Source organism: Triturus cristatus, chromosome 1_2, assembly GCF_964204655.1.
Source record: "Triturus cristatus chromosome 1_2, aTriCri1.1, whole genome shotgun sequence".
NCBI lineage: Eukaryota > Metazoa > Chordata > Amphibia > Caudata > Salamandridae > Triturus > Triturus cristatus.
Window position 1 is genome coordinate 287,068,270 of NC_140580.1, and position 144,179 is coordinate 287,212,448.

At 45.2% G+C, this 144,179-nt stretch overlaps 1 protein-coding gene across 1 annotated transcript; it reads right to left on the bottom strand.

Annotated features, from left to right (window-relative positions):
- Nucleotides 1–23,811: 23,811 nt before the first annotated feature.
- LOC146867181 (beta-microseminoprotein-like) lies at nucleotides 23,812–112,272 on the bottom strand. The gene is made up of 4 exons (XM_085603769.1): nucleotides 112,040–112,272; nucleotides 106,275–106,368; nucleotides 70,711–70,813; nucleotides 23,812–24,065 (listed from the first exon to the last, which is right to left on the bottom strand). Exons 1-4 carry the CDS (start codon nucleotides 112,040–112,042, stop codon nucleotides 23,933–23,935), a joined length of 333 nt encoding a protein of 110 aa, XP_085459895.1. The 5' UTR covers nucleotides 112,043–112,272; the 3' UTR covers nucleotides 23,812–23,932.
- Between the last annotated feature and the right edge of the window lie 31,907 nt (nucleotides 112,273–144,179).

Here is a 144,179-nt window from a genome sequence, read left to right on the forward strand (position 1 = left end):
TTTTTCCGAGTGAGACGGTTAAAGTTTCCCATATTTCCAATGGGTGGACTAAGTTGTCTTGTGCTTCCTTCAGCGCGTCTTTAGCCTGCTCTGTTACGTATTCTATATTTGTTGAATTGCACCTAATGCGGTGAAGGTTTGTTGTTCCCACTGAGACGATTGATGTTTCAGCCTCCTGATGTAGTATGGCTGTAGAATGAAGTACCATCTCTTGTGGCATGTAGTCGCTGAGAGTGCTATTACCTATACGAAATGATACAATTTTGTTGAACATAGCTAATGTAGTGAAGGTAAAATCAATTGTCGTTGATGCTTTAGATGAATGGTACGTTGGTGCTGGAGGGTTATCTTCTTTGAAAAGGCCGTTAACTGCCCTTAAGTTTAGATGTTCTAGTTCTGACAGGAAGAGTATTGAGCTCTTTGTAGATTTGTTTGCCGATGCTTGGCCTTGGTTAGGGACTCCCCAGATACCAGTCAAATCAAGACAGAGGTCGTCTTCCTGTGCTGTACCTAAGAGGTGCATGTTAAAATCTCCTGCCAGGATGACTTTATCAGTATTTTCCTCTTCCATTATTCTAGATATTTCTTTAACCACTTCCTTTGATGATTGTGCTTTGTTTTTCGGATGGAGGTAAACGTTTATCAGTATTACCTTTTGGATTATCTGGTCAAGGGACATTTTGATTACTGAGGCTTGTATACAACTTGGGGAAGTGATTTGCATTGTTAGTGGGTGCATCTCGCCAAATTTCAGTATAGCAGAGAGGAGGAGTAGGCCACCCGGGCGGCGTCCAAATCTGGTGTTTTTTATTGCAGGTTTGAAACATGAGATATATCCGGGGAGGTCAAAGGGTGTATCCTCCCAGGTCTCCTGGAGTAATATGATATCGAACTTTTTGAGATAGTTCAGAAATTCCGGGTCGCGTTGCTTGGAGTTTAGACCATTGATGTTCCAGGTGTTTATTTTAATTTCATGAAGGCCCTTATAAGGGAACAATGTAGACGATGTCTTTTGTCAGTTTGAATTTGTTAACAAAATAGTCCGTTGTAAAACTTGCCTTCCGTTCAATGCCGAAGAATCCTTTGAGGTGAGCTGGTTGACTGTTGGAGTACAACTTCTTGCGCCCCTTAAGATTGACGTTGTTGTGCGTTGTGAGCTGTCTGAAGTCAAAAATGGGGTTGGGTATTGTGGTTTGGGCACTGTTGTTAGTGCTATCCCCCAGTTTTGAAATATTGTTATTTCTTTACTGATTCTAGATGCTATCTCCGGTGTTTTCCAAGTTGTTTTGGAAGCTTCCGAGTGTGTTAAGTTGTAATTTGGTAGAAATTCAACAAACAATAGGTCGGAGTTGTGGATCGTTGTTAAGGATGGAATAGCTTGTAAGAGGCGTAGTATATTCCCCTTGTTTAGAGTATCTATCCGACCTCGCGACTTATATCTGGGGACAAAAATGATCGTATCGGAGGCCTCTACTTCGATGTGATCGTCGGTTTGGTGTCTGCTTGGGGAGGTCGCACTTCTGGCTTGGGGTGCACTAGAGCTGTCTTGTTCGAGGTTACCCAGACTACTTTTTTCATTTTCTTTTAAAGGTATGATTTTTGGGTCCCGACCTTTATCTTCTAGGCCTCTGGGAGAAGACAAATATTGAATTTTTGATGAATCATGGCTTTGTGTTCTTACCGTCGACTCTTGAGCTTGTGAGCTCTCATTTACCTTGTTTGGTATTTGGGCCTTTTTTTCCATGGTTAAAGGTTCCTTATATTCATGTGACTCCTGGGTTGTAGGGATTAAGGAGGTATCCGGTATGGAGCATACATTGATCTTATCGCTATCTGTTGTACTTGCCCATGGGTAGTTAATTTTAAAGCAAGTTTGCGAGTCAATTTGTGTAGTTTTCCAATTGAAGTGGAGTTTCTTGTGGTACTTTCCAGATGCAACGTGGGTGAGTTTCGGTTGTTTGTTATTTTTAATTTCGTTGGTGCATGATCTTTTGACAGCCAGGTAAGCAAAGATTGAGCATGGGCCGTGTTTTTCTTTTTTCTCCCCTTCCTTTTATTTCTGTGACCAGTGTTTTTTCCTGAGTTTTCCTTGCATGGTGACAATTGGTTTATTGGAGCTTTCCCTGAGGGGGAGACTTCAGGGGGTTGCAACGCCCTATTCCATTTGTTTCTATCGGAGGGGAGCTCTCGGTTAGAGGTAGGTTCTCCGGGTGTTGTGCTGCTGTTTTTGTTGTCTCCTTTAAAGGTGAAGCTAGACTTTGTCTTGTTTGGGATGTGACAACAGCTATAGACAATATGTCCCTAAGGAGTGACGGTAACATGGAGAGTTTGTCTATTATTGGAGCACACGTACAATCTTGCCGGAGGAGTTTGTCATTGAGAACAGCTTCCTGTCCTCTTCTAATTAACCGGTTTAGGTCGGCCAACTTTGTGTCAATAGCAGATGTAAATTCTGCCAGGGTTTGGAGTACTGACAATTGTAAATCCATTTTATGCGACTGGTATTCTAATGCTTCGGTTGAATATTGCATGGTGCTAAGAATTGTTTCCCAGAGAACTTCTTTGGTCTGTTTACATTTATCACTGGCTTTAGCCTTTGTGCTGGTTTTGTTATATTGAGACTTGTTGTTATATGAAGCTACTAAGTCCTCCCATTCTTGGGAGGCTAGAAAGGACATATCACAGTCCGAGCTATAGACAGTCGCTAGATTAGACCTCGGTGGGGATTTTACGTCTCTTTCGCGTTCCTCTTTCTCTGAGATTGTTGAATCCTTTCGAAGCCAGTCATTATTAATTTGCGCTTGTCTTTGCCGTAAAGTTAAGTCATTTCCATTTGATTGTCCATCGCATACATGAGCTGTCAAATGTTGAGATAGACTATTGGGCAATTGCGATCGGTTAGTCCCTAGAAGGTGGGAGTCGGCTGTTATTTGAGTTTTGCATTCTTTGGTTAATTGGCAGTCTGAGGAGGTGACGCTAGCACGTGGCAGAAAAAATTGTTCCGATGTTTGGTCAAGACGATACTCTGAATTATGTACGCTTGACTGATTGATACTTATAACTGTATTTTGCAGTTGTGATGGCAAGTTACGTTTGGATATTGTCTCCGAGAATTGAGGATCCTTTGATTTTTCAAGGCTCTCATAGGGGCTAGTTTTTAAGGGTTCTTGCTTTGGTGATGGTGGCAAGACTTGTTTTCCTTCTTTGGATTGCAACGTTGAACTATAAGATTGTGTTTGTATATGGGTTTTGTTGGTTTTGGTGACAGGGGACCCCGCGTCCTCATTTTTGAGTGGGGCGCGGGCTTCTATTACATTAACTAGTCCCAGATTTGAGGTTTTTGTCCTTTCTGAAATGTCAACATTTTTTGTGTCGCATTCTTTAGTAGACTGTGCATTGTGAAGGTGCCTATTATCTGATTCATTTTGTTCAGGATCTGGTTGTAGTATTAAATTGTTTTTTTGTGAGTCCGTTAAATGAATTTTTGCCACTGTTTGCTTTAGATTTGATTTTATTTCAACTTCAGGAGTAGAATTAAAATTGAAGTTACTTGGGTCTAAAGGTGTTTGCAGGCCCTTAATGTCACTTGTCTTGGAAAATATTATGGATGCTGGGTCTTTCAGAAACGCGAACTTGGTAAAGATCTTGGGTTGAAAGGAATACGAGTTCTTTTGTTTGAAAGAACCCTCTATATTTGTTAGACTCTTGTTTCCTGGGTCTAGGCATGAATCTGCCGTATGGATGATTGTTTGATTAGTTGTTGAGTTCGGTTTCAGCTTTTCGTTTAGTGGTGTCACAATCCGCTTTGAATAGGTCTTAGAAAGGGATTGACATGGGATCCACTTAGCTAACTGATCATCCAGCGAGGTTGTTATTCCGCTTGGATTTGGATGTGATGTAGGGTGTCTGTTGGTCTCAAGTTTAGCGTTTTTTGCTTTCTGGGCATCCAATTCGTCATTGACAAAAACCTCGAAACTACGTTCGTTATTTCCGTTGTCTTGCATTTTTTTCCTTTTTGTTGATTCCTTTGCTTTTTGTGCCGATTTAGTGCTGGGTAGGTCTTTTCTTGTCCTACCGGACCTCATGTTTTCCCGGTTGTGTACTTCGGGATAATAACCAAATACGCACTATCTTTTGCTGTAAAGTGATCGTTGCTACCCTAAACCAGTTGTTGTTATTATTATTGTTATTGTTGCTGCAGTCTAGAAGTCTGTACGAAATGACAGTGCTCACAAGGTTAGTTGATGGGTTGTTGTGTTCTGGTCAATGGGTTTAACCCTGCTTCTCTTGTATGCATATATAGTTTCGATTGTCCAGTTGTCCAATGAGGCGTACGACGGAGCCTCCACTCAGCCACGACCCGGTTTCCCCCTCCGTTGCCTACTTGTGAAAAAGGTAGGGGGCAGGACGGGCTGGGGGAGTGCTATAGGACAGGTCAAAGCCTAAAGGGCTTTCGTACAGTTTTCCTGTTACACCTATTGCTTTCGCCACATGCAGTTTAAACAACAACAACAGGAGCTGGAGGATCTCACCGGTATTGGAAATGGAGATTTGCCTGTTGTCTGCTGTCCGCCTAGTGAGCCTCCGTGAACCACCGTGAACCACCGTGTCTTCCCTTCCGCTGGCGGCTATCCTCTGCACTGCTCTGCTCTGGTTTGCAGCTCTGCTGGCGGTGCTGTAGCGCGGTGCCGCGCTGTGCCGTGGATGGTGGCCGTGATTGGTGGCCCGGCACGACTCCTCGGTCGGGCGTGCAAGGGGGGGGGGATTTTGCTGAATGGGCGATTTTAACCCCAGACCCTAGACCCCCCCTGGCTTCAACCGCGGTCCGGTCGATAGGTCCGGCGGAGTCGGCGGGGCCGGTGGGATCAGCTTTAACACTTTAGCACTTAATCCTTCAGCCTGACGCCGGCCGGCCGTGCTCGTTGTCGTTCCGCTGCTCTTCCGCTGCTCTCGCTGTTGCTCTCGCTCTCGCGTAGTAGACCAAGTCTCCTCAAAGATATTAATATCGTGTTGGTCTATGAAACTACACCACTCTGGAGACTCAACCTTATTGCCCAAGCCCGCAATGTTCCACGAGAGCAGGGTTAGGTCTTCCATTCTTTGTGAAGGGGCACTCAAATTAGAGGGGCTCTCCATTCCTCCCTTTATGTCACACTCCTCCATTAAAATTTGATTAGGTATATTAAGCTTGGGAGATTGGGGTTTTAACATGGTGCTAATCATTGTACTACATCCCTCATTCATACTATATTTATGGTTTGTCCCTAGGGGGGGGCTTAGCATCATGAATTATCCCCAAATTAACTGACTGGCATACTGGGTGGCGGGGAGATATGATAAGATCTTGACAAATGGCATTGTTACCCTGGGCCCAGTGGGTAGCAACACCATTGCTCAGGAGATTATTACCTTTGAATTTTGTTTGATCTTCGTGAAGTCAATCACAGTCTTCCATATCAGTAAGAGCCCCAAACCTGTTCCTTGTACTTATTCCATCCTACGAAGGTACAATTCTCCTCCCATTTGGAGTATATGTATGCAGATGTTTCACCCGAGAACTTTTTGCACGTCCAGATTCTCCATAAAAGAAGTCCAATGTCAAAGGTTTTATCATCGACTCCCTATGTTGTGGGGGAAATAAATTGCCCAACACGTTTGTCAACACATGGGGGCTAGAAAAATTTATAGCTATACAATCGCCCTTAAAACATTTCTTTTGATTACCAAGCCATGTCACCCTTCTAGCCATTATAATTTCACTTGCTAATTGTTGCCTACCCCCTATGGATATCCTCATGTTATTAGCTAACCAATGCGTTGCTTTATTAATAAGAGTAGATGTTGTTTCCACCTGACCTGGGCCCAAAGATGGAGCATTGGCCAAAACAAGCACCAAGGGGAAAGCCTCTGAGATAAACTGAAATGGTTCTCTCTCTATTAGTGATTTATGATTAACTGCCGAGACATTCCCATCTGTCACAGAATTAGCAAGTGAAACCACTTTCTCTGCTATTATCCTGTCAGTAGTAGTTGGTTCAAGCTCTATTATAATGGTGGTTGGAACCTCATTGTTAAGAGGAATACCTGGAATAGAATGACTTGGAGGTATTTTCTTTTTCTTCCGCCTGTCTCTTTTTAGTAATTGGTTGCCTATCAGACTCCTGTGAGCCTGGCATAGATCGTATAAGGGAGGGGATAGTTTGGGATACTATCCCAATATTCCGCTCTAGAGCGGACACCTTATCTTCTATGGAGGTCAATTTAGTCATGAAAGGGACCAAGGCAGTATCTAGTTTCTCTTTAAAAATTACCCAAAGTGAACTAGATAGATCCGCTAAAGAAGGATGAATATTTAAGGGTGGTTGGTTAGATGGTTTGGGTATAGTTTTTGAAGCCCGACCTCTCTTCTGTTGTATAACTTTACTGGAGGGACCCAGCCCACCAGCCCTAGTACGTCGTCTCAAGATAGGCAAAGGAGATAAACTAGACAATACATCTCTATTACAATCAGGAGAATGTTCAACCTGGGATTGATCACAATTTTCCTGGGGCAGACTAGATGAATCAACCTGACTAATAAGGTCCCGGGGAATACCTGGCGATATAGTTGATAACAGGGGGGTAGTACCTTCTGCCCTATCTCCACCCATGGGATCAACAGTGCAACATGGGTCCAACGAAAGCCTTCGTTCAGTTCTTTCAATTTCGTCGTTTATCAATGTTGAGACCTTCACCAGGTACGAATCCAATGTCGCCACTCCCCCACCATTAGGTTTTACAAAGTCGAGACGCTTTTTCCCCATAGCTTACTGGTTTTACTGTAATTTGCTTGGAAGAGTACCTCTCTTTGTAGCAGATGTTAGACAGTTGGCCCAGCCCAGCCTCGTCCTGCCCCGGACGTCCACAGATGGCCCGCCCTTTGCCCGGGCTTCGCCCGGCGCTGCCCGCGCGCTTCCCGCGACGCGGGACTCTCGTCTATTTTTATACACCTCCGGGCGTGGCAGGTGTGTGCGGCTTCCTCAGGATGCTGGGATATGTAGTCCCCCCCAACAGCGGCCGCGCCAAGTTTTAAAGAGGCTGCGGCGGCGAGGGGAGACCAGTGGCAGGAGCACAGTGAGCGGCACCAACAGGAGCAGAGAAACCAACCGGACCCCCTGCTGGAATGCAGGGAGCTGCTTCTACGTCCAAGTAAGTCAGAGCCCCGCTCCACCGGGACTCTCGTCTATTTTTATGCACCTCCGGGCGTGGCAGGTGTGTGCGGCTTCCTCAGGATGCTGGGATATGTAGTCTCCCCCCAACAGCGGCCGCGCCAAGTTTTAAAGAGGCGGCGAGGGGAGACCAGTGGCAGGAGCCCAGTGAGCGGCAGCAACAGGAGCAGAGAAACCAACCGGACCCCCTGCTGGAATGCAGGGAGCTGCTTCTACGTCCAAGTAAGTCAGAGCCCCGCTCCACCGGGACTCTTGTCTATTTTTATGCACCTCCGGGCGTGGCAGGTGTGTGTAGCATCCTCAGGATGCTGGGATATGTAGTCCCCCCCAACAGCGGCTGCGCCAAGTTTTAAAGTGGCTGCGGTGGCGAGGGGAGACCAGTGGCAGGAGCACAGTGAGCGGCAGCAACAGGAGCAGAGAAACCAACCGGACCCCCTGCTGGAATGCAGGGAACTGCTTCTACGTCCAAGTAAGTCAGAGCCCCGCTCCACCGGGACTCTCGTCTATTTGTATGCACCTCCGGGCGTGGCAGGTATGTGCGGCTTCCTCAGGATGCTGGGATATGTAGTCCCCCCCCCAACAGCGGCCGCGCCAAGTTTTAAAGAGGCTGCGGCGGCGAGGGGAGACCAGTGGCAGGGGCACAGTGAGCGGCAGCAACAGGAGCAGAGAAACCAACTGGACCCCTTGCTGGAATGCAGGGAGCTGCTTCTACGTCCAAGCAAGTCAGAGCCCCCTGACTAAAACGAATTTCCTAGCACGGCCTGCATCGCAAAATGCGATGCAGCGCGCGCTACGAAATTCGTTTTATTTATTTAATTGTTTACTTACCTGCAATTATCCATATTCCGTTTTTTAGAACCCCCCACCCTGCCCCTCCCCCGCCCCGCCTTACCGCCCCACGGAACTCCCTCCACGGTCCACGGCTGGTTACTACAGCTAGGTTTTGCAGGATGTCGACCAGCTTTTATGTACCTGCAAACGCTTCCGAATTTGTATATATGTGCTGTATTGTCTCAGTTTTTGCTGGCTGTTAATTATTATAGGAACCAGTTGTAGAAATGCTATAGATTATGCAGGGGATGACTGTTTTTATTCAGGGCCATTTTTAGACCTCTGCTTTCATCTTTTTATCCTTTTAAATTGATTTGTTAATTTTGACATGGATGTATTTTACAGCTTTTATGATTCACTATGTGATTTCGAAATAAAGCTTATTTTGACTTGACTTGTAGAAAGAGACCCAACTGAAAAAATCCTGCAAATGGTTTTTAGCATAAATGTTTTGAAGTTTTGTACAAATTAACTAAAATAAATGTTGTAGCATATTCAACATCAAACAACATCAAATTTAAAGGTAATGCATTTTATTTAAAGAAGTACGTCAATCAAAGGTATTAAAATCCAATATAAGTTGCAATAAATTAAGCAATGCAGTAGCAATAACACCAATAATTTGTTACTACTATTAGGAATAAGTAATAGATTTCTCGCCAACGACAATTGTTTTGCAATGCTGTTGATGACCAGGATCTATAGGCGTTCCTCGTACATTACTTCTACGTCCCTCGTCTTCAACCCAATACCTTACCTATGAGGTTAAGTTGCCCAATCCCAGGACAGGGAACAAAACAGGAAATGTGATTTGATCCTACCCACCCTCAGCTGGGTACTACAGGAAAGTAGACCTCCCCTAACACTTCCTGTCTTGTTTCCTTTCCTTCAGACATAGACAGGGAATGCTGGAATCCTTACCGGGTATTGATTTCCTTCTTTGTGGGGTTTATTAAGTCTCTCTGCTGGGTTTAGAGATGTTCTCCCTACCTACGTGGGAGCTATGCCAGAGGGGAATATCGGAAAGGATCCCCAGGCACTATTGGATTGATATACGGAATGAAGCACAGAGTTTTCTACAAACGAAACCATTTGTAAGGTTTGAATAGATCTTGTCAAAATGAATGTTACTCGTTCAAAGTTATTGTGCTAGTATTTGGTTCAGCGCTCCTTGAATACATTCTTACCAGGGCTCAGACTGTTCTATTGCTGTGCAGTCGGAAATTAGAATTACGCACTTCATCACCCCATTACCCAGATCTCATGAAAGCAGATGGAATTAAAGGAAGGCATTCTTTCATTGGGTCAAAACAGGGACATTGCTCCCATCCCAAAGGGAGAGGAGGGAAAAGGGACATATTCAATTGTGTTTCTGGTGCCCAAGGTTCAAGGGGGCTTTCTGATTGTCATAGATCTGACATCCCTGAATAAGTTGGTGGAAAAGATACCATTAAAGATGGAGACACGGCAGAGGATCATTCCCCTGATAGAACTGAATACCTGTCTAGACTTAATGGGCTCATATCTGTATGTTTCAATGTGCAAGTCATATCAGAAGGTCCTACGGTTTTGTGTTAGGGGCAAACATTGGCAATAAAGAGTACTCCCTTTTGGGCTCTGTTCTTCTCCGAGAGTCTACATGAAGATGGTGGCACCGCTGGTAGCCCATCTTCATCTCAGAGAGATGTCGATATTTCCATACCTCAACTACTGACTGGTTCAAGCCCCATCAAGGTAAATTCTAAAGCAACATATCTCCTTGCCCATTGCTACTCTAAACCTTTATGGGTTACTGTTGAGCCTGCCAAAGTGCCATCTTCTTCCTTACAGGAATCTTCAGTTCTTTGGAGCACGATTCACAATTTGATTGGGTTAGGTGTTTCTCCCCTTGGAGAGGATTGTACATCTCCAGAGTCTGCTGAAGGATCTTTTTACAAGCAAAGACACCTCCTTATTCAAATGGATGGAAGAGAAGGGCAATATGGTAGCAGCAGTTTTCACAGTTTCATGGGTGAGATTACATATGAGGCCACTGCTGTGTCGTCTGCAATACCATGGTGCCCTATCAGTAAGGAATATGAACTATGTAGATCTTGTGCCCCTAGACATTAAGCATGCTTTTCAGTGGTGGATGAATATGGACAACCTCTGCAAGGGAGTAGTGATGCATCTAGACCCTTCCATAACATTGACAACAGATGCAAGTTCATTGGGCTGGCTAGCTTCACAAGGGACCGTGACTGCCCAAGAAAATGTGGTCTGGAACAGAGGGATGGAGGTCAACAAATTGGAGAGAATTGATTGCAGTCTTCTATGCCCTACAGCACTTCAGCACACATTTGTCCCTCTGCAATGTGTTGATAAAATCAGACAATACAATGACAGGGAAGTACATAAATCATCAGGGAAATACCCGGTGTCAAACCTTGAATGAGTTGTCTTGCAGTTTGAGTTGGAGGGCAGAAACCTACGTCCTATATGTGTCAGCTGTGTACATCAACAGTTTGGACAATGTGGTAGCAGATGGCTTGAGTCAGATATTTCCCACATCTCAGGATTTGAGACAGGCAAAGTCAATATTCAAGACCATTTACAGGAGGTTCAGCTCACCCTTACTGGACCTCCTTGCCTCTAAAAACAGTGCTCTTCTTCCAAGGTTTTGATCCAAGTTTCCAGAACGGGGAGGTTGGGGTGTAGCTGCCTTGACCCTGGAGTTGCCTCGGAGACTCCTTTTCGCCTTTCCTCCTATCCCTATGATTCAGAGACTATTATGCAAGATTCAGCAGGGGAATGCTGAAGTAATTGTGGTGGTCCCTAACTGGCCCACACAGAGTTGTTGTCCACGCCTGAAGCACATGCCATGTTGTCCCCTGTGGACCCTCTCTCGTTCTCTTGCACCATTGAGGTTTTGCACTCAGTTGCAACTTCTTCATCTTTCTCAATCTGGAGGATGGAAGGAAGAGTTTGGAAGAACAAGGTTTACCTCCCCATATTATTGATGTAGTACAAAAAATAGGAGATCATCTACTCTTGCTGCCCATGCTAAGCACTGGCAAGTCTTTGATTCGTAGTGTTATGAAGAGGGATTTTATGGCAAGACCGGATGCTAATATTATGCAATCCTCTTTATTGCGCCACCCCACAGCAGCATCATCAAAGAACATAGAACAACAGAGATCTTACAACGTTATCAAAGAGCCGGAACCTCCATGACTCTTCTTTTTTGCTGCTGCCTTAGAGATAAGTACAAATTTGTTTTGCTCTTCAAATTTAATTATGTCCTAAGAGAGAATGGCATGTTTTGGGAATTAAGAGAACATGTGTACTACATTATGAGCGATTGATTGAATGAGGGAGAAGAATTAAGTGCAGAGTGGTGTGTTAAATTAAAGAAATAAGATATAAGGAGAAAGATATTGTATGTATTACTGCGAAAATAGGAGAAAAGGAGTGGAAAATTGTAAAGTATAGATGCTCCAGGGAAGGAAGTTTACGATTGAAGAGAAAGATGATTTGTTGTGCTGTTACGAAACATTGGATGCAAGAAATAAATCGCGATTTGATTTGAAATTTGGGCGAGGTTAATAAAAGGCAAGGAAAAATAGTTAATTTGAGGTAGTTAAAGTATTCGGGGCGAAAAATGGAAAGCGAGCGTTAAAGGATATTGATTGAATTTTCCGAGTTCGTTGGCTTACCGTTGTGCGCGGAATGCGCAAGCTGCGGGCAGCCATTTATAGTCAGGCAAGATGTTGGGACAACAACAGGCAGAAGGCGTCGGAACGCGCATGCGCGGACGTCAATATTGACGTATGCGTGAGTCGCGTGTGAAACCATGAGAGGAAACTGACTAGCGATCGTGTAAGGAGCTGTCAGGCGATCACGTTTTTTGCATATACACGAGCGTGTATGTGCTTTTTGCAGAGGGAAGGAGAAAAACGAGGTCAGGTTACAAATGGAAGTTTAGAGGAGTTAGTAGCGATAGTAAGGAGGGTTGGAAAGTTAAGAAGAGGTTTATAGTTGAGGTGTTGGGCTGTTGATTACAGCGCAGTAAGAGTATTGGCTTTGGGCTATTTGTTTTGAAGAGGGGTTTAAGCAGAAAAAATAATTAATTGAAGGAATATAGTTTTGGTCATAAAAAAAAATGTCTGAAGGGAATGCAGTGACACAGGCAAACTTGAATTTGGAAGAGAGGATAACTCTCATGTTAAATAAGTTTGTGAATGAGCTAGATACGATGATGGATAGGAATTTTGAGGAATTTATAAGAAGTGGGAATGTATGTCAGGAAGAGCACTTTTGGTCCGCTGGTGAGGGACCGGTGTTGGGAAAAAAAGGTGGAAATGCGAGCAGGAAAAGAAAAAATGTTGAAAATGAAGGAATGAGATGTAAAAAAGCAAAGATTGCCTACCCAAGCTCAGGATTACTTCGCGAATGTGCGAAACAGGCGAGTGTCGAGGACACACAAGGTGACCTAGGGAGAGGTCAAGGTTGTAGAAGACATACTACCGTATTATGTGAAGAGTCTTCGAGTAGTGCAGAAATAGAGTTGAGTTGTTCATCGGAGTTTAACTCAGAGGATGAATTGGTGGTAAAAGAGCCCAAAAATTTAGAAAAAAATAAGGATAGATCTGAGGAAGATGGAGGGGTAAAAGACCCGTTGGGGGAGTCAATGTTTGACCCTATGTTGCTAAAGCACCCATTATCTCCGGAATGGAGCCCGGCTCCTCATGTGGCTGAGTATGTCCACATGTGGCTAAGAAAGCAGATCCCAAAAGATGTGAGGTTGAGGCTCCGTTCTGAGTGTCCTCGACCAAATTTATCGAATAAGATTGCTTTGACGCCTGAGTTGGACGCAAAAATTATTGCGTTTATTGGGAAAGGGGGAAGAGACCCGGAAAAAGGACTAGATAAAGGATTAAGAATGTGTCAGGACAGACTGTTGGATTTGACTGGGCCACTTACAAAAATATTTGATATGGCTGAAGAATCATATCTTGAAAAGAAAAGTTTGGACATAGAGGAACTCAGAGAATGGGTACAAAGAGCGGTATGCTTGCTGGGAAATGTAATACAGCAATTTCTGTATAAAGGAGAAAAAGCATATTGCTTAAGATAGATCCAAAACTTGCAGAACTCGCAAATAATGAAGGAGGATCAGAGTCAAATGGTATGCTTTTTGGAGAAGCATTCATAAAATGAATGAGCAAATATGTGGGTGCATTTAGTTCATTACAAAAATCTCAGAGGGAGATCAATAAAGTTTTTGACAGGCGTGTTTTTGGAGGGGCCGGGAGAGGTAGAGGTCGATTTCCCGGCCGAGGTCAAGGAGTTACTTTTGCGAGAGGGTTTAGACCCTACAATTACAATTACCAACAGCAGTATGGTTACCAACCAGGGAATTTCTATCCTCAGAAGGAAAGAGGAAATTCAAGAGGAAGTAGACGTTCAAGAAGGTCAGGTACGAGAAGGCCGTTTTGTTACCCATGTAAAGTTGGGCGGCAGACTTGCCCAGTTTTACAAGAGATGGTGTATGTTAACGGGAGATCCATGGGTTCGCCAGACAGTCTTGGGATATCGTATAGATTTCAAGGAGGAACCGATTCAGGTCCGGTGGCCTCAAATGATAAGGTTCAATGCAGAGTTGACAGAATTGGTAGAAAAAGAAGTTAAAGAGTTGATATTGAAAGGGGCAGTTGTGGAAGAGTTGGATTTGTGTGCCGGGTTTGTAAGCAACATATACTTAGTAGAAAAGAAAGGGAAAGGAATGAGACCTGTGATAAACCTGAAAGGTTTGAACGATTGGGTAGTCTACCAACATTTCAAAATGGAAGGAATGCATATGTTGAGGGATGTGCTTCAGACGGGAGATTGGTTAACTCGTCTGGATCTGAAGGATGCATATCTGACTATTCCAATATGGTTGGAACACCAGAGGTTTCTCAGGTTCAGGTGGGGTGGAAAGATGTGGAAGGTTGTTTATCTCCCCTTCGGTCTATCCTCGGCCCGTGGTGTTTTACGAAAATGCTTTGTCCGGTTGTTTCCTTTTTGAGAGAAAGGGGAATTCATGTAATAATTTATCTAGACGATATTTTGATAATGGATCAAGAGAAAGGGAGAGTGGAGGATCATACAAGGCTAGCAGTGGATCTATTGTAGAATCTGGGTTTTGTCGTCAACTAGGAAAAGTCTTGTTTAATACCATGTCAGGAAGTTAAGTTTTTAGGTTTTGTGATAAACACAATTCAGGGTCAGTTGAGATTGCCCATGGAAAAAATAAAGAAAATACGGAAAGAAATAAGAAGGGTTTAGTCTTTGGACGTGATATCTTTAAGAATGTTGGCAAGGATTATTGGTCTGTTGTCTTCAACAATTCAGGCTATTTTCCCAGGACCTTTGAATTATCGTGCTCTTCAGAGATTGAAGGGAAGTCACTTAAGAAGTGGTATGAAGTATTCTCAGGAGATTTCTCTTTCTGGAGAGGCAAGATCAGAACTAATATGGTGGTTGAAGAATATGGAGGCTTGGAATGGGAGAGCAATTTTCGGAGCGAATCCGGAATTGACAATAGAGTCAGATGCAAGTTTAACTGGTTGGGGAGCACGTTGTGGTGCAGTTTCGACAGGAGGTTTGTGGACTGTAGAAGAGAGTCAAATGCATATAAATTGTTTGGAACTGTTGGCAGGTTCATTTGCTATAAAGAGTTTCACGAAAGACAAAGCCAGATGCTCAGTATTGTTGAGGATGGACAATGTCTCAGCAGTGAGATATGTGAACAAACTAGGGGGACCGAGATGAAGGGATCTAGCGGATCTTGCGAAAGTTTTTTGGGACTATTGTTTGAATCAGAATATTTTGGTTCAAGCGGAGGATATTCCTGGTCAGAAGAATGTTCTAGCAGATTGGCAGTTGAGGAATCAGATGGATTCGAGCGATTGGATGATCGACAGGTGTGTATTTTGGAGGATAATGGAGTTGTGGGGCCCATGTTATGTGGATCTGTTTGCGAACAGATGGAACACTCAGTTGGAGAAGTTTTTCAGTTGGCGAGACGGTGGTTTTTTATAACTCCTTTATGGAAGTCTCAAGTTTGGTATCCCATCCTTCTGGAGATGTCGGTAGATTATCCAATATTACTTCCAATTTTTCCAGGGATTCTGAGAGATGCGTCAGGGAAGTTTCACGAGTTGGTAATGGAGGGTCAGCTGAGACTGATGGCATGGAAAATTTCAGGAACGTCTGGGAAGTGCCTGGACTTTCGGATGAGGCTTCAGACCTTATTAGAGAATCATGGGCTCCGGGAACACAGAAAATGTATAGACTGGCATGGCAGAAATGGTTTCGCTGTTGTTTGGAGAGGGATTACGATCCCGTTTCGGTGGATGTAGTTTTGGTGGTGAATTACTTGGCATCTTTGTTTGCTTCAGGCTTGGCGTATATGACTATCAATTTACATAGATCAGCTATTGCTGCTAGACATAATATGGTTAATGGAGTTTCGGTTGGTCAGAGTGTTTTGGTTAAAAGATTGATGAGGAGTGTGAGGGTTGCAAAACCGCCTGTGGAGAGATATTCATCTGTGTGGGATGTTTCAAAAGTTCTTGAGTATTTAGAATGTTTAGGAAGTAACAGTAGTTTGGATTTAAGGGTTTTAAGTGGAAAATTGACTAGCTTTTATGTTTACTATCGTACAGAAGAGTTTCAGATGTTAAAGCATTAGATGTAGGTGCAAGGATTTGTAATCCAGAGGGTGTTTATTTTTATTTGTGCAGAAGAACTAAGACAGATTCAGATAGCATTTTTTATCCATATTGTGATGATCATGAACATCTGTGTGTTTTTCGATGTTTGAAGGAATATGAGATGAGAACTTCAGGCATTGGTATGGCAAGGGAGAAGCAGTTGTTGATTTCTTATAGGAAACCTCACAAAGCAGTTTCAAGCCCTACTTTATCAAGATGGGTGAAAGAAGTGATGAGGAATGCAGGTGTGGATGCGAGTAGATTTGGGGCACATTCTGTGAGGGGTGCTTCTGCATCTAAAGCTTTTATGCTAGGGGGTGCGTTAAATGATATTCTGAGATGTGCTGATTGGTCAAATGACTCTGTCTTCAGGAAGTTTTATTTTAAACCGGTGTTAAATGCAAGTTCTTTGTTGTTAGAGAGGCTTTGAACTTGCATAATATTAGCCTCCGGTCTTGCCATAAAATGTAGATTTTCATAAGCCTTGATGGACAGAAAATCTGGATTTTATTAAAGACACGGAGGCTAATATTATTCCTCCTCTCCCAACCCAAGATGGTAATATTTATTTGTTATTTTTTTCAGGTCATGGGCAACAATGATTCTGGAAGAAGGATCTAATTTGTTTTGAGATTATATGCTTCATGGACTTTTAAGGGACTATATTGGTTTTGAATCTATTTATGCAGCGCAAAAGAAGGAAGAGTCATGGAGGTTCCGGCTCTTTGATAATGTTCTAAGGTCTTTGTTGTTCTATGTTCTTTGATGATGCTGCTGTGGGGTGGCGCAATAAAAAGGATTGCATAATATTAGCCTCCGTGTCTTTAATAAAATCTACATTTTCTGTCCATCAAGGCTTATGAAAATGTACATTTTCTTCAGTGGAATGTTCTGAATCTTCTATTCTACAATTTCTCTTGAATGGTTTTCACAAAAATCTTTCACTTTCTACTTTGAGTTCATATTGGTATGCAATTAAGCTATTCCATGTGAAAGGTGCCTCAGTCAATGTTGAGATTTCCTTGCTGTCTACATTGTTTAAAAGCTTTGTTATTACTAAACCTTTGCTCAAGTCTACGCTCCCATATTGGGACCTTCCCTTGGTGTTAAAGGCATTGCAGTGTCCCCTTTGAGCCTTTGACTGCGGTGGATCTCAAATTTCTTTCCTTTAAGGTCTTTTTCTTTGTGGCCGTCACTTCTGCACATTGGTTGGGGAAAGGTTATGCTCTCCCGTGTCATCCTCTTTTTATCACTTTTCTGGATGACTCAGCAGTGCTTAGAACAGACCCTTCTTTTCTTCCTAAAGTTCTGTCAAAGTTCCATTTTTCTCAAGAGTTTATTCTTTCTACTTTCTTTCCTGATCCTTCTTCTGAAGAGGAATGTAGTTATATCGTTGGACGTTAAACATGCTCTCTCAATTTATGTTGACAGATCCGAGGAATAGAGAACATCCAATTCTCTGTTTGTCACTTTTCGCATCACAGGGAAAGAGAAGAAAGCACCCAAGATCACGCTGAGCCTCTGGATCAAAGAGACTATTTCCTTGGCTTATGCCTGCTCTAATCTTCCAAGACCTTCTAGTCTGCAAGGTAACTCCACAAGAGGTATGGCTACCTCTTAGGTGGAATTTAAAGGTGTGACATTAGAGGAAATTTGTAGAGTCGGAACTTGGGCCTTTACACACCTTCATTGGTTGTACAAATGTTCGGGAGATTTTGGCATTAAATCTCTTAGTATTGCTTTATTTCTCTGTCTCCTGGTAATTATCTTATCAGTCAGTCAGTCAGTCAGTCAGAAAAGCTTTATTATTGGATAAAAACCATAAAAGCACATATATGTATACAACAACTAAGATATGGACATGACAATATACAACAAAGTTCCACTTCTGGGGACTCCGGATACAAATAATATTCCTCAAGTAGATTTCAAATACAATATTAAAAGCAGTAAAAATCCTATAAAAAAGAGAAGAAAAAAACCCCCAAAAACCTATAATTATGAATCAATCCCTAGGCTGTATACTAGTGGGTGTGCCTTCTAAAATTAAATGATTAAGATAGCACAATTTTAGGCAATTTTATTATTATTTTTGATTTTAGCACCTTTTGCGCACCACAGAGAAAAAAGATATCTGGAGGTAACAAACACAATCAAAAAGGTGGTATCATATTTTAATATTCTAAATACCTCCATAATGGGACGATCCATTTAGCTCTAGCCCTAGAGTAGAACGGGCAAGAAAGCAAAACGTGCTGGTCCGTCTCTTCAACGCTTTCACAACCAGGTCATAAGCTTGAAACATTGGGAACATTAAACCACTTGTTTGTCACAGCCCGCACTGGAAGAGTTCCATGTCTAAATTGGACATATAACTTCTTTGCCAGTGAGGGCTGTATATCGTCCAAGAATTTCTCAAAATAATAATTATCCTTGGCCTCCAAAAATCGATTGGTCAACCTACCCAATGATAGATTTGATATAGTAAGATCCCACCGATATTGCTTGAGTACGACGACCAACGCCCTTTTAGTAATCAGGGGACAAGTTTCCTCAGGGAATAGCCACATATCTCCCCCACCCAGTGCATAGCAAAGCTGTTTGACATGTTTTAACCAGGGTATTTTACCCGAGCCCCTTATAGTCAGAAAGTCCCTCAAGTCCTCACTATAGCTTTGGAGCTCTGGAGTAGACCAGAGTCTACTCCAGTATAACAATGGACGATTAAGGATAACCTCCTGTATCGGGGCCAGACCAATATCTAATCTTAAAGGGATCAGGGGTGTACTCTGGGGAAGTCTCAATAAGCGTCTAATAAAACTATTCTCGGTAGTAGACAAAGAGGTTGCATTAGCATGACCCCATAACTCTACTCCGTAAAGCGTCCCACCTCTAGTCTGGGCCTTGTAAATTTCCACTGGCGGACCCAGAGATTTAGATGCACACTCATTAAAAACCTTTAGTATACCGCCAGAGGATTGGGCCAACTTCATGTTAGCCCTAGCCATATGAGACCCCCAATCCATCTTATCATTTAGTGTTATCCCTAGATAGTCGAAAGTGGAGACTCTTTCCAACACAGAGCCCTCCAAAGGAGGGTGGGGATAATTTGATGGTCTTGCATTAAAAACCATATATTTGGTTTTAGAAATATTAATCTCCAGATTTCTAGATCTACAGAAAGAACAAAACGCCTCTAATGTTCACTGAATACCCATAGGAGATTTTGATAACAAAAGGGTGTCATCAGCAAACATCAGGGCTGGTATCTTACGGGCTGCTAGACTAGTAGAATCTAAATCCCTCACTCCCATTAAGTGTTCAATCAAACCATTGATGAACAAGGAAAATAGGGTAGGGGCCAAAACACACCCCTGCCTAACACCCCTTTCCACCGCAAAGGGAGCGGAAAGCTCCCCGTTCCTCCCATACCTCACCCTTGCAAAAGTGCCTTGATGCAAACGTTCAAATAAGTGGCAGAGGTATACCGTAACACCCATCTCTAGCAGTATTGCCCAGAGCTTGCCCCTCTGAACCAGATCAAACGCGGATCGGAGATCCACAAAGATCAGGTATAGGCTACCAGCCCCCATGGTCACCGTTTTCCAGTAAACTAACTGAAGTCTAAACAGTTGGTCAATTGTAGAAACCTTGGCACGAAAGCCCGCTTGGAGGGGAGTTAGGACGTGGTGTTCATCCATCCATCTCTGCAACCTAGTTAAAAGAAGGCGAGCAAACAATTTCCGCAGGACATCAATGAGGCTAATGGGTCGGTAATTAGCCGGATCGAGTGGGGAAGCCTTCTCATGAATGGGAATAATCTCGGCACCCCGCCAGGTTAGGGGGATCTCCATGCCATGAAAAATAGCATTAAAGTATAGCAAAATATAGGGAGCCCAAACCTTCTGTTCACTCATGAATAGATCGTCCGGGATCCTGTCCAGACCGGGAGCCTTCCCAGAGGAAAGGCTTCTAAGAGCCGCCTGGATTTCAGGGATAGTACAAAGTTGATAATCAGAGACCCTTACAACTAGTAGTGCTGAAGCAGATCTACCCTTCAATGGGGAGGCCAGGTCTGCTGGAGATACAGAATCCAAATGGGTGAATAGAGGCTTGAAATGGGCTATCCAAACCTCTTCACTCAAGTTAGGTATTATAGCGGGGGGCCCCTCTAGCATGCCTGATCTAACTAGGTTCCAGAAGGCCCTGTAATCGGGACCTTCCAGGGCATCTTTTATACTAGCTCACCTCGAGGCCTCCCATTCAGACTTGGACTCCATAGTAATACGTTTATATGTGTGTCTAACCTCCCAAATACTCAACAGGGAACCAGTTTTAACCTCCCTCACAAGAGCCCGTTTGGCCGCCCTACAGTTATTGTCAAACCAGTGGGCCTGATTTTTATCCCGTAGCTTAGTGTTGACTGAAGTGTAAAAAAACAAATAATCGGCCAAAGTAGAAAGAAGCTTAGAGTGAATATTCTCCAGCTCCTGGAAATAGGTGAGATCGTATTTATCAACCGGGAGTTCAAAAGCCTCTGCTAGAGAGGTGGCCACATGTTGATATAGATGAGCTATTTTATCAGGAGCTAACACAAACTTAGCCCACCTGATGCGCCTACCCCCCGCCACTAGGGTTAAGTTCGAGTCAGGGAATATCTCCAATGCCCCCAGTTCGTATTGATGTCCCATTGTATGTGTTACTTCAAGTGATAAGAGATTATGATCACTATCTACCCTATTAATTACAGTAAAAACACTCAGTTGGGGCCAGAATTCCATATTGACCATAATATAGTCAATAGTTGTACTTTTTCCCACTCTTTTATATGTACACTTCCCTGGGGCATTGGGAGGGAGTCTCCCATTACAAGCTCTGAGAGAGTGTGTTATTAGGAGCTTATTAATCTGTAGGGCCAACGGTGTTAGACGCTTTACCGAATACATAGAGCACTCCGGGATGTGCCAAATAGACTCTTCATCTAAGGTCACAGAGGGGATCCCTGCTAAAGGTTCGAAATGACAGTTAAAATCACCCCGATAACTCTATGTGACGGTGAAGGAAAGATAGAAAGAAGTTCATCAAGAGCCTCTAGGGTAGATAACCCCAACCGGATGGGAATAGGGCGCAAGTAAACATTAATGACCGCCACCGACAAACCATCCATGTATTTAAGTATAATACAGAGGATGTCCTGGGATTGAGAATCTATTACTTTAACTGAACACCCCAAATGTGTGGCTACCCAAATACATAATCCCCCTGAAGGACGTCCCCTGGGTCCCTGCACAGCCGGGATATCATATATTGCAAAGCCTACCCTTATCGGGGGAGTCAACAACCAAGTCTCTTGGAACAAACACAAGTCATATTTGTCCACCAACTCACCCCACTCTGGATTGGATAACTTAGATCCAAGCCCTGCTACGTTCCAGGACCCAATTAAAGATCTACGGGAATCTGCCCTTACGGGACTAGATATGGAAGACTCTAGCACATTAAACGGGCGTGATCCTAGAGAGGTCTCCAGAACCAGACCATCTCCCAAATGGCTACTATTAAGACATGGGCTGTGTGTGGACGTTGTTGTTCCGGCTTGCTTCTCCCCTAAAGCATGCTGGGGAGAACTCTCCTCAACACGCCCACCCTCCACCACACGACAATCGGCCACATTGGGGGACATTACGGTAGGCCACGATCGATGACATAGTCAGTCCACACTATTCAAGACACTAAAAGTGTTAGCTACGGGTACATTATACTCCACTACCTGTGGCCCGTGATAGAAATAAGTTGATACGGGCCCACCCGGTAGTAAAACCCGTGAATAGAAATACCCCAAGGGGAGAGGATTGATTGAACCCAGATTACACGGGCCTCCCCACTCAAGGTTGTGATTGACCACTCCGGGATCCCTAAAATTAACAATCACAGAATTCCCACCGATATCCTTGGGTTTGTTCCCCAACCAGCTAACTCTTCTAGCAAATAGAATTTCCCCCTGGCCCGAACTCAACAATGGTCTGTGTCTATTCAACCAAAAGATAACTTTGTTCTTCAACTCGGGGAAAGTTTCTCCACGCTCACCAGACAACGAAGGAACCCCTGATAAAACCACCACGTACGGAGAAGCCTCAGGTGGTAACTGGGGACAAAGTGGAAGTTGTTGGGATACATTACCAAAATTTTTCGAAGCAGAGCCTTGGAGCGCCGAACCCCGACCCGCCCGCTGCTTACTAGTGTCTTTAAGGGTGGGAGATGGATTACGGGTAATCGGGCTATCTGTAACTGGAAGCACCCTAGGTGGAATACCAGGGCCAGAGACATTAGTCTCTGGGGTTCGTTTGCTCGTATTAATTGAGACCGATCCCTGAACCAGATTGTCTAAACAAGAAACTTCCTTTGAGCTATGGCCTTGCGAGGCCTGCTTGGTGTTACCTGGAGCTACTTTCACGATAGTATTCCCAGTTGAAATAGGAGGCAGATCTCGTCCTCCATTTTTAATGTTTATCAATGAAACTACTTTTTCAATTCTACTCATCTAAATTTTAAAAATGGGAATTGATGAGTTGTTCCAGTTGGGCTTGAAAATCAATTAGTAAATGAGTAGCCCATACCGGTGGAGATAAAGTTGAAAAAGGTGGAGCAGAGTCTGCCTCTAGGTCATCTATAATAGGTATATTACTCTTAGCTAACTTATTAGTAGGTTTCGAACTTTTAGTTCTGGAGCGAGGCTTTAGTGTCTTTCTAGATACTCAGCTTTGGTATACCTCATAGGTATATGCTGGGTCGGGGAAGTGGGAGGTAGAGGTACTGCCCCGATTACTTACCAGTAATCTTCCTTACTCTTAGTCTTACTCACTCTTGACCCAGCCATTTGTTACCGCCCACCCGCCGCCCCTGGTATATTGGCCTTCGATACAAGGCTTGGTATTACAGGAAGTGCTGGGGGAGGTCTACTCTCCTTTAGTACCTTGCTGACGGTGGGTGGAATTAGATAGTATTTCCTGTTTTGTATCCTGTTCTGGGATTCGGCAACTGAACCTGCCTGATAGGTAAGGACTGGGTCAGGGATGAGTAGGACTAAGAGTAACGAAAATTACCGGTAAGTAATCGTGCACTACTTACCTACCTGGCATGCCAGTACGTTCCAGCCAGAAGCCTATTTTTTAATGCCCCACCTGATAAAACTACGCCATTTGCTAGACAACTGGTAGAAGATCCTTGGGGGTCCAGAGTCTGAAATTATCTAACATCATTTATCCCCCATCTCCGAATGACCCTGGTCACCTCCTTTTCACGCACTCCTTATAACCAAACTTTTCATCAGGCTTTCAAATAAGACCAATGGCTACATGGCAGGGAATGGAAAATGCAAGAATGCCAGATCTAAGTTCTTCGTAGACACTGGATGTGCTCTAACTCTTATGTACTTTGTTCCTTAACCTGTCTGGGTTTTTTACTCTTTCGGTGCAGTGCTCTGAAGTGGCCTTAGTGACGTATAGTGCAAACACAACCCCCACTAAATAAATAAATGTACTACTGTACTTGTGCAACACAATACGTGCCATAATTTTTAAAAACACGAACTGTAAACATGCAGCATAATGTGATTACAGATCTCTGTGAACAAGTCAAACATTTTACTATTGTATATATTACCTTATTTGTATTGTTGATTTGACTTTACTTGAATATGGTTTATTTCTCAAGAATGGGTAAACCTAAGTTGTTATAAAATACCTGTGAGTACTTACACACAAACCTTACAGTAGCTTTGCGCCCAATCAACCCACCAACTTTGTGCCATAACAAATACTCACCCACAGGAGGGAAACTATTTTATCAACATTAACATGTTGTGCGAAAATCCCTATTTGGTACCCAGATTAAACTCCATCCATTTGAGAGAAAATAACTCTTGATCCCTCACCCATGGCTATCTTCATGATCGGGCACCTCAGTGGTACAATTTCATAATCAGTTCCTGCAAAAAAGGGTTTGATGGAGTACTAATGAAAGAGAACAACAAAGAGGTGCAGCTATATTTTATTGTACAAATGTGTAGACATTATTGGAAAAGGATAGAATAACAACTGTTCATTTTAAAAAGTCAACATTATTATGTTTGATTATTTTTGAAGCCTGTATATTTTATCTGCCGACTGCAGCAAAGATAGGGCACTCAACAGTAGGGTCATCTTTTCTGACAACTCTGTTTTCACATGCCTTGTAGTCCATAAAAGTCCTACAGTTCTCCTTATCGTACTTCACAGGTGTGACATATCTACAATAAAAAAAGAAATATGAGTGTACCATCATATGTTGAAAAATACATCTTCATCACGTCACAAGTGCCATCAGTTACCAAGCCATTCTGGTTTGCATGTACAAACCCGCACAGGGCTAAACGTTACAAAGGAAGTGCACTATGACTTCGAAAGGTAAAAAGAAAAATGCTTGTAGTGCTATTGTTTTTTGCTTTTAGCCATGCTGTGCAGAAGTCACACTATTCTGCAACACAGCTAAACGACATTGGTGAGGCCAATTGCTATATATTCTGGCTTTGCCAATGTTACTTAGATCTCAGATCTTGGTACGGTCGGATATGCTTTTAACCCTTTGTAGTTAACGCCAAGTAAAGAGGGGTGGGGTGAAATGCTACCTGCCAGCTTGGTTGGCGGATCCCCCTTCAGTCAAGGCCAGTGCAGGTCTCATTTGCTTATGTTTAGTCAATGGAACAGAAAGCAAAATTAGAAGGGGTTGGAATGGACCTCAAGTAATTTTCAGTGCATAAGGCACACCGAGAGGTGGTTTGTATAGCTGATTTTGCATAGAGACCAAAAAATATCCTAAAATATTTGGCTGTTAGTGCAAATAACAACAGTTGCTTGGCGACGACAGAATATTTATATAGCACTTGCCCACTGGACTTTTTTTCCCTACACACCCCTAAGTGTCAGTGGAAAACTTAATATCCTGAGTATAGTGTCAGGCTAATGATTAGGAGCAAGACCAGGCACTTTTTTTTTAATGATACACATTCTCTAGTGCAATTAATTCTAGCACTTCTCCGTCACATTTTTGCTATTTTTAGTGATTTTGGAATATGATTATATTGTACTTTATGCATTCCATTGGAAATACCCAAGTCTTTTATCCCTCCATTCATTCTTACATCTTCTGGCAAGCATAAACACAAAATAAGCATTCATGTCTGTCGTTTTCCTATTGTGTAGTGATATGGCTTTTACCAAGCTGCACCAACAAAACAAACAGGCATGGCTTGGGCAGCTGTGGTAGTAAAAACGTACCCAGAGGGAAGCACTGGACTAGGGTAGGAGCAAGAAGGGACATTGGTAGGTTCCCTCACACACATATTACTGGTGCAAAACATGGATTGGAGGAAGATGCTTCCTCACACCCATAAAACATGAAAACTATATGCAGCAACAGTGTAGGGTTTATTAAGTATAGGTGTGTGGGGAGGCGGGGAGAAATATATGGTTTTTTTTTTAGCATCTCACTGTGTGGGGTTGTATGGGTAAATTTGATCATGTTTTGATGTGGTGGTGAATATGATGGGGACAGATTTTTATTGTTGTGGTGTGATGATGCAGTGGAAAGAAAGTAGTTACTTGCCTGTAACAATTGTGTTGTGGATTAGATGTCTTCTTGAGTCACATGCTCTACATTTATACCACCCAGTAACTGGATTTGGACATAGCTTTGAAATGAATATACCTTTAATTTTTTAGCATCAATCTCACCTGTAGCCAGTATGAGTCTCTTGGATATGAACAGTAAGCCCACAATGCCTAAGAAGTAGCCACCACATGAAGATTCATTTTTGCTCAGGACTTTATTTGCATGCATGTACTGAGTATATTTTACTGAAAAGTGAACAATGTGCTTGCAGTAACAGACGTAACTCTCAAACAGTTTCAAGCTACAGAACTACTATTTCTGGTAGGTAACTAGTTTTCTTTGCAGTATGAGACTACTCTAGATTCACACACTGTGCATTGAGTATACACCTTATATTCTCCTTTGAATGAGGGTGTGAAGTGTGAGGCCCATATAGGTTTTTGATGGGTAGTTGTTAGCACAGATTCCTCACCAAGAATATTCCCAGGTGCCACACTGGATTCAGTGATTTTTACAAGCACTGCCACCCAAATTTGCTGGAGATCCAATGATTTCAAATTCTGCTCAGGCAAAGTGCCAGGGACGGTGTCTCTACTGAGAACAACAGGAGTCAATCCGTGACTTCTCTGCACTGCTTGGGCGCTCTTCACAACTCGAAGTTGTGCAATATGCACCAGAAGGCAATCAGGCAGTCGGAGGTGAAGTTTAATGTCACCGAGCATAAGAAGAGGTTGTATTTAAAACAGAAGTCCTGCTGCTGCTTCAACTCACATGGCCATGCTCGCTTGACATTTCAGGGTCGGTTCTGCATGTAGCCCTCTTCCTGCATTAAAGTCTTCCACTAAGTCAAAGTCAAAAACATTTTATATGTGCAAGAAAATGAAGCCAAACTCGTCCCTATATCTCCACTTGCAGTTTGGCGAGAAGTCGCTAGGGTGTCACTCGAAGGATCATGTGTCTTCTGACTCCAAATCGGTCAACATTTGGCCCGGGCATGACTCAAATTTCCCAGGCTGCATTGGAACCTGCTGCAAGTAGCAATCATCAAGGATGGCATGCTACAAATTTCCACATGCTACCTGCTCCCTCTGACATACCTTTGGGCCCCAAGGAGCCACAAGAGTCCGATGTTGAACTTTTCCCAGCCAGTTCTCCCTGGCCGGCTTTCACAGTCCCCTTGCCCATGGCACAACAAGGCCGTTCTAGACATTGACTCCAGCCCTACAGTCTAAGCCAGCTCCTTCTATGCATTGCTATGCCGACTCTGCCGGCTCTGGTCTCTGATTCAAAAACTGATGTCAGCACTCGTCAGGCCTCTGTCACGCTATGAAATAACAGCCAGACTCTTGGCCTCAACCTCTCACTTGAAGCCAATACTAAGGCTTGCTCAATGCCTCTCACAACATTGATAATGATGCCAAGGTGGACTACATGCTCCGCCTCAATAAACTGATCAAGGACTCTATTAAGACTCGCAAAATGCCAGTGGTCTAGACACCTCACAAGAGACAAATCTGCACTCGTCACGTGGTCCACCAATGGAAAAAAATGCCTTTTTTTGCTGTAGAAGTGTGAAAAGCAACAGAAGTGCTAGACTACAATTACTTAATCTGAAAACCGAAGCCACTTTATTGACTAGTGGCACCTGAGGCTATTCACTCCACGAGAGACGGTAAACATCGTTGACAAAGATTTTTACACATTTGCATGCCATTACAACGCAAGCTGTACAACGACTTGCTGTAGGAGGCAGAAGGTGTTGGATTTTAAATCCAGCACCTTCCCTACTGTTGCGCAGACTGGAGTTGGAATAGTAAATAATATTATTCCAACATCCAGCGCCCCCACTACAGCAAGTCTTAGTAATGACTTGCGTTGAAATGGTCTGCAATGTAACAACGCAGTCATTGTATTGATCGCGTTGTAATGGCATGCGTTCTAAACGTATGTGGTATAACGTGGCCTATTCATGAGAGACAGCAATTCTCTGACTTTTCCTCCCCTGTTGCAGCAGTTCCTAATTAGGGCTCTTGCTCTCTTAGGATATGGCCCTCATCTGGAAATCCGTCACATCAGAACGATGGGCTTACAGATTGTTCAAAGAGACTACGACCTGCTTTTTATTTCTACCTTTTATTCCACCTTCAACATAGCGATTTGTGGCAGATCATGTCCCTATTTTGATGCAAAATGTCAATCTCCTGCTGGCAAAAGGCACCTTTAAGTGGGTTTCAGATTCCAAGAGGGGCAAGGGGTGATACTCACTCTACTTCATCATCCAGAATAAGGACGGAGGTCTCAGGCGAATACTCAACCGCCATTGAATACCTTTCCGAAGAACAAATTCAGAATTCTTGCTCTGGCTCAGGTACTCTCTGCTCTGGATCCAACAGCCCGGAAGGTGTCCCTGGAATTGCAAGACGTGTATTTTCGTACCTGCCCTACAGTCCCACAAGACCTAAATGTGGTTCATGGTGCAGTCAAAATTATGACAAAGTTGCTGTGCTGTCCTTTGGCCTTACCTTGCCCATCCGGGTGTTTAAAAAAGTGATGCCGGTGGTCAGGCCGTAACTTCTGAGGTCAGGGATACATGTATTCCCATACCTGAAAGTCTAACTGCTCCAGGCGGGTTCACTATAGTCGGTCATAGACCACCTATGACAACGACTGGGCTCTTGATCTTCTTCAGGTTGTCCATCAGTGAGCTGAAATCTCACATGAGACTTATGCAAAGGATTCCCTTCATAAGAGTTATACTGGATACAGTGGTGTGCCACGCCTTTCCACTGCTGCAATGAGGCCAGGGCATTCAGGATATGATCTAAACATTTCCAGCTTTTTTCCTGGGTCTCGGTGAAGAAAGTTCTAGGGCTTCTTGAGCTACTGTCATCATGCATCCTTGCTTCTCTTAAGCCAGATGGAAGATGTGGTCTCTGCAATGGAACCTACAGTTTCAATGGCTTTAGCATGGCTGTCTCCCTGGCAGCGTCAAGATCTCACAAGGGATGGCTCAGGACCTCATGTGGTGGTACTCAAGCATCAACCAAACAATTGGCAGGCCACTTTCCCTTTTCTCTTGGATGTCAAAGTTGTAATAGATGCTTTGTTAATAGGTTACAGAGTTCATATGGAGGGATAGAGAACAGAGGCCTCTGGTCTCCAGTAGAAAGCCAGCTTCACATCAACCTTTTGAAGCTTCTGGTGAACTGACTGGCCCTGAAACCCTTCCTATTGACTATCAAGGAAAGGCTGGTGCAGGTCCTAATGGAAAACACGACTCCCACATCATACAAGCAAGGTGCTTTAGGGGCCTTGGACCATTGCCAGTAGGCTCTGTGCGGCTTGAGGTGACCTAACCAGCAGAAAATATTTTTGGTGGCCAACCACATAGCGGGGTCAGTGAACGCTAGAGCAGATGAGCTTACTAGAGATCTGCTTGTGGACCATGAGTGGCATTTCCACCCTCAGGTGGTGCAGAGCATCTTCGATCAAACGGGCACGCTCTGGGTAACTTTGTTCACCACCATCCAGAATGTGCAGTGCAGCATCTGCACACTGGAGTTTCCTCCAAAAGGTAATTGATAGAAGAATTCTGTCTGTGATGGCCATCACTATAAACGGTCTCCTGTACGTGTTCCCACCACTGCTTCTCCTGCCTTGATTTCTGAGAAAGACAGGACAGACCTTGCCCAAGTCATCTTAATAGCAGTGGAATACGCCAGTAGGATGTGGTACTCAGAGCTTAGCATTTACATGTCGATCGATCTACCCCTTAAGGAGAAAATACGGTCTCAGCAACAGGGGAGGACTCTGCACCCAAATTTCCAAAACCTGCACCTCAATGCATGGCTATTGAGTGGAGACTATTGATTTTTTTCAATTTGCCTACTGTAGTGGTATATGTCATTCTTGTAGCCAAATGTCAATTCATGAAGTTCATTCGTGCAAGGAGAAGGGAGAAGGGAAACATTTGTGGCCTGGAGTAGAGCACGTCAGCTAGATTCTTTGCAGGCTAAACTCTCATGATTTTTTTTTTTAATGGCCCAGAATGGCCTTGCAGTGAATACAATTAGGGGTTATTTGTTGGCCTTTTTGGCCTTTTATATTTTCTTGATCTACACTCTCTCTTGAAATCACCGACTCTGATGCGTTTTCTAAAGGGCCTGATGCATATGCTCTAACCAAAAGTTTTTTTTCATGCCTTAGAGAGGTGTAATCTAATTCTGACTTTTGTTTTGTGCAAACCATGTGAGCCTATGCACAGTGGGTCACTATGGCTTTTAATGATCAATAGAGTGTTGCTAATCTCCATCATTTCTTAGTACCGAGTGAACGACAGGCACTCAACATGTTAAGCTCCTGCAACACTTTCTTTCCAAGCAAATTGGTGTTGAGGCCTTTAGACTGCCTTCCTGCCAAAGGTAGTACTACCCATCCATGACAGTCAATTAATCCACCTGCTATCATTTTCTGCTCCACTGCACCGTTCGAAAGAAAAGGAGAGGCTCCACCATCTTGTACCTCTGAGAGCTTAGCGTTTCTACATTGACTGTACGAGAGACCCTTGTCTGAATTATCTGATCTTTGTGGGGTTCACTGGAAGACAAGACAGGCAAGGCAATACAAAAGAGGACTTGGTCCAGGTGGCTAGTCATCTGCATTAAAATCTGCACGCTTCAGAAGGCCTGTGGACTTATTTCACTGGGGTCAAGGCATCTACAACTAGATTTGTGGGGGGGTGTCAGTTCTAGGGTTCTAGATATCTGCCAGTCTACATGGTGGGCATGAGTGCAGACTTTCACAAAACATTATTGCTTTGGCAGTCACGGCCAAAGGGAGGGCCATTTTGCCAGCTTGGTCCTGTAAGACTTCCTTATCTGAGTCCACTTCTCAGACCTCCACCTTTGGGAGGTACTTCTGTAGCTTCTATTCTTAAAGGTGAAGAATCTGCTAGAAGTATCCATCAAAAGAATAAGTTGCTTACCTTCAGTAATGCTCTTTCTGGTGGATAGTCTATCTAAGCGCAGATTCCTCACTGCCCTTCCTCCTGCAATGTTAGATTTTGGCAGCTAGTGTGGGAACTGATTATTCCAAGTTCTTCCTCTTATGTTCTTCCATGTTCACCATTGTAGCACTCATTGCACCTTTATTGTGACAACCACTAGATCTTTTCTCTCCCTCAAGGCTAAGGGTGGGTTGAATGTTTTAATTGGTGGAATTTTGGTCACTGTGCGCTGCTCTTTCACCTGCTGTTCAGGGCAAAGACCGCCAATTGCTAAGTGGTGTTTTTTTTCTCAGAAAATGAGAATAGGTGAGTGCAGGTGAGATTTGGCGTCCCCTAGCAATATTTTCTAATGCAGGCAGTCAAAAGCAAGCGTTCAGGGTCACAGGGCTGCCACTAGAGAAGATTTGCTGCCAGTTAAGTAGATTTTCTTCTGGAGCAGCAGCAAAATCAGCTTGAATGGCCGCAGGCTCTTGCACAACGTATGGTGCCACTTGCATGATTTTCCCACGTTGCTCACACTACTGGTGCTATATTGCAGAGCTGGCCAGCACATCTGCATGTTTTCTGACCATTGGTGGAACACTGAGGAATCTTGCAGATTTTTTATGTAACTCCACTGAATCCCACGGAGTGAAACACTGCAAGTTCCATCCACCACTACTCAAGGCCTGAGATTATTGTTTCATTAGCGAATCTTGTACAAGATGCAAGTGCATTCACGCATGAGGTATCAAAAGAATGCATGATGCCATTATTCACAACATTTTTTTTTATTGTTCTCACTGTCAGAGACAGTGATTTTTGCTAACGGTGAACCTTTCCTGGAATGTCCGGTCTCTCTTTGAAAATGATACTGCCATAACTGTGACCATATTGATCTCTGTTCCACAGAACAATTTCTGTTTTGATAGTATGAGAGAAAATGTGTCCATGATCGTTGTGAGTCCCAATTGAGGAGTAACACCACTAGGTTTATGATGCTATAGCATCATTGGAACAAGCTCACCTTCACTAGCTAGTCATGTAGATACTGATCAACATGCTTTTTCTCCCACCTTAGATGTGAAGCCATTTCAGCTAGACATTTTGCCATTATTCTTGATGTCAATTTACGGAATAAATCTCATGAAATTAGTGAATTCAGAATTAAGCAATATTGGTGACTTTTGCTGAAAGTTCTTGGATGAAAGATTCTGTGGTACTTTTGCTTGCAGGAGAATGGTTCAAGTAGAAAATGTTGTGTGAGAGAAGTAAAACCAAAACTGAGAAACATTTTCTTCTCAGTCCTCTGCTGGTATCTTGCATGAATGGTATGTCCTCACATTAGATTTTTATTCCAGGAAAGGCCACATAATTTACATATTGTTTTCAAACTTCACAGAATTTAGTGTAATTGCACAGTCTTACCTCCCATACTTGTAATGTTGTCTTTTGGGTCTGATTCTGGAAGGTTTTGTGTTAACACCATGTAGTGGTTGTATTTCGTAATTGTAGGAAATTACCATCTTTTGTGTGATTTACTCCTAATTTTTGTCTTATTTGTTTTGAATTTTATCCCGGTGCAATTTACCCCAGCTAACCAAGAGTAAGGTACCTGTGCTCCCCTTTTAATTATGGTTAAATTAGTTTATCTCAAATAACAAATTTTACATACCTAGAAGTTCCTAGTATAGGGTGTAAAAAATGCATCCCGGACCTGGAAGTTAAATGCTACCTGTGGACTGCAGCACCTATTGTGCCATCCACATGGTTTATCCCAAATAACAAATTTAACATACCTAGAAGTTCCTAGTATAGGGTGTAAAAAATGCATCCCGGACCTGGAAGTTAAATGCTACCTGTGGACTGCAGCACCTATTGTGTCATCCACATAGTGTGTCTGTAAAACAATGTTTCAGCCCTACCACGTTTAGCCTTAAAGCAGCAGTCTAAAAGCTACTGTCAAACCTTCATCTCTGGCTTTGATGATAGATACAAAAGTGATAGAGTGGACTGTTCGCGATTATCATGTCCTAGATCTACTTATCAAAGGCAAGCATATGGGGCTCACTGGTAGTGCACGCTCAGATATAGTACTCCCATTGCAAATGACAAATAATCATAGAAGTATTAAATAGCCAAAAATAGTGAGGAATTGTAAAACATTACATGAAATATTTTCATGCAATTGCTGCTCTAGAGCCATATGAGAACATAAACACAGGAGGAATCCCAAAACCTTTAGGTCATGATGATTTTTTGGAGCTTTTACAAAGCGATTTACTACAGACTATATTAAAGAGAATATAAAAGAGAAGCCACCATTATGCTATACACAACCATGCAGAAAGACAAAGATGCAATTGGTGTAGTCTATAACATTGCAAACTTTTAAATGTACATAAACACAAATTAAAAAAGCCTGCAAAAATTTAAATTGGCTGGATATAAAAGACACCATTAGAAGAAATGATACACAGGTTTTTGGACATTTAACTTCTCACGGGAGCTTAAAATCAAACACTATTGCGGAACAGTATGACAGGCAACAAGCATGGAAGAGTCACTTTGCTGAGTTGTATGCTGAATATAATGGAGGGACCAACATAGCAAACATTGGGGCAGGACATCCTACAGATTATCTGACACTGCATCCTGAATTTAAGTCTCTGTTGTTTCCTCTACAGAAAACAAGTGAAGCTTTAATAACTACTAAGAAAGAGAAAGCCCAGGGCCCAGCCAAAATGCCTATCGACCTCAACTTATCTGAACCCTGGATCTGGGTTACATTCTTCAACATACTGACAAACGCTATTGACAATAGAGCAACAATTCCCTACATATAGAAAAGAGGATAACATGTTCCCATATATGTGAAAGGGAGAAGAGAAGATACAGCCAACTATAGGCCAATAAACCTAACTGACAACTTGCAAAAACATTTGTGTAATCAGGTCTCCAATCTAAATTGCAGCAATGTATTTTTTTTTTTGCATATTTATATAGCGCGAACTAGACCAGAAGGTATTGGAGCGCTTTACATAGCACCGTATTTACATTACACATTCAGGCACGGGGAGATTAAGTGATTTGCCCAGAATCACAGGATGTGGACGCGACCCCAAGGCTCGAACCCTGGTTTCCTGCACCAGAGGCGGCAGCGCAGCCAACGGACCACATCCTCTCCCCTATGTATGGACAAACAGCATGTCCTGACTGATTTACAAACCGGCCTAAGAAGGAAAATTAGTACTTCTGAACGGGTCTTCAGGTTCCAAATCCTGTGCTGGAAATATCTCTTGTTGAAAAAACGATCATTTCTTTATAGCTTTTGTCGGCATGAGAGCAAATGACTATGGTATACAGCAACCACTCTTAATTCTTTAATGCAGCCACACTCAAATACTTATGCACAAGTAAGATGGAGTGCTCACATTGAGCTAACAATTAGGATCCCTGTTAGGAGAGGAGTGTGGCAAGGTTGCATCATTGTGCCTACTCTCTTCAGTCTGTATTTTAATGAAGTATTGGGGTATCAAGTAAAGTGGCAGAATGACACACCAAAGATAGCAGGAGAGAACATTTCTGGATTGATGTTTGCAGCTGATATCCTATTAATGCCAAAAACATCCATGGGCCTGCAAAATCTATTGGCCATGTTTACAACTTTTTGCTTGAGATAAAGGCTCACAACACAAAATACATGGCCATAAATCCTCACAGTGTGGTGGGGGATTTCTTTACAGTAGAAGGAACATGAATAGAAAGAGTCTGAAATGTTGATTGTCTAAGGGTAAAGCTCACTGAAACACTATTGTGGTATCCACAAATCACTGAAAGTCAATTGACACCAAAGAACAATGCCCCTATAGTGTCAAAAATGTTAAGAGCCAGAACAGTAAGGGTGGTTTCACCTGCATTGAAGGTTTACCTGGCAAATTGGGCTGAGCTTGCCATTATATGGTGATGCGGTTTGGGGACTAGGGAATGTACAACTATTAACTAAATCTGAAATTCATTTCCTGCAGTCTTTTTGGTCTACCAAATGAATCCTCACTTCTTTTATATCTCGATCTATCTTTAAATTAAGTGGCTTTTGTCACCAAATGAACACCTCTACTATATTGGATAAGGGTATGGGCGGTTGAAGTGTTGGAATGTTTACAGACCTAATTGGTTGATCTGTTGGAAACCGATAAAGCTTGCACTACCCCTTGGCTTAGGTATGTAAAATCTCTGCTCTATCTATTAGTCCTAGAACAGCTTTGGATGAACCTGATGCCTCTAAACAATGATATAAGGAGCATATTAAAAGATAAATATTGACAATATGTCTGATCCAAGATGTTAAGGAAGCTAAAGGTCAAAATTAAAAGTTTGGATGACAAGTGTGTTCCTAAATCTGAACAGTACATGGATGATATTTTGTCATGTAAAATCTCTCCACTCCTGTTGCTATCCCGCATTGTTCATATTTAACGCTCATTTTCGCATGGCGCATTTCTAAATAAGCGCTCTTTAACGCTGGCGGATCATTAGTAGTTTCCACTTAAACTTACTCCCAACTGCACATTATCACGCATCATTTCCATTTGAAGCTCGCTTTTAAAACACTCAATCTGCAGCCTCGGCTCACATTCAGATAAAAATGTCTGACGCTGGATGTTTCATTGCACTTTCCTCATTAACCAATCTCCAAATCTAGACTGTTTTTAAGTTTAGTCAATTCTGTTACCAGCCCACGCGCAAATACTGAGCATGTTATGAAACTAAGTTCTCTGGCATGCATAGTGCAGAACTCCTTTAAAAACACATTATGACTTTTATTGATAGAACCATTGGTATGTATAGCGCTTTAAAGTCACATTCATGACATAACTAGATCATGCTCCAATGTATGTTATCATGACCCAATGTGGGTGTTCCCATTTCCATTCCTCCTCTTTCTCGTATTTTTTAAAAACAATGTTTAACCTTCTTAATACTCATTTCACACTGAGTGATCTATGTATCAGAAAGAACTCTTCACTTTATACTCTTCTTCTCACCTCCACTCTTCTTTCTAGATATAATCGTCTTCTCGCATTGAGCCCATCATCATGAGGTAAGAACAACTAGCAACTTGTTGCAATATGACAACCAAATTGAGTCACCCAAATATAAAAGATATAGACAGGTTAGTTCTATCAAACAGTATATCTCATCACTCAATTAGGAGAGCGGGTTACGGTCTCTTCTAAACAACATCCAAGGGGCCTTAACTCTTCACATGTATATATATGTATGTTCTTGTGATATAGTTAGAAATATTATTATTATGTCCACCAAATGCCCTTGAGCTTTTAGAGAGCACTCGACGAAGTCCTGACCATCCGGTCTGCCAGCCTCGCTGCTGCCCGCCTGACTGCTTTGCAAAGTTAATCTGCCATGCCCGACGCGTTTCGAGGCCAATACGCCTCTTAATCATGGGCTGTTTCACAGAAGCATTAGATGACTCACCGGTGATTTCAACATATCTTTATTACTTTTTTCGTTGAAGTACGCCGCCCTCAGTGGGCGTGGCTTATTCTGCTCCGAGGAGCATGATGGTGCTAGTAGTCCAATAGGGTGAGTGTAAGTATATCCTATAGTAGGTTCCAAGTCTCTGTGTGTTATTAAACCATTTACAATAATCCTTGAGTAGGACGAAAGCAACATCAAGCGAGCTTACATTGCAGAAGGACCCCGTGCTGTCCGGCAAGATGATTTCTTCCACAGCCTTTCCATACCACGGAAATGGTGCATCTCCCCACGGCCAAGGCTGCCGTGTATTCCATTTTGTCCACCAAATGCCCTTGAGCTTTTAGAGAGCACTCGACGAAGTCCTGACCATCCGGTCTGCCAGCCTCGCTGCTGCCCGCCTGACTGCTTTGCAAAGTTAATCTGCCATGCCCGACGCGTTTCGAGGCCAATACGCCTCTTAATCATGGGCTGTTTCACAGAAGCATTAGATGACTCACCGGTGATTTCAACATATCTTTATTACTTTTTTCGTTGAAGTACGCCGCCCTCAGTGGGCGTGGCTTATTCTGCTCCGAGGAGCATGATGGTGCTAGTAGTCCAATAGGGTGAGTGTAAGTATATCCTATAGTAGGTTCCAAGTCTCTGTGTGTTATTAAACCATTTACAATAATCCTTGAGTAGGACGAAAGCAACATCAAGCGAGCTTACATTGCAGAAGGACCCCGTGCTGTCCGGCAAGATGATTTCTTCCACAGCCTTTCCATACCACGGAAATGGTGCATCTCCCCACGGCCAAGGCTGCCGTGTATTCCATTTTGTCCACCAAATGCCCTTGAGCTTTTAGAGAGCACTCGACGAAGTCCTGACCATCCGGTCTGCCAGCCTCGCTGCTGCCCGCCTGACTGCTTTGCAAAGTTAATCTGCCATGCCCGACGCGTTTCGAGGCCAATACGCCTCTTAATCATGGGCTGTTTCACAGAAGCATTAGATGACTCACCGGTGATTTCAACATATCTTTATTACTTTTTTCGTTGAAGTACGCCGCCCTCAGTGGGCGTGGCTTATTCTGCTCCGAGGAGCATGATGGTGCTAGTAGTCCAATAGGGTGAGTGTAAGTATATCCTATAGTAGGTTCCAAGTCTCTGTGTGTTATTAAACCATTTACAATAATCCTTGAGTAGGACGAAAGCAACATCAAGCGAGCTTACATTGCAGAAGGACCCCGTGCTGTCCGGCAAGATGATTTCTTCCACAGCCTTTCCATACCACGGAAATGGTGCATCTCCCCACGGCCAAGGCTGCCGTGTATTCCATTTTGTCCACCAAATGCCCTTGAGCTTTTAGAGAGCACTCGACGAAGTCCTGACCATCCGGTCTGCCAGCCTCGCTGCTGCCCGCCTGACTGCTTTGCAAAGTTAATCTGCCATGCCCGACGCGTTTCGAGGCCAATACGCCTCTTAATCATGGGCTGTTTCACAGAAGCATTAGATGACTCACCGGTGGTTTCAACATATCTTTATTACTTTTTTCGTTGAAGTACGCCGCCCTCAGTGGGCGTGGCTTATTCTGCTCCGAGGAGCATGATGGTGCTAGTAGTCCAATAGGGTGAGTGTAAGTATATCCTATAGTAGGTTCCAAGTCTCTGTGTGTTATTAAACCATTTACAATAATCCTTGAGTAGGACGAAAGCAACATCAAGCGAGCTTACATTGCAGAAGGACCCCGTGCTGTCCGGCAAGATGATTATTACTCTAATAACATTCCTTCCCTCCCCAGCTCTAAGCCATGGATGTTTTAATCAAAGAATATATTGTCACCAATACATAGCACTGACTTCCTCGAGGTACAAGTCAAGACCTAATCAGTATCATCATACTAGGTATTTTATTATTCATCCATCACATACAACTTCTATAGTTGTATAGAATACATTGTAACATAATGTATGTTTGTACCCCTTAGTACTCCCAGGTATACCTAACACGAAATACGGTGCTGTAAAAATAGTAGACTCAGCACAGATACATTGGACATAAACCGGGTAACAATATTATTGTTATGCCTTTCACTGGCAAATGCCATACAGATCACTATGGTGTGACCATAAGACTTTTGTGAAGGGTTGTATCACTATTGTCTATTCTTCACAAGTAACATAGATTCACTTCAATCACTTTTTCTTTTCTTTTATCTCTCCAAAACATTTTCACTTTCTAGTTTTTCTCTTTTTTTCACCTGATCCATCTGCATCTGTCTTACTAAACAACCTGTATATCATAAATAGTTTTTTTCCCTCTGTTCTCTATTCATTGCTCTAGAGACCAGCATTATAAATTTCAGCCATTAGACACCTATCTTTTCCATTTTATATCACGCCCACCCCCTGAATTGTGACGTGCAAAATGTAAAAATGTAACTATCTATCACATGCCTTAAGCTAGTTTCTTGGAAGTCAACAGAAAAGAACCATTCAAATGCAATATTTTCTTCACAGATATCATTGTCGAAGCTTTGTGGCCCTCGTTTCCTGACAAAGGTACTTCACTGTGCCGAAACGCGCGTAGAAGAACACTGCCATATATAAATTGTGCCACACTTTTTTGTCTACGAAAATCACAATTGAACAACAATGATCATGGACAATGTTTTTTAAAGGTACTTAGAGTGCATGAGACTGTATGAATGTAGACATGAATGGATCAGAGTGATTGAGTTATGCCATTTTATTTTTTGTTAAAAAGATTTCTAATAAAATAACTTTTGTAATTTTCTAAGAAACACAGTCATGTTGGTTCTTTCTTCTGTTTATTTGTCATTTGCATTATATCGATTGTAATATGATTGTTTTGTATATGTTGCCTTAAGTATTTACATTGAATTATTCTAGCCCTGCATTAAGGAACATTACCTCTTAGCAGGGGTCCTCTTTCTTGACATTATATTTTGCCATGGACTGCAGAAAATCTGTACATACGATTTAGAATTGTCAATTTACCTGTGAATTCATTTAGTTCAAGATAGAGAAAAGTGGTGTGAGGAGTGATCAATGTCCAGTGTGCAAATTTACCAGACAGACAGAAAAACATTTACTAATTTTTTGCCTGTCATATAATATTCCAAGAAGCAAATGGATTAATCCCAATATGTCGAACTATTGGCTTTGAAATAACAATGTAGGTGAGGAGTGCACACTATTGTGAAACCTGAATCAGTGTATTGCGGTACGCGTGCTGTGTTGCAAATATGCCTGCGAAGCATATGTTATGGAAACCAACTAAGTGGCCAAGACCCTGATAGGCGACTAGGACTGCAACGTCATCATAAAGGTTTTAGAAAAGTTGATAGCCAGACCTAGAGACCCCATAAATGAAACAAATTCCTCAAATAGTTTCTTTAACCTCTTCAGTGCCCATGAAGAGATAGTCTCGTCATGGAGCATGGTTGCGCTGTGCCCATGACGAGACTATCTCGTCATGAACCCCACCCACTAGTGCAACGCCCGGCACAGGAGGGGGAAAGGGCGTGGCATTGAAGGGGTTAAAGCATTGGGTCACCACGTATGACAATACTGGGACCTTTTTCCCAGCAATGGAGGGGTGTCAGTAACTCTTGAGGACAGGACCTAGGCCATTAATGTATAACAGGATTAGTAGAGGGCCTAAAACACACCCCTGATGTACCCCAAGTCCAATCTTAGATCTCTCTGTCCTCTAGCCTGAGGAACCATATCAAAATGAGGCTGAGAGGTCGTAATGGAGGGCTCTCAGAAACAAGACCAGGTCCCCACCAACCCCCAACCCAGTCAATAACTCCCAGAGATTTGACCTCACTATGCTGTTGAAGGTACAGGACAGATCCATAAAGGTCAGACACATGGCGCCCTGCCTTGCAATGGTATACTTGCTTATCAGCAAGTGTAGATTTAAACATTGCTCCACTGTGTCCAGCCCCTCGAGAAATCTGTACTGCACCTCCAAGAGGATACCAGTTGCCCCGCCCAATACAAAAGACTGCCCAGAACTATCTCTGCCCATTATCTTAAGAGCCAAGTCCAATAATGACATTAGCGTGATCATTCGGGCGACTGGGGATTGTCCTTTTCAAAAGACAGGAAGGATGACAGCTAAACGCCAGGATTGGGATGAGCTAGCCTTACATAATGGGTTAAAACAGTTGCAAAGTAAAGGGGCCCATATGTCTGAGGCGGTTTTATATAGATTGTCACCCCATCTGGACTTGGTGCCTTCATAAATGAACTTCTGTTAATAGCCACCCTTACTTCTTCAATTGACCCAGGCCTCCTGGCTTTTAGTGGTAATAACAGTGTTCAGTTTCATCTCTACTGACTTGATGTTTCCGATAGCAGCCCAGAAGGCTCTAGAATCTTTTAACCTACAGGCTCTCACCAACTCTCGTCAGGACTCATCTTGTAGTTCCTTCTGACTGGACCTTACCTTGTCCCTGTAAACCTGTCTACATTGGCACACCTTCAACACGACTCTGGGGTCCACCTTTAACACCTTGTGCAGCAACTTTGAGGCCTTTCTAGAAACCATACAAACCCATCTTGCCTCTGTCTGCTAAGTTTCAATAGCATGCCATACTCCACTGTTCTCAATTCTGCAGGGGACATTCTGGAAACTTAAGACAGGGGAGTACCAATGTGAGGAAATTGAAGCATATTTTGCATAGGAGGGCATATGCACATGTTTCCAGACCAAGCCTCGACCTTGTGTTTTAGTTTCTAAAGATTGTGATGGCAAATTCATTGGTCCTTTCCCCCACCTCAGAAGACCTAATTCTAGGGACAGGGGGTTATTGTCATTGAACGGACTCACATCAATGTTAGCCCTCGTAACCTAGGTACGAAGTTACTGGTCTGCAAAAATGTAGTCTATCACTGATGACCTCTCCACCCTTTCAAAAGTTACTTTTGTTTAATACAGAGGATCAGAAACCTCAGTGGCAGTCAAAAGACTAAATTAATTAATGAACTGGAACACGGCCTGGCCCCCTTTATCTCTGGATCTACTATCATTAGCAGTCGAAAAATTATCAAACATGATGCGAGGAGGCCAAAAGGTCCTCCAGGCCTTATATATATTATCTGTCAATTCTTTATGGTTTGTGACATGATCAGTGTCAATAAACCATTGTAAAGATTTATTAAAACAATGCACATACCATTTGGCCATGTAGTTAAGAATGCTTGAATTAAGAGATTCTGGGGTGGTCTCACAGTTTTACGATGCAATTTAGGGACATCAGCTAATATGGCCACATACGGTTAGGCTGCTGGGGGTAGATCACATCACTTCTAGAGGAGCCCCCCTGGGCTAACCCTGCTAACCCTGCAACCTCCGCTAGATATGGGGAATTTCCTGTAGGGCAAAGCCTGGGAAGGGCATATCCTGTCCTGGAGCAATCAATAGTACAACTTCTCTAGGGACCGCTGTGAAAGAAACTGTAGAATCAGGCTGGAGAGCCGTACTAGACCCATTGACCTGGAACGGAGTCCTCTGCTCCGGTGCAGATCACACCACCTGTGTGTCTTGGACACCTCTAAGGCGAATAGAGCTAGAGGGTTTCAAGGCATCAACTTCAACATTATCATTAGAATAAACACAGGCACCCTGTTCTTCCGCCTTTCTTCCAGACTGCCCAAAGTCCATTAAAGACAATTTAGCCTCAATTTGCCCCAGATGATCAAGCACCCCAGACATTTTGGAGTTGATAGCTTCCACAAGTTCTTTGTCAAAATTGTCTGAGTAGATCCCTAATAGCCTCTTTATGAAGATAAGGGCTAGGTTGTAAATGATCCAGAGCAGTAGGCATGGCATTTTTAAGGTTCTTAGGTGTCTTTATGGCCTTTTTCGAGACAACGCTTTTATTCTTCTTTTCCTGAGAAGATAATGATTGGGCTGCAAAGTATGCAGAAGAAGCGTCCAAATCAGATTGTGACAAAACTGATGATAATCCTTTCTCCACAAGCAATATTTCTTTGCCAAGGGTGCCCATCACCTTTTCTATTTATCCATCAAGGGTGCTGATTTTTTGGGCGGTTGCCTCCTCCTGGTTCGGGCTCAACTTGCGCTTTAACATCATTAAGCCCCTAGAGAACCAAGCAGCGGTCCCAAGCACTTGAGGAACTCAGTCCCTATGAGGCCCAACAAAAGGGGTCATTGCTAGATGATACGGGGAGCTGCAGGCAGAGTCATCACAGGACACCGTAAGTGAGCTGCTTACGAGAAACAAATCTCCACAAACCAGAAAAAAAACCTGATATATTTAGCATGAGTTAGAGAGTCTTACTAGGGGGCAAACATCAGATGTCCAACAGTTAAACCCAAAAACCTAAAGGGGGTGGCCCCACCCTGGCTCGTATTAATATACTCTCAAACCTGTCAAATTAGCACACACACCTTATTGCCCGCAAGGTAGGAGCAACATTTTTAAATGTTGAACATGTACGATATTAAAGTTGATGTGTTCCTCCAGTGACTAAAAAGCAATTTTCACTGCTAGGGCTGTATCAGGATGCTGGAAAATGTCAAAATTAAAATGTTTAACTTTAATCTGTAAATTTTGACAGGAAACAAAATGTCTATTAAAAATCCAATCCATCGATGAAGTCAGATGTTCATCAAATATGTGGAAAAGTAACTTGTAAAAAGTTTATACTTTTCCTGCCTGAGCCCCAGTTAGGCTAATTAGCATTGACCTGGGACAGATTGCCTACCAGTGTCTCCCTGACAATGAGTTGTGAAAACTGCTTCCACAGCAGAGACTATAGCCTGTGTGTGGGGTGATGCTTTTCTTTTCCTTGCAGGAAGAGCAGTTGGGATTGGCCCAGTGACTCCTTTAGCTTGTAAGGAACTGAAGTGAGGCTTGCTCTTTCACAAGCAGATGTAAAGTTACACCAGGAGAAAGGCAAGTCTTTGTTGCCAAGGTCCACACTAGCCAGATTGGCTCTAAACCCAGTGTGGGTGAAGGTGCTCCCATAAAAACATTTTGGAGAGGACACAGTGGAGGGGACTTTTAATTTTCCTGGCCACACTTCTGGGTCAACATAAAATCTCTGAACAAAGGAGGAAGTGTTCTTGAATTTTAGAGGTGAGTTGTACTGTAAGATTGTTTGCAGTAGGGCAAATAAGAACTATACTTTGCCAGAGGAAGACTTCACAGTCAACCCAGAGGCAGAAACCTGTTAGTTACTAATAACAGGAAAATCAATAAACATTAAAAGTGATAATAATTCTAATCAATTTATCCAAATACCTTATTGAAATACTGGTTTCCTTGAAAGAAGCCGACCCGCAACATGAATCAATCATTAACATTCACACTGAATGCTTCACAGACCTAAATAACAACTTTTTTTTATCAATAATGTAGGTCATATAAGGACTACTAAACTAAGAGGGTGTCCATGGTTTAATGCTGACTGTAGATCAGACAAATCTACCCTGATAGTATCCATCGAATCAGGGAAGCAACCTGATCTACGCCTTGCTAAGGAAACCTATAAGGAGGCCCTTAAAAGAGCAGAACTGGCATGGGAAACATCCCAGTGCATCACAAACTAGAAACCAGGCTGTTTTCTAGCGCATCATATGCACCGGAGGCCGCACGAAAACGATGTAATCGGAGACTAATATCTTGCCTCAAAATTGGGCCATTAATTTCTGATCACTCTATAGTGTCTATGACGAAGATGAAGAATAAATTATTCCATCACTTCGTAGTGATGAAAATAATACATCTCAGGTATCCATAAGAACAGAACAAGCTCTCAGAGATAAAGAACACTTTCCAACAGTGACTTTCTACCTGTGAGACAAACTTAGAGGTATTATAGCACAGAAACCGGGAAAAGCCTGTGGATTTGAAAAGATACATGGCGATTTGTTATGATCAGAACCTATTATTTGAGCCCCTTATATTAATGTTATTAGCAATGCTATTGCAACTGGAGATCTTGTTCCCCCCATCATGGGAAGGGGCAGAGATAATTCAAAAATACAAGAAGGGTGCAGGTTCGATCCAGCTAACTATCACACTATAACCTTAACCAACAATCTTCAAAGAATATTCTGTAAACAGGTATTGGAAAAATTGATTTCCTGGGTAGAGAATAAAAACATTTGAACTCAATTTCAAGCTAGTTTCAGACTGGAAACTGGCACTATTGATCAGGTTTTCTGTTTTTTTGATGACTGGATGAAAAATTCCAAACATTAGAAATGGTAGACTTTATGTATTTTTTCAGACCTAAAGGCTGCCTTTGAGAGGATTCCCAGCGATAAACTTTGTGAGATTTCGAAGGAAATGGGGCTTCCACTCCCATTATCTATGTCATTGTGCGTCTTCATAATAGGAACTTTGCACAAATATTCCAGGGCCCAAACGGAGAATTTACTGAGCTCATACCTGTAGAAAAGGAGGTGAGACAAGGTTGCATCTTTGCCCCGACTCTTTTCTTCATTAACAGCTGTATTGAATTTTAATTGCAATGTGAAAATGATTCTCCTGTTTTGGGTGGCTTTAAAACCCCTGTGCTTCTGTTTGCTGGCGACACACTCTTAGTATTAAAACCTCAAAGGGAAACAAATTTTATTAGAAAGGTTTAATTTATTCTGTTTAATTCAGAGTCTAAGGGTGGACTTAAGCAATATAACATTTAAGCCAATTAACCTCCAAAAACATTTTAGTAGTTCCCTTTCTTTGGACAGTGCAAGCCTAGAGAGGGTAAGCAAATTTTACTGTCTAGGGGTTTGCTTGTCAAGTTCGAATACCTGGGTATCCCAATTATCCAAGAGTACATTGTTGTTGAAACACTGATTGGCTGTCATTTCTCTATTTAATAATACAACATATTTTTGCCAGATTTCCCCGGTAATTGAGATCTACAGGTAACAGGCAGTAGCAGTTGTTACGTATAGCTGCAAATTGTGGTGCAACAGTAATGTTGACTCATTGGAGGTGGCTGGAAACAATTTCATGAGGTCCATTTTCAGACTCCCACAGAGTAATCCACTTGTCCCAATGAGAATAAATCTCTATCTGAAACCCATAGGAACCCAGATCACAATAAAGCCCATTCTTTACTGGCTCCGACTATAGTCCTCAGAAGAGCTGGAAACCTATAGGATTTTTCTCAGGGATATATTAAATTGTTTAGGCGCTACTAGATTATCATGGTTAAACTATATTAAAACATGTCTGATCGATCTGGGGTTTAGCAGCCTGTGGGATAACATTAGAGCCATTACCCCTTCTTCATACAAGTCAAGCACCGCTTTTGGAATTTGAATATGGTAAAATGCATCAACCTGGAAGGCAGAGCATATTGGCATCTCAATTCTTGGAAACCAAACTAGAGCCCACGTTTAAAGTCTCTTTGTAATAGATTAATGTGAGAAAGTGCCCTCTTTCTGTAAGGTTGCCCCCACTTTTTGCTGAATTGCTGTTGTGCTTTGACTGAGTGTGCCCTGGGCTCTTGCTAATCCGGTACCCAGGGTCTATGTTCTTTCCCTAAAACTGCATTGAAGCCTAAACCCAATTGGCATCTCTGGCCACAGGTCAGCCCCTGGTCAATGGTACCACAGGTACCCAGGGCACTGTGACCAGAGAAGGCCTCTAAGGGTTGCAGCACTTATTGGGCCACCCTTAGAGGTCCTGTACCCTTACTACCTTTGCAGGCTGCTTGTTTTGGTGCAGAACAAAGTGAAGAGTCGACATGGCACACATCTCTGTGTGCCATGTCTATAACCCACTGCCGTGGCATAGCTCATTCACCCATCTAGCTGGGTGCACTATACCAGTGGTGAAGACCCTTGGTGCAGATTTTAGTCCAAAGGCTAGGGCCGTGAACTGGTAGTGCGCTTTGTTGATGGCAAATCTCAGTAGATGTACCCCTACAGTGTCTAAGGCCATTCTTAGACATTGTAAGTGAAGTGCTGCCATTAAGAGTAAATGGTGCTGGGAGTTTGTCATTACGTACACACATACAGCACAGCACTAGACTGAAAACTGAAAACTGAGAAGTTTGGTATCAAACTTCTCAGCACATTAAACTCACACTGATGCCAGTGTGGGATTTAATGAAAAATGCACACATAGGGTGTCTTAGAGATGCCCCCTGAAAACTAACCTACCACTAGTGTCCAGACTGAGTGGCTGCTTTCAGCTGCCACCACCAGACGTGTTTCGGGACCCCTGGGTCGAGAGCCTGCTTCTCTCTGGGGCCTGACATATTGCACATCCTGGGACGAGGTGCCAAACCTTCTCCTCCAGGATGGGCAGGGTTCACGAAGGGGAAGCTTCAAAGGCTTGCCCCCTTTGTGAGCTTCCCCAGGCCACTTTCTGCTTTCAGCAACTGGTCCCCACTGGTTCTGACCCCCCACTTTGGGTGGGAGAACCGGATGGAAAAACAAGTGAGGAAGAGAGGTGTGCCCACCTCTGCCAACTCCATCCCTCAGGTGGAGGAGGCGAGGTGAAGCACATCTCTCAGTCCCCACCATCTTGCAGATGGGGGGTCTCTGCCAACCAGGGACAGGCTCATGCCCCCCTACCACTGGAGGGTGGCATAATAGGGGCTGTGCCCACCCCAGGGAAGGGAGCCATTGGTCCCTACCTTTTACCTACCTGTAACGCCCCCCTGAACCTTGCTTTCTCAGACAAGAAGAAACTACAAGAGAAGAAGAAGAAGGACTGAACAGCTCTGCAGAAGCTAACAAGAGGGAGACGCCAACTGACTGGCTGTGGTGTGTCCTGCAGCCAGCAACCTCAAAAACCCCAGGGGACCTGCCTGCCGTCAACCTTAAATACTATGTCTCCCGTGAACACCGTATTTGTTCATCTGCAACCTATGGCTCCGGTCGGACTCTTTGGATCCGCCACACTCCACCTGACATCCAGGGCCCGAGCTCGAGTGGGCAAACACCATGAAGAGGTCCCGCTGGCTATCCTAACCTGAGATCCGGCGACCCCTGACAAGCCTCCAGCCGATGCCTGCAGCCTAAATCCGGAAGGTCCCCCCAACGGCGACGAGGAGTTGGTAAGAAGATCCAGCCCCATAAGGCACCCCTGCACCCGATGTCCCACGACCTTGGGTGGCCCCTACCACTGGAGGGTGGCATAATAGGGGCTGTGCCCACCCCAGGGAAGGGAGCCATTGGTCCCTACCTTTTACCTACCTGTAACGCCCCCCTGAACCTTGCTTTCTCAGACAAGAAGAAACTACAAGAGAAGAAGAAGAAGGACTGAACAGCTCTGCAGAAGCTAACAAGAGGGAGACGCCAACTGACTGGCTGTGGTGTGTCCTGCAGCCAGCAACCTCAAAAACCCCAGGGGACCTGCCTGCCGTCAACCTTAAATACTATGTCTCCCGTGAACACCGTATTTGTTCATCTGCAACCTATGGCTCCGGTCGGACTCTTTGGATCCGCCACACTCCACCTGACATCCAGGGCCCGAGCTCGAGTGGGCAAACACCATGAAGAGGTCCCGCTGGCTATCCTAACCTGAGATCCAGCGACCCCTGACAAGCCTCCAGCCGATGCCTGCAGCCTAAATCCGGAAGGTCCCCCCAACGGCGACGAGGAGTTGGTAAGAAGATCCAGCCCCATAAGGCACCCCTGCACCCGATGTCCCACGACCTTGGGTGGCCAAACCAATGGTGCCTAACAAACCCCTAACTACCCAACTTGCCTCTTGAAGTGGTGGTCGCACCCAGAAGACCTTCGTCCTCAAGCCTGTAGTGCCTTTGCAAACCGGAGGCTCCCCATAGCAAGCAACAGGGCATCCGATGTCGAAACTGCACCCTACACACGGCCGCTCTAGTGCCGCTGAGGGTGCACCTTTGGTGCTACTTTGTTTCCCCATTTTCCCTGAGCTAAAGTCCAGGAGCTTTGCTCCCACAACCAAGTGGCCTGCTTGTCAGCAGCCACCAACCGGAGGCCCCCTTTCCCTCATTGGATAACATTGGGCCGCAGCACTCTGCACCCGGCTGCTCTAGTGCCGCTGAGGGTGTAACTAGAGTGCATCCTTGACCCTGGGGGACCCCTGAGTCTACCCCCAGAACCCCAACTCCCACTACCAAATACTTACCTCAAAACCAATAACACTATTTTCCTCCTTAGGATAACATTGACTGTTTTTCTGTGAAAAGTTTTTGTGTGGAGTGTGAAAACCTAAAGAAATTCTTTAAACTTGTACTGTTTAACAAAAACGATTTTACTTACCTGTTTACAGGAAATGTCCCAGAGTAGTATCCAGGTATACTACTCTGAGTAAGAAATGTAATCCAAAAGTAACGTACCTGTAATCTTACTGTAAATCCCATTCATTGTATATGTACTGTATTCTGAAAAGCATTGCATTATCGGTAACACCACTGTAATCAAATCAAAGTAGATTTACAATTGCAATCCAAATTGTGTTACAATATGTATGTTTACTGCAAAGTACTTATCACTTACCTGTGCCAGGCATGCTTGGTTCTAGGAAATAAAATAACTAAAAGAATATTTTTATATAAAAACAATTGGTCTGAAGTTCAGTCTTTGAGTGTGTGAATTCATTTGCTGATCGAGTTTGTACAACAAAGGCTTAACACTGTCCTCTGTCTGATACTGCCTTACTGTTTGACCACACTACCACAAATAGAAAATGAGTGATATCTAACTTTACCTCTGCCTACATTTGGGGTTCCACTGGACTCTGTGCACACTATACCTCATTTTGGTATAGTATATACAGAGCCAGCTTCCTACAATTAATCCCCCATTTTCTCGGTCCGTTTTCTTAACGTTTAGATTAGGGACACTGTCCATAGCTAGTTTTACTGGCACCTGCAAAGTGCCCCTATATTTAATTACAAACAATGTCTTGCATACAATGATGCTATTGAAACAGAGGAACACCTTCTATCCTTTTGCCTAGCATAGATGAAGCAAAGGAAATGCTGGATACTCCCCCTCTGCAGAGTTTTGGGAGTCCGCCATTACAGAATTGCCCTAATGATATGCAAATACGAAACTGGAATGTCTATAGTCTTTTCTGTTGCAAAGTAACTTGAATCAATCTGGTACATGAGCAAAGAATAGTCAGCCAGGCCCAACAGACAAACGTAATCAACTAAGAGATGCCACAGGAGGGGGGCGCTAGAGGGCGCACAGCGAGATGGCTGCATGTTAGTGCTGCTTTGCCGGCCAGAACAAATATCTGACCGAAAATGTTGCATTTGGCGAACAAGGACCTAATGTAGGCATGACTCACAAAATCGGAAAATCGCCGCTAGTAGCTGAGCCTATTGCCAAGCAAAATGGAGCAGAAATGCTTTAGAAACTCACGCTGTAAATCTAGCGATCCGAATATCTGGCTAAGTCAAAATGGAGGCGCGCTACGCTGCATGAATGATGCCGGAACAGATCTAATATGTGTCTGTTGATGTCCGCAACGTGGATGGACGAGTACCCCGTAACTGTCACCAATGATAGGCTGACCTGCTGGCTGCCCACCTGCGGAAGGTAAATCTGGCACACACACTCCCATGTCGCCCATATCATAAAATAAAACACGCCGCACAAACAGTTGCAGAAAATGGTGATGTGGAGTGACGGAAGATCTCCGGTGTCGGGGCGGCTCACAGCATGAAACTACCCTGACCAACATGCTGCAACCACACTGAAGTATATCATCGATGACATACAGGCAAGTGGTGCGCATATAATTGCGAAGAGAGCATGCGATAAAAATAAAAGGTACTACTTAAAACAGACATCGACACCAGTGTTGTGGAATATGTCTGTGGCATGAGCGCATAATACAGAAGCAGAAATAATCATATATGTGCCTTGATAAGCTGGCACCACTACAGTTATAGGGACTCAACGCTACAACCGGCAATGTAATGGTGACTGTACTGGGCAAAACGAAACCAGAAACCTGTGCTAAGAAAGCGCGAACGCACGGAGCCAGCCAGATCACGACTAAAAGTGAAAACAGAACAACAGATTCCTATACTCACAGGCCAGAGATAATGCCAGTATAACACGGAGTGCGTGGTGAATTCAGACGCTGCATGAATCTACTACGCAACTGTGTATGAAGCAAACATAGATACCTAGTACGGCCACTGAACAAAAAGAACTGGACGTGCACTGTTGAAAAACTCACGCAATCTGTGCTGCACAAAGATATGGTACTAACCCCTCAGTGCATATTGAAAAATATACTTACGACAATGGGCAAAACGGACAAACAGCAACCGAAAATATAGTTTGAGGCCCGCCGAGCACCCAAGACAACAACCTCACACTCTGACACTGAACTACATACGGAGCACCCCCAAGAGACGAGCATGGAACATGCTCTACAGGCCGTTGAGCAAACTTTACAAGCCATAGGCGGGAAAATGAATGCCCTTACTATCCGAGTGGATAACATGGCTGCCAAACTTGATAAACACGGTGTACGATTAGATGCCGCCAAAGAATGAAACTCTGAGGTAGAAGATATATCCGGCGCAACCGCCAAAAAATGCACAGACATGGCGAAACTACTGGGTGTTAATTTAAGATTTGGAAGCGAGATCGCGCAGGAATAACTTTTGAATTATGGGGGTTCCTGAAAGCGCAAATACTGGCCGACTTGAAACCTTTGTGGAGAGAATGCTGCGGGACGTCTTTGGGGCCAATACATTTTCACCTGTACTAATCGTGGAGCGGGTACATAGATCACCGGCACCAAAACCTCCGCCTGGAGCCCTATTACGTCCCATTACAGGCTGCATCTTGAAGTACAGAGATCGCGACGCAGCCCTACGACTTGCGCGCGAAAAACAGCAAGTCCAGTATCAAGGTAACAACATATCGTTTTACATTGTCAGTACAAACGGCACGTAAGGGCTTTGCACCGGTTAAGAAAAAACTACACGATATGGGAAAAGAATATGCCATGCTCTATCCTGCAAGACTGCGAGTTGCGCATGAAGGACAAACTAAAATTCTAGCAATTTCAAAGGCGGTACAGGAGTTCATAAAGAAAATATCCACGAGGCGTAAAACACCAGAACCGGCACATTCATCGTTAGGCACATTTTGAAGAAATAGGAGAATGGTAAAAACATGCGACAACTGTGGCAAGACTACGCTGCCGCTAACTCAGGGCAAAAACTGGACTAATAGGAGGATACGACAAGCTGTTAAAGGTAGGATCTGAGCCATGCGTTAAGATATGGACCGCCAAACAATTGTAAACAGACACTGGGACATTGCATGTTACGTGCGGTACACCTAACCCTAGCCCCATGTATCTGAACTACTGTATGGACATGTATCACACTGCATGGAATCTCAATACACGAGACTCAGTATACTAATGAATCAGTCACAACGGTCATAACATCGGGGCAGAGGGATGTGTAACATGTGTGAAACTATGTATAGCTCATGGACATGGTAGGCACCAGGACCTAGATGGCAAGTTTGTATGCTTGTACTTAGGTGCCCTACAAATTTATATGACATTTAAGCCAACTGAATAATAAGTTTCCTGGTCACATCCGCAATGCGGATGAGTACGTGGGTGCCTAGCGGCCCCCCAGAGGGTATTACCCGACACAGTTCCAATGTTACAGGTTTTGTTTAAAAGGGTATGGTTTTGGCATGATTGGGATTGGGTGGGGGGATGAAGGGACTGTTTGGATTTACAGGCAAATGCAATCAGAGTACATTACTAAATGTAATGAAGAGAAAGGATGTTATACAATATGGCAGGGATGAGAATGCACAGCCAATTCCAAACTCTCATGGAAGTAGGATACACGCACCATGGATGTACCACACAATCTGGTATGGATTGTAAAAGAGGGTTGTCACAGATCCGACTATTAACCTGGAATATAAGGGGGACTCAATAACCCAAAGAAAATAAGACAGATGTTTACATACTTAGATAGACACAGTGTCGAAATAGCCCTGTTGCAAGAATCACACTTGGCACAAAATGATAAATGCACAATAGGTAGTAGATGAGCAGATACAGTGCTCGCAGCGTCTTACACTAGAGGTGTCTTAATACTAATTAAAAAAGGGGTGCAATTTATAATAGATCATACCCACGCAGACAAACATGTACGTTATATTATTGTCATGGGACATCTACCGGGCAATCATGTAGCCCTGGTTAACGTATATGGACCAAATACAGATGATCCCGAATTCTTTATAAACATATGGAGAAAATTACGAGACTTACCAGACATGGAAATAATATGGGGTGGTGATCTTAATATCTCACTGAATGACAAACAGGATAGATCGGGCACCTCAAAAGAGTCTCACAAACAAGCAGTTAAGGTGGTAAGAGACGGCATGTCCGCATTTAAGATGGTAGATGTCTGGTGCCTGCGAAACCCGCACCTATTGGAGAGCACACATACCTCCACCATACATAACTGCTGGTCACGAATAGATTACTGGCTGATGAGGGAAATAGCTAGCACCTGGGCACAAAATATTAAACACCTGCCAAAGACACTATCAGACCACAACCCAGTACTACTCTCACTAGGACTTCCTACATACTGCCTCCATATATATGGCAATTTATTGCGAAAGCACTCCTAGATCCAGTTTACAATGCCATGATAGGGGAAGCCATAGAAGATTATTTCTGCCTGAATAAAAACTCTGTAAACAATGCTTGCCTATTGTGGGAGGCATTTAAGGCGACTATAAGAGGTGTTTTCATAAACACGACCACAGGGATACTGAGAGACATACGACAACAGTTAACTAGATGTGAAACCACGCTCAGGAAACTAGAACAGGAATATGTGCATACAAAAGATACTGCAATATATGGCACCATTAGAGAAGTTTTGTCAGAGTATCAAGAATACGCAGAGAGTGAGCTCAAATACATAACAAAAAGACAAACAGCTAGAGCATATGGTGAGGGAGGTAGATCAGGACGGGTACTGGCACAAAAAATATGTAAAGACCAACAGCCGCACACAGTACTTAAAATCAAAGATGCTCAGAGCAATCTGCACTATGACACTAAAGGTATACTAGCAGCCTTTATGGCTAGGTACGAAGAAATGTATGCATCCCGAGACACAGCCAAGACACCAGAAGTTCTAGAATATTTGGAAGACATAGCAATAGCATGGCTTTCCGATAATCAAAAGGAGTACTTAGCTCAACCAATCACGACAGAAGATGTTAGGGACGCCATAAAGACATTACCAAATGGGAAGGCCCCAGGACCAGACGGATTCACTGCGGAATTTTGTAAGGAATATGAAGAAATACTGTGCCCTTATTTAGTAGAAATGTATGGAGACACCCACGAAAAACAAATACTTCCCCCCACGCTCCGTGAAGCCATGATAATAGCCCTCTTGAAACCTGATAAAGATCCGGTTATCTGCTAATCATATAGACCATTATCCTTAATACACACAGACACTAAAATATTAGCAAAAATTATAGCCAAACGATTACAGCACCTTATGTCTAATATTATTTTACCGACCAAGCAGGTTTCATAACCAACGGATCCACGGCACACAATATTCGCACCCTATATGTTATGTTATTTTTTTTTTAATTTATTCAGCGCACAGCTACTCGGAAGTGTCCCGGCGCTATAAACCGCTGGGGAACCCGTCCTGGCTATCCCTGTGAGATGGTCCCTTTCTGGGTATCTCCAAGGTGAAACCAGGCATCCCCGGCGTCTGTGGGGGGCCGTTGTAGAGATGAGGCAAGCTTAATGCCCAGAGTTGCCAAGTGTGTTTCTGGTTAGAGTAGGTACCGAGGCGAGAATTATCGAGTCCGTTTTGATCCTGGTCCACAACCCTGCGGCGTCAGGAATTGAACCCTGGTCCCTGGCCGATTCTCTGCTTACGGATCTGCCGCCTCTAACCAGTGAGCCACACCTCTCCAATGCCTCTATATGCCTTGTCACCAGCTGAATCCAGAGTTGGAGGCGGCGGCAGTCCTTTTAGACGCTGCCAAAGCGTTTGATTCTGTTAGTGGGTATACCTATTTACTGTGTTACAAAAAATGGGAATGCCGCCCAAGCCTACTACAGTGGATCAAGATTCTATATACCAAACTGATAGCATGAATAAATGTAAATAAGCAGATATCAGACACGATACACATAAAGTGGGGAACAAGACAGGGATGCCCACTGTCACCCCTATTATTTGCAATTGCGTTGGAGCCCCTAGTGTGTAAGATTAGACAACAGCACAAAACCAAAGCGTTGCAGTTTCTTCAACGTCCTATAAACATCTCCCTCTGTGTAGATGACATGGTATTATACGTCCGCAAGCCAAAGGAGAATTTACTTCCACTACTGAGGGAATATATCAAATTTGGACACCATTCGGGCTTCCGAATAAACTTGTGTTAATCCACTATAATCCTGTTAACAGAAATTATCAAACCACATTTAATAGAATTCCCGCTAGAATGGCAAGAAGGTGTTGTAAAATACCTGGGAGTGTGGTATCATAGAGACCCGGAGACAGTAATAAGAGTAAATTATGGAACAGCCATAACGAAATTAGAAGAACAAGTCGATAGATGGATCCATCTACCAATATCCCTGGCAGACAGAATAGCCATTGTTAAGATGGTGGTCCTTCCTAAATTTCTTTCTTTATTTAATAATATCCCCATACCCCCCTCCCCTCCCCCCCCAGCGCTAGTTTTCCAGAAACTGACCACAAGTATAACATGGCCCATATGAGCAGGCACGTATAAATTAAAGAACACTAACACTCCCCTCTCCAAAAGGAGGATTTGCGGGGCCTGATTTTTTACTCTACTATCTTTGCGGACAGGCACAATACGCACACTATTGGTTTCATCCAGTGCGCTATATGACACATGTAGCGGTGGAAGATGGAGATGCCCACCCCATCCCCCTAAGTAGCATATTGACATACAAACGCACGCATATAGCCAAGAACGAAATAAATACCATACGTACCACGAATCTAGCATGGCAGCGCATGGGAACACTAGCAAATAAACAACCATTACAATGCCATTGCGGCAACACCCTGCTATTTCTATATCACAAGACGGGGACGGAATGTCTATGCTACAACAAGTTGGGATAGATACGATGGGTGATCTATATAAGAATGGCAGATTCATTGACACTAATGACCTAAATTACGTCAGTAATCAAACCATATTTTTTAAGTTTGCATATCATAGATTAAAAGGAGCGGTGAAAAATCTGTATCCCGGATTTCCCAATGAACCGCCCACACTAATGGCATTGCAAATGATTATCACCAACTCAAATAATGCACACCTGGTATCAAAACTATATAAATTATTGCAAGAAGATATAGCGGGGAACACTAGAATGGCATGGGAAAGATGGAATGTCCATCTGGAGGCACCGTTAAACAAAACAGACTGGCAAACTTGTTGTGCACTGACTGAAATGCTCACCCCTAACGGAAACCTGCGTATGATACATTACAAATATTTACATCAAACATATCAAAACTGCAGAAATGTGGGCTTAGAACTGACGCCCACTGCCGAAGATGTGGGGAGGACAACACCGACTTTATCCACCTAGCATGGACCTGCTCCAAAGTTAGGGAATACTGGGAGGAGGTAACTGTAATGCTAGGCAAAGTGTTAAAGTCTACTATTGATTGTACAATACAAAGATGCCTATTGGGCCTTGTGAAACATTTGTGCTCTGCCAAGAGGAAGTTATGTACTATAGCGTTATTATTGGCGAAGAGAAGAATATCTATGTGCTGCGATAGTAAGAAATGCCCCAGCAGTAAAGATTGGATACAAGATATGGTGTATTGTAACATTGAGAACATATGAAGAAGCACTCCCAACAAACTCCAAACCTCAAGATTACTGGGCACCCCTGACAGACTATTTGCAGACCCAGCCAGATGCGTCGAGAATTTCTGCTGTATGACTATCTATGCACTGATTGAAAGAAAAACGCATAAATACTGTACTGTAATATGTAAAACAGATATATAGGTCTCTTGCAATGTTGAGACGAGAGACACTACGGCCTTAAGTGTACATTTGTTTTTTGTTGTATGCAGTGTATGGAATGTAATCAAAATAACAAAACATTTTTTTTTAAAAGAGATGCAACAGGATTGTGATCAGACAATATTGTTTAAGTAATGGCATGACTGTATTTTACCATCATTGTAAAAGCTTAACTTATGGATAATTGTCCTGTAATGATGCACTTTACCAATGATTTAGGTGCCGATTACGATCCTGGAAAAAAATTCCCCGTCCGACTCGTATCAGGTCTTTTTACCGTACGAATCGTACAAGTGCCGTACAAACTGCCAAGTACGATTCGCATGGGAAAAAGACCATACGAATGGCATTGGGAATTATTCCCCACACGTCCTCGGGTCGGAAAATGTGTCCGACACATCCTCGGACGATTTACCGTACAAATGTGAAAAGTGAAGTCCGACCGCGCTAGTACGATCCATCCCGTGCGTCCGATGTTACAACCGGATGGAAAAAACACCGTCCGCACCGAACTCCCATAGCAACCATGGAGACATGTGCCTGCATACGCGCCGTACCCCCCCAGCCCCCGTGAGTACGCGCCGTACCCCCCCCAGCCCCCGTGAGTACGCGCCGTACCCCCCCAGCCCCCGTGAGTACGCGCCGACCCCCCCGTGTATGTATGGAGCGTACCCCCGTGTACGTACGAGTCGTACCCCCGTGTATGTACGGTGCGTACCCCCTGTGTATGTATGGAGCGTACCCCCCCGTGTACGTACGAGTCGTACCCCCGTGTATGTACGGTGCGTACCCCCCCGTGTATGTATGGAGCGTACCCCCCGTGTACGTATGAGTCGTACCCCCGTGTATGTACGGTGCGTACCCCCAGCGCTACACGCTGGGGGTACGCACCGTACATACACGGGGGTACGACTCGTACGTACACGGGGGGGTATGCTCCATACATACACGGGGGGGGTACGCTCCATACATACACGGGGGGTACGCTCCATACATACACGGGGGTATGACTCGTACGTACATGGGGGGGTACGCTCCATACATACACGGGGGTACGCTCCATACATACATGGGGGGTACGCTCCATACATACACGGGGGTACGCTCCATACATACACGGGGTACGCTCCATGCATACACGGGGGGGGTACGACTCGTACGTACACGGGGGGTACGCTCCATGCATACACGGGGGGGTCGGCGCGTACATACGGGAGCTGGGGGGGGTACGGCGCGTACTCACAGGGGCTGGGGGGGTGTTCGGCGCGTACCGGGCCCCCAATTCCACTCGCATCGCGGCATACTTCGCTTTTCCGGCACTTTTTGGGTGCCGTAAGAATATTGCCGTCCGGACCGCTGTCGGTTCGAATCGTACTTCCTGGTTCGTGAAACGCTGCCTGAGGGCGTCCCGACGTCACGTTGGCGCTTTCCCCGGATCACATTTGTATGTATCTTTTCGTCGGTCGGTGTTTTGTACGACTCGTACGGAAATGGTGTTTCCGTGCGAATCGTACTTGCATGTTTGTAATGTTTTACAACCGGTTTTTACAGGATCGTAATTGGCACCTAAGTCTCTACTAAAAATCAAATAGGATTTACATTTTTAGCAGTTCTAGAATATTACCCCATTCAATGTTTGTACTCAACGGAAGCCTGATCCTTTTGTTTTATTGAAAAATTGTTGCATAATGTATTGTTGTCTATCTACGAGTATTAAATATGTAAATGTTTAAATGTCTAGGGGTTGTATCTGAAATGACAATACATTTTGACTTTTGACAGAACGTCTAGTTCATGTTGCATATGTACCTCTATAATTGATCTGTAAAAAGAAATATACCTTTTATTGCTATTGAGGTACCAAAGTCACTAACATCTTCAATGGCAGATTCAGGTGTGCAGTTTACGGAGTCACACGGCTTCAGTCATGTACAACAAAGCAGTATTTAACATGCGACTCGTATGGTCCTTGGGTGCAGAAGAATAAGCACAAATGCAGGATGCAAACACAACAGGCCTCACACAATCATTGGTGGTAGGAGAAGTGTTGCAATGCAGCACAATGGACCACAGTGTCATTGTGTACAGCAGACGAAGTGTAGCAATGTAGGTTACAGGCACACTGTGCCTTACACTACCATCTGTTGGAGGAGAGGTTCTCAATGAGTGGCTGCAGGACCAAACATGTTGGCTTTGGCCACAACTTACAGGGGCAGCGCACGTCTGGTTGGGCAAAGGTTTAATTCTCCCTGTCTTGGCAGGCACAGCATTTCTGACTTTCTGATCCATACCTCATGCTCCCATACTCTGAAGATGCTGAAGAAGATTTTAAAATGGCTCCCAATGAGCACCTGGGAAACCGTGATGTACACTCTGGTCACAAGCAGGCTGGACTATAGGAACACCTTTTACATTGGAATTGCATCTGCTTTCAAAAACCATCCAGACACTTCCGCTAGTCCTGACTCCTTTTTGCACAAATCCCACGCACACGGAAACCCACATCTGGCGGTCAGGCCTTCTACTACATCGCTCCTAAAGCATGGAATGACCTGCCTGTGCACATAAGAGCCTCCTCCTCAAGAAACTGAAGACCTGGCCTTTTCCAATTAGTCCCACTAGGCTTTAGGTGTGCCTAGACTTACACCTGCACAGTGCCAGAATACCCTCCCGGGTTAGAGTGCGCTTTAGAAATCTGCATAAAATAACATAACAATACCAGCAAGATTATGAGCTTTAAATGTCGGCTCTACCTCCACAGGTTTACAAGTTGGCTTAAATCCAAAAGTCCGCTCATCTTTAAATCTAGCCCCAAGCTTTTTTGAGTGAACTAATAAATTTACAACACATTTTCTTTCAGCATGCATTTGCTCCGTGGCAACCAGTTTCATGGAAAATGGCATTCTGACATTGAGTCCTGTCTTTCAGATGACTTTTCTCCATTAGGGCAAAAAACAGGATATGTGGTAGGGCAGGCAGCCCCTTTCAATGTAAGAGGTGTTCGGTCAATTTTGGCCTTGTCTTGTGGCAATTTCTTTCTGTAGGTGATGCACTAGCAAAGTAACAGACAGGTTTGGCTCAGACCCAGTCAACAAAACGCTTTTTGTTTGCCTTCCTTCAAACAAAACGAATGGGCTTTACAAAGAATTCTAGAGGAAGGCCACATCTAACGAGCGGCTTGCAGTGTAGGGTGAATTGCAAGTAGAGGGGAGACAGTAAACGCTAACTTCCACTAATCCTATAAACCACTTTACAGCCGCAGGGGCAACAAACCTGCAGGTGGGACCCGCATGTATCATATTATTCTCATATAAGCTTCACATACAATCAGGAGAAATGAGGAGGCTCAGTAGGCAGTCTGCCTACACTGTTTCAGATAAAAAGAATTGTGCTTCAAGACTGTAATCAGCTGCCACCTACCATTAGAAGTGTCATTGCCTCGTCATGAGAGGAGTATCCACCCATGTTAAAAGGAGTACCTCTTTGGATAGATCTCAATCGTCCTAAAAAAATGTAGCACTCTGTTAATGAGCACCACGCTGTAATCATATAAACCACTTGTCACGAGACTCGTAACTCAGGTCTCCCACCCAAGAAAATAAAACAGGTGTGTCAGGATGATAAAAAGAGGCTGTCACATGGATCCATTTAGTTGGGACAGTTAGGGTCATATTTGCAAAAAATGTCGGAGCGCCATGCTACGCCAAATTTGTCAACGCCTCACTGACATTTCTTAAACCCAGGGATGCTCAGTAGTCACAAGAATATAGTGCACCCCTGTGTTTCCCTTAGCGCTGGAGCAAAAAAAGCTGCCTAGCGCAGCGCAAGCGCAGGCACCGTGCCGCCATGTGGCAAGGGTGCCTGTGCTGCAGGGGCAATTGTTTATGTGCAGGAAGAACAGAATGCAGCACACATAGAAAGAGCAAAAAAACGAGGAGAAATTAATCATTTTTCCTTGTATTGCCATTCAAAGACAAAGTATTACCTGGTGTTTGTTTTTGGCGCTACCTCAGCTTTGCAAATCTGGGGCAGCGTCAAAAAGCAAAGGGTGTTGAGGTGGAATGCCCACTGCAGCACCCAGTGCACGCCCTTTGCCGCAGAGGACTGCGGCAGAAAGGGGCATATTTACAAGGTTTTGTTCAGCCGCATTAAGTGTCTTAGCACTACCTTGTAAATACGAGAATTGGCGCTACGCCAAGGGAGCATCAACAAAGTGACGCTCGGTGGTGATAGGGACTTGTACATATGCCCCTTAGGGCCATATGTATGAAAATGCCCATTTGCGATTCTCAAATACCGATTTTTTGCGAATTGCTACTTGAGAATCGCAAAACCCTATCTATGTAGGATTTGCAATAAATTTTGTGAATCCTACATATTCCTTGATTGTGAATCGCAAATTGCGATTCGCAATTAACGAATACCTTCCCATTCATTCCTATGGGCCTAGAGGCCTATAGGGAGGAATGGGAAGACATTCTCAATATGCGATTCCCAATTAGAGAATCGCAAATTGTGAATGCAATTTCAAGGGTGCCAAGGTATTAATAGGACACCCTGTTGCACCCCTGAAATGAGCATGGGTGCAGATGTGGCGCACATACATGCCCTAAGGGCATGAATGTGAGTCACATGGCACTTTGAAAAGTGCATAAAAGTGCATTTTTCGAAGAAATCGCAAATTACCACCAACTTGAAGTTGGTGGTAATTTGCGATTCCTTAAGTCCAAATTGCACTTTTTCTGTGCTTTTTACATTGCATTTAAGGAATCGCAATTTGCGATTCCTTAAAAGCAATCGCACAATAGGGAATCGCGAAATTTCTGATTCCTTATTTTGCGAGGGATGGTTTGTGTCATACATATGACACTGCTGTTTTGCGATCGCAAACGCCGAAATTCTGCGAATTTCGGCGTTTGCAATCGCAAAATTGCATTTCATACATATGACCCTAAGTCCCCTAAAGTGAACAAAATACACAGAATGCATCCTTACTCTTTTATATTCCTTCTGAACCCCCATGGGAAGGGAGGCACAATTGAGGAAACAGATACATGTGGTTTGGATTCCTTTCTAAGTGATTCTTACTTGTAGTTTATTTCAGACCCTTGTTACTCTTATAGCGCTGAGCCATGAGAATTTCGAAACCCCATAAATAGTTTTAACTCGTATCAATAAACAGAATATTAAATACCCAGAGTAAATTTGTTGACTCTATTTCGAACAGGCTATTGAACAAGAACAGCCCAGAGGAGTATTGCAAAGATGCTTTGAAGAAGTTGGATAAAACAATATTATACTTGGACTCCTGGCTGCCCTTTTGATTGAGGGCCAGGCATACTGATGGACAACCAGGCTTCTTGGGCAAATATTACGTGCTCCATAATTTCCTAGTTTTGCTTCTTTTTAATGGGCCCTCACAACAGGCTCCTTGGGTTCTCTCTTCCAGTGGTCCCCTTTCTCCCAACAGTTTCAGCATTTCTCTAGCTATCCTATTGGGCTTCCCAACTAAATTTCCCATTTAGAGTGAATTCTATGCTGAGGATATGCACCTTTTCATCAAATTATTCCCGATCCTTGGGTCCTTTGCATTAACTCACTTGCTTTAAGCAGGGATATGTTTGGATGTAAAATAGATAACTGCAGCAAAAGACTCAACATACCTTCTTTGGACTAACAGAGAGCTTGACTTTCCAGCCTCTTCAGCCTCCTCTGCTCTTTCCTGTCTCTCTCGAAGATATTCCTAGGGTAATAAATCTGAGAGTTCTATTTGACCATAATATGCCTATCAAGTATCTACGCCGAAGGAGGGGCTGTAGTTCAAAGGCGGTGCACCCACTGGACACACAAAGTCCATAACAGCCTTTCTTGACCTGAAAAGTCAAGCCTTGGTGATAGGGGCATAAATCTTTTTTTGAATCAATTACTGCAGCTCATCCTGTTTCTGCCTCCAAGTTACACTTATCTAGCACCTACAATGGGTGCAGCAGTTCGTAGTTTGATGGTCACTTAGTTCAGAACAATACTCCATGCATCAAATTCCTGAAGGGGGTCTTCACTGGCTTCCTCCTGGACGTCACAAGGATTACCTTTAAACTAACCCTACTGGCTGCGCAATGTTTTCAGAATTATATCCCCTCTCTGTTTCTGAGATATATTCCTTCCTAAGCCCTGTGCTGCTCTACTGTTTACCTTGTGTCGTTTCCTAGGTTTCGCAGATACCCGGCTGGTGGGCATTCCTTTCCTGTGATCACAGCCAGGCATGGAATGCCCTTCCTCCCTCCATCCTCCCTGAGCCACAATGTCTTAAATTCCGCAGCTTTTTAAGAACAGCTCTGTTTCACTAGTCTTTGTTCTGATACCTTCTCGTCTTACATTATTAGCGCCAGGACACCTTCAGGTGATCAGGCGCTTTACAAATCAGATAACACAACATAACACAACACAACATGCATTAACCTTGCATCATCTGCCAGCTCTGGGCTAGAGATTCTCTGATTCGCAGGTACTAAGGAACAGACATCTGACTCTTCAGGTCCTCCCATCCTTTAACCATCCATGCAAGAAGACTGATGAACTTATTCCTCATTTAATCATATGAACTCACTCCTACAGTTTCAGAAAGATATATTTGTGGGGGGGAATCTATTGTGGGAACTCTCTTTTCTGATTCCTTCCTTCCCATCGCTACCACGCACTTAAAAGCAGCGCTCTTCACATTTTCTAAAGAAATTTTATTAGGAACGCCCAGATTGAACAATTTATTTTCACACAATTCTTTCAAATCTGCCAGTAAGCAACATAATTAGCCATTCAAACGTTACAATTATGTTTACGTATCCCTTTTAAAATTGCACTCAGTTACGATTGCGAACATGCTATTAGCGGCCTGGTCTCCCTGAAGTGTAAAAGTATCCACAGTGTGATCTGAAAGGGGGGAGAGACCTTCCCCCCACACCTACACACACCTGGCATGAGTGACACAAGATGCTGCTGACGGCTCGTCATAGGGTGGCTCTCTGCCATTCTGCTTTTTACCTTACAGCACATCACTGCTTTTAGAATGATGCTCCTCTCGAAGCGTGCTTGGTGCCCCTCTGAGGTCAGTTCATGCCCCTGAGGAGGGGGGGGCAACGCCCCGCCCTCCTACGGTATAAAGTCTTCTGCTTTAGAGGAACACAAGGAGACTCATCGGCTTATCTAGTGCAGCGCGCTAGAAAAATTCAATCTGGCACTAGAAGCAGCGACAGCATTCCTTCTGGACATCATGAAATGAAGGGCGCCACCCCCCTAAGGGGCATGGCGCCGTTAGAGGCAGCAAAAGCGCCGACAGACGAGAACATCCCTTCCGGGTCACATAACCCGGAAGGGGGTCGGGGCTAAGGAGCCGAAAGCGGAAGGGCTCAAAGGGGAGTAAGGCAGGCGACCCGGAAGCGGTCTTGTGGCGCGAGGCTTGAAAAGCCTACGAACTCGGAGACGCCCCCTCTTTTGTCTTCTCGCTTGCCAGGGTCGGAGGTCGCAGTCAAGTTGCAGCGGTGATTACGGGGCCCACGAGCGACGCTTCTTCGTCGAGGCTCCAACCGGCTGCGTGGACAGGTGAGAAGGCCTCACAGTGTACAAAATGCGATTTTAAAATGGTTTTAGAATACGATTTAAATGACGTTTTTAGTATTTAGAAGTGCCCCGGGTATGCGGCGGCAGAGCCGAGCGCGTTAGTTGGGCGGAGCGTTTTTAATTAGAAGCGGAGCGTCTTAGCCGTTGCCTCTCTTGCGCGCCCGCGTTTCTCACCAGTGGAGGTAGTTGAGTGGTAGAGCGCATGCCTTGCATGTATGAGGCCCCGGGTTTAATCCCTGACATCTCCAATACTTTTGGTTACTGAATCACGGTTGTTTTTTTTTATTTATTATCGTTTCCGAATTTGTGCCCCTGTTATGCCTTTGTTCGTGCCTCGGTGTACACAGCTAGTGACCTCAGTACTTGTTCCGCATGCTCTTTTCACTTTCTCGTGCCGGGGGAGAGGATGTGGTCCGTCGGCTGCGCTGCCGCCCCTGGTCCGGGGAACGAGGGTTCGGGCCTCGGGGTCGCGTCCACGTCATGTGATTATAGATTAGGTGATTGAATCTCCCAGTGCCTGCTTGCGTGTGGAAAGATGCGGTGCTGTGTGGGGCGCTCCAATGCCATCGGGTCGAGTTCGCGCTATATAAATATGCATTTAAAAAAAAAAAAAACTTGCACAGCAAAGCAGATTGTATAGGGGCAGTTCTCAGGGCTCATGAGTGCTTTAAGAGTTAGGTTCTTGATTCGTCTGAGTGCTACCACAATTTCAATGGAACTGTATATAATATGTACTTTAAGTAATGCAATGTGTTATAGAAGGTGCTATTTACACAACATAATTTATTGCTTGACGCTAGTGGCCAGTGTAATCGGTAGGACTTAAAAGAGGACGTCTAATCTGGAACGTTAGATGCAGCACTGCGGGGGTCAGTTGTCTGAGAGTATCACATGAGTGAGAGCCTTGGTGGTCTTAGGGTACGCCATATGCGAGGCCCCAGGAAGCGCGCACGCGGCAGTTCTTAACACAAGAGTGTTTCAACATTATACCGGACGGTTGCAGGACACACTGGGCATCATTATGGGGTGTAACTAACTTTTCTATTTCTCATTAAGTGCAGAATGCCGCCAAAACGGTCAACGAAGGGCAAAGGGGCCCAGGCCAAAAAGGACGAGTTTATGGCGCTGACGGAGCTGCTGGAGGTCACAAAAGAAAAAGGAGTCGAGTGGGCGCTGATGAAATTAAAGGAAGGGGCAGGGACGGCCGCCCAGGAGGATTCAGGACGGGGCAAGCGAGCCCGGCGCACACCAGAAAGATTTAAAGAAACATCAGGAGGAAAGCGTCCCAGAGTTGGGGTTTCTCAGGCTACATCGTCAGGTGAGAAGGGAGCTATAGAGTCAATAGACTTGGTTACGAACTTTGCGCAAGATGCTATAGTCGCTCCCACAGATACAAGCGGAGGCCCCAACTCGCTGAATAATGCGTCGCCAGCGGGCGTGACACCCGGCTTAAATGCGGAAGCACCCGGGGCTCAGACAGTTCCGCCACCAGTGGTCGCTCATCCTGGCAGCGGCATTGCACAAGTGTGGGTTCAGTCGGGGGTTTAGCGCAATCCCCAGGTGTAATGGCAACAACATCGACCGGCCAGGCCTTTAACAATTGCCCTGCGAGCACGATGGCCCTCCCACCGGCTTACCAAGGTTTTCCGGGGGCGGTGGTTACCGGGCAATTCCCAGGCAGGGTGACGCCAGCGCCGCAAGGGCCACCGGTCAGCAGTGGCCCTACAGTCGCAGGGGCAACAGGTAACACAGTGCAAGGGGCGGTGGGGCCGGGTGTGATGGGGCAGCCTGCACTCGCTTACAGTCCCTTGATCTACGGTTCAGCCTCCATGGCTCTATCGCCCTCTGCGGGCATCACATGGCACGTGCCCCTGGACACCAAAGAGAAGATACTAAAGGGAGAGTACGTAGACGTATTCGACCTCATTAATGCCGGGGTTGTCCCAGGTAAAACCAGGGTAGGAAAGGAGGGGGATTACAAGCAAAAGAGGGCATGGGTGGAATGGTCGATAAAGAATTGGATCACAGGTTTTGCCATTTATGCGGCCATCATGGCAGAAAGGTACCCCGCGGTGGCACCCCAGTTGTTTAGTTATATTTCCCTGATTCATGGGGCGGCTTCCGAATTCCCGGGGACGGGGTGGTTACATTATGACACTAAGTTCCGCCAAATGAAGGCAGTGCGCCCTGAGATAGCTTGGGACCAACGTGAAATTAATGTGTGGCATGCGGTGTTTTATTCTACGGTCCCCACGAACAAGATTAGTTACCCGAGCCAGAATCAGTCCTTTCGGAGTGACAGACGTGCAGGGGATAAGAAACAGGCCTGCTGGCAGTACAACAAGAACGAGTGTACCAGGGGCGCTACATGCAGATACAAGCACTGTTGCTCCTTTTGCGGGGGTCCTTCCCACCCAGAAACCAGATGCTTCAAGAAATCAGGAAAACCAAGAGACCAACCGCCCCACAATGCGACCAAAGGTCGGCCCTCTCAACCATCCGAGAAACCTGCCAACTCCCATTAGGACTCATGTACTGACACACCTCCTTAGCAAATATGGTAAAACGAAAGAGGCGCAGTTTTTGCATGATGGTTTTATGTCTTGTTTCCGCATCCCTTCATCGGCCACCCCCTCCAGTGTTCCGCCGCGCAACCAAAATTCAGTGCTGCAGAACATGGAGGCGGCGGATCAAAAAATCAGGAAAGAAATAGCCTTGGGGAGGGTGGCGGGACCTTTCAAACAGTGCCCGAAGCCCGATCTTATATGCTCACCCCTAGGTCTAGTGCCCAAAAAAGAGGCAGGTAAATTTCGTTTGATTCACAATTTGTCCAGCCCCTCAGGTCTTTCTGTTAATGACAAGCTCGACCCAGATCTATGTACGGTGCGCTATACAACATTTGATACCGCTATACAAAAACTGCAGGCACTGGGTGGTGGAGCCTTAATGGCTAAGTCAGATATCGAGTCAGCTTTTCGACTATTACCAGTTCATCCTGAAGATACAAAGTTCTTGGGTTTCACGTTCAAGGGCGAATTTTTCATTGATCTCTGCATGCCCATGGGGTGCTCTATCGCTTGTGCTGTATTCGAGACTTTCGCCAGGTTCTTAGAATGGGCAGTTCAGCATTTCCTGACATCAGTTACTTCTTATGGGGTGGTACATTACTTAGACGACTTCTTGTTTATGGGCCCTCAGGGGTGTCAGTCTTGCAGACAGGCCTTGCTGGCTTTCCAGCACTTGACCAAAGCATTGGGCGTGCCGCTTTGCGCAGAGAAGACAGAAGGGCCTACTACGTGTTTGACATTCCTGGGCATTGAAATCGATACTAGAGAAGGGGTGTGTAGGCTTCCACAGTCTAAGGTGACTGCATTCAAGGCAGCCATCGACGCCTGCCTGGGGGCCCGGAAAGTGACACTACACCAATTGCAAGTCTTAGTGGGGCAGCTGAACTTCGCCTTGAGGGTCATACCGATGGGCCGGGCCTTCTCTAGGAGTATCGCAAGGGCGATGTCAGGGCTTCGCGCCAAACACCATCACACTAGGTTGTCAGCAGAGGTAAAGAGCGACTTGGCCATTTGGAAAGATTTCCTGCAAAACTTTAATGGGTCAGTGATATGGCAATTGCCCAGCAGTTCCAATGTTGAGCTAGAATTGTTCACAGATGCGGCAGGCAGTGTGGGTTTCGGCGCAGTGTTAGGTCCTAAATGGTGCATGCAGCACTGGCCAGAGGAGTGGGTAAGGCACGGTCTGACACGGAATATCACCTTCCTAGAACTGTTTCCAATCATTGTAGCCTTGCATGTGTGGGGAGATATCCTGGCTAATAGGCGCATCGTGTTCTGGTCTGACAGCATGTCGGTGGTGATGGCGATCAATAATCAGAGAGCGAAATGCACCTGGGTGCTGCGACTTCTAAAAGAACTAGTGGTGCAATGTTTACGGCACAATGTTTTATTCACTGCTAGGCATGTACCGGGTGTTGACAACATAGCCGCTGACGCCTTGTCCCGTTTTAAGTTGGCAGAGTTCCGCACCCAACGGCCGCAAGCAGACAGAGAGATGACGAACCTCCCAGCGGGGCTATGGAAGCTTGGTGCCCCACTGCCACTGAATTGATAACTGCGTCCCTGGCCCCCAAGACCAAATGTATGTATGAGAGGTCTTGGCAGTTATATCAAGGGTACTTAAATGGGGAGGGGTTAGCGGAAGTGTTCTCGCCTTCGAGTGTGTTGGGGTTCATAGTACACCAAAGAGCCAACGGGAAGTCAGTAGCAATGATGAGGAGACAATTAGCGGCAATAGCTTTGTTTGCCGGGCTAGGGGGGGCCACAGACCCAACAAAAGATCCCAGGGTGCGGAGAGCTATGAAGGGCTGGGAACGTCTAAACCCGGGGGTCAAGGACAGTAGGAGACCCATAGTCGTAAGCAGGTTGGTTAATATCCTGGAGATTCTGCCCAAGATTTGCTTTTCGCCATACGAAGTGCAATTATTTAAAGTAGCATATGCGCTAGCCTTTTTTGGGGCATTCAGGAATTCCGAATTGGTTCCCTCCTCTAAAGCTGACAGGGTGGGGGGTATATGGTGCGAAGACCTAATCCTGTCTGGGGAAACCTTGAGAGTCAGGGTCCGGAAATCAAAGACAGACCCCTTAGGTAAGGGCATTTGGTCCCAGCTGACGGCTGTGAACGGTGCTATATACTGTCCAGTAAGCCTGACGAGGGAGTTCCTACAAATCAGGCCTCAGGGAGGTGATGGGAGGTTCCTTTTGCACGCTGACGGGAACCCTCTCACTAGATTCCAGTTCGGCAGGGTATGCAAGCTTGCCCTGATTAGTTCGGGTGTAGACGCAACGGACTTCACGTCTCATTCTTTCCGCATTGGTGCAGCCACCACGGCGGCGGGGCTGGGGTTACCGGAAGAGACAATCAAGAGGGTAGGCCGTTGGAAATCTAGGTGCTGCGAGCGTTATGTTCGCCCGCAATTAGTTTGAGTTGTCAGCGTTGCCTCCTTTGCCTTGCATTGTCCCGCTTTGACCATGTGCCATCTTCACTACTCTAGGTACTACGACTCGGAGGGCCCAAATACGTTGGTGCGGCCACTCTTTTATTCGCAGGGTGGGACGTGCCTTCAAGAACTCACGTGAGGAGAAAAGACAGGAGTTAATCGGATTCAGCCACCATTGGGTTGGGGTAGGCGGTCAACATTTAGCGGAAGTGCCGAGCGATTTGCGGAGGGCCTTGAATAGAGGTATGCCCACCCCCGATCTACTAGTGATTCATTCTGGAGGCAACGACATGATCCCCGAGGGCAGGAGAGGGGTAAAAGAGTCCTTGTTCTCAGTCCTCGCAGCGGTCAGGAACATGTTCCCCAATACCTTATTGTTATGGTCTGAAATTATACCTAGGCAAGTTTGGGCGCGAGGGGCTCCTCCGAGGGCATTGAATAAGTCAGTAAGGAGATTGAACCAGTCAGTGGCGGAGATCTTACGGAAATCAAGCATCCGGACCATAAGACATAAACTGATACAAACCTCAAGGCCAGAACTCTATGCGTCAGATGGGGTACACCTGTCCGAGGCCGGTAATGACTTATTTTTACAGACAGTGCTAGGAGCCATCACGGAGGCTTTCGAGCGAGGGGGGGGAGGTCGAGTTGGCCAGTAAGCAACTCGCCCTGTGGCGGGGTCCTGAACAGGAGAAATGACAGGGACTCCGTTAGTAGGTGCCATTTTGACCCCAGAACAGGTCTAAAAATCATTTCATGGGCTCCGGGCTGGCGAGAGATCTGGGGCTGACCTGCTGGTGGCTCTGGATTCTCTAGCTCTACCCTGGAAGCCGTCGTTGGTCACAAGTGGTGGCAGATTATTTACCTGCGGCTCTGTTGTCCGGAGGGCGGTCAACCTAAGGAGAGCAGGCTATCTTGGTTGTGGCCTGCTGGCACAGCCCGAAGGTCAAGCAAAGGCCCCTTGGAGAGCGGGTTGTAAATATAATTTTAATGCGTGAATTTGAAGAATTTTTGGAATGCTGTGGTGTTTTAAGAAAGTGTTTTTAAAGATTATACAATAAATAAGACTGACCAATGGTAGGATTGGCCATGAAGTTTATTCAATAAAACTTACACACTGTGAAGACCAAAGCTGACTCAGGTGTCTCCTTGAGAGGGTGAGGTGAAGATGGGGCAAGTAAGGCGGGGGGCAAGTGCGCTTTGAATGCCTTCTATGAAGGGCGCCACCCCCCTAAGGGGCATGGCGCCGTTAGAGGCAGCAAAAGCGCCGACAGACGAGAACATCCCTTCCGGGTCACATAACCCGGAAGGGGGTCGGGGCTAAGGAGCCGAAAGCGGAAGGGCTCAAAGGGGAGTAAGGCAGGCGACCCGGAAGCGGTCTTGTGGCGCGAAGCTTGAAAAGCCTACGAACTCGGAGACGCCCCCTCTTTTGTCTTCTCGCTTGCCAGGGTCGGAGGTCGCAGTCAAGTTGCCCACCCACCCATCCCTGAAGCTAAGGTTTGGGGTATGCGGGGTCCTGAACAGGAGAAATGACAGGGACTCCGTTAGTAGGTGCCATTTTGACCCCAGAACAGGTCTAAAAATCATTTCATGGGCTCCGGGCTGGCGAGAGATCTGGGGCTGACCTGCTGGTGGCTCTGGATTCTCTAGCTCTACCCTGGAAGCCGTCGTTGGTCACAAGTGGTGGCAGATTATTTACCTGCGGCTCTGTTGTCCGGAGGGCGGTCAACCTAAGGAGAGCAGGCTATCTTGGTTGTGGCCTGCTGGCACAGCCCGAAGGTCAAGCAAAGGCCCCTTGGAGAGCGGGTTGTAAATATAATTTTAATGCGTGAATTTGAAGAATTTTTGGAATGCTGTGGTGTTTTAAGAAAGTGTTTTTAAAGATTATACAATAAATAAGACTGACCAAAGGTAGGATTGGCCATGAAGTTTATTCAATAAAACTTACACACTGTGAAGACCAAAGCTGACTCAGGTGTCTCCTTGAGAGGGTGAGGTGAAGATGGGGCAAGTAAGGCGGGGGGCAAGTGCGCTTTGTATGCCTTCTATAAGTGTATACATTTTACTCTGAATTTTTGTATTTCTTGTTTTTCATAACACTTACAGGGAACAGCATCGTGTGCCTGATGAGGAACAGGAGCATCTCATGCATTCCTTTGTTCTAGTTGTTGAACCGAATGGACGCAGCTTGCCGTCTATGAAGCAGCCTAGAAAACAAAGCAGGAATCAATATTCAGTCAATTCTGCCATCCAGTTCGTATCTAGCCGGTTCTCTGATTTTCTCTGCTATGGTGCACCAGCTTTCATACACATTTGGATTGTTGTATTCTTGTAATTCTGTTCTTTTCTGGCATTCATGTGCTTTCGCGACATTTATGAAATAATTATTTATATGAAACAACATTCATAAACCAGATCTGCTCCCACTGTACATTTCAAGCAGCTGTTGCTGATGTGAACCTCAGTGCGGCGAGGAAAATGTATAGAACATTTGGTTGAATGCAAATACATCTCAGCAACAGCAGATAGTGGGCACTCCGTGCAAAATGTACATTACGCTGTAGTAATCTTGTGTATATCAGTAAATTTGGCATTACTCTTTGCACACAAAACAATCCTGAAATAATGCTATTACGGCACTTCATGTAATTACGAGCTGTTGCTAGAAAAAAACTAGAGCAAGTGAAGACCACTTTCAGAAAGTTCATTAATGTATGAATACTACTCACTGGACTTGTTGGAATGCATTCTGCTTCGGGGACTTTTCCACAGGGGACTATTATGTCAACCTACTTACACTTTCATTAGTGAGTGCTGGTCCTCCAACTCATGTTTTCATTTTTGGGGCAGTGAAGAAATTCCACTTTGCCACTATTTACATTATAATATGTTGATTTATATCATTGGAAAATTCATTTAATTTAATTTTATATAATGTTTATATCAAACCATGTATGTTATCATATGTGATTTTATATGTTTTCCGTATTAAATTTGTGAATTTTATTATTTGTTTACTTTACTCATTTCTGTACTTTATCAGTTTGAACTGATAGTCTTAAATATTGCCTGGGAATTATACTTTCCATTGTGTTCATTTTTGGGGCAAACATATTCAGAACAAGCACAAGGTTTACGGCCATCTTCCAGAAATGCAGGATTCAAAATTGAAGGAGCAGATACACTCTTCGACGCTGTAGACGAACTGAATGGTTTTGGCATTAACCACTTGAGTGCCCATGACGAGATGGTCTCGTCATGGGCCGCGGTTGCGCTGTGCCCATGACGAGACTATCTCGTCATGAACCCCGCCCGCTAATGAAAGGGCCGGCACAGGGCGGGGAAAGGGCGGGGCACTCAAGGGGTTAAATCTTGGCCACCAGAGGGCTATAAACACTGCTTCCCTCGGCCAGTACTTAACTCGCCAGTTCGCTGCCATATGATCACCAAGACGCAGGCCAAGGAGTTGAACATCAACGTGGCTGCCATTGCCTCTCCAGTCTCGGCCCATGACGTTGTTTAGAGTTTGGTGGAGCCGGAGCACTGTTGGGAAATGTCAGTGAACCTGCCCCGCGAAACGCGCAGCTCACCTGCCCTAGTTGGGGGTAACAGTGGCTTTCTGATGCCAGAACCACATCTCGCCCGCTGTTGGAAAGTTCTGACCTGTGAGCTTGTCTACCACAGAATCGTGGCCTTGCGCTTTTTAGAGCAGGGTGACCATCACTAAATTTCCTTCCTCTAGACGTCTAGGTGAGACATGACAGTCTAGGGCAGGGAAACCACTCAGTGACTCCCATCCAAAGGCAGAAAACTCCCTGCACATCTGTCTCAAAGATTTATTTTCTCAATATTGAATTACTACTTTTGGCAGTTTGTTCTTCAAAAAGCAGAACAAAATCGGAGGTGGGCCGCCAACATGGCTAACTAAACAAGCATTGGCATAGCCAATAGGTCTCGCCTTTGGAACCTTATAAGTAATTAAGTTATGCAGTACTTATAAGGTCCCAAAGGGGAGACCTACTGGTTATGCCAATGCTTGTTTTTTGTAGCCAGCCGGTGATAGCGTTTGCAGCACCAAGCATACAATTCACTGTGTTCCTTTATTCGTAAAGCACTCACAACCAACTAAATTATCATTTTGCAACATAGTAGTGAGAATTATCATGTGTACCTGTAATGTTATCTGGGTATGTGTGCCAATCTGCATAAATCAGTTTGTGTGCCCTTGCATCTGTGTAAGATCTCCGTGCAACTGTGTTTGTCCTTCCCTTTGACAACCCCATACCTACTCGTTTTGACAATGCTTGTTTAACACCGCGATTTAGAGGTTAAAAGTTGTGTTGCTATTTAACGGCGATTTATGCAGAGTGCATCTTTTTCCTAACGAGACCGTTTCCATATATTTTATTCAAATTTAAAGTTGGTATACTTCATCATCATCAACATACAGAGACTCTAATAAAACGGTGCCTCTTTGTAATTAATACCATTCGTGAAATCAGATTTCGCAGTATTTTCCTGGAAGGAAGAAACCGAGAGGCGGCATAATCTCGCCACAGTGATGAGAGAGCGTGTGTTCTTACTGCCAAGGACAGGAAGAACTTGAACCAGGCGACGGCGGCAAAATAGTAAAGAAAACAACAAAAATAAAACATGCTAATCACAAAAGCGTGGTAGGCTCCAGGCAGTCTTTCTAGTTTTCAGAAATGAAATAGCAAGGGGGCGTGGCTTGGCGCCTGCGGGTGATGGTGGCGCTCGAGTAGAGCTCCGAGGCGGTGCTGAGAGACGAGCCGGTTCCTGCTTACGTCTCCTGAAGGTGACCGACTGCAGAAGTGTCGGAACATGTCCTGACCTCGCCAAGCGTCATTGAGACTCCTTTCATGCCTTTGTGACACGGCAACTGGAACTTGTAAGTCCTGACAAGATTCTCTCGTATACGCCATCTTGGATTCGCTAAATGACGCGCGTTTTGTGGCGGTTATTTCACCGTTAGCCAAGCGCTTTGAATGCCTAACTATACACTTTTAATGGGCTCATAAGCTACCCATCTGCTTCTGCTCCCTTGCACCGAGTCTCTGCCTTATGGAACTGCTCGTCCTCTGTGCAATGCAGTCACAGCGTCCCTTCACGAAGTGCCCCTGCTCCACATGACTGCTACTAAGCTGTTCTCCAAGACATAATTTCATAGTTGTTATATCTGCACTGCTCTCTGAATTCGCCTATGAGTGGTGAGGTGTCTATATGAAGCATGCCTGGTTGCTCTCTGCTATTGGTACCATTACTCACTGCGGATTCCTGAGAGGTGTGTCACGAGACACTTCATGTCATCCTCTGTCATGTGGATTAAACCCGCTTTACATTATGCGGTGAGCTGATGCCAATTCTGTGCAATATATGCCGTATACATATTACCTTGATTTCCCCATGAATGGCTTCATTTGCTTTTTCATATATGCTTTGACGACTGTTCTTACTTAAGTGCTATGGAATTGGCCGCATTCCTCTCATAAAATATTCAGTTTCCCCCGTTTTACTGCTGTGCTATATCCTGTGTTGTCTTCATTTTTGCTCCTGTGACATCTACTGTGTCAGTCACTTCGCGACTTTATTACATGGGTAGACTTAAATCAATGTCGCACTTGCCTCGTTCGACCAAACCCCAGCTTGTGAAGAACTCTAAGGTTTTCTCTGCTTTTTCGCAACTGGAAGACTCTCTTAATTCGTCTGGCTCAGACACGCCAATGGATTCTTCCAAGAATACGCTGGATAATTTTAAATCTACCACAAAAAGACTCAAGTCAAATTCTCTTTCACCTCCAAAGCACTCAGGACCAGTGTCCATGGAATTGTTGTTAGAAGAGATAAGGTCCTTGTGTCCTTTCATGGAAGAAACCAATATTAAACTCCAGGTCCTTACGGATAATTGGTCGCAAATGGAAACTAAGGTAACTTTGATTGAAAAATCTGTTCAGTCGTTTCAAGAGACATCCTCTGTGGTCTCAAACCTAAAGTCTCAAGTCTCAGACCTTCAACAGCAAGTGGAACAGTTGGAAAACAGGAATAGGCGCAATAACCTCCGTATTTATGGCCTGGTTGAGGGACTTGAGGGATCTGATCCAATCGCCTTCTTCAAGTCGTTTCTTCCCAAGCTTTTGCATCTGTCATCGGACAAGGCCCTTAACATCCAACGTGCTCACAGGCTGGGTCGACCACCTTCTTCTGCTTCTTCCTCACAGAGACCTAGAGGGGTCATTATTTACTTTTTGGAATACACTGACCTCTTGATGGTTCTAGCGGCGGCTAAATCTTCTCCGAATTTAGCATGGTCTGGCACGCCCTTGTTTTTCGCACAAATCTATGCTAAAGCCACAGCCACCCGTCGCAAGGTTTTTCTGAGCCTAAGAGCAGATCTACGGGCGATGGGTGCGCGATATGGCCTTTATCACCCATGTCTATTTAAAGTTACCTATAACAACAAGACTACAACCTATGAAGACCCAGTGCGCTTACAAAGTTTCATCAATGCGCACAAGTCGTCTGCCATGGATGCCTCCGGATCATCATCCTTTGCCCATGGATGACTAATGCTTTCATAATCCTTATATGGCTGTTGCATTTTATCCTGTACTTTTTCAGAGACTCTCTCTTAGTTGCAGTTCACTTGAATTTGTCTGATTTTCCAGAAGCTTACTTTGCTGGCCTGTTATTGTTTATGCATGATGATTGTCCCTTGTTTTCTTGTTAGTCATGGTTCCCGCATGATTTCCTGATTTGTTTCAATTCTTGTTCTCCTTTTTCGTCTTACAGGAATTTTTCCCCGTGTCTGATGATGTCTCTTGGTCCCTGCCTTGCTGCTCCTGGATGTGCTGCCCCACCCATGTGGTTCCTCCCCTCCTCCACCCTTCCTCGTACCCTTCCTTCGTAGGTATGTTCTTTCTCTATTCCCTTATTTGTTTTCCTTGCGCATTTGATGGTTTTTCCCTTTATCCCTCCCTTCTTCCTCTTCTCTTGTTCGTATTCTTGTTCACATGTTTATATTTTAGCATGCTATCGTTGACTGAAATCTTTTGCTTATGTAAGAGTTGCATTCCTTGTTCCCCCTGGTGCACCTGTTCTTCAGTTTCTCATTTATCCTCTTCTTCTCTTCTTCTCCAGCATATCTACACTGGCTCTCTCTCTCTTCTTCTTTCTTTATGTCTTTTCTACGACACATGGGCTTTTCATTCTTTGGTCATGTTTTTCACATTTTTTGTAGATAGGTTATTGTTATGTCCTTGAATATCTTGTCATGGAATGTGAAGGGTATTAACTCCCCGATCAAGCGTCAAAGAATGTTGTCACACCTAGCCAAATTGAATGTTGATATTGCATTCCTCCAAGAAACGCACTTAAATGATGTAGAGTCAGTTAAGCTCAAGCGTGGATGGGTGGGTGAACTCTTTTACTCACAGGGTGATGGCAAACGGAACGGTGTAGCAATCCTTTGTCGCAAGTCTCTTTCATTTCAGGTTCTTACCCAAGAGTCGGATGTTTCGGGTCGTTAGGTTTATGCCAAGCTATCACTCAGAGGTGTTCCAATTTCCCTTCTTAATGTTTATGGCCCAACTACGGGTGAGCCCTCCTTTTGGGCTGATTTTTCTCCACTCCTAACTAAATTTATGGATCACAACTTTATTTTGGCGGGGGATTGTAATCAACCTCTGGATCCCTTTATTGATAGGAAATCCATGGCCCCCTATATTCCCAACAAGCCCCATAAGCTATTTAGCCATGCTATCTTACAGCATAAGTTGGTGGACTCCTGGCGCCTTTGCAATCCCAAATTGCGGGAGTACACCTTCTACTCTCCCTGTCATCGCTCCCAGTCAAGACTTGATTATGTTTTTGTCTCCCACAACCTTGCTCAATCACTATTACATTCCGAGATAGGCCCAATATTGCTTTCGGATCATGCTCCCGTCCTTACGAGCGTTGATGTGTTCCCTAAGGTCAATGGTCCCAGAAGATGGAGATTCAATAACTCGCTCCTAACTGATCCCAAGTTTACGGCTAACTTCACTTCCTTTTTTGATGAATTTTTTCTGATTAACGACCACACCGATTATCCCGGAACACACTATCTGGGATGCTTTTAAAGCGGCTGCACGTGACTTTATCATCAGTTACGTTGCGAATAAACGCAGGGCTGCCAGATGGTCCACCAAAGAGCTCCTTTTAAATATTAAGAAGTTGGAACACACATATTTTACCTCCCACTCTGAGGATAGCTTGACAGCCCTTGTTGCTGCAAAACTGAAATTTAATGAGAAATCTACGGAGGACGCTTCCCTATACTTGTTAAATTTTATGGGGGCAGGAATAAAGCAGGGAAGCTCCTAGCTAACTATTTAAAGATTAAGCATAATAAGTTAAATATTGAATCTGTTTACGACTCTAATGACATCCTGAAGCATAAGGATGTTGATATTCTTGCTGCGTTCTCTCATTTTTATGAAACATTGTACACATCTGAAACTCAACCCTCTCCCAACTCCCTTGCTAATTTTTTCTCCACCATTCACACGCCACCCACTTTTCCTCTTGACCTTTCCTCCTTAGAATCTGACATCACACAAAAGGAATTGCTCACTGCTTTGCAACACCTTAAACTTAATAAGGCTCCTGGCCCTGATGGTTTTACCGTTGAATTCTATCTTCATTTTTCTAAGTTGTTGATCCCACGCTTGCATTCCCTTCTCCATACTTTTATTGCTCAAGGTGCTTCCTCAGGGACGTTCTCAGACGCTCATATCTGTTTAATACCTAAACCTGGGAAAGATGTACAATATTGCAAAAATTATAGGCCCATATCGTTAGTCAATATTGACTATAAACTTTTTGCTAAAGTATTGGCGGTCCGATTGGACCATCTACTTCCTGATCTTGTTGGTGAAGAGCAATCCGGGTTTGTTAAGGGCCGACATATTACGGACAACACTAGACTTTTATTTAATATTCTATCAAAGTCTTCCCGCTGTCAACACTCACTTGCAGCGATTGCCCTTGACGCCGAAAAGGCGTTTGATCGAGTTGAGTGGCGATATCTTTTTCACACCCTTACTTGGTTTGGCTTTGGCCCTAAGTTTATTTCTTTAGTTTCCCTGCTATACTCGCACCCTAGAGCCGCAGTAGTTGCCAATGGCCAAATTTCTTCTTATTTTAGTCTGGGTAGAGGCGTTTTTCAGGGTTGCCCCCTTTCCCCCTTTCTTTTCAATCTTGCTTTAGAACCCTTTTTATCCAGAATACGCCAAAACCCTGCTATCCATGGCTTTCAGGTTGCGGACCTTCATCTTAAACTTGCTGCTTATGCAGATGATATCTTACTCTTTCTTTCTAACCCCACGGAATCTATCCCTGCTTTTCTGGATGAAGTCCGAAATTATTCCTCCCTCTCTGGGTATAGACTTAACCATGATAAATGCGAGATCCTACCCCTGACCAAATTCACTTTCAAGCAAGAATTTTGTGATTCTCAATTTACTTGGTGCCCCCCCCCACATTAAATATCTGGGGCTATATATCACCCCCTCTATTCCTGACACTGTCTCTTTATGTTTGTCTAAATGCACACAAAAAATTACGGACCTTACTGCAAGGTGGCACCCCCTATACCTCTCCTGGTGGGGCCGTCTTGATACTATTAAAATGATGATTTCTCCCATCATTCTTTATACGCTATCCAATATTCCGGTATCTATTCCAATGAAGTTCTTTAAAAAGATTAACTCAACGTTATCTTCATTTTTGTGGAGCTCTAAAAAATCCAGAATGTCTCTTGCTAGACTTATTCGTCCCGCTTCTGAGGGTGGTGTTAACTTCCCTGATTTTCCTGCATATCAGAAGGCCTTTCTGCTATTACTGTTCCTTGCCCTTTGTGGATTAAGGTTGAACGTACTCTCCTTTCTCCATTTTCTTTTACAGAGTATCTTGCTTTTTCTCCTAAACCTTCTTTGATTCCTACTCCTATTCACAAATATACCCTTAAGCTCTTGCTATCTGGTGCCCCTGGCCCTCCCACGACTGTTGCTGATTTCCTCTCTTCCACCATTTGGCATAATAAATATCTTCTAATTGGTAATAAACCCTTCTACTGGAAATCATGGAGATCCCGAGGTTTGATATGGATCTCGCAGCTCTTCTCTGATTCCATCTTTCTCTCTTTTTCTGATCTCAGTTCTTCCTTTGGCTTACCTCTATCCTTTGTCCCTAAATACTTATTACTTAAAAATACCGTTCTAGAGGTTTATGAGAGGCTCTCGGGTTCTTCTTCTCCTTCCCCTGTTCAACAAACCCCCATTTTCCAACTCCACTCTCTCCTACGTACGATTCCCAAAGCAACCCCTATTTATAAATATCTTCACTCACACCAATCACTCAGACCTAAATCCAAGGTTGAGCTTCAATGGGAGATTGATTTTGAAACAGAATGGCCGGTATCTCTTTGGGATAAGATATGGGCAAAACTCCGTAAAACTTCCAGAGCAGCCTCCCTGACGCAATCCTTATTTTTTATTTACAACAGGTTACTTCATACTCCTTCTACACTACACAAACGCTTTCCTATTACCCCAGACACATGCTGGTCGTGTGGCTCCCCCAATGCTACCTTATTTCATATGATATTTCTCTGTAAATATGTGCATGACTTTTGGTTACAGGTGTGGGCTCAAGTCAATGTTATTTTTCATGCCTGTATTCCTTTTTCTCTCACCCATCTTTTCTTGGGTAGTTTATCCCCAGGTTGGGATAATGTAGATATGTGTGTTCGCATTGTAGATTTGTTATTAGCTGTAGCCTTTCAGCAGATTACTGTTAATTGGAAAAATACATCTAATATTTCTTTCAAAGAGTGGTGGTACAATGTCTGTCACAATCATAGACTCGATAATGCTTTTGTTTTTCCTGTTCAATTAGCAACTAAACGAGCAGACCTATGGCTCCCCATTACATTGTATTTAGATAAATGTGCTGCCCATTCATCTCGTCCAACGCCTGCTCAACAAGAGGTCTCTAAACCCCCATGATACCCTTTCCACATCCAAGATTTTCTAATGTACTGTTTTTTCTCTTTTTCTCTTCTTTTTCAAATGCCCATGTTCAAATGTTCAAATGCCCATGATCATTGGTTTTATTGTATATTCTCTCTTACATGCTACATTTTGATATTCCCCTTTTCCCCTTCTTTCCCACCTTCCCTCTCCCTTCCCCTTCCTAATTGATGTTATGTATTGATTTACTCTTTTTTATTGACTAATAAAAATGTTATTGAACTTAAAAAAAGAAATGAAATAACAAGGCCGTGCGCGCGAGAGTGAGCACCAGGCCATATGTTTTGTGTCTGGGCACGATAATTCAAAACATATGGCGCCCATGCGGGTAACCGCAAGCAATAGGCCACACACGCACGAGCGTGTGGTCAGCTTTTTGAAGCAAGTCTCGCAGAGCAGCAGGCGAGACCTAAAAACTACTAATGAGAAGTACATTCATTATTGTCCTCTAGTTGTGACTGCAGTGTGAAGCAAATTTTACTACCACATCACATGGATACGGAGATATCAAAATAAAGTTGACTACAAGCATAATACTTCCTCACTTTGGTCACTTATTACTTCCCCCTTTTAAAACAGCACTGTGCCTCATAAAAAGTGAAGGCGGCATCTCAAGCGAGATTCCCAAGGGTGCTCAGTGGAATCTATCTATTGTGTCCCGGACCTGTCACCATAGGTGATTTTCTTCAGACTATGAGCTATCCTCTGAGTGGATGGATTCTAGAATTTGTCGGCTTAACCCAACCATAGATTTGCTTGGCATAAAACATTAACAAACCTTTACAACTTTAAATGGAGTCACCACCATAGCAACAGATCGACAGAAGAGAACAAGATCCTTGAGGCAAGGACATCTTTAGGCTAGTCAGCTCCTTTACCAAGCCGGCGGAGCTTGAAAGCACGATGCAGCCGTCCCCCTCATTGTGTATGAAGCTATCAGACTTTTTTTTATAGTAAAATCCTGAAAGTCTATAACACCTTTACAATGGTGATGGAGACAGCTAAAACAGAAGGAGTGGAAATCATAAATACTGAAAATACTTTCTAAAAATGTCTCCCTATCTCCCAACAGGAATCCCTGGCAGAGATCCTAAATTGTAAGTCAGGGTCCCTAGAGGATCCGTGCCCCCCTAAATTCTGGAGGGCTCTGGCTCACCCGATGAATGGTGCTCTGAATCATATGTGGAACACCTCACTATCCATGGGCATTTTCCCTGATGTATGGAAACATGCGTTGTTATTGCCCCTTATGAAAAAGCCCAATGTCGATCCGGGAGAGCTTAACAACTATCACCCGATCTCACTACTGCCAGTACCAGCAAAGATGTTGGAAAGGATGATACAGTGCCAGCTGGCTAATTTAATTGAAGGGCATGACATTTTGCATGACACGCAGTCCGGTTTTCGGTCCGCTTTAGTAGTGAGACTGCGCTGTTGGAGGTGGCAGAGTCAGTAAGAATGACTGTGGACGCAGGAGTATCAGCAATGCTGGTGCTTTTGGACCTGTCCGCAGCATTCGACACCGTGGATCACCAAATCTTGTTAGATAGACTCAAATTATGGTTCTGGGAGGAATGGTCCTCACCTGGCTAAGTCCTTTCTTAAAGACCATACGCAGAGGGTCGCTCTCCAACCATTTCAGTCGGAACCTAAGCCACTATGGTGTGGGATACCGCAGGTGCAGCCTTGAGCCTGCTGCTCTTCAATACCTATCTTGCCTTCCTGTTTTCGCTCATAGCAAATTGGGAAGTGAAGGCAATATCATTCGCAGACGGCACCCAGCTGGTGTTTTCCTTCAAGGATCATTCTGTGGACTCTACTAGGTTTAAGGGCTGCTTGAACTACATCGCCTGCTGGATGAACAACAATAAACGTAAGCTTAATGCAGAGAAGACAGAGGTGTTGTTCTTTGGCAAGGCATCTCATCCGGCAGCCGGACTTTGGTGGCCGGCGGAAATGGGCCTGCCACCTATACCAGCAATCACGGCAAAAATCTTGGGCGTAAAGTGGGAAGCAGATCTTTCATTCGCAACTCAAGTATGGCATGTTGCAGCCTCATGCTTCGGTAAGTTGAGAAGCTTGAGGAAATTTCTACATCTCCTGTCGGAGGACTGTCATAAAGTCATTGTCCATTCCACAGTGACATCTCGGCTGGATTATGCAAATTTTCTATATTTGGGATTACCAGCCTATCTGATTTAAAGATTACAGATGGTACAAAATGTGGCTGCAAGATTAATTAGTTCTGTATTGGCACCACATCTCTCCGCATATAAGACAGCTGTACTGGCTGCCAGTTGCGAAAAGGATCGAGTTCAAGGCCTTGACAATGGACTTTTGGGCGCTGCATGGCAGATGTCCTAGCTACATTAAATACCGGTTATGCCTCTACCAGCAAAACGATCATTGAGCTCTCAGAACTTAATCTGTGAACCTCACTATGCTAAATCACGCATTGGGGGCAGATCCTTCAGGTGGTGGCGGCCAGGCTGTGGAATTCCCTGCCAACTAATATGAGCCTGATCTAATCAGAACTTGTGTTCAGAAAAACCTTGAAGACCTGGCTTTTTAGCCATAGCTAGAACTGTACTGATTCCCAGGATATCAGCTTGATGGATGGAGCTTGCTCTGAAGTCAAGAGCCTGCAAGATTCCAGCTGTCAAGGAGTAAGCAAGAACATAATCTGGGTTTAAGAGCTACTCCAGCTGTTTTATACATCAAGAAGGGGTAGCAATACACATTGCTCTTTGGATGAGAAAATCAAGACTTATACCACTAAACCATATCCTACAACCTACTCTGCCACCCAAACCCTCTCTCCTCCTCTTGACTTTTCGCTACTCAACCCTAATCACTCTCTTCTTCCCTCTCATTCCTCCCAGCCCCCCCACACTGATCCACCTACACTGATCCCCCTTCACACTGAGCCCCCTCACACTGATCCCCCTACTGCTCCACTAAGGACACCGATCTCTTGTTTTATCAATGACCCCTCCCCATAAACAAGATGGCACCCCTCCTCACTCTCGCCATGCCCCTTCATCTTCTCATAACACCCATCAGGCCCCTGGGTTTGCTGGCTCTCACCTTACTATTCACCCTCATTCTAGCAACCAGAACACCCCTCACTACCTGCCACCAGGGTTCCCTCCACGCCCTCCTCCTAGCCCTCTCTCTCCGTGTAACTTGGAACCTGCCCCTCTCCCCCAACCTCCTGGTTGCTGTGAAGCCAGTGGAAGCTTTGCGGTAGCAGACAAGCATGTGCGAATCTGGGAGTTCAAGATCACCCACGCTGCCCAATTTTGAAGCTCTTAAAGTTTCTTTAATAGAGTGGATTGTAGACAAGGTAACGAGTTGGTGCGGTCCAGTCTAGATCCAATTATCGTGGTGACAGCTGTTCTTTGTCCATCCTCTGTCACAAATGGAATCAGTTTCCTCAGGATTTTACAGTGGGAAAAAACCCACAAAGGAAGCTAGAGAGGACATCTAAGTGGCCATGGATAGAGCACTATCAATTTTTACACCAAGGTAGATTGGCAATTTCTACTGACCAATGTGTATCAAGCAAATGGTCTCACTTTCCATCCATTAATAATTAACTCTTCTGTTTTATCTGCGTGCACTTTGTCAATACTTCCCATTCAATTTCAAACAAATAAAATTAACTGATTAAATGCCTAATGGGAAGGTGGTTTATTGTCTTAGTGAATACAATTTGTGAAGAGTCTCCATACATACACATCTTACTTGCCAGATGGTGTCAAAAAAGTTACTGCTGGTCCTGGTCAAGATTCAGAATTGTGATATTATCTAACCGAGGCTGGCACTTCTGATGGTGGTTGGCAGGTGAAGAGTGAGGCCATCTGCTTTGCCTTGAGAGTCATTGGTCAGTATCTGTCGCTATTCTCTGTACTGGCCATACTAAACATGTCTGAGTGCACTACTGTGAGTAGAAGACTGCCAGTATGTGGCAGTGATCAAAATGTGATGGGAGGAATGCTTGCACTAAGTGTAAACAATGCCAATCACCCTGTGGCATTTCAACACACATTTTGCTCACCATGCCACTGCAGTTTGGACCAAGCCATATGCAAATCAGTCTTCACATACTTCAGTAAGAACAGTCCAGCCTGAGCTGCCATACCAGGTCCTCCTTGTGCGAAAATCCAAGGCCAGTTTCGCCTTGATTGGGGTTTCTGTCTGGCCACAGCACACATCTGGATACAACAACCAGTGCAGACATATAATCCCTTTACTACTTGGGACTCTTCAGTGAGGATACACCGGTATTGGTTGTAGGCTTGGTGAAGTTCTTTGTTTAAGAGTGAAACAATTTGTCTGTTAAGCTAGTCATAAATTCTTTGAGCAAATGATTTAAGAAACTTAATTGGATAAAACTCATTCTTTTTTTAATAAATCTGTTTTCATTGTTTTGCAGAGTTTACAGCTTACAGACAGGCATCAGTCATCAATTAACATCGACCATACCACAAAGTATTAGGCAAGAACAGATGAGCAGTACCGTGGAACAGGAGAACCCCCCTGCCGACATACAGTGGTGTGGTGGCAATTTGAACCATGATACGGTACAAGGCATCATGTTTTGGAAATATAGGCCCAGTGGTATGGTGCACAGAGTCTACGCAGAGTATTCAGGATACATGCAGGTACAGATAGTAACAAGAGAACATGAAAAGGGGGCATAACTTCGAGAACCCCCAATAATCAAGAACAGCAGCAAAGTCCGACATGTAAACGTGCATCCCGCATTGTTTCCCCATCGCTTCTGCCCCCCAACCCCCGACATCTCCCAGGCGGGCATCACCACACAGGAAACCCAATACTTCCCACTCTGAGTATCAGATAGTACACAGCCATCTACGTGACGAGCAAATGATCCTCGTTAGCGTATTCAGCAATCTCCGGGAAAGCACCTCCCCCATGCACAGGATGTCCCTCCGCAGTGTCCCCCCCAATTCGTGTCAAGGCCTGTAAGAGACCTTCCCATTGTGTCGCAATAGGCGTCTTCCGGAGTCCCAGTGTTTCCTCTCTCAAGATGGCTATGCCCTCCGCTTTGGGCCATGGCTGGAGCGAATACCTCCACGCCCGTGTGTGCGGCGGGTCTGGCACCTTCCAGCGTTTAGTGAGTAGCCATTTAGCCACCACCAGCCCCAAGTCGAGGAAGCGGGAGGTAACTTTCGTGGATGGCGTTTTGCGGAAGAGGTGCAGTAGGTAAACGGGCCATTCAAATGGTATGGTTCGGCCTGTGCATGTATGTAGCGCCTCTTGGATTGCCTCCCAGTATGGGCGTAGCTTGTGGCAGCTCCACAGCATGTGTACTAGCCCAGCTCCTAGCTCCGCGCAGCGGGGGCAGACCGTGTCTGTGCGATGAAAGTATCTTTTGATCGTTTCGGGTGCGAGGTATGCCCTGTGAAGTATAAACAGCTGTATTTGGCGGAACCGCATGTTTCGGGGTATACGTGTTGGACTCTGTAGCAACTTGCCCCATTCCTTATCATCTAGTGGCCTCGCTAGATCTGTTTCCCATTTGCGGCGGAGCGGTTCCAGGCTGATTGCTGCGTGTGTGCGTAGGAAGGCCACAAACCACCGAATCAAGTGCCTGCCCTGCCCCATAACATGGAGATACTGTATGGTGAGGTGTTGGCTCGGTTCCTCCTTCATGTCCCCCCAGCTAGCGGTCAATGTCGCAATCAGGGAACGGTGTCTGAGGAATTGCCCAGGTGGCAGGCTCGCCTCGTCCACCAGGAATTCATATGTCATGAGGGTGCCGTCCCGATAAAGGTCGCCCAGGGTCTGTATATCCGCTTCGTGCCACTCCACCAGTTCAGAAGCGGTGAGCGCCCCCAGCCCGCTGGGGGAGCCCTCCAGTGGTATGGCCGTAGCGTAGGGGACCAGAGTTCTAGTAAGGTAGAGACTGCGGCGGTAGCATTTGTAGGCCACCACCATGAGGAGTGGTGTCGGCGTTGAGGCTTTCGTGGCGGGGTGAAAGAGTTTGGTAATGTCAGCTAGAGAGAGGGGAGGTGCTTTGGTTGCAGTGTCGTCGAGGCCGCTGTCTGCTAGCCAGCAGACTATCCATTGTAGCTGCACTGCCACATAATAATGTTCAAAGCACGGCGCAGCCAGGCCTCCCTGGTCGGTGGGCAAGTACAGTTTGGGCAGAGCCATCCTGTGACGCGCATTACCCCAAATGAAATCCCGGAGCGACTGATTGAGTGTGGTGAAGAAGGCCGCCAGGATATATATTGGTAGGTTGGCAAAGTAGTACAGGAGACGGGGGAGTATCACCATCTTGGATAAGGCTACCCTGCCCGTGACTGTGAGTGGAAGCGTGTTCCAAAAACGCATTTGGGACTTGATAGCTGTTACAGTCCTCCCCAGATTGCCCTCAATGAGGTCCGCCGGTTGGTGATATATCTAAACTCCTAAGTATCGGAAAGTGTCCACTTTCCACTGTACACGCACGCCATCTAGGATATAGCCTGGGTCCGGGATATCCCCGCCGAACGCATAAAGGCAGGACTTGGTGGCGTTCACCCTAAGGCCCGAGAGAGCGGCAAAGTCGAGCAATATGCGCTCTAGATTGGCCGGGATGTTACTTACATCTCTGACGTACACCAAGAGGTTATCCGCGTACAGTGACACCTGATGCGTCGCGTCCCCTAAGGGTATGCCGTCTCTGAGTGTCGTACGCAGTGTCGAAGCTAGGGGCTCAATTGCCAGTACGAACAGGAGGGGCGAGAGCGGGTACCCCTGCCTGGTGCCCCTGCAAATTGGTATTGCGGCAGAGATGTAGGGCCCAGTTTTCACCCTCACTGTGGGATTCTTGTACAATAGTGCAACCATCTTGAGAAACCCCAGGCCCAGCTCGTAGCGCAACAGTACCACTGCGAGATATCCCCACTCCACTCAGTCAAAGGCTTTTTCAAGGTCCAGTACAAGACAACCCACCCTAGGCCACCTCTGTACACTATCCGATGCCACCCTAAAGAACCGCCGCAAGTTCAGTGAGGTACTGCGCTTAGGTCCAAAGCCGTTCTGGTCGCTGTGCACCAGCTCAGGTACTACCGGCGCCAGGCGCTTCGCTAACACCTTGGCGAAAATGTTATAATCCACGTTAAGCAGAGCCAGAGGTCGGGATCCCTGTTTGGCTTGAGCAGGGACACCAGGTAGGCCTCGCGCATTGAAGGGGCCAGGATGCGCTCCTCGAGAGCTGTGGAATAAAGGGCGTGCAATTTCAACACTAAGGACTCCCAGTAGGCTTTATAGTATTCAGCAAGGAGTCCATCCGGCCTCAGCGCCCTCCCAGTGGCCATGGAGCTGATCGCCTCTCCAATCTCCTCCAAGGTGAGGGGGCCGTCAAGCGACTCCAGGTGTTCTTTGGGGACCGTGGGCAGGCGGGCAGTTTCCAGGAACCTGTCCAGCTCAGGTCCGGAGCAGCGCCCCGTGGAGCGGTACAGTTGCGCATAATGGTCGGACATCACCTGGTGTATCTCACGCGTGTATACCAGTGGCCCCTCGGGCGTGCGTATGGCCCCAATCGGGGCGTGGGTGTTTTCCTGCCTGAGCAGCCAAGCCAACAAGTGACCCGCCCTGTCGGCTTTGGCATGAGTGCGTGCTGTGTGGGCCGTGTAATTGTGGCAACGCAGGCATTCAATGAGGTCTGCATGCTACGCCCGAAGGCGTGCCAGATGAGTGGAATGGCGACCTCCGCCCTCGCTGTCCCGTTCATATTTGAGTAATTGCAATTCGAGGCGGGTGAGTGACAGCGCCAGGTGTTTATGTATGTTCCACGTTGCACCAAGGCAGTGGCCCCCGATTGCCGTTTTATGGGCTTCCCACTCCACCAGTGCGCTACTCGCCGTCCCATAATTCAGTTCAAAATACTCCAGGATAGCCATCCTCAGGGATGCATGAAATTCCGGAAGCTCTAGCACGGCCGGTTGGAGACACCATGTGGTGACAGGGGGGCGACCGGGGTCCCAATTCAGCCGCAGCCTCGGGGGATTGTGATCAGAATGTGTCTGCCCCAAATACTCAGCATCCTCAATCAGCGGGGTCAGTGTTTGGGAGCCCACCACCCTGTCCAATCGCATGTGAAGGTCATGCACTGCGGAGTAGTAAGAATAGATACGGGCATCAGGATGTAGGCAACGCCACATATCTAGCAACGCCCAGTGCGAAAGCCATTCTGCGAGGGCCTGCGTGTTCGAAACAGCCGGTGTGGTTTGGAGGGGTGGAAAGGACCTATCTAGGTGTATGTCCAGTACCGGATTGAAATCCCCGCCCAGCAGCCAGGGGAGTCCAGCGTAAGGGGCTAACGACGTGGACAGTTGCACCAGGAATGAGGGTTGGTCAGTGTTCAGAGCGTAAATGGAGCCCAACAGTATTTGCTGACCGTTAAGTGTTCCACGAGCCAAAGTGTACGTGCCTGCAGGATCCATCGCTGTGTCAGTACAGATGAATGGAGTACCCGCCCGCACCCAGATCAGTGTGCCCCGTGCATGCGCTGAGTATGTGGTGGCATATAATTGGCCTCTCTAGTATTTGCGTAACTTGTCTAGCTCCGGCTGTGTCATATGTGTTTCCTGTAGGAGGGCAATGGCAGCGGAGTGTCTCCGAAGTTATGCAAAGATGGAGTAGCGACGCGTGGGTGTGTACATGCCACGGATGTTCGTAATTATATCAGAGTGCGCCATCTTGGGTGAGCCAGTGCAATGGAGGCGCCAGGGCCAGGGTAGGCCCAGGCGGCGTGGGGGATGGGGTCAGGCGGTGTCATGTCAGTGTGCTGCAACAAAAAAAACAACTGATGAACAAGGAATGGTGTAACATCTGGGGCAGACATTGCGTGGTGTCCGTCCAAACTTCTATAACTATGAAGTGGCGTTAACTAGATCAGTGGGGTGTCTGTGAGGGTGTGCGCGCTAGCGGTGTCATGCTGTAGCCGTCCCCCTTGCTCCTGCATATGATGTGTGTCAACAGTGTAAGCACCGGTGTCGCCATGTGGGGCCAACGGACTGTGAGTCGGGCTGGTGGGATAGGGAAATGCGCTGCCCCACACGTTCACCCCCCCTCCCCATCTCCATGGGATGATGTATGTGACCCGACCGGCGACAGGCGGGTCACCACTGCTCCGCCACCATGAAGGCCAGGCAGTGTCGCTAGTGCAATAGGCCACCCCTACACCCAACCATAGTTAAGACACAGAGTGAACAGACAATGATCTACTTGCATGAGCTGTCCATGATGGTGACCATCACAAGAAAGTTAGTTCAGATAATATCATCGGCAGTTTGTGGAGTCACCACTGGTAGTGCAAGATCATCTGAAACGATTGTGGATGGCGAGGAGGAGCCGCTGGGTACCAGGGTGGTCTGCATGAGGGAGTCCAAGCGTTTTTGGGTGTGTGGGGAGCCAAGGGTGGTGACCGCTTCTAGGGCTTCCAATCTCTCCCTGCGCATGTTTTCTGGGTTCGGGGCAGTGGTCCCAGGCTGGGTGGTCCTCATGGTCCCACGTCGACGACGTCGTCGGGTTCTTCTACCTGTCGCAGCGTAACTTTCTGAATTTGCAGGCCTCACACCCGACCACAGTCCCGACTCTTCAAGCCAGTCCCACGCCTCCTCTGGGGAGTCAAAGAAGTGGGTCCTCTCCTTTGTTACAACACACAGGCGGGCTAGAAACAACAATGAATATGGTAGCTCTAGGGCGCGGAGTTTCACCACTGTGTAGTTGCTCCTACGTCTTTGCACTCGGGCTGTATAGTCAGGGAAGAGCATAACTGAGTTACCGCCCACTTTGAGATCGTCCATCTTGCGTGTTTCACGGAGGACCATATCACGGTCTCTATAGTTGAGTAGCTTAAAGAGGAATGGCCGTGGTCTGGCTCCCGGCTGAGGTTTCTGTGCCGGGATGCGATGGGCTCTCTCGACCACAAACTGCTGTGACAGTAGTCCTTGAGGCATAAGATCGCGAAGTCACCGTTCCGTGAATTGCTCCGGGTGTCTACCTTCTTCACCTTCCGGCAGGCCCACCACGCAAACGTTGTTGCAGCGGGAGCGACCCTCCGCATCGTCCGCTTTGTCTTCCAGTTCATGAACACGATCCATTAGGTCTTGCAGCACTGCAGCATGACTTTGCGTGATAGGCTGGAGCTCCTTAAATGTTTGACCTTGCACGGTGACTTTGTCAGCCAGCTTACGATGATCAGCGTGTAGGAGGGTGAAGTCCGAGGTGACCTTGTCGATCCGGGTTTCCAGGGAGGTTCTGGTGTGTTCTAGAGCGGCACCTATCCTTTCCACTGCTGCAAGGACAGAGTCCATTTTGGCTGCTAGGGCCGTGGATGTGGGTTCCGTTGCTCCATTAGTACTCAGATTCAAATGGTCCAGAGCATTCCCACGCAGGAGCCCCTGCTGCATTTTAGTTCTCATTCGACCAATTACGAGCTGCTGCGCCGTGGGGATTCGCAAGTGGGCACCAGCCGAAGCGGTACGACAGCGAGGAGGTTACTGACAGGGGAGGCCGCTCCCGTGGTAGGTGCACGTGAGTGTGGTCTGGTGAGGCAAAGCGTAGCGGCTGCACCCTGTTGGTTGCGGCCAGCGCTCAGATGATGACCCGCGGGGGCCTTGGATCGACTTCGATTCCAGTTGTCCGGTGAGGAAGTGGCAGCTGATCACATCGGTCGTTAGGCCGGGGTATGTGGTCGGCAGGCCACACAGCTATATGCCAGTTCAGGTGATGCGTAGGTCCCCGGGGGCGCCCGCCCGCGCGGACAGCTGCTTCACTGGTGACTGGGCCCTAAGTGCGCAGTCCACGAGGTGTTTGCTAACGTTGGTGTGCACCTAGAATGACCACTGTCCACTCCAAGGGTATTCTGCGGGGGCTGCCACTGCGCTGACAATCGTTTCTCGGGCGCGGTTCCGGGACCCCACACGTCCAGGCACCTGACGACACAGGGGTGACCACTGAGGGTGACAGGTGCCGGGTCACAGCAGGGCAGTCCCAGCGGGGACCCCCAGATAATACTCCGTGAGCGCGGCTCACCACTGCTCCCACCAAGGGCCGCTACTGGCGGCACCACAGGCCGGCGTGGGGTGGCCTTCCTTTTCCTCAGCCTCTCCAGAAGTTCTGTAGATTACGCCCAACCCCCGCAATCCTGCCACATCAGGGCCACACGCTCGTCACAGGTGCAACTCGCCGGGAATGACACTGTCAAGGCTCCAAGAGGCGACTCATGTGCTGTTTCAGTGGCCTCCAGCACCAGCTCTCGTCGGCACCACACATTTCGGTCCGGGCAGGCACAGCCCCAGCCAGCCACCACCACCAGCAGGACCCTGCCTCCAGGCCGTATCAACCCCCTAGGGCCTGCATGGGCAGGTGGGGCCCCGTTGGGCACAGCGCCACCACCGCCTAGGTGCACCCGGGGCAGTGCAAGGGTCTGTCCCGCTCACCCCCGATTGTGCCGCCAGCACAGGAAGCACTCCGCGCACCAGGTGAAGCCACAGACCACGCACCACCATCGGCTGGACTGCGGGAAGGGGGGGCAGCGCGGTCCAATGTTTACCGCTGACCGGGATGACTCTGCCGCACAGCCCGCTTAGTGCTGCTCAGGGCCGAATTCCTCTGCTGCCTCCAATTGCTGCATTCAAGCGTGGGCGGCCATCTTCTGATTTGGGAACACTGCGCGCAGGCTGACAACAGGCAGGGCCTCACGATTCCCACCGCCACTGCCGCGGGCAGGTTGGGCCCCGTCGAACGCGGCGCCACTACCACCCGGGGGCACCCGGGGCAGTGCAAGCGTCAGTCCCGCTCACCTCCGGTGACACCGTCAGCACAGGGAGCACTCCGCTGATCAGGCTAGGCCACAGACCGCACACCACCCAGGAAGGAGGAGCAGCGCGGTCCGATGTATACCGCCGACCGGGATGTCTCTGCCACACAACCCGCTTGGTGCTTCTCAGGGCCAGATTCCACCGCTGCCGTTAGCTACTGTATTCAAGCGCGGACGTCCATCTTGTGATGTGGGGACGCCGCGCGCGAGTGGTCAACAGGCAGGGCCGCGCAGGCACCACCGTCACCACTGTGGCACCGGCGGTCCAAGAGGCACAGCGCACAGCTTATTTGATGCAGGAGAGCTTCCGACACCGGTTTTCAGCTGGCAGGTGCGTGAATGTTGGTAATGTCAGGAGAAATTGCCAGGATTGGGGAATTAACGACTCAGGCTTCACGGACCCGCATCCGCCATGTTGAATGGCAAGCCACGCCCACCTTGGATAAAACTCATTCTTGAAGTAGTATTCGTGTATGATGAATTGGACTACTATGGACGAACTTGTAAGCAATGAGATTTCTGGTTTGTGCCTTTCCAGTTGATATTCATGTCTAGGCATACGTACCCATGGCCACTTAAGGCATTACATCAAACACAACAAGCATTGGCATAGCCAATAGGTCTCGCCTTTGGGACCTTCTAAGTGTTTAGCCATGCAACACTTGATGTTGTTGCACCAAGAATATTGTGCTGGATAACTAAACACTTATAAGGTCCCAAAGGCGAGACTTATTGGCTATGCCAATGCTTGTTATGGTCTGGCTTGACGCCACTGTCGCAAAACAACTGTGTGGAAATCACCAAGAGAAGGGCTTTGGCTCCGCCCACATGTTAGGAGCCATAAGTACATGCTTTGATTGAGCAGAAGTTGTGTGCTTCCACAAAAAATGCTTGCCCTCCACACAGCTGTGATCATTTTGTTTATTTTCCCATCTACCTAAGCTTGAACTATAAGAGACACTTGGGATTGTAATGATATTACCATGTCATTGTATGTCTTTTTCTCTGGCAGCAGCACAGATGGAAGAAGGCTAGTCATTAATCTACATTTTTAGGTCTGGTTCGACAGTGCAAGTGTCATATGACCTTTTATCCTAAACCAATATTATTCTGCTTTTGTTTGGTTTAACATAATGCATAGCCATTCCCATGCAGATAGTAGCATTTCATCTTACAGTACAACATTCCCTTAAAGCCAGACCTATTGGCATCTAATACATTTAAGTCACTCCTAAGGTTAAGGTAGGCGCAAAAGTTTCATAAAGCAGGTTGTGTTGTATTTAACATGTAGGACATGTGTGTTTGAGTTTTGCATGTCCTAGCAGTGAAAAACTCATAAAGCCATTGTCACTGCTGCAAGGCCTATCTCTCTCCTATTGACTAACACTCGGTTACATTATTACATTCAATAAGTGATAACTTTGCATTGGGAGCAGATTTAGATATGCTGTTTAGACTCAAATGAAGTGTAATTTTAAATCCTCTTTAATGGTAAAGTTGGATTTTAAGTCACGATTTAGAAATTTGGCATTTTCTTGTTCTAACAATTTGTGCCTTGCCAGTGTACTGGGTGACATGACTGTGAATGGCTCTGTTGTTGTGGCTTGTGTATTGCTGTCCGACAGCGACACAAAAGGGGCATAGGTGTGGACTGGATGGGCCATCATGCCAGGATGGTTGGTGCAAAGCTGTTCACTGCCCTACTTACACTTCAAAAGGCTTGCCTCCAGAATACATGATATAAATAGGTTTTACTGCTTGACAAACACACTTTTCCTAGCTGTCTGGTTGCAGGGCCTTTATACTGCTGCTCAGAAAGAGCACAGTGGTGTTCCTTGCACCCATATCTTTTTGTCATCTGTGTGGATGCTGTAGATATAAAGCACACATGGTATTTAACTCCCATGCTATTGGTGCTTTTTTTGTGCCTTCTACAATGGTCTTGAAACACATTTAACTAGACCTATTAGATGAAAACAGTTTTACTAGTAATGTTTTTGTGCCAAACACATTCATCACGGCACTGAAAAGCAGTGAGTCACAGTGAACAGAATTCTACCAGAGGACAAATTAGGGCCCAGAAAAAGGAGACAAAATGTGGGGTGACCATGCAGAAAAGGTGAATTTACTACAGCGTGTTTGCAGTTGTTGCTAACTCAGGAACTACTGGTGTGCCCTTGAGGGCTTGTTTTGATTCTAGCACTCATCTACACTCAATTCACAAACTGAAATGAGTCTGTATTATTTTGGATATCTGCTGCACTAGTTTTATGTGCGTTCCATAACCTTGTTCACTCTTGTGTTTTTGTTTTCTACTCCAAAGCAATCTGAACCATCTTTCTAGCCATCACTGTTCCTGAGACATTGCCAGATTGAGTTATGGTTAAGTCTAACCCTAAACTGACAAGAGCCCTGTTGGTACAGGTGTCACCACTGATTACAGGGGGTGCTCACAATTCTGTGAACGCCCCTGCCACCAGAAAATCTTGAGCATGATTGGTACACCAAAAAATTAGGCCTCTATATTTTAAAGCACCCTCGGGACACTGTAGTTGGTGCTAGCCCCCTATTGTTATCTGTCCACATCAATAAGCATAGTAATTAGTTTGTTACTAAACTGGCCCTTGGACTCTAATTCACTGGAAATAGACTGATCAGTGGGTCACAAGAACATCAACAACTGGGAGCTCTGTGGCCACCTAAATACCTTTTGTTGAGTGGGATCCTATTTGTTTGAGTGGTGAGTTGTTTGACCTTGAATTTTTGGGTGTCACCTTTCATTCTGCAAAAAGACTATATTTACATTTGAAGACTTATTTCAACCCTTCTTTGTAGCAGAGTAGTGCCCATATAACAGAATCGGCCTAGAGTTCTACCATTTGTGTCCCTTGTGCATACTTTAGACCCCTGAGCAAGAGTTTAGCCTCTGCTCGGATTCAGACTCCAGAGCGATCCTAGAGATCCCAGGTTTCACCAAACCCAAGCGTCATAAAATATAAAATGCTATCTCATTTTTTTTGTAGAGCTTAGTTTTAAAAGCTCTGTTTTATTTCCCTATTAATAAAGTTATTTTCTTCATATAAAACCAAACATTGATGGGATACTAAAGCTGTTGAATATTTTTTACTGTTTTGATATTCTAAATTTCTAACCCTCTCTATCTTCTAGAATAAGTATTGAATGCTTTCTCTCATTATCCTAAGAGAGTCATGTGTCTAAGGGGAGTAACATGGCTACTCACTTTGGAGAGCACTAGTATTGTAACCCTGGTACACCAGTAGACCATAACAGTACTACAAAGGATAATGCACAATTACTACTGAGTGCCCCAAGATAACATGTAAATCCAAGTATACTGGGCCTAATTCTTATGTTTTTCACTTGTCTTGAAGGAAACAATAACCCCACATCCACAGACATTTACTACTTGAAGTAAATGGTAAATGGTGGAGGGGCTCTATATTTGCCTGTGAGGAGGAAGGGGCAGGGGACTGCAGGGTTGCAAGTGCCTTTACGCTTCAGTTGAGGGTACTTCTCTGGGCAACTGGTAATAGGGCTATATGAGTAATAAACACTGGAATGTGAAGTGTGTGATGGGCAGGAGGCTGCATCAGGACCTGGGGAGAATAAGGAGAGCCACCCATGAAGAGGACAATGATGATAATTTGTTTGAAAATCAAAACAGTCTGGAAACCTGAAAGCAAATGCTTACAGTGAGTTCACTTCGATAAGGCTTCTTTTGCTATTTTTGGGCCAAGCTGACAAACATTAGGAATACCAATTTCCTAATTGCGATTCTCTCCGAATCGCAATTAGGAAATAGATATTCCTAATGTATGAAACTGTTTTGAGTTTCATTAGCAATTCCCAGTGGTTTGCAAATAGACCTAAATCATGCATATTAAAGATGTAGGTCGCAATTTGCAACTCATTACGAATTGCAGCCTTCACAGTGATGGTGGCCGCTGAGGTCAGCAGGCCTTGTCTGTTATTGCTTTTTAATAAAGCAATCTTTTTTTTGTTTAAGTGCAGCCCGTTTTCCTTTAAGGAAAACTGGATGCGTTTAAAAAGAATAAAATGAAACTTTGCAGTTTCATTTTTAAACATTCTCAAAGGTGAAGAGGTCCCCCTTCCCCTTTGCAAATGGGTTACCACCAGTTTGAAATCAGTGGTAAAGTATTAATGTTTTGTAACCGGAATTTGGTCTAAAAAGATTAATACATACCATTGTGATTCAGTATTTGGAAGGGATGCCCCTTTCAAATACCAAATCGGCGTTTGGTAGCAAACGAATATTGCGATTGGGTACAGAATCGTAATTTGCCTTTCCTACATTGTAAAAAGCTTTTTTGAGGTCACAAACAGCCTGATTCTTCAAATCGGGCCGTTTGCGACTGCAAAAAAGCTTTGTACATCTGGCCCTCTGTCTTTAAAGTGAGAAGAATTAGTACTCAATTTCATAACTGTTTCTGACGATTTTAAAAATTTTCACAACAAATTCGATAGAAACCATGCAGATTTTCAGGGATATATTTTAGCATTTCTCAAGTCTCTAATTAAAAATGACTAGATTAACTCAGTTTATGCTACCTAGCTATTATTTTACTTTGGTGATAGATTTGTGTTGTTTGCTCTAAATATTTGGAAAGCGGTACATATTTGAAATGGTTTGGACAAAATGAAATTTGATAATGTCATTTAAAAATGAGCCAAGAATTAAGTTTGCAGAAAAGTTTATGTAAGTTGTATGAAAGCATTAACTATAAAATAAAACAGTTTACAGGAAGAATGATTTACAAATTCACAGCACTTCCTGGCTAGTTCAACAAACCTTTTAGCATTCTTCTCCTAATTAAGTACATACAAATGTATTGGGGAGATTGATGTGACAAAATATTTTTCCATGCAGCTTACTATATTACAGAAATAATATGTGTGCTAACTAATGGTTCCACAGACACACATACATGCACTTATGCAATCTGATCGCTCTTCTAATTTTCACTGCAAATCTTTTTGGATATGCCTTGGATAACTCTTACCGTTTATGTATGTATATATTAATAGGGCTAACATCGCCAAAAGGCACCAGAGTGCTGCATATGGTCAAAGGCAAGCTTAAAGTCAGTGTGTAATAGAAGAGGAAGCTGAGTTGTGGATGTGTAATTCATTCTGATTGTAGCGTTCGTCAAAGAGATGAGTCTTCAACACTTTTCTAAATTTGAGCAGTGCAGGCTGTGCTGATGGATGCGGAGAGGTTGGAAATGTTGAATATGCTCAGTGTTTGGATAACTGTTAGAGAGTTAATGTACTGTATTCTATACATTGTAATTCTTCTAAACAATTTTTACATGCATATTGATCAATTTGCACTGGTGCTGTACAATTTTATTATGAGACAGGAGGCTTTATTATGCAGTCTTTTTTCCAGAACTTTTTAAAGTATTACATTTACAGCATACTACATTTCCCACAATCCTTCTCCCTAGGTCAGGAAGTAACAACAAGGAAGAAATACACCCAACATAATAAATAGGGCCATAACATGATCCACTTTTCATGCTGCTAAGTTAAGTACTTGTCAAGCTGTGCACTGAACTACTCAAATGTAGCACATTTTGTGCAATCTGTTTATTGTGATTGTTGAAAGGTCTGAATATTGATTTTAGCTTGCGTTGTGGTTTGTGCGGAAGCCATTACTGGGTTTTATAATAAATTTGCTCATACCCACAGACGGCCTTTTGGCTAGGTACCACACTGGAAGGAATTGTGAAAGTGACATTCTTTTATTTGTATAAGCGTTGTAAGAGCTTGTAATTTGAAGACATTGGCCCACATGTACAAAGCATTTTGCGGTAGGCAGCGGCCTAATCAGACAGTTACCGACTGCAAAAATGCTCAAGCACCAATTACAATTCATTAACACATTACCGAATTGCAATTTGTGTTTATGATTCTGTATTTTGAAGCGCCGTGTTTTGGACGCCCTCTTCACATACCGAATTAGAATGGCATGTATGAATGTTTTGCGACCAATTAAGGTTGCAAAACATTAATACTTTACGGACTCCTTGAAGGAGGTGGTAGCACATTCGCTAATGAGACTCCTTCCCCTTGAGACTTGACCAGAAAATTTTTTTAAGAGCAGGCAGTGGTCCCTTAAGAAATGAAACCTCAAAGTTTCATTTTTTTCTTTTTAACGCATCCCCTTTCCCCACCAGACAACTCTGATGGCTGTAATTCCTAATGGGTCTCAAACTGCAACCTACCTCAATAATATTCATGAGCTAAGTCGATTTGCGACCCATTGAAAATTGCTACTTAATATATGTAGGTTTTCTTACATTAGGAATTGCAATTTTCTAATTGCTATTCAGTAAGAATTGCAATTAGGGTATCACAATTCCAAAATGTTGTACGTGTGGCCCATTGTTTCCTACCGAGCCTGCTGTTATCGGTCAGCGATTGATTATTCATGACTTCTGTTTTCTGTTTGGTCCAGGCAGCCTTTCAAGGACAGTTGAACGATACAATGTTTTCCTAAAAGAAGTGCAACACATGTCTCTGTCCTAAAGCCTTGTCAATTACAATGTTTTGTTAAAATTGTTTTATGAGCTTGTGCAGGGAAGTCCTCCACTGGGTATAACAGTTCTGCCCATCAAAAAAAAGGAATAGCAACAAAAGAATGTTTAAGTGTTTGGGTTTTGTACCTCAAGACACAACTTAATATTGCTTAGAAAAACACAAAGACTGTTACATGTTTAGATTCTGTGGGGGTTAAATTCTCTCTCAATAATATATTGAATTTAGGACTAACAATAAAGAAAGATGTAATGTTAATAGCAAGAAAATAAAAGAAGATTAGATATATGTTTTTTTAAAACCTTTATGATTTTTCGGACACTTCAGTGTCTAATTCAATTTATAAGGCGGTCTCCTGGTATTTTAAAAAAGTAGCTACCAATATTGGTGACTCAGTGGTGACTGCAATATCAGGGTCTTTATCTGGACCCTCGGGGGAAAGAGATGTAATAGCTGTTTTGATAGGCTCTCAATTAGTGCCCTGTCTTTTTTGGTAAAATCTCTTATAGAGATTTGAGCGATCATGATTTCTGGTCTCTAATGGAGATGCATCAAACCTGACTATCTTGTTAAAGTTTCTGAATGTCCTGAAATGCAGAGTGAGATTTAAACACTGTTATTGGCTTGTAAATAATTGCTAATCATCCTAAACCACGATCCAATATCCATGTTCATTTTAGACCATGATTACAAGGTGGTCATAATAAGGGGTGGTATTTAATGCACACAGTAAATACCAAGACCATGGGGCAAGGTATTTACCAGGGCCACTGTCTGCTCATCCTAAGGTCCCCAGACACAGTTCCCAAAACATAAATTGTCCAATGGGACAGCTTCCCCCTTAAGAATGAATTGAAAAGTCAGTAATTGGTAATGGTTTGCGATCCACCATTGTGATCACAAACTATTGACACAAACCATTCTGAATCGCATTTAGGAAAGTACACTCTTTACATGACCCTTCAGATTTGTGATTTGGAATGGGTCAGTAAACCAATTGGAAATGCTTTTGCAACCACAAAAAGTCTTTGTGCATTTGGCTCTCAAGGAGGACCTTAAGGAAGCCACTTGCTAGGGAAACCTACCTTTTACCCACTTCTTTGGCTCAGACAGACCGCACATTGAATTAGATCACCAACTATGATGCTGGGATATAGTAACCCATATAAACAAATAAGGAGTCCGAGGCCCTCAAAGAAAACTGTGGAATGTTTACTCCAGTTACCATAGGCAACACCAACAGGAAATCTTCAAGCTGATTTTGCCTATGCAACAGTAGAACTCTAATACCACAAATGAGTGATAGTATATGTGATAAAATGCAGCAAAACATGCTATCTGATCTATGTTGACAGGAGTTTATCAAACGAGTCCCGAAGGGTAGATGTCCTCTGAGCAAGGATTCTGGATTTACTAACCCATAAATTCCCCTGTTGAGATGGTCTCCAGGTCCAGCAGCCCATAAATCATCACCAAAAGGGAAATGTATGTCACTCAATCGCTGAGAATGGTGTGCGGTCTTGGAAGCTGTCTACAATATTCCTTTAATTGTGGTTTATGCATTGTAACTTCAACCATAACCATATCTCTCTACCCTGCAAGGTAGGGAAAGAAGATGGGAGGATTGTTACCTTTGCAAACTCTAACCTGCTGTATTCCTTCGACGGAAGGCCCCAATAGAACCAGGATTTTCAGACAGAATGTTACCTCACTGGAAATTTAATTGAAAACATGGCTCAAATTCTTGTTTTATTGTTCGTGGTATTCTAAGAATATAAAGATCTTCAATGAAATCTTGAGGTCAGCCCCTCTTGGTGACTCTCCCAGCCCTTTAACTTATATTCTATGAGACAGCTCCCACAGAGTAAACGGCCAGTAGCTGTTTTTATAAGGCAACATGCAACATTAAAACTGGAATACTTCAACATGTTCTCCCTCCCCCTTTCCTCATCCTTTTCTGTCTTGTGCTCCTCCTTCTCTTTGCACATCTGAATTGCCCCATCATACAAAGAGAAAGCAAATGGATTCTGCCAAGAAAAACAAGTGTAAGATGCTATAGATATGAGGAGTGCAACAAAGTACTTTAATAATACTAGTGTACCAGCATGTTTAGGTTGAGAGTCTGATAATTTTTAAACCTGGTTTGTCCCACAGCTCTATCATTCCCCTTTTATAATAGTGCTGAAATCCACATGTAGACCTTGCAATGTACCTCATTATTTTACTGCAGGAGACTTTGCCATCTGCTGCTTTTCAAGGACTCGATCTGTCTAGAGCTCTGCCAATGGACCTCTGTCTAAACCAGCACCAACATATGCTATCCAACTGCTACAATTTGTGTAAATCTCTAACAGAGTACCTCATCCCTGACCTGAAAAACCATTTACTATTTCACCTTTGTTACAATCCAAGTAAATTCCCAGTGATGCACCTCAATTCTGGCTACCTGACAGCACCCTTAGTGTTGTCGCTCGGGAAATACATGTACGGTCCTACCATTGCATCTCATTCCTGACTAGCAGTGTCCTCCAATAATGAAATGCTGACACTTGAATTGAGGTCTTCAAATGCACCACATTCTAAATAAGTATAACTTGTTAAGTTTCAACTCAGAAGACAAAAATCCTGCTTTACCTATGCGTCTCACATGCCTATTCCAGAAAAGCAGCATCTAGAGCCAAGCAGCACTCACAGGTATTCAACAAAGCCTGCTGATATTTCTGTCCACTACTGAGATCCCAAGACAGCCTTAGATCCTTGTATACCTCTGCAATGATCAAGAGCAGCTTATACCAGGAGTGCAGCTATCATTGGGCTATCAGGCGCAGTCACACTTGAGCACTTGTGTATGATGGGTCAACTGCACTTAAAGTATGTCTGTCTTTCACTATCCAGTTGGAGGGCAGGAAGGCTTATTTCTCTTCCTTGTACTAGAAACCCATGACACCTATGTTACACCCCCACCACTAGTTATTTGACTGAGAGATGAGCTCCTCCCACAACTACTACAAGAACCTGATCAGAGTTTTGCATAGCCTTGGAACTCTTGCATGACACCTAATCGTACATAAATGCATATCCCTATTGTGCTCATCACAAACTTCATATATGACATTTGTGAAGATCACAGTAGAAACTGTGTGCTGACTATCCTTGACTTACTACCACTGAAATTGTCACTTATAACCTAACCCTTGTGGATCTGACAAACTGTTCTCTTGTAGAAGTCTGTGAGTAAACCTGCAGTGGTTGATAACATGAGTATCATTTTAAACTTTTACTCAGAACCAGCAACTGTGTGGTGTGTGGTAAACAGATATTCAATATCACCTGGATAGATCTGAGTTGTATTTATATATGTGGCTTCTCAATTGTTGCAGATAAAGAAATTGACCGAGGGAATGAGATTTGATGAAGATCCTCAATTTGTGAACTGTGAGTTCAGGGGAAGTGTGGACGGTAAAGGATGAAGGCAGTATTCTTTGGCCCAGGAAGTATAGGTGACAATAAGGTGCCGATTCTGATCCTGTAAAACCCGGGTACGAATGGTCGTACGGAGCGTTTTCTCCATACGACTCGTACCCGGGAATTCCACCTTACAAACCAGCAAGTACAATTCGTGCAGAAATACCATTTCCGTACAAATCGTAAAAAACACCGTACGGCTAAAAAATACATACAATTCTGATCCTGAACAGCGCGTACGCGACGTCCGCACGGAGTCAGGCAGCGTTTTACGGACCAGCAAGTACGATTCATACCTACAGCACTCCGCACGGCTATATTTTTACGGGAGCCAAAAAGTGCCGGAAAAATCTAAGTACGCTGCGATGCACGTCAAAAAGGGGGCCCACTATGCGACGTACACGCCATCACCCACATCGTACGTGTCATCATGTACGGTGCATACCCCAACATTGCATATGTACGGACCGTACCCCCCGCCCCCCGTTTGTACGGACCGTACCCCCCACCCCCGTACATCCGCACCATACCCCAGGCATACCCCCACCCCCGTACATCTGCACCGTACCCCAGGCGTACCCCCCCACCCGCGTACCCCCACTGTACCCCAGGCATATCCCCCACATGCGTATGTCCGCACCATACCCCAGGCGTACCCCAATCCTCGCGTATGACATACGCGAGGATTGGGGTACGCCTGGGGTACGGTGCGGACATACGTGGGTGGGGGGTACGCCTGGGGTACGGTGCGGACATATGCGGGTGGGGGAGTACGCTTGGGGTACGGTGCAGACATACGCGGTGGGGGGTACGCCTGGGGTACGGTGCGGACGTAAATGGTCTCTAAAATGATAATGGTAATACCAATTGGTTAGTAAGAACACCCTGAATCCGGAGACCTCCAGGTTATCTGCAAGAATTTTTAAGATGAGTTTTGTTTTATTTATTTGTTTACAATTGAAACTTATTTTTTCAGATATTGACATTTGTAGGCAGCTTTTTATGATAAAGAAGGGTGACATGTTGTGATCTACTGCTGGAGATTAATGTAACTTTAAGATACGAATGTCCAGTGTGTTATTGTTCTGTTGTTATGGTACTGTTCATGGGGGTTCGGTCCACTGGCAGTTACTCACTGGCTGGAGGAGCTGTATCATCTATTAAAACATTTCGGAACATATGTGAGCCTGGAAGTATCTTCATTAGAGCACAGAGGTTAAGAAGTTATTCAGGATCCATAAATGGGATCTCATAGGCATCTCCACTGGCATTACTCTGGACACATGGGGTTGAAATCTTTCGAAACACTGCAGCGCAAACACAAACTAGACACCACCCATTTCTACTTGCAATTATGACATGCCCTACAGGTGGAACAAATAGATTGGGCCTCAATTCCCATGAGTAGCCCCCTGGAGAATAAAGAGATTGCTAATAAAGTGGTATTTCCCATGTATCGACCATATTGAACAACAAGCTTGACAGGCTGGTGAAACTTAGGACAACCTAGGAGAGAGACTTCAGCCCCATGGAAGATGTGGGAGGTGACCCTCATGCAGCCCAAGAAGTAGCCATTGAGTCGAAGCTCAGACTATTCCAGCTAAAAATCCTACTAAGGACCTATTACAATGGAAGCCATCCATACGAAATGGGCATATTGCTTGCGATATTGCTTGCGATGTGAGGTGGGAGAGGGCACGTTTCTACATACCCTTTGGGAATGCCTCGTGGTTGCTGGGTACTGGTCCGCCATTTTCAGGGAACAAGGAACAAACCTAGATGTGGACTCCCGCAACGCTGCTCTGTAAATTAGGCTTCATGCTGGCAAAGAAGGCCATTGCTATGCATTAGGGCAGGCAACAGTTGCCAACATAACAACAATGGATTCCAGACATTGGCTTGTATATGGAAGCAGAAAGGGCGGTTTACAGCGGTAGGGGCTGCCTTAAGAAGTTTGATAGAATATGGGGCGGTTGGAGGTAACATGGCGGTCTTGGATAGGAAACACGGATACGCAGCCAGGAAACCCTGACACCCTTCATCAGTGAAGACAAACTCAATCCTAGTTATTGTCAGTCTGGATGGTAGTGGGGGAAAATTGTACACAAGTGGGAGGAGGGCAGGATGTGAGGGATACTTCTGGTGCCCGATAAATTTGATGTTACTGATTAAAATTCTGTACTACTGTGGTTGTCGATTATATTACTTTAGTAAAAGCTGTAATAAAAATATTTATTAAATAAATATTGATTTGCCAGTTATCTTGCAACATGGTTTGTGGGAAAATGTTGAGGTTCGGTTCTTTCTTCCTGTCTTTCATGTCCGTTTTTTCTTCTAAGATTCATCTCTCAATTTCTCTTCTTTAGAGAAGTCTTACACAGAGAGATAAAGGTCCCGAAATGGCATAATATCTTCTATGATCCTTTTACACAAACATAATGATACGCATATATGTATGTATACATAGACACACCCACAAGCCCACGCACAAAAAGCAACCTAGAAGTACTCATTTTATGGACCATAGACTGGGCTGGCAACAAGGTGTTAATCTGTGAGCTCAGTTACGCTTCGGCCACTGATCAGCCATTGGCTGGATGCCAGGTGTGCCTGCACATGTTTTCTGCAGGGTTTTATTCTACCGTTGTTTCTGTATTATTTGAAACTGTGTTCTAGAAATGTCATTACTCATCTCGAGATATCAGACGTCATCTTTGCCTTGGGATTCTAATAGATGGTTAGCAGGGTTTAATAATCTATCACAACGGTGAAGGGCTTGCTCATCGCAGCTGGTAATGTTCCCAGGCCATACAACAGATACTTTTTGTGAGCAGAAGGTGGAGAAATAGGGTGAATTTTAAAACATGCAAAATAAACAGTATCGGGCTTGCTCTGCTGCCCCATAGGTGGAAAAAATAAGCCACTGTGAGGGTCTCGGCAACGTAGTTACTTATCATCAGTGCTTTAAATGGAGAAAAATAAGTGTAGGTACTTACTCCTCTGTTTTATAGACTAGGGGTGGAGCCGACAGTGGGGGAGGTGGGGAGACAGGCATTCAATGAAACTTCTCTCTCAATCCTCCTCTTCTAATCATTTTATAATTAGATACATTATTTCTGCCCACACTCCTTAAGCTTTTTCTCTTAGCCTCTCCTTTATCTCCCAGGTATATTTTCCTTGCCCTTTTTTGGTATTTTACCCCTTTTGATATTTCTCACCATTCTTTTTTTTCCACCTCTTAATTTTCTCTCATCTCTCTTACCACTTTCTTTCCCCTTCTTCCAAACCACTATTACTTTTCCCTACTTAACCTTTCTGTGGTCCTGTTCAACACGTCCCCTTTGTTTTTCTTTCATACATCGAAGACTCTTTCTCCAGCTTCTCGTTTCTCTTTATTTTTGTTTAGGTTAGTACGTTTCTCCTTTTGTATTTCTCTCTATTCTTCTTTGTAATTACCTAAAAAATGCTACCCCCTCTTGCCCTTCTTCTCTTTCCTTCTTTCCCTTCACTCCTCCTGTTCTACCTTAACTACTGTTAATCTCTCATAGGAGTGCTGGCCTAAACATGTGTCACAGGATATTTGACTCAGCTACAGAGAGCAACTAAAACCTAGGTGCTTGTCTAAAGTTTGGGGTTTGAAATATATTTTGTGGCCTCTCCGGACAGTTTATTAAATTAATTACTATAATTATGATTATTTTTGAGGGCGCCACAAGCTCATTACGTGCTCCAGGCTTTCTCCGGAAGATAGTTGATGATTACCAGACTGTTTTCATTTAATTATTGTAGTTTTTATGATGCATTGGGTAGTCTGATGATGTGCTGCATGGCTAAACACTTAAAGGGCCCCAAAGGCGAGACCTGTTGGCTATGCCAATGCTTGTTATATGAATGAAAAAGAATTACAACAATGCTATGTGGCTGACAGTAGGTAACCTTCCCAAAAGCACACCTGTGTTAATTATTTCTGTGACGCTTTAAGTAAGTGTTACCACTATGTGGATACCTATAGGAAAACTAAGACCACCTATGCCATTCACAGCTCGTTTTCCTGCAGCGCCTGACCAGCAGACTGACTGCTATCCATCAGAGGCGATTTGCAGCGTGTTAATCAGTGCTGCTGGAAATGAAGAATCAATAAAAGGCCATTGATCATGACTGACATCCCCAACTTTCGATGTCTTAAGGGGCTGACCCAAACCCTTCTCTATGTTAAGCTGTCTCTAGCCAGACTTAAAAAGCAACAGCATTTGGCAGTCAAGCAAATATTTTATCCTACAACTGCAAGCTGTAATTTCAGAGAAAGTGAACACGCAAAAGTTAAAATGAGGTTCTGAAAGCTGGCAGCATCTACTTAACGGTGTCCAGGTAGGATGTTGCAAGATTGTGCTAAAGGGACAGCTTACCACAACGCTTGATAACGTTCATGTTGGATGTCCACCATTTTAAAATAAATAAAAATATATGTTAAAAGATGGAGCGTGCTTACGGATCCATATTACTCGGAGGAAACAGCTGAACTCTCAACAATACTTGAATCTGAAAAACTTAATTGTTGAAAGTTATGAGCCTTAAAGATAGTTTTTTAAATTCCACTTCAGTTACCAAACATTTGCAAATGCCTGACATACCTTCTTTCATTATTAAATACACTCTGTTAATTAGTAAGGTAAGGTTTTTAATTCCTACCTTTGACGCCAGGCTGCACTCCCTCAAAGTAGCAAGCTGCATCACATCCCAAATCTGAGATAATTAAAAGAAGAGAAAATCCCAAAAGGTATTTCTGAAATGAAAAGTTAGATATTTATTAAAAAATGTTAGGAAGGGGGGATGATTGTTATAAGTGGCTCTTTCACTTTAGCTCCTGCATGAACACTCGCAGAGTGGTACACCCTACTGTGTAGATCACTAACGCCCTGAGTCTGTGCGAGTGAAAACACAACCAATAAATATAATACAAGAACTTTGTTGGGATGAAAAAGTCCTTTGCATGATAATGGACGTGCGCCGATTCCTGAGTGCCCAAACTGTACTTATGTTTGGATCCCTAATGCTGATTTTTGTTGCCATAGGCAAACCTGGATTATGCACATGCACCATGACATAGGCCTGTCTCCCAGACTGCGGTCTATTTGGACCTGAGGGCACCCATAGCACTACCCTCATAGTGGTGGAATGTCACTGTCTTCACCAGTCGTTAAGCAGCACAAGCGCAGTGGTGACAGCACAGTGTGTAGTCATCTGAAGGAGTGAGCAGGTCTTTTTTAGCATCGGTCACTGATGTGATGCCCACAGGCTCACTCATTCTAAAATTCAGCTGCTGTGCGCTCAACTCATCCTTGGCCTACATCGCTTTTGGTGTGGAGTGCTGCTCAACCCATGAATGGTATACCTGCCTTGGCTGTATGCGTGCGTGGTAAGGATAGAATCTGAACCCCCCAGGATATTGCGATTTGTGATTTGCAAACAAAATTGCAAAATCTGCCCTTTTTTTTAAACTCCAGCGATTTTGACGCAAGTGCCGGCAAATTTGTGTACAAAAAAAATAAAATAGCATGGGGGTACACCCTCTCTTTTTATATACTCTGTGCTGCCATCCGAGCCAGTAAAGGTAGGATGACCAACAGGCTAACAGGCAGCAGAGGTGTTAACTTCCTCTATTGCCTGCCTTTCAAATGCACAGAGCCACCTCCATGCAATTAGCTTGCAGCGGTTGAAAAGCTCTTCTGACCCCACCCTCCACAACACCCCTCTCCCTCTCCCTTCTCCCCCTCTGTCTTCTGTTAACCCCTAATCTTCCACATGTCTTATCTTTTTTTTTATATTCTCCTGCTGCCTTCACACCCCAGCCCTGCTGCCTTGCACACATCAAGGAATGCAGATTGTCTGATGACAAAAGGAGCAGGGTTCATATTGTAATCTGCTCTCTTTGGCATCAGACATCCTCTGATTCAATGTGGTGTGCTGCTGGAGACTCTGCAAGGTTACAGATTGTGACACGGCACAGTCTCCAGCAACAGTTGCAGCCCGTGCGTGTAAACATGATGGGGCAGGGCAGGGGTAGGGGGGGTTGACGTGACAAACAACAGAATAGGGAAAATAAAATAAATAAACAAATCCACTTACCTTGCGCTTGCCACATCATTGACAAGGCTGCAAGTGCATGGTAAGTGGTTTTATTTATTTATTATTCCTATTCCGTTGTTTGTCACTTACACCCCCCGACTCCTGCCGGCCCCACCCCAGCGTTCTTGCTGCCACTGTCCAGCAATGACAGAGCAAGGCCTTGCAGTATTTCTGTAGCAGGCACGTTTTTGGGCCACAGTGAACACACTATATATTTTGAGGTTTTTATGGCAAATTTAGCTTGTTTCGAACTCAAAATTTGCCACCCAAACCTGCTAAATCTTGGGGGGCATACAATACAGGGATAATGCAGTACTGTGCAGTGCCACATGATAAATGTAAGTGCCGGGTGTATGTGTGCCTATGAGTGATACAGTACAGGAAGGATGCAGTGCTGGGCAGTGTGGGCATGCTATATACATGCGCTGGGAGTATGTGTGCCTGTGAATGGTACAATGCATGGAAGATTCTGCGTCCCATTTTTGGAGACACAGGCCTGCATGGTGAAACACGAGGAGAGGAAGTAGAGGAATCCCCGGACAGATTTGTGTATTGCTGCATTCCTGTAAGCTGGGTGGCACACACACTGGAGAGGGAAGAGACAGACTTTCCCTGTAAACTTCAAAGGGTGCTCTTTGATACATTGACAATTCACAAGGAAGGTGCCTGCGCTCATCTCAGAAAGGAATTGGGGATGACCTTTGATACACATATCACTGTGGTTGACATCCAGGTGTGAACTGTAGTCACTCCTGTGGCCTGTAAGGGTGGGCTATCAACTCTGAGGTCACAACAAGACACGCAACCTGATTAACACCGCCTGCTAGAGAAGTGAGGCCCCACTGTGGGACAGACCAGACACTTACCCTGCAAGGAGGAGCCTCAAGAAACCTCCAATCGCTTTGGTCAATCAGCTGTGTGTGAGGAACTCTGCATCCGCTGAGTGCAGCCCGCCTAGGCCCCTTGCAGTGAATTCACCTGATTCATCTGATGATGCACCGGGTGCCTGTGGACGGGGCATGCTCAGGGACTCTGGATGCTCTGAACACATATGTGCGGGTAAGACTGATTTCAGTCAAGTCGGCCCTATGGAAACTTGTTTCCTAGTAATTGCTGGAGTGCCGGAACACTGATTACTTTAAAATAGAGTCAGAGTGGTTTCTTGAGACTCAAACAACTAGTGGGGCTTACCCTGGATGTTGCTTATAGTCAATTAGGTATAACCTTGGCTTTAGAGCAAGAATGGCTTGGAGCAGTGAGGGAGTGGGACCCAGGGAACAGCCTAAAGAGACACTAAAGCCCCGACCTCAGAGGGGACTGTGTAATTGCTTATGAATGTTGTTAGCGGTATATAAAATACTTCTTTTATCACAAAAGTATTTGGCCAGACAATCATAATTTATTGTTGCTGCTGCCCACATGTTGAGTTGTTAGTCCATGTACCACCTTTCATCTCCCCACCTAGGGAGCATTGAACAACTTGGACTAGGCTATTCCTCAGAGTCCAGTTATGCCATCAAACATCCAAGCTATTTATTTGATTGGATGCATTTAACTTGTCTGCGTTCTTGCTGCAATTGTTACGGTTTATAATTAACCATACAATAAATAACTATTACTTAAGTGCTGAAGGGGACTTGGCACAGTTGCTCGGGATCCATTGTAAGTTGGGGAACGGGACATCAGGAGTAAAAATCCTCAACCCCCACATGCTCTGTGGCTCTATAAACGGGTTCTGGTGTTGTACCACTGGCCAGATTCACGGAACAAAGGTTTTTGAATAGAGAAAGCTTTGCAGAAGAGTTTCTACATATATCATTTAACCCCTTGTGCGCTCATGACGGAACCACGCCGTCATGAGCCACGGGCGGCGTGTGCTCATGACGGCGTGGTTCCGTCATGCTGTGGCCGTTGGCGGCCGCTCCTCCCACGCGGCACTAATTCCCCGCCTGTGCGGGCGAAATAGACAGTGGGCGGAGTCGTGACGGAACCACGCCGTCATAAGCACAGCTCGCCCGTGACTCATGACGGCGTGGTTCCGTCATGAGCATGGCGGCGGTGCGCTCACCCCTCACCCCCCCCCCAGCGCTGCGGCGGAATTCGCGCCACAGCGAAGGGGTTAAATACTCATATCAGACTTTGTATGACATAGCAATGTCAAACACACAAGGCCATATTTATCAAAATGTAACGCCTGCACCTTGCTGTGCTGCATTACAGGAAAAAGGCAGGAATGCACCGTATTTCTCACAATACAGTGCATCCCTGCCTTTACCCAGCACTGGAGCACAATGTGCTGCCTAGCGTCAACACAGGCACTCTCTCATGCACCATGGGGCAGGAGTGCCTGCATTGCAAGCAGGATTGCTTTCATGCAGAAAAGAACACTTTTCTGTACAAAAACAATCCCCTGAGGCATTTCCTCTATGTGGGCTTCAAAATGCATCAGTCATAGAAAGAGGAAAAACGAGGATAAATGAACACATTTCTCCTGGTAATGCCTCCCCTGGGAAAGCGTAGCATTTTGGCGCATTCCCAGATCTACATGTAATGGCAAATCTGGGAATGCATCAAAATCCATTAGTGTTGCGTAGGAACACCCGCACACCACTCATGGAACGCCTGCTTGGGGCAGAGTAACGCAACACAGCAATTTGCGCTGCATTGCATCACTCTGGATTTATCAAGCCACTAAGGGCCACGGCATGGGGGCTTGCATGGCTTGACACATTACATCTCAGGGGTTGTGTCCCTTTGCACCACGCAACGTGATAAATATGGCCCACAATGTTCTTATACACATGAGCTCAAATGAACATGGTGGTGGTAGTGGGGATGGTGCTAGGAGTGTAATTGATGGTAGTAGTAGTTGTGATGACGGTGATAGTGCTGGAGATGGTAACCATGATGGTGATACTAGAGGTGGGGGTGTTGTTGGTAATAATGCTGGTTGGTGGTAGCAGTAGTAGCACATAATGTTAGTCATGATGATGGTGGTGGTGATGGTGGTGCTGATAGTGGTGGTGGCAATGGTGGCAGTGTTTGTGCAATGGAAGTAGTGGTGGTAAGGGTAATTATGGTAACAGCGATGTTTGGTGGTAAGGGTAGTAGTACTGGAGGTGCTGATAATGATGGTGAAGGTGTTACTCGTTTACTCGTGATGATGTCATAGTAGTGGTGGTAATGGTTGGTTCCTGGACCGACGAGAGCAAGAGGTGAAATTCTAACAAGGAAGGGAGGACAGAGAAGAAGCCTGAATTACAAACAAAAGACACAGGACAAGTGAGGATGGGACAGCACCAGTCACTGCAGTAAACATGTCACTCAGCAGTGGGGCCCAGAGTTGGGTGCGCAACAAGCCTGACACGAGAGGGTTAGTTTGCCTCTTGGTGCCTGTCTCTTCTCCGTGTGAAAGCTGATTCTAAGCATGCAAAACCCCACGTCTCCCGCTTGCTGACAAACTAGACAAATAATGGCTGAGTTAATGAAAAAATGCAACTGACTGTGAAGAAAACAGTTAATAATGGAGGTGGCTGACCCAGTCCCCTCCCCTCTGTGTGCTGTGAGCTGAAATACAAAAACACAGCAATGAGTGAAAGAGGCTGAACCCAAGGCACCGTTGCTTGTGTGTAACATCACTAGGAATACGACATATTCACTTTAGCGATAAGAAACGGTAGACCGGTTTGCTAAATCCGTTTCTAGCTAGACCTAGAATAGAACATGTTTTGTAACCTACACAAGGGATTCACTTCTCATTCCAGCTACTCGTTGCCTATTTTAAATATCACTGAAATGGCTAATGAGTTTGTGACTGTGTCCCCTCATTCTGGTTGTCTTTCTTAATTTTCTTAAGCGACGATTCTCAGTGCGTTTTAAAAAAAATACTCAGACATTCAATATATTCTACCGCAACTTATTAAGTAGAGAGTCTTTCCTATCAGATATCTGCATTTACAAAACATCCCCGAGAAAAGTCACTGAAACCAAAGTGCATTACAGAACACTAATGCCGAATGTGCAAACGGGGATGTGGTACAAATTTACACTATTGTGCTGTTTACTCCTTATTACGTAACGTAAGGATGCTTTATTTTGCTCCTTAATTGCAACTGAAAGTCCTTTGATGTTAATGTTTGAATTCTGCCTCTGAAGACAAAGTATAACAAATGATTTTTTGCTGACGCACTTAGGGGCACAAAAACAAAATAGAGTAACATAACATTTTTACCATGGGACGAATACACCCTTTGTGAAACCTCATTAAGGTCACAGATCTACTTTTTAATTAAAAAAAACCGAGAAAAAAAGATTTAAATGTGACTCACCATGATCCAGGCAAACAGTTTCTTCCAGAGTTAGAATTGTTTTAGCCGACGAGCTCCTGTGTTGCTTATGGTCGGGAATTTATATAGGCTCTGCGTTTTTTAGCATTCCCTTGAGTTATGTAGCTAATAAAACACAAGATTTATGAGTTTGTGCTGGAAAAGTAGAAACTATGCGCTGTGTCAGCACTAATGGGATTTGTGGGTCTGCACACATAGACACGATCAACTGACGTAGACTGGGGTTGTGAAACCAAATATTTATGGAGTGTTACATGAAAAGAACTGAGATTAGGTTCTCTGGAAATGTAATAGAAGTACGCTGTGTTGGCAAGTCGTGTTTTCATTTACCTTCCCAAGAAAAAACTAGTGTCTCTCACTGCACATACCAGCAGGGGAGGGGAATGGGGGCGATGGGTGGAGGGGAGCATTTGAGTGCCAGGCCAGTTCATAATAACCCTCCTAACACACACACAAACGACCGAGGCAGCTGGAACAGTATAGTGGGGCTGGAGTTCAGAAGGTGATGCCAATAACAAGCATTGGTCAATGCATTAGGTTTCATCTATGTGAATAATTATACTTTTTTTGGTGCTGTAAGTTTTAGCTGTTTGATTCATATGTGCAGTGCAAAAGGGCACTTTGTTGCAGTTTTATATAGTGCGAACATAACTCGAGGCATTAAAGTGCATTATATGAGAAGCACAAGTTTTACATGAAAGGATACTTTTTTGTTTTAATGGCATGGGGAGGTCTAATCCCAGCGTGGACACAACATCCTGTGATTCTGGGCCAATCACTTAATCTCGCGTGCCATAAAAACAAGAAAGTATGCTTTCATGTAAAACTTCTGCTTCTCGTGTAAAGCGCTCTAATGTCCTTGGGACAAGTTAGCGCTATATAAAGCTGCAAAAAACATACCAACTACACCCTGCACTTATGAACTAAACTTGGCCAAGGGCATTAGTGCGCTTTACATGGAAGAAGAAAATACTGTTAGTGTTAAATGCCTACCTCACTGCCACACCCCCAGAAACACCCCTATCAGACATACAAGACACAGCCCAAGCAATTTGGTGAGTTTCGGCACTTCTATCTTTCCTTTTAAAGCACTGGTCCCAGCAGGTAAGAATTTTAATGTAACACTCGATATTCTGAGCAATTCCAAGATGATAAATGCTGGTTTTAAAAACAAAGGTCTACTTCAAGTATGGAATAGTGTATTGGGCTGGTCCCACGTGTAGAGGTGACAAAGTGGACGTAGCCGAGCTGAGTTTAAGGGAGTTTATTAAGTCCATAAGAAGAGTAGATACAGAGCCCCACCAGGAGTAGCCTGCTAGCTGCTCAGCCCATCTTCCAACTGACAACACTCACACCAGACACCCAAGCATTCCATTCATGTCAATCATGCCAATATTCTACACAGAACATTCACGCTGGCTGAGCAGCTAGGGACAAGGTGAAAGGGAACATTACGGCATAACATGAGAATACTACATATCCTCTCCCTTTTATATAGAAAAATCAATGGAACCACATTAAAATGAAAACATGTAAATAAGGTGAAGGGATTATTGCCACAGAAACATCACAAAAAGTGAAGTCCCTGGTATGATAAGCCCATGTAAATATGCTCCTTTTGATTATTCTAGAGCACTTAATTGTTGGAATACGGCCTGCTCCCACTGCATTTAAGTCACAATATAAGTGTGACATTTTGACTATTCGGCGAGAGCTCCTGACATTGAAACTGTTCTGTGTAAGGCTGCAGCTGCAACCCAGCAATGGAATACACTACTCTTGACTGTCGGAGCGTCTAACGCTTTTCTGCCAAGTGTAACTCTTATGTGGAGTGAGTAATGGTACTTTTTTGCAGTTTTATAGCGTGAACATAACCCGAGGCAGTAAAGTGCATTACATGAGAAACACAAGTTCTACATGAAAGGATACTTTTTTGTTTTTATGGCATGGGGATGTCTAATCCCAGCGTCGGCACAACATTCTGTGAGTCTGGGCAGATCACATAACCTCCTTTGCCATAAAAACCAAAAAGTATGCTTTCATGTAAAACCTTTGCTTCTAGTGTAAAGCGCTTTAATGTCCTTGGGCCAAATTAGCGCTATATAAAGCTGAAAAAACATACCAACTACACCCTGCACACTTGGCCAAGTGCTCTAGGGCGCTTTTCATAGAAGAAGAAAATACTGTTAGTGTTGAATGCTTTCCTCACTGCCACCCCCCAGACATGCCCCTAACAGACACACAAGACACAGCCCAAGCAATTTGCCGGCACTCTTTTCTTTCCTTTTAAAGCACTGGAGTCAGGTCTAAGGAGAAATCAGATACAAATACGGCAGTTGCAATCAAAATAACTCATGCATCTAAATGAATCAGTGGGGACAGGCATACTTTAGCAATCGGTTTTAGAACAATGAAACATTAATACGCAGTGCTGAACAGAAGATTGTGACATGGTCAGTGACCCTCAACAGTGGAGGGGTGCGGACCTAGAGCCAAACATCTAAGACAGCACAGAACAAAGGAGTTGTGAAAGGGATTAATGCCCCGGTTACATACTGGTAATCTTCATTACACAGAGTATAGTCTTCCTCGCCACATAATAAATAAAGTGAGCTTCAGCGCCACACCAGAACCCTCCAAAGCAAAAGTTAGTCTCCCATACCTCCCATCCCTTCCCAACATGGCCGACCCATATCACCCTTGACTTCTATAAGAGGAGGGTCAGCCCAACCCTCAGCCTGAGAACTACCAAGCATACACATGAAGCCAATAGAAACACAGGAAGGGAGAGATGGGAATGCATGTGGCGAGGAAGACTATACCCGGAGTGATGAAGATTACCGGTAAGTAACCGGGGCATTTCCTCCTCGTAAGTCTTCCTTGCCACATGATTAACGAAGTGAGCACATACCCAAGCCAAGCGGGTTCATGTAAACTCACAAGAAACCAACCAAAAGAAAGGGGAAGCCAAAGAAGCATGGCAAACCCCAAAAATAGGAAAACACAGATGAGTGGAAGAAACCACCCAAGAGACAGGCAACCACAAACTGGAAGAACCAGCCCGGAACAGCAAGAACCGGGAGGGCCAAAAACCCAGACCTCTGGGACCCGGAGGACAGCCAGAAGGTAAGCCCGAACCAACGATAGAAGGCGGACAGAGAAGGCACGGGACCAGACCGTAGGGAGTCAAAAGCAACAACAAACAGGCCACAGAACAGAAAGCAGCAAGCCGGTCCAAGCACACCAAGACTGCCCAATGGACAGCCAAAAGCGAGAGGGAAGCAAAAACCCAGACTTCGGAACCAAAGACACAGAAGGCACCTCCACCACAGTGACACAACAAGAAGCCACAGCAGTGAAGAGACGTAGTCCGACTGAAACACAGCAACACCGCATAGCAGACCACCAACAGCAAGAGATCCTAAACCACCCCAAATCCAACGACCAGAGGGAAATAAGGAAACAAAACCCACCAGGTCTGGCGGCAACCGAGGACTGAGCAGAGGAACCAGACGCAATCAAAACAGAAAGGCAGGAGCCGAAAGAACGGATCGAGAGTGCAGAAAGGAACCCAGCACCCCAACCGAACAACAAAAAATGAAGGTCACCAAAACCCCACTAGCACATAGAGAAACAGGTGAGTCAAGGACCCCAGCCGCACAAAGGACCCCCCAGACGGGAGAGCGACACCAATGAGAGAACCCAGGCAGGCACAAGGCAAAACAGCCCCAAGACGCTGCAGGAAACAACACTGAAGCGACCCAGCCACCTACGGGGACCCCACCGGCCAACAGCAAAAAGCGGAAAGCCCACAAGGCCGTCCATGGAGCCCGAAGAGCGAACGGGACCAGGCCCAAGGCCAATCCACCAGAAAGGAATGCGAACACCCACCAGGGGCCACCATGCACAAGAAAGTACATAAAACCCGGCAGTAAGGGGAACGCAGCACAAATGAGCGAGACAGTCCCGCGCAGGGGCCTAGCAAACCGCCCAGTCACGTTTCACACGTAGCAAACGAGCCGCCGAAGCGAGCACCCAGGTGGCCATCCAACCAGGCCCGACCCACGGAGAGCCGTGAGGAACAGGAACATACAGGGAGGGAAGGCCACAGGCAGAAACACACCAAAGGCGAGAAGGACAGAAGAGCCGGGCAAAACGAGCCCGAGCAATGCCAACGGCGCCAGGGAAAAAACCCGAGCCAGCAGGCACCAGCACCCCAAAACCAGGGACAAGTAAGAAGAGAATTCAAAATCCGCACAGGAAGCGCAGGGCCCCACCACGGGTAAGGAGAACTGGGAAACCCAATACCCCCGGACAAATAAAAGCACTGTTCGAACATATACCACCTTGGGATATTATGAAAGCAGTGGCAGGATTCAAACACTTGTCTTGTGCGAGCCTGTGCCCCCAAGAAGCACAATACATACCATGGAGCTAAAGCTCCTTGGTCCAACACCCACTGCAGCAGAAACCAAGGGAGAAGCACCCAGGCGAGCACCACCAACAGGCCAAACGTCCCGTCCAGGCCAAACAAACCAAGAACCCGTGTAAGCAAAGGGACCAGAGGAAAGCGCAAAGCCGGGAGTCCCGACGAGAAGGTAGACAGAGCCACCACCAGGCACTCCAACCGAAACCGGAACCAAAGTGACTCAACCAAGGATGGCACAACCGTGCAAAAAAAGCCAAATGGGCAAACCCAGCAACCCCCCGGAAAACGAGGCAGCTGAAAAAACGCCCAGAATAGAAACAAGAAGCCTCAGCAGGGCAGGGGCAAACCGCAGAAAAGCCAAGGAAACAGCCAACAGAAGCCAGACGAGAAACCTGCCATCAGGTGAACCAACTGACCCAGGACAGACCGGGAACCCAAGCACGCCCCACAAGCACACCCCACAGGATGGCAAAGGCCGCCACCACCCGGGAAGGGGATACCAGAACAGGAAGACGACTGGCCACACCCATAGACAGGGCAGGAAGGGAGCCACCGGGGCAAGAGAAGGGACACCTACGGGAACAGGCGAAGCCCAGAAGGAGCCGAAACCAAGGAGGGCCCAGAGGCACTGAGACCAACTGGATGGGAAGAACCCCCAACGGAGAGACCGGGAATGCACCGCCAGTCAAGAAGGCACAAAACCCCCCGAAACACTTCCCATGGAAGGCCGCTACCAAGGTGGACAACCCCAACACGAACAGCCGGGGAGGGGCACATGAAACCAGCCAAAGGGGGACCGGCACAAGGAGGAAGGCAACCAAAGACCGGAATAACCAGAAACAGGATGGGAAAAACACCAATATCTCACCGGTAAACCGGAACCAGATCAACAGGACCCGACAGAGAAGGACCAGAGAGACAGCCAAAAAGCGACCCCGCAAGAACAGTTCAAAACGCACACCCCAGTAGAGGCGTGCACGGAACCCGTGGCCCGACCAAGCCGCCACCACCCAAAGGCAGTAGACCAACCAAAGAGCCACAGCACTTCGGATACGAGCAGGGGAGCCCAACAACCGACAACCGGCGACAACCGGTGCGACCCAGCAGTGGGCAGGACCCATTGAACTGAGACAGAGGCCACCCAGGATGGGAGGAGAGGTAACAGAAGGCCCCCAACAGAGCCCCCAAACCCCAGGAAGCGAGGAGAAGCGCGACTAGGAGGGGGCGCAAGAGCCGCCTGTCGAGCCAGGGAGCAGGAAGAGGAGAGGTCGCCACGACCGTGGCCCAGGACAAGAAAGGGCAAGACCTCCAGGAGCAGAAGCAGAAGCAAAAGCCAACATGGGGACCACCGAAGCAGCCCAGAGAAGGCCGGACAGGTGCCAACAGCCCACCCCCATCAGACACACAGCAGCCCACAACCCCCAAAATCCCTAGGTGGACGCCCAACCAGAGACCAACCACGCCCGACCCTGCACAATACATGAGAGCAGGATGGATGGACCGCAGGCCCAAAGCCTGGAAGGGAAGAAGGAGTCAGGGACAACCCAGGAACAAAATGAAGCCGTGGCCCCGCAACACACCCCTAAATGCCAGTAGAACACCAGGATAGGAACACTCAACCCATAGGGCCAATGGTCGATGGACGTGCTTCCACCAGTACCTACATGAATGGCAAAACATATAGCACCCCTATGAAGTGCGTAACACTGCCATACGGAACCCTTCATGGCAACCTTAGAATAAAGAAAGATTGAGAAAACACCTGGAAGGGCCCAAAGCAGTGTTTAGTAGAGCACGGTACAGAGTGCCCACGGCCCCTTGATGCTGCTTCAAAAAATCAGAAAACTGCACTGCAAAAATAGACAAGAACGACCAGCAGGAAATAAAACCAAGAATTTTATCAACAAAAATAGTACGTAGAGGGCCTACTTACAAAAAGCACAAATCCGTCAAGTCCGTAATTAGCCCTGTCCATACTGCGCCGTGAAGCAGGTCGTGGACACAAATTCAATAAGGGGGAAACCAATGACCAAGTAGCACCCAGCCAGGAAAATTTTACCACTATTAACCAATGAAAGCTGCTAGGCAAGCAAAGAAATACCGCCGCAACTGGCGCCTGAAACCCTTTCAGGAATTTTTAAAGAAATATATCCACAAAGATATAGCACTTACCCAGAGTACGTCGGCCCCGTTATACAGCACCGGGTCACTACGATCCAAAAAACAACAAAATGGGCGAGCCTTAACATGAAAGCAGCAGAAGAGCCAAGCAGATTCGAGAGCTCCCAACATCACTTGCTCCATACCACAGCCAGCTGTAAACCAGGTTTTAAGTTGCGCTGCGTGAGCAGAATGTAGTGCAAATGCGCATGTGCAAGATACGTTAAACAAATTATACACAATGAAAGCTACCCCGTTCCAAGGCGACAGTGCTACAACTCACAATGTACTGAAAAAGACGCCGAAGGAATCCACCCTAAGGACTGGCGCCACTCAAACGACACAATTACGTATCACAAGCCGCACGCCGTTGGCCTGAGGAACGGGTGAGGTGTGCGGATACAAACAGGACAGGGTTCAACTGAGGCTACAGCAGCAGCGCGCGGCTGCGGGCTGGATGCAGTTGCGTCCGGCACCTGTCAGCTTGCGCGCCTACTCTGGGAGTGGGTGCTGCATGGAATTAAACCCAGGCCGCAGAGTTCACGCTCATCAAAGGAGCAGCCAGAGTAGACCTGGTCTAGGCTAATAAGTTAACGACCGGTGCCACCCATACCCCCAAAAAGCCGCAAGCCCCCCGTAGCCAGGCAACCCCCAAACACGCGGGAAGCCGGTCGGGACCGACCCAGCACGGGCCACCGCGAGGCTCCTGTAAACTACATAACAATACTCAGGAAACTGAGTTGAGGACGGGGACCGGTGAGCACGGGGACCGTTGAATGGTCCGCCGGGCCCCCCCTGGCGAACACCCAAGAAAACTAGGCATTAGGTTGCCCCCCAGCAAAGGAAAGCGAAGACTCGGGAAAGCCAGCCCGCACCTCACAGCCAGAGACCGAGAGCGGGAAAAAGGGTAAACAAATCCCATATCGAAGTAGCAACCACCCGGGCAAAAACAATGTCCCATTACATTGTCTACACGGCCAGGGGGGTCAGAAGGGGCCGTTAGGCAGAGCCCCAGACCACCGTAGCCGCCCCCCTGTAAACCCTTGGCTCGCTAGGGCAGACCCTAACAGGCCCTGACAGGATACCGGGGGAAAGGAAGGTGGGGAGGGTCCTAGATCCTCAGAGCCCCCTAGAGCAGGACCACCAACCATGGACCCACATACCTGCTACAGCAGGAACCACTGAAAGCGCATCTGGAGAGTCTGCGCAGAACCAAAAAAACAGGCTGAGGGTTGGGCCGACCCTCCTCTTATAGAGGTCATGGGTGATATGGGTTGGCTATGTTGGGAAGGGATGGGAGGCTAACTTTTGCTTTGAAGGGTTTTGGTGTGGAGCTGAAGCTCACTTTGTTAATCATGTGGCGAGGAAGACTTACAAGGAGGTAATGAGTGTGTAAGTAAAGCTTACCGTAATCACCTGCCACGCGTCTCTGCTGGTGTTTAGTTCTATTGTCATCTTGGTGAGCTTTTGCGAAGCACTTGTGACATTAACAGTGGACTGAGTGCGGTCGTATTGTTGTAATCTTATGGTACATGCTAAAGTAATTGGAAATCACCTGTGTATGCGAAAATGGTTGAAAATATAATCAAATATGCGTGAATATTGTGTTGCAGTTAAACCAGTGAAAGAAAATGTGTGGATGGTGTGTTGAAGTGAAACACATCAAGTGTATAGTGTATATGATACTATGAACGTGGGCAGGAAAAGACAAATTAAATGTGCACACCCTTTAAAAATAAAAGCAAGCACAGCAAAAGTGCTGTGCATGCAAAACCTTCAAAAAATAGTTCCACAAAGGTGGAAGGAAACAGGACAGCGGCATTAGAAACTGATAAGAGGAGCACACGAGGAACAGAGGAACAAGCATTGGTACATGCAGGAAACTGTATGATATAGCCGATAGAAATGGAGGAAAACTAATTGGCAAGCACCAGAACCAATGAAAAGCAAGGAAAACAAAGGGGACGGGATGGAAGCCCCTTTTAAGATTTATATTAAGTAGAATAGATTTCATAAGCAAAGCGCAAGCACTGTGAGGGCAAAACCTAATAATTATTTGAAGTGTTGTTTTAGCTTGTTAAATTTGATGCGTGTTCCAAGACAGGTTAATTGTTAGGCTGTGTGAGAAGTTTTTATAAACTGGACAATGTGACAATCTCTCTGTGGTACAAACAGGGCCACTAGAATTAGGTTGTAGGGGTGGCCTAAATTATGTTCTGCGGGTCCCATTATGGAATTTCTTATGATTATAGTCTCCTTAGATGGTTACTGCACTGGGTTATCCAATCTGAAATTTTGGGGCAGATTTACTTACATTTCACACAATGCAACGCAGCAAGGCAACTTGCTACACTGTATTGTGTGAAAGGCAGACAGCATAAATGTGCCATATTTACAAGGATATGACAGACTTTTGCAGTCTCATAGAGCTGGTGCACTGTGTGCTGCCATGCACCAATGCAGGTGCCATGGTGCATGACCACCTTGTTACAGGATTACTTTATGCTGGAAGGGACAATCTCCTGCACAAAAACAATCCTTAGCAGCATATTCCTCTTTCTATGTGTGCTGCAGCATGCTGTCCGGTTGGAGCTCCTGAGCGCGGTGGGGTCCGTGCTGTGTTGGAGGTGCTGCTGTGAGCGCGGAGTGACCCGTGGCCTGCTGCTGCCGGGGCCCTCTCGCGGCTAGAGCTGCATCGCATGAGAGAGACAGTGATGTGCGGCAACTCGGAGCGCCCCCTGCTGGCATCAAATTTGAAAGTAGAGCGCGGGGGGCTTTAACAGGGTCTCCGGCTCGATGATGCCCTGCATTGGTTAAACGCGACCCTGCATGGTGGCTGGGCTTCTCCTTGGAGGCCGGGAATGAAGAGAAACGATTACAGAAACCAAGGACTCTCCTAGAAACCCTTTCCAGGAATAACTGTGCAATATAATGCCCCAGAACTGCAGAGTAGGGGCAAGACCCATGTGATTTGGTAACAGATTGGCGCCGTAGAAGGGTTCTGACTAAGGAGAGGTGAGCCATTATGAGAATTGCACCACCACCGATATTTGTAAACGCGTGCCAGTAAGCAGCAGTGGCTCAAGTGTTGGAGTCTGGTGACTGCGATCCGGCACGGGATAGCCTTTGGTGTGAACCCTCTACAAAGCATGTCCTGGTGATTAGGGATTCTGTACCCAATAAAGACCACTGGAACAATGGGGAAGTCAGACAAACCCAAACAAAGCTACAGTTTGACCAGCGTAAGTCAACTAGGTTGAGAGAAGATGAGACGGATGTCAACCTAGGGAACCAAGGCACTTCTGGGACTGATCCGGGAGGGGATCTGCGCCACATATTGGAGGCCATGCAGCGGAGCCTATCTACGATAGATGGCAACATTGACTCTCTCTCCTATCGTATGGATCGTAAGTTGTAGAGGATGGACAAGCATGCCAAGGGAATTGACGTGGTAGAAAGGGGAGTTTCAGAAATTGAAGGCCAGAATGCAGGGACCTCTGGCTCTCAAAAACAGTTGAGGAAACTTATGGATTCACTATAAGCAAAAGCGGAAGACCTAGAAGTGCGCCCAAGGCACAATAACATATGTATAGTTGGCCTCCCAGAGTCAACCCCGATCGGCAACATGGAGCTATTCACCACCTCCTCTCTTTCATCTTTGTAGTGGACGGGCGCATCACTCTCTTGCGCCTAGGCCTCCCCCTAGTGCTCCTCGCGCGAAGTGGATTTTTGCCAAATGATCACTATGGATGAATGTATTAGTTGCAGCGATGTTTAAGATTCCAACAATTGGTTAAGTTTTGAGGGAAGGGATAATGTTGTCATGTCAAAAGTTGGGGGACGAGATGTGGGAGGGGGTAAGGGAGTTTAATGATTAAACATTGATTTATGACAGTAGCACGGATATGGTTGAATGTTCCCAATTGGACAGCTATTCGTACACTGTGAAATGTGTTATCTGGTTGGAGTATGAGTGGGGGGGGTGGCCAAACAACTACACAGGGGATTCACTTACTGCACTTTTTTGTTTGGACTGTACGGGGCTTGAATGATCAGCGCAAAATTCGTAAGGTGGTTTTATATCTGCACAGGCATCACACAGACGTGGCAGTGCTGCAGGAGACTCACTTGGCGCTGACCACTGAGCTATTATTGCAGATGAAAATGAGAGGCTTTTGTGTGGCAGCCGGTTTTATGTCACATGCACGGGTGGTCCTAGTATGGGTCCGACGGGGAACCAATATCAAAGTACAGTCAGTTGCAATAGACACAGAGGGGCGGTTTGTTGTTGTTCGCTGCTGAAGTGGGAATCTTGAGGTGCGTATAGTTGGAGTGTATGGTCCAAATTATGATAATCCCCAATTCTATCGCACCCTGCACAATAAACTCACTAACTTTTCAAAAATGGCCACTTTATGCGTGCGTGACTTTACTTGTGTACAATCTCCTGAGCTAGACCGAACAAAGAGCCCAGCGCATTCCCCCTCAGCATCAGCAAAGGCGATTACATCCATTACTTAGTTGGATGCCTTGGTTGATATTTGGCGCCACCGTACTACGATGGGAAGGGAGTACACACACTACTCGTCGGTGTACAATATACATACACGCATAGACTATTGGTTGGCATCTCATGATTTAATACCTTTCATAACAAAGTGCAAACACTTGCTGTGCACATATTTGACCATTCCCCGGTTAAGCTACAACTGAAAAAAGACAATCTTCAACCCAGGACCCGAATGTGGCACTTTCCTCAGTACTCCTTGTTAGAGGAGGTATTCAAGGTGGAAGTCTCAAAAGAAATAGATCTCTTCTTTGCCACTAACCTTGGTAGTGTCCCAAAAATGTCCACAATATGGGAGACTTTTAAAGTTTAAATCAAGGGGGTGGTGATCTCAAAACACGCCAGGGTGCTGCGCTCCATCAGAGGGAGAATGTAGAAGCTAGAGATAGAATTGGCAGATCTGGAGCAACGAGTGCTTGTGGAGCCCCCCCTGACATACTAGCACAAATAAAGACTAAGATAGATGGATATAATGACGAGGCCCAAACTGAAGTAGTATATTTTGGGAAATATGCAACTGCAAAAGTTTATGGGGAAGGGGAGAGACCAGGCGCGACATTGGCATCGCTTACCAGACCAGTTGGGGGGGTCAAATGAGGTGCTAGAGCTGTGCAATGAGAATGGTATAATATTAAACGGAGCTGCACAGAAAGCGGACAGATTTCGCTCTTAGTATACAGAACTCTACACCTTGTGCACGTTCGACTTGGATGAATAATATTTATCATACATAGCTGTGAAGTGGCTTTTAAATGCACACAGGGAACACTTGATGGCACCGTTGTGCCCCACTGTAATAACTGTGGCGTTGAGCACAATGTCCAATCACAAAGCCCTGGGGTCGGATGGACTAACCGTAGCGTTTTATAAGGCCTACTAGGATCAGCTGGATCCACATCTGGTAAATTTATTCGGGGAAATGGCGACAGATGGCATAATGCCTCCTAGCATGAGAAAGGCCACTCTGATTACTCTGTTATAGAAAGACAGGCCCCCCAACAATGCTCTTCGTACCGACCACTCTCGCTGCTCAATGCGGGCACCAAAATATTTGCCAAAATATTAGCGGATCAGCTCGACCGGTTGCTTCCTATAGTGGTGGCACTTGAGCAGTGTGGTTTCGTACCCATTCGGTCACTAACAAACAATCTGCAAACTCTTTTTGGCACAATAGTCGGTATGGATCCGGGGTCTAGCGCTGCGGCAATTTTTCTTGATGCCGAGAAGGCTTTCGAGGTTTTCGAATGGCGATTTCTAGGAGCTGTGTTGAGACGACTGGGGGTGGGGGAGATTTATCAAGTTAGTGGATGTTCTTTATGAGCAGCCCACGGCATGGGTATGCGTGAACGGGTTTGTCTCAGAACCAATAAACATTACACAGGGCACATGGCAAGGGTGCCCCCTCTCTCCCCTACTATACACATTAACAGTGGTGCCACTGGCGTGCGCATTGCACAAGTACCATGGGCACCGCGGAATAAGACTCCCGCAATATAATTTGATAATTACTGCTTATGCAGACGATACGCTCCCTTATGTTAGCGAACCCGCAAAGAATCTAATGCCAATACTTCAGGAGGTGGTGTGCTTTGGACAGCATTCAGGCTTACGTATTAACTGGAGCAAATCCATTGTGTTTCCACTGACCCCCATTACTCTCCTAGTGATGGTTGCTTATCCCAACGAGTGGAATTCGGAACAGACTTGCTATCTCGGGGTGCAAATACATACCGACCCGGACATAGTTGTCCGCAAAAATTACCGGGCGGGCAATACAGAAACTTACAGAATCTGTTTAGAAATGGATCAGACTACCTCTGTCTCTATTAGGACGAGTATCGCTCTTGAAAACGATTGTATTGCCACGGTTTCTGTTCCTATTTGTTAATATACCTATATTATTACCAAAATCTTTCTTTCGCATGCTGCGATCCCTCCTGATTCGGCTTATATGGGCTGGGAAGCAGCCCCGGGTACAGTGGGATATATTAACCAAGCCATATTCAGCAGGGCGACTTAACCCCCCTGATTTCGAATTATACTACTGCGTCGCACAACAGATGCATGCATATCTGTGGCTACATGAGAGTCAAGACAATCCGCAATGGTTCATTGAAAGGGAGTCTGTGAACCCTTTGTCATTGCCGCAGTTTTTGTTCACAGAGCCACATAGACGTTACCATGTAATTGACACAGTTGGGTGTACTAAGAACCTGCTATGGCGGGCTGCTGGTAAGCAAGGTATGACTCTACTCTACTCTCCTAAATTACCACTTGCATTTTGCAACTGGTTACCAAGGGGGAAGGAGAGAGAGTTCCTCTCAGCAATGTGCTTGCTAGGAATCAGCACTGCTGGTGATTTTTTTCAAGACGGGGTGGTCAAGCAGTGGTATAAGCTACAGTCAGACTCATTGGATGCCCTCATGCTTACTAAATATCATTACTTCTGCACGAGGCACGCACGTCGTGCAATACTGGGGAAGGATATGGGGGAACCACAGGAATATACACCTCTAACTTACTTACTACGCGCTAAATCCTCACATCACATGATATCAATATTGTACACTCTCTCCAACACTGTGACCGGGCCCTTAAACATGAAAGCATTACAAGAGTGGTGTGCAGAATTACAGATAGATATTACAGATGATCATTGGACATACTGCTGCACAAGTACGAAATCGGTCTCATAAAATGGCAAACGTTGCTTAATACACTTGTAAGTGATCTCAGAGAGGATGATAGATGAGCGAGGTGTGGAGCAACAGATGCAAATTTCACACATCTCGCCTGGAGTTTCCTAGGAATTCATAGGTTCTGGGAGGCAGTGCACATTGCCCTACAAGACATAGCAGGGGTGGGATTGAATTTGACCCCCTTGGAGGCCTTGTTGGGCTACACTAATGGGTACCCCAAAGCCACGAGGAGACTGTTATCTCTGGGTATACTCGGGGTATACTGATAGCTAAACGCAGGAATGCATCGCAATGGATGAGAGGCCACATGCACACAATAAAGGAATGATGTGCAGATTTAACATACTGCAGTACACACTTTGAAAATGTCAGTGCTCTCATGCCTGCACGTTGCAAACCAAAGAACATCTGGGATCCATACAGGCTGCAGCAACTGAATCAGAGTAAGAACAGAATAGGGTGGGGATTGGGTGATTCAATAATAACAGAACCTCAACATGTTCTGAGTTAGCCGCACATTATGATCAGGACAAGATGAGTGGAATCTGACAAGTGACGTTGTGACCCCTGGTTGTTAAATAGTAATGCATTAGAATCAATGTACAAAGCTTGTACCCCCATAGCTCACAAAGCAGAATGGCTGTACCAATCAGTCTGTTAATGTCAAGATGGGTTGTTCTGTGTCCTTGCTGCTGCTGTACTTAATGTAATGAGTATTGTGAATACTGTTTGTATGCAAAATGAAAATAAAGTATAATACAAAAAAATTATCCCACATGAGGTCAGAAATATAGAGCTTAATGTAATAAACAAAACAAGACTAAAATGAGAAAAACCAATCAGTAGAACCAGAGTTATGAATTGTTAAACAATAAACTGCAATATGTGCCTAAAAGCAGAAAGCACCAACTGCGGCCACCTGGTAGCATTGGACTGGGTCACAGTCAAAGGTTCAGGCCGACCACAATTGAGCACGAAATAGATACAGTCCTAGAATAGTCCTGCTAAAATGTTACCTTCTCAAGTTTTGTGCGTAGAGTCCCGTTTGTGTTGGAGAGGGTCACGAGTAGCAAGGAGAGCGTCACAGGCGATAGTCAGTCTAGTCCAAAGAGCAGGCCGAGTGTCACGGATGGGCGGGCTAGAGCTTCACATTGGCGGTCCTCCGTGGGCCGTCGATGCTGCTGTGTGAAGAGACTGGCTGGCGGCGACTTGTTCTGCTTTTCAGTGCAAGCGGCGCAGTTCAGTTCGCGGTTGTGAAGAGCTCAAAAGCATGATTTCAAGATCTTATGAGGAACTCACTGAAGACAGGTCCAGTAGCTGTTGGGGAGCCTTTTATATCCCTGACGCTCAGATTAGGAGGCCAGTAGGCAAGCCCTTTGAGTCACTCTGAGGCCTTGGGTTCAAGATGGAGCTGCAGGTTCAGTTGTTCTCCCCAGACAAGAGCGTAACATGGCAGCTCAGCAGAGCAGCGGTTCTTTTAGATCAGCATTCCGGAAGAGTGGCAGTCCTTGTAGCAGCACAGCGTCCCTCCTCCTGGTAGAGTATCCGAAGGTCCAGAGATATACTAAAGATCTGGTTTCTGAGGTCCTTCTTCAATACACAGTTCTGCCTTTGAAGTGGGGAGAAGCTTCTAGAGGCATGCCTTTGAAGGGCACAGATGTTTGGCTGTCACTGCCCAGGCTCCAGACTAACTATAGGGGGTATGCGGCCCTTTGTTTGGAGGCAGTGTAAGTGTATGTGGAGCTGTTCCCAGCTCCTCCCTCCCATCCTGCCAGTGATGGCCCATCCAGTTACACCTAAACTGCCATTGTGGGTGACTTTCTGGAAGGAATACACAAAGCCCAACTGTCCCCCACACCCATGCTTGTGACCCAGAGACAGGCAGCAGGCACCAAATGACTACGGCAAGAAAATGGGAACTTCCTAAAAGTTGTATTTTCAGAATATTAATTTAAACTCTGACTTCACCATAACTTTGGATTTTAGATTAGGATTCTAGAGATACCGATGTGCCTTGCCTTGATCGCCGCTGACCACTGCCTCCTTCTGCCTTTTGTTCGAGATCGCTCCTGCTGAGACCTGCCAGCTCGCTCCTGCCGGTCAGTGCCCCTTGTTGTGTCCTGCACCGTAGCTGCCTCTCTTTTTTTCATAACTGTACTGCCCTCATTGTACCTGTGCCAGTATTGTATGTTTTTGTAAATCCCTGCATTGCCAGCTATCCTAGCGATCCAGACCAGCCTCAACTCCACATTTCGCGGACCCCTCGTCTACAGACCTCCCAGCCCCCTTTCGCCACCACTATCACCAACCTCATCGCCCCCACGCCATCGCCTCAATTAACTACATATTCATTGGAGACCTGAATTTCCACCTCAACAACATCAGCGACCCCAACTCCACCACCCAAGGACGCCATGACAGACTACCACAACTGAATCATAATCACCAAAAGGACTTTCAACCACAACAAAATCCTCGCCAACTCCTCCAACTCCAAGGAACTCTTCAGCGTCAATCAGGAATTCACCAACTCCCAAAGTGTCACAGACATCACCCCGTCACAAGACTTCTGCGATAAGCTTGGAACCTACTTCCACCTCAAGATCAAAAACCTCTACTACAACTTTGTTGACCAGACGCCACAGCCGGCCCGCCCCCCAGACAGACCAGCCAGCCCACCAACTAGACCTGGATGCAGATCACGGCCAAAGACACCACCTCAACCATGAGTGGCATCCACTTAGGGGCCCCCACTGACCCTTGCCCCCACACATCTACCACAGAGCCGCCACTGCCATCACACCTGAACTACAATGCATCATCAACACCAACTTCGAAACAGGCACCCTCCCAGACAACTGGAAACACGCAGAGGTCAGGCCCCTTCTCAAGAAGCCCTCAGCTGACCCCATGGACCTAAAAAACTACAGGCGCATTTCGCTTCTCCCCTTCGCAGCCAAAGTTTCAGAAAAACAGTCAACAGGGAACTGACAAGATTAATCAAAGAAAAAGCCGTCCTCGACCCGTCCCAATGTGGTTTCTGAAGCAACCATAGCACCGAGACCGCCCTACTCACCGCCACAGACGACATCCTCACCCTCCGATACCAAGACCACTCTGCAGCCCTGATCCTACTCGACCTATCACCAGCCTTCGACACCGTCTCCCACTGCACACTCGTCACCAGACTACACGACGCCGGCATACAAGGAACAGCCCTAGACTGGATCTGATCATTCCTCACCGGAAGAAGCCAACAAATCAGACTACCACCCTTCCTCTCCGATCCAATGGAAATCACCTGCGGAGTCACACAGGGGTCATCTCTAAGCCCGACCCTCTTCAACAGCTACATGGCTCCCCTCGCCGCCATCATCCGACAGCACGGCCTCAACATCGTATCCTCCGCTGACGACACCCAGCTCATCCTCTCACTCACCAAAGACCCCACCATCGCCAGACTCAACTTCCAGAAAGGAATGCAGGACGTAGCAGTCTGGATGACCAACAGCTGCTTAAAGCTCAATGCAGAGAAGACAGAAGTCCTCGTCCTCAGAACCACCCCTTCAGCATGGAACAACACCTGGTGGCCGATGGCCCCCGGAAGCCCACTGACCCCTTCCGACCACGCGAGAAACCCCGGCATCGTACTCGACTCCTCCCTCACCATGAACCGAAAGGTCATCACCGGCACCTCCAGCTGCTTCAACACCCTTTGCATCCTCCGCAAGACTTTCAAATGCATTTCCCCTGAGTCAAGGAAGACAGTCACCCACGCACTCATCACCAGCAGACTGGACTATGGAAACGCACTCTACGCCTGCGTAAACAAGTTCCTACTCCGCGAACTGCAGATGATACAGAACACCACCGCCAGACTCGTCCTCGGCACGAGTATTTCAGCCAACATCTATGAAGGCTCCACTGGCTCCCCGAGGCGAAAAGAGTCACTTTCAAGATCCTTACTCACGCCTACAAATGCCTACACAACACCGGACCCAAATACCTCAATGAGAGTATCAACTTCCATGTACCCAAAACAAATCTCCGATCATCCAGCCTCACACTGGCCGAAACCCCACGTATCCACAGAGCCAGAGCAGGCGGAAGATCCTTCTCTTACATTGCGGCCAAAACCTGGAACGAGCTCCCGGCAGACATCAGACGCGCCCCCTCCCTGAAGACCTTCAGGAAGACTCTGAAGACCTGACTCTTCGGCTAAACAGAGCCGCGGACCCCCCCTCAGCACCTTGAGACCCTCACGGGTGAGTAGCGCGCTTTGAATCCCCTGATTGATTGAGTCATTGATTGATTGATTGATTGATTGATTGATTGATTGATTGATTGATTGATTGATTGATTGATTGATTGAAACATGAAAGGGTGATCTTTTCCCATTTGGAAATTACACTTATATAATGTAATAAAGCAATTCCAAAGTTATCCTATGGAGGAGAGACAGGCCTTGCGGCAATAAATAACAAATGTAGGGGTTTTTCACTACCAGAACATGTAAAACATAAACATACATGTTCACCTTTTAAAATACATTTCACGCTGCCCTCTAGGCAGTCCTGGACTACCCTAGAGGTGACTTATATGTATCAAATAAGAAGGCTTGAGGCTGACAAAAGTTTAATTTTGAAAGGGCAAAATGGAAAATGGCAGTTTAAACTGCACACACAGACTCTGCAATGGCAGGCCTGAGACATCTTTAAAGGGCTACTTAAGATGGTGGCACACTAGTAGCGTTTAATTTACAGGCCCTGTGCCCATGTAGTGCCACTTTACTAGGGACTTATAAGTAAATTAAATAGGCTAAGCGGGTACAAGCCAATGTTAACATTTTAGCACTGGTTAGAAGTGGTAAAATGTGCAGAATCCTAAGGCCAGCAAAAATGAAGTCAGCAAAAACAGGAGGTCTGAAGGCAAAAGGTTAGGGGAAACCATGCCAAGGATGCCAAGTCTAACATGTGTCCCTCCCAGCTGAAAGTGGGGATAACTATCCAACCCCTTGGGAGTTCTCTTCCCTAAGGTGAAAGTACCCGGAGAGACCATCAGCATTTGGCATGGTCCATTCCAGAAAAGTCCATTCCCTGTCAGGAAATGGACCACATCAACAGTTTGGGATTCTCACCCCTTATCTGCATTAACAATCTGAGGGGTCTGTAGCCTGTCTGAACCCGGAAGTGAGCACCAAAGAGGTATGGTCTCAGCTTCTTTTGTGCCCAGACCACTGCAAAGCATTCCCTCTCTACAGCATTCCACCTCTGTTCCAGGGAAGTAACCTCCTACTGAGAAGGATACAGGTTAATCTAGGCCTACTTCATTTAGCTGTGAGAGCAGGGCCCCTATGCCATGCTCTGAGGCATCAATCTGGACAATTAATTCCTTGGAGAAGTCAGGATCCTTGAGCATGGGTGCTGTGCATATGGCATCCATCAGGGTGTCAAAAACGTTCTGGCACACCCCCGTTCAGATCACTTCACGGCTCTGTTAAGGGGGCAGCAATGGTGCCATCCCCCTTGACGCATCTCCTGTAGTAACCAGTGAGACCTAAGAAGGCTCTCACCTCTGCCTGGGTCTTGGGGGTTCCTGAGCCAGAATGGTTTCAACCTTGGCTTGAGGGGCTGTGCTTGGCCTCCTTCCACTTGTTGGCCTAAGTTGTCCACTGAACCCTTACCTGTCTGGCACTTACTGGCCTTGATAGTCAGGCCTGCCCTCTGCAGAACATGAAGCACTTCTCTGAGGTGGCACACAACACCGGACAATGGATGGGCAGGTGGTCCTCCCCACCCATGGTAGTTTCAGGAGCGGGTTTCCAGTGCCCCCTGCCCTTCCTCTTTTTGGCAGGCACCTGGGCCAGGCTTCCAGGCTCCAAGTCCTCTTGACTAACATCCATGACCATGAGGTCAGGAACACCTACTTAGGCAGTCCTAACATATCTGTTGGAGAAAAAATATATATCCATATGTATGTACTACATGGATATGACAGTTTTAATTCTCTCCCGCACTATCTCAAACCTACTAAGCTATCAATTTCTGTCCCTGTTGTGGTTCTTATACCACTCTCTTAGTATATGGTTTGGTCCCCCCTGGGGTCCACAGTGTATTTTGTACTATTTACTGTGATTTCTATGCAAAGTATTGTGTGCATTGTGCATCTCCGGGTAGGAGATATCTAAACGTGTTAGAGAGTATTATATAATAAATACATATTTTTATAAATACCTTCTGTGGTTCTTTTTCACCTAATCTATACATATAATATTGTGTTCTGGTAAAACAAGCTGCTTTACACTCCTTCTGGACTAAGCCTGAAAGCTGCTCTCCACAGCTACAACTTAGAGAGCTTTCTATGGGTGTCTAAGACCTCCTAAATCACCATAAGGGTTGTCTGGACTGGTGCGAGGTGTCCACTTACATAAGTGTACATCATATACCAGGCAAGCTTCTCACAAATATCGTCTACCACAGTAAAGTCATGCTCAAGATCTTTAGAAATATGGACGCTCTTCTCTCCAGAGGGCACTGAAGAAATGTTACTACCATAACTACTGAACTATGCCTGTCTGGCCTTGTACACTTCTTAAGGCTCCTCTCATCAGCCAAACGCTCCAATGTAATTTTTGCCTCCATGGGCAGTTTCTTTGCCTCCATGGCCAGTCTCTTTTCCTCCAGCTTGAGCTTGGCCATCTCCAGCTTGTACTCCCTCTTTGCCAGCCTTTCCACCAGCTCCTCTGGGGAAAGGTTGCGAGAGGATAAACTGCTCCCTGCACAAGAGAGGATTTCCAATCCTGGAAGTAGGTTATCCCCCTCCTCAACAAGCTGCATTCCTACACCCTCCTGTAGGTTCCACTCTGATTCTTCCTTCTCCTTCTCTTCCTCTTGGAAGTCTTTGTAACCAGCAATTTGCAAACCTCTGCCCATGCCATCATGGCCTTTTGGAGCTCTACCTTCTTGGTCTCCATTTAGCTGGCTGCCCCTCTCACCTGGTAAAACTCCTTCAGCTGAGTCACAGTGTCAATTAAGTTTATTAGACCGTTTTCAAATAATCGTTCAGAGTTGTATACATTCTGTAGGTTCGGTGTAACATTTATCCGAATGCCCAATGCATTTCTGGCTGTCGAAGCCCTTCCTCAGGGGAGCACTATAAAAAGAAAATACCAGGAATCAGCCTAGGTATTCAAACAATCGAATAAACTGTGAACTAAACAGCATAATATGCGAGAATATTTGGCCATACAAAGGTTAAGAAAAAATTCTTGCATTGAAATTAGAAGCCTAAGTGATTGTTAATTATCAGCTAACCAAAAGATAGTGAGAAGATTTCAAATTCTCCCGAAGTAATCGTGAATAACACTCTAGCCAAAAGGTACCGAAAAAGGGTGTAAATATCCCAAAATGTATAACATTAGAAACATACGAACATAAAACTGCGAACAGAATCTGAAATAAACGATGTTGAGAAAAACGTTCGTGCGAGATTACAAAAAGTGCGTGTAAAGTGGAAACATGTGTCTATTCACCCGTAACTGAAACTCGAGTAGAGAGTGAAGAGTGATTGGTTACAAAGTTGCAAGAGTTTCAAATAGAATCGTGCTCCCAGTACCGGAGTGAACTTACGATAAAGCGTTCGAATATTGGGCGTCTCTGCTGGCGTGTAACGTTTCAATCCGTTAGTAAAGTGAATGATTCCAACAAGTGGCGGTCATGTGACATTGAGGTTGTGGATGTTAAAAAAGTTGAAAATAAAAGTGAAACTACAGCGAAGAAAGACTCGTAGTTTTTTCAAAAAGTACAAGACTGCGTGAATGATAGATCATGCGATTTTAAGAAGGTGAAAAAGGCTAAAGATATAAGACTGCGTGATTGATAGATCATGCGATTTAAGGAAGGTGAAAAAAGGCTCAAGATACTCTCAAAAGTATAGGTACTTGTAGTACAAAGGAACGGAATAAAAATGAGCGCAGCTGTGTGTCAAACAAGAAGAGCATTAAACATTTAAAGACCGGTATGTGAAAGTAAGCAGGTACCAAGAAGGAAAAATTTGTCAAAGTCTGATAAAATGATTAATGGGAGACTCGTTACAAAAAGCAGCCAAGGTCGTAACGTTCATTGAGACCTTTAGGCTGTGTGGAATTTAGTTTGTTTATCCAAAAAATCTCTCGTTGCAACAAGTATGTATTGTTGTCTCGTCCCTTCATAATGGGTATTTGTTCAAGAACTAGAAAACGCAATTGGCGAATGTTATGTTGAAACTCATGAAAATGGTTTGCAATTGACGATTTCGTCTGTCTGGTTCGTATATTGCTTTTATGTTCGTTAAGTCTTATACAAATTTTTCTTTCTGTTTTTCCCACATAGACAAGGCCACATGGGCATTTCAACATGTAAATTACATTTTGGCTTTTGCATGTCGCTGTCACCGTGAGTTTAATCGGGTAACCATGTAATGGGTGTTGAATTGTAGTACCCTTAATGATGGAATTACAACTTCCACAATTTAAACATGGAGTAGTACCTTTAAAAATGCTTGTGATTGGTGTCTTGCTTTTGGATAAAATTTGTTTGAAGTTGTGCGACCTCTGATACGCGAATCTTGGGGGTATGTCAAAGATGTTTTTAAAATCTGCTTCGGTACAGAGCATCGGCCAGTATCTTAGAATGGTTTTCTTAATGTGGAAACTTTGTGTGGAAAATTTGGACACAAATGTCGTTCTCTGTTCTGGCGTTTTCTCAGGTTTTTGTAGCAGCACAACATTCCTTCTTCCTAGCAGAGTATCGACAGGTCCAGAAGTGCACTGAAGAATCGGTGTCTGAGGTCCTTCTTTTATACACAGTTAAGCCTCTGAAGTGGGGAGAAGCTTCTAGAGGCATGTCTTTGAAGTGCACAGATGTCCTATCTTCCCTGTCCTGGCTCCAGACTAACTACAGGGGTATGCAGCCCTTTGTGTGAAGGCAAGTGTAAGTGGGTCTGTGCCCAGCTCCTCCCTCCCATCCTGCCAGCGATGGCCCATCCAGTCCTTTCTAGGTTCTCATTGTGTGTGGCTTTCCTATAAGGAATACACAAAGCTCAACTGTTGTCCACACTCAGTCATGTGACTCAGAGACAGGCTGCAGACACCAAATGGCAAAGGCAAGAAAATGCCAACTTTCTAAAAGTAACTTTTTCAGAATTATAATTTGAAATCCAATGCTCACCATAAATTGGGATTTTAAATTAGGATTCCAGAGACACCAAACATGAACTGGTCATCCCTTCCCATTTAAATATTACACTTATAAAATGTAATAAGGCAATTCCAATGTTATCCAATAAAGGAGAGATAGACCTTGCAGTGGTTAAACACTAATTTAGGAGCTTTTCACTACCATAACATGTAAACCTAAAAGTAAATGTCCCACTTTTTAAATACATTGTACCTGCCCCACTAGGCTGTCCAGTGCCTACCCTAGGTGTGACATATATGCATGTATGAAATGGCAGTTTAAACTGGACACTTAGGGCCAGATATACAATGCTTCCAATTTGCGAGTTTCAAATTGTGTCGTTTTACAACTCGCAGATTGGAATTTACAACAGTGTCTCCGACACTGTTTGCGATTCCTAATGGGGTTGCACATTGCCAGCCTCAATAATATTCATGAGGCAGGTGCAATTTGCTACCCCATTGGGAATGGCTAGCACTCCCAGGGATGGTGGCCTGCTGGGGTCAGAGGCCTACCATGTCTGTGACTGCTTTTTAGATAAAGCAGTTTTCTTTTTTTGAATGCAGCCTGTTTTCCTTAAAGGAAAACGAGATGCATTTAAAAAAGAAACATCAAACATAACTGTTTCATTAGGTCGAGCATTCAAGACCTCTTGCATATACTTTAGTATATATTTATATGTGTATGTACTTTGTGGGCTCTGGAGATCTTCTTTATTTTTCTGGCAACTGCCTCTATTTAACTTTGTTAAGAGAAAACGACCAGCTGTGGTCAGTAAAATACCAGAATCACTTTAGCATTCTCCAGATTCCAGTCCGTAGAAAGTAACAATCTTTTCAAATCTTGTATTTTCAGTGATATAACCACCAAAGGCCCTGATTTATATTAAAACAGAGCTTTGAACTATACCATTTCCTGCTGAAAGGCAATATTTTTCTCCATGTGTTCCCACACTTGGCGTGTCAGGCAGTTTGGTGCTTACTTTCCCTCCATGTTAAAGAACAGTAGAAGTTTCAGCACCCAGGCTAATGTGCTGCTCAGCTAAATACATATAAGGTCCAAAAAGTTCAGACCGATTGAATTGCAAATGCCTGTTTTTTAAGAGGAGGCGGTGGTCCGTGGGACCACTACCTCCTCCTAAAAAATATTTTCACTGCCAGTCACAAAGGGGAAGGGGTCACATTGGGACCCCTTCCCGTTTGCGAATGGCTTACCTCCCATTTGAAATGGGTGGTAAATTGTGAGTTCTTTGCAGCCACAATTGTGGCCGCGACACAATCTTACATTGAACTGTGAGTTGCAATTCGGAAGGATTGCCTCCAGCACGTCCCTTCCTAATAGCGAATCGCAAAACCCTATTTTACGAGTTGGTAATAGGTTTCCGACTCGCAAAATATGGTTTGTAAATATGGCAGACCTATTTGCTGTCGCAAACAGGCTGATTTCCCATTTGCGACCGGCAAAACAGTCATACATCTGGCCCATAAACTCTACAATGGCAGGCCTGAGACATGTTTGAAGGGCTATTTAAGTGGGTGGCACAATCAGTGCTGCAGGCACACTCGTAGCATTTAATGTACAGGCCCTGAGCACATGTAGTGGCCCTTTACTGGGGACTTAAAAGTACATTAGGAATGACAATTGGGCAGAAGCCAATGTTACCATGTTTTAGGGAAAGCAAACAAGCACTTTAGCACTGGTTAGCAGTGGTAAAGTGCACAGAGTCCTAATGGCAGCAAAAATGAAGTCAGCAAAAACAGGAGGTCTGCAGGCAAAGCTGTTAGGAGGAAACCATGCCAAGGAAGCCAGGTCTAACAGTAGGCAATAGTTCAGTCGGACAAGTGGAATACTACTGTTATCGTGAGAAGTGTAGGGAGGCAGTGTGTTAGGACACTTGTGGATCCCCGCCGATTCCATTAGCACCATCCACTTCCGCTTTTGTTTTGCTGTGTAAAGTCAATGAGCACATCGTGCTGTGCATTACAAAAAACAAAAGATCAAACTTGGGACTCGTAGGAACCCTTTCCCTCACATGCCAATTTTGATTTTGCAAAAGATAACATTCCTGGTGCTTTTACCAGAAACATTTCCTTTTCCAATACTGTTGAAAACCTATTGAAGTCCACTGCACTGTGAAAGTAGTGTGGTGGACCTCAACTGGTTGTCGTCTGCCCTGAAGCAAGTAAAACCCGTTAAATCCATGCAGCCTGATGTCCTGTCCAACAAGGTCTGACAACAAGCTGCAGGGATATGATGGCCACATTGCACTAACTTCTTTACTCCATGATTGTAAGGTACTTCTCTAGTCAAGGAGGACTACAGGATGATAGGCTTTTGGGACTGGGGAACAGTGAAGAGCATAGCACTTAAATAAAAGTGGCAGGTGCTGCTAATGGTCATGCTCAGCCAGATAACATTCCAGTTACCTTACATGGTCTAAAGAGAAGAGGGCCAGAGAGAGGCCCACACCCTCTCTAAACTATTATAGGGAACAGATCAATAGTCTCAGGAAAGAAGAAAAGCACATGATTTGTAATACTCTTCGCAAGAATGTGTGTTTAGTCAGACAGCCACATGGTCTTGCAAGTTCTCTAGGGCTACTGAAACCTTTGTGAATCTACATCCCTTAGTTTTTTTTACATATAATTTGCACTGCTACTATTTGGAAGCCATTATGTGGCATTAGTTAATCTACATGCGTAATTAAAAAAAGATTTTTCACTAAAATGGGAAAAAAGTCCAAATCAAATTAATTACCAGAGTGACACTTTCAACAGATACTTTAACTTGTGTTTACATAGAATGACTAAAATGCACTGATATATTGCCATGGAAAAAATAGCAAATTACATTTTTGTTGCACAATTTGTTTGACTATATACAGCTATAGCGCACAATTAACTGAGCTAACTTGGTGGGCCGGCATGATTTTTTGGACATTTAATGGCATTTGGCACATAAGGTCCTGCTCTTGCCCCCAGTCCCACTTCCACTCCCAACCCACACCACACCCTCCTCCCCAATCCATTGCATTACAACAAATATATTTTTTATGATTTAGAAAGCAAGTAAGTGTTAGGAGAAATCTAAAATGTTAAAGCTTGGGCCAGATTCAGGTTTAGGTTTGGCTACGGACAGGGTCATATGACTCAAACATCAAGTGGTTAATGGAATGTAGAAGACAGGCCAGTAAAGGAGATGGAATAAAAGAAACTTAGGGAAAGGTTGTGGGAGAAGCACACGCTGGGGTAGGAATGGGATGAGACACAATGGAGTTGGGAGTAGCTATAAGTGGGCTGTGGGAACTAGACAGCACACCTCTTTTCACATCCATTAATTTAAATCACGGAGAGGCAGTGACAGAAACATAGGGGATGATGGACAATTGAAGACTTGACTTAGACACAGGAAGGAAGACATAACGGGGCATATTATCAAGGGCCATATCGCCGCTTTTCTGGCTTTAAAAGCCAGAAAAGTGGCGATATTTACATCGCACTATTAACAAGCTCGCGCTAAGCCTTGTTAGCGCTAGTTTCTGTGAGTTTGCACCCGTTTGTTATCGCCCTGCATGCCATCGTTAATGACATGCAAAGTAGGCATTCCAGAGCAAAACTACATGGAAATAGTCGTTAACAAGGCTTCGCGGTATTTACAAGCCTTCAGCAGACCCGCTTAGCATCAAGAATAATCGCACTAAGTCCCCTTATTGGAGGACTTTAACACCTGCTTAAAAGTTGACTAAGCCATCTACATAATGGGAGGTGGATTGCAGGGTTAAGGTCACAGGGGCGTATCAGCAAGGATTTAATTATCTCCCACAATTTATCTCTGGTTTTCAAGCGATATTGGCGCTTTTCGCCGCTATTGCTGGATTTCATATCGCCTCGGAGATAAGCATTGAGGAGGAAGAAAGGATTCTACTGAGGGTAGGGAGCGGGCTAAGGTGAAAGAGAGGTGAAGGGATGGATATGTGGTAAGGAGGGTACAGGATGCCACTGAGGGGAAGAAGGGCGGGCTGAAGAGGGAGAGATGCTGTGAATGAGAGGAAAGGAGTATGGGGGAAGAGCACCACTGGAAGGGTGTTAATATAAAGCATGAGGAGAGCATGGGGAGAGAGAGGAAATATATGGGGCTGGGGAAGGAACAGGCGGGTTGAGGAAGATAGGACTCAGGAGGTGGGGCTAGGAAGGAACGAGAGGTGGGCAATGAAGGGTGAATTAAAAGACATTTTGGGGCAGGGTTCAGTGAGAGACACGCGAGAAGGAGACTGCGCAGCACATCTCACTGCTTGGCTGGGCGTAAAGTCATTAGCATTTTATTGATAGTCCATGCCGCTTGGTTGGTCTTGGCGGCTCACCAGTACTGTACACTGTGGTTGACCAGTACTGATGGGCTCTTAGAACGGAGCAGAAAGTGAAGTCTAACTCCTCTGTCACCAATGCCAAACTTATTATGTGTCTTTGGTGCACCAGTTTGGCAAAGTGCAATCAACACTTGTAGGGTATATGACCTAGGCATTATCTAAGCCTTATGTTCGGAGGTGGTATATTGTGAATGATACTACCGTTGGGTGACATTACAACATACTATTAGTCACTATATCTGCTAGAACGATTCACTCTAGATCTGTTTGTGTACCAAGTGCTTTGGTGTCTGCCATATGAGTTATGATTTTAACAATTATTTACATCTCCTAATAGCATAACTGACATGGTGTGAGACTCGGCAGATGGTTGAGTAGACACATAGACTTTATGCTATAGGTAAGAATTTTTACTTGTGTCACTGTATTCGGGTTTTGGTGCACATGGTTGTATGGCTAATCCTTCTAAGACATGGTTTTATTGTTTTCACAGAGCCTTCTGATCCGTTGCATATATTGACACTGCGATTGGTGGTCAAGAGATTAAGGCCTAAGTATTATATTATGATTTATGCAGTTTATTAGCAGAGTGACTTTTCCATGATCCTGATGAATGCCTTGAAGAATTTTCGTCACCTGGGCAGAAACATGTTGATCACTAATTAGGGTATTTTTTCTCAACCCTACATTCACTTGCATTTTAATATACTACTACTTAGGCAGGAAGAATAAAAGTGTTGCCCCTAGGTAGATAGTTTTTTAGTCACACTATTTCTTTTCTTCTTTTCTTGCACTCTGCCCCTCCTTACCATACTGAGTTGGTAGAACCAACACGTGCTTTGCACTCCTGCTCCTTCCCCCTCTGGGTAAAGTCGTAGCCCGCACGGGGTACCTTGCGGTCCCCATGCGTTGGAGGAACCCAATGATGAAGCATGTCACCCTCGGGTGAGTGAGGGTTTTCGTCCATAACATCTGTTATGCCTGGCCCTAATTTGTGTATTACTATTCACAAGTTTTAATAGCGCTACCCTATATTTGGTGTGAGTATTATATTATCTAAGCCTTGCCATGCAGAGTTTAGTGATCTCAACTAGTCAAGTACCCAAAAACAACAAAAGGTAAGTCAAACCACTGGTTTTAAACTTAGGAAAGCAATTTACAGCCATGCTTAACCCAAGTCAAGCTATATAGGCAGCTAAAGAGCACACAATATTGTCAATGGTGGTCACACTAAGACAATACTGGAAGCAGAACAGTCAAATGAAATTCCCCAGAAAGCAGTCGGAAAGTACTCATATAAAAATGCTCTCAAAACATGTTGAGAACAGAAAGTCCATTAAAAGCACTGGCAATAAGTACATCAGTAATTGAAGAGAGATTCAAGCAGCAAGGAAGGGTGGTATAGGAAGGTGAACGCTGGGTCACTAATAAGCTAATAACATTGCTTAACATGCAGCCAAGGCCCTTGAGACAGGTCAAGAGAAACAATCTACTATTGTTTTACAACCCTAGAGTCAATGATTACACTTTATGTCAGTACCGAGTGAGATCTGTGTCTTGGATTTTTCAATTCTAAGCCATAGAAAAACGGATTAGAGTCTAAAAACCATATGAAGGATACGGTGTCTGGCACACAAATTAAGGAAAATTACGTCACTGGAATTATGTGTATATCTAACTGAAATAGTGCAGTTTTCAACCAAGTTTTTTCTATGAAATGAAAAACATAAACTACATAGCAGATCTGAAGGATTCACAAAATAGTACTAGGCTTTTAAAGACAATGAGTAAGAATGCCTTTATACAGTGCATCTGCAACGTTTATGCTGGGTGTCAGGTTCACAGAGGCTCTGAAATGATGTTTATCCAGCAATATGACTTGCTGTGATCCCATCTTTCTACAAACCGGGGCTGACCCTCTTTCTCGTAGTTCTGACAGAAACAGAAGTTACTCTCATTTGTCTCAAGATGCGCTTCACTGACAAGGCCCACCAAGGCGGAAGCATGCCTGAGGTTGCTTCACGGCAATACAGAGGGGACACTGTTCAATAATGACAGATTCAGACATTTATCATGTGGCGACGGGACACAGCACTGCCTTAAAAAATAGGCATAAGAAAGATAAAAAAAAAAATGCGTCTCACTCTAGGCGTAGCCCGCTGACGCTGGGTAAACAAGTGGGAGGGGTGGGGGTAGTGCAGCCGAGAGCAGCAGCGTTTGCCTTGCGAGAGTGAGCGCACTAATTGGTACCACATGGCGCCGTTCGCTCCCGCAAGGAAATTGCCAAACGTGCACACGTTGCCATTGAAGGCAATGCAACGCGTGCACGTTTTTAAGCGAAAAACCGAACCGATTTCGAGAGGTCTCTTCCTTATGCAGCACATGCGCGCTGTGTAGGCAAGACCTAAAAAAGGAAATACAAAAGCCAATACAAAAGGCAATGATGCATGTTAACTTGGGTGAGAATAATGTTTGCATCCACCAGAGGGAATCATTGGCACCAGTACCAGAAGGAATGTCTCTCGAATCCCTAGGGCCTGCAACCCTGGCTTTCCTGCCCATCTTTTTCAGTAGTGCTGAATGGACAAAATAAAAGCACATTTAATATAGTATAACAAAAAAGTTCTGCTTGAGTAACCAATCCTTCTATTGGCCTGTTTCACATCGGCCATAAAAATATGTTCTTATCCTAAAAATGATTAGGTGTTAGCACTCCTTGGCTAGCTATATGCATTTTTTACTGTGAAATTAAGCATTATGCAATTCTATAAAAAAATCTTGCATTGCACCTTTCAAAGATAGAGACTGTGCAGCGACAGAAGAGAGTCAAAAAGAGCGTCACCACCCTGGCAATGTGACTGTCCATCTCATCACTTTCCGCTAATCAACCTAATCATAAGCATACATTGCTCACAGTGAAACAGAATTTCAATATTGTGCAGAAAGTAAGATTTATTCGATGTTTACTACCATACCACATGTCCTGAGTGGCCTGACTGATATGCCGAACAATTCTCACTGGACGACAAGCATTCCCTACTTACACATTTGCTCTCTTTCTCTCTCTCTCTCTCTCTCTCTCTCTCCACACACACACACATATATATATATATATTATCTACTGGCGGTCGCCAGTAGATAGTTATAGTTAGGACCGTGTTTCCATAGGAAATCTGAAAATTCTATTTTGAATAACTTTGGCGCCGGTTGACGAATCCTCGCAAATTTTTCAAAATAGGTGGGGCGCTCCGCTCCGCTCCTACCCTGAAAGTCTCGGGGTGATTAGTTAAGCGGGGGCCGAGAAAAAAGGGGGGTCCCAAAACACATTTTCCCCATGCATTTTTCGATAGGACCTTTAGTCGAAGGTACAGCCCGAACGGCTGAACAGAATTACGTGAAATTTGGCAGAGAGGTAGCCATAAGGTCAAGGAAGTGCCTTTTGAAGGTCTCGTGTAAATCTGTTCAGTAATTCCTGAGAAAATAGCATTTAAAACCATATCAATATCTATAAGCGCGCACCGTGCGCGCACTGTGCGCGCACCCTGCCGTCGGTTTGTCAGTATGGTGGAATAAAGCTTTTCAAATCTATCGGCTCGGAGTGCATTGCCTGCTTTAGAAGGTTAAAGCGTTTGGTTCGAATATATATATATATATATATATATATATATATATATATATATATTATCTACTGGCGGTCGCCAGTAGATAGTTATAGTTAGGACCCTGTTTCCATAGGAAATCCGCAACATTCTATTTGGAATAACTTTGGCGCCGGTCGATGAATCCTCGCGAAATTTTCAAAATAGGTGGGGCGCTACGCTCCGCTCCTACCCTGAAAGTCTCGGGGGGATTCGTCAAGCGGGGGCTGAGAAAAAAGGGGGGTCCCAAAACGCGTTTTTCCCATGCATTTTTCCATAGGACCTTTAGACACAGCTACAGCCCGAACGGCTGAACAGAGTTACTTGAAATTTGGCAGAGAGGTAGTCCTCAGGTCAAGGAAGTGCCTTTTGTAGGTCTGGTGTAAATCTGTTCAGTAGTTCCTGAGAAAATAGCATTTAAATCAATATGTATATGTGGGCGGAGCCTAACCACACATCTCATCCTGAGATCTGATTGGCTGTCAGCACTTCATCCAAGAAGTGTTGGCAGCCATCTTGGGACCAATATACATGATAGCACCTCATTAAAAAGCATTGCAGTTAATAGAAGGTTTTAAGACATTATAAATCATTTGTTGATGGTACCATACTCATTTTAGGAATTGTGGTATGTTCTAAGGTGATTTCACCATGTGAAAAAGCCTTCTGCTGGGATATCATGATTGAGAGAAAAATATTTTCTCATGCTTTTACCACAGAGGTTTGGAAGGTGATCTATAAGCTAAACTGAGAGCTTATTTTCTGTAAATTCACATTATCTTTCTCAGTCATGTGAGAATGAAGTCTGACATTCTCAGTAAAACATGTACATCCAACAAGGGCAGAGACTGTCAGTTGATTCCTTTGTGTTCTACTGCAGCTTTCCAGAGTGTTCCAAAGAACTACTAGAGCGCTAACCGTCCTACTTATGATAAATGTATGGCACACCTGAAGCCATCTTGCTTGGATTAAAGTGGTAACTCTTAAAACATTTAATTTAAAAAGGAACAAAATGAGGGGGTTCATTTTTCCATAAAAGTATGATTAG

Coding starts and splice junctions, on each gene's coding strand:
- LOC146867181 (XM_085603769.1), bottom strand. Junction 70,814..106,274: donor AGTGCAGCCTGGCGTCAAAG/GTAGGAATTAAA, acceptor TTTGTTTTCTAG/GCTGCTTCATAGACGGCAAG. Junction 24,066..70,710: donor GGCACACGATGCTGTTCCCT/GTAAGTGTTATG, acceptor TTTTTATTGTAG/ATATGTCACACCTGTGAAGT.